Source organism: Cololabis saira, chromosome 8 (genome assembly GCF_033807715.1).
Source record: "Cololabis saira isolate AMF1-May2022 chromosome 8, fColSai1.1, whole genome shotgun sequence".
NCBI lineage: Eukaryota > Metazoa > Chordata > Actinopteri > Beloniformes > Belonidae > Cololabis > Cololabis saira.
Window position 1 is genome coordinate 49423113 of NC_084594.1, and position 139888 is coordinate 49563000.

Below are 139888 nucleotides of genomic sequence, written 5' to 3' on the forward strand. Positions count from 1 at the left end.
TGAGCCACTCACAGCCTACTCTCGTTATAACCTCAATCACATAATTGATGCAGCGCGAAAGGCGAAAAAAAGGCTTGTGCGCTGATGACAATGATGGATTTGCGTCTAACTTTCAGTCAGGTGCTTATGAACTGTCAATTATTCATCAACCTCCACAATGGTCATGTTAACATTAAATCAGATAGATTTGTCTGGACTTTTCTCTTGCGGGACGGGAGAAGACACTAAATCAATGCATCTTTATTATTGTGCGCCGTGCGGGCATGAATTCATGAGTTTTGCGGGAGGGGCGGGAGTGTAACACACACGTTGCAGGCGGTAATGGTCATAAATTCAGCGGGAGCAGGATGAAGAAAACAGCCCCGCTATAGCAGGGTCTAGTACGGAGCCCCTCTGGTGACATTTGAAAAAAAATAAAATAATGCGTGGCCACGCATGAATAACTCGTGGCCACGCATTATCTCGTGGCCACGAGTTATTAATGCGTGGCCACGCATTGATTATCTCGTGGCCACGCATTATGTATCATGACATGACAATACTCTTGCTCTTTAATATAAATAGACTATAATTACCGTTATTAATGATGATGAATAACCATCCCACCAAGGAAGTTGCATCCACGAAGTCCAGACAGTAGGTTATAATGCCATCCACGAGTAAAATAATGCGTGGGCACGAGATACATAATGCGTGGCCACGCATTAATAACTCGTGGCCACGCATTAATAACTCGTGGCCCCGCATTGATTATCTCGTGGCCACGAGTTATTAATGCGTGGCCACGCATTATTTTATTTTTTTCAAATGTCACCAGAGGGGCTCCGTACTCTAGTACCCATCTTTCTTGTGTTTATTATCATTTGCCACATAATTAATGCAACCTCATACTAAATTTAAAAAAAAAAGACTAATTATCCGATTAGTCGACTAATCGTTTCAATAGTCGGTGACTAGTCGACTATTAAAATAGTCGTTAGTTGCAGCCCTACATCATTAGCTTATCATAAAGGTCTGGACAGTTCTGTTGTCGAAACAGCTATTTTTTTTCACGGTGTGCTTAAAGGAGCTTGAGGCAGGATTTATGAAAAAAATTTGTATACGTTTTAAGTTTTCTAGTAATAATGTCAGATGAAGCGTTCCAAACCAAAAAGAATGAGCCCTCTAGTGTATCTCTCTGTTGCCTTGAACAGGCTGTGTGCTGCAAAATGTGCTGCAATTCCGGGCCGGAATTTCCCACGCTGTCCTGCGGATGTGACGTCACATGACGCTGCATGCGCATTCTCCCCGTGCCGGCTTCGCTGTTGGCTGCAGTACCCCGACGGCCGTCGTGGCGAAGGGTGGCGCTAGAGAGTCTCGTTTCTTAAAAGGAGCCTCATGCTCCTTTAAACAGGGAAACATCTAAAACATGCTGGATAGGGGCTCTCGTGGACCAGGATTGGGCATCCCTGATTTAGGCCATAGTCGTGCAGCCCATTCCACAATCCAATGAAGAGGGGGCTGACGTCAAATGGCTGACTTCACCCCCTTTAAACTGGTTAATAGAAATAATATTTTAGGCTGTTCCCCTGTAAAAAATGTAAAACTTCTGTGTTGCGTATCGGGTGTGACTTCTGCGGATCTACCCTTTCAGTTACAGCAGGCTTTTGATTATGTTATCTTGATTCTTTGTTCCAGTGAGGAATCTGATGAAAAGCTATCCAAATCCAAAAATGATTCAGCTGGTAAGTAAAGTTGATTTCTGTTGTTCTTCAGGCTTACCACTGACCAGACTGCATCTTTAAAAATAGCTACAGTTTGAGTGTGCACTGGACACAAAAGGGCCAGCTCACTGACTACTGTGTTGTGATGCAGATGACTTTGGCAGCGAAGAGGAAGATAATGACTTTGGAGAGGAGGAGGAGGAAGAGGAAGAGGGAGGAAGCGACTATGAAGAAGAAAGAGGGAAAAAGGGAAAGAAGGCTAAGGTGGAGAAACCGAGCAAGAGGGGCCCAAAGAGAAAACGTGCTACAGGTTAACATTTTTTTTTCTTGTTTGTTAAAATAATCCTGTATCAACAGTGGGAATGTATTTACAGTGTGAGGAATTGCTGTGGCATATATTGTTTCTGTAGACTGGCCTCATACTAATTTCTGGTGTGTTGAGGGATATAGCTGCCAGAGATGTGAATTTGTGTACATATTTTTGTAAATATCTAATTCTATCTACCACACTCAAGTTGTAGATTGTCAGTACTGAGGATTCATTTTTTTTACACTTCAACTATAGATTATACTGACCAGTTTACCAGTCAGTGCTCTGAAACTGACAATGGATCAGTCTGACCACTCAGACACTGTCATTTGATGCCGTCACAGCACTTGACAATTGAAACAATACCGTCATTAAATATATCTGGATCTGGATCTACCAATTTTCCTCAGGGGGATTAATAATTTTAATTAAAGCAGCGTATCGACCCACACATAAAAAAACTTTTTTTCCGTTTGTATGTATTCAGAAAAGGCAGGGTCATCCTATATTTGAGGTGTAGGCTCTCAAACATCCAGACTGCTTCACCCACAACAGCTGATGGTGCAACCAAATATAAAGAAGTTCTGTTTTTTGCTAGGGAACCAATATATTGACTTGCTGGTTTTGAGGACAAACACGTGCAGGTTTGCATGCTTCTTACTAAGGATGCCCCGATACCATTTTTTTCACACCGAGTACGAGTATTTTAATTTGTGTACTCGCCGATAGCGAGTACCGATCCGATACTTCTACCACAAAAATAACTAGGCTGAAAATGCAATGAAAAATGCAATGAATTGGAAGACAGGTTTTATTTGCAACAGAAATTCAATTTTAAAAGAAAACTCTGCCAGCGGGGCTTTCCTTCGCGCTTTAGTCTCATCGCAGGAACATCAACTGAGGACATGCGGTGCTTCACCTGAAGCCGTCCGTGTGAAACAACGCAAACAATCAAATGTAATTTAAAAAACCGTCTAAATGAAATGATGTTCCACACTCTTGTATAGTAGGTGGCGGTATGCACCTTAAAGTTGGTTGCGACCCGCCAATAAAACAGAGAAGTAGAAGAAGAACACAAACAATCCCATTGCTACATTCCAGCCAGTCGGCCAAGCCCAGCGCGGTGATGAGAAGAGGGCGACACCCGCGAGCGATACCGGCAGCGCCGCCGCAGGCAAGACAGCAACAAGCAATGCAAGCAGGATATCAGCAGCGTGGACACACCTCAAAACGACGGACAACGACAGAAGCAAGGCAGACCGCAAGCTGTCGGCCAGGCGCGCGGCAGGGGGCGCGCCGAGACCCCGCAGTCTGACCTGGCTCCGTCGTCGCCCAACACTACGAAACATGTCCACCCTGCTGACATCCTGCCTGCACCAACCGTTGTCATCCCGCCCCAAACGGCGCCACCAGTCCCACCCACGGACACCACTCTCCTCCCACCACCAAGCCCAGCCGACCAGCGGCTCACCGGACTGTAACAATGGGACTGTATGTTGTTTCACACGGACGGCTTCACCGCACATGCGCAGCTGATGCACATGTGATGACACCACGTTGTACTGTGAGTTACGTGGAGTGTTTAATAAAGTTCCCTGTGAGTAAGGGTAGTACTCAACCGTCCAGTTTGTATAATTAAGGAAGATAGAACAAACTGAAACCTGGAACAGCTGGCTAAGTGGCGGCGGCTCGGCGGCTGCTCCGCCGCCAGGCTGTACACTCACCCGGGGAGTGTACATATTTTGCGAGTTTTTGCGAGTATGAGTATATGAGAGCAGTATCGGCCCCGATACCAGTATCGGTATCGGGGCATCCCTACTTCTTACGGTGCCTCATAGAGGTAATTTGTCAGTGTTGCGTAAACTTGAGGGCCATCTTGTGCAGTTTTGCGTTGTTTTATAATTGGGATCATTCAATGGCAGAGAAATATTAACGGGTTAATATTTGTCTGGGTGCCAGAAGGATCTGTGGGCTGCTGTGATTATGTCCCCTGATTCTCTCCAGCAGACCTGAGTGTGTTTACAGTAACCTTTTTAAAGGGAGTGGAAATGTATTAACTTTTTGGAGGAAATATCAAGGCTTAAATTATTGTTAAAAACTGTCTGTTTAATTTGTTTGATAAGAAAATGTTGCATATGGAGAGAAAATTCAATGAGTGCTCACTTTACAAGCCTTAGACATGCTGCGTTGAATATTCAGTCAGTCACAGCTTCTCTTTTTTTCTTTTTATGGGCATGCCAAGTAGTGGCATGACCATATTGCAATCGTCCAGAATGGCCCAAAGGGCAATGTTGCTAGCATTTTGCTAACAAGCTAAAGTCGCAAAAGTCCCACTGCGCACCAGCGGGTGTACAGCATGACCCCGCTCGGATGTGGGAAAAAGAAATCCCCAAAAACTAAAACACGGCCGGAAAAACATGAAAATGAAGGCGATATATTAGTATCTAGAAATGGTTTCCCTTTTCTTATTATTCTGCACTTTTTTTCGTCCGTTAATGCGGCCCGAACCGGAACGTGCACCCATACATGGCATACATTGTTGGATGCGTCTCCATCGTTCCTCGATGGGCATTACTTTTCTCAGTAAAAAGTGTTACCGTGGCAACGCTAGACGCCAAAACGCAAAAAAAAAGGCGAAAATTCGGACGCTTATTGCTCGGCCGAACTTTATCGTAGAGACATTGTAGAAACTTTTAAACACTCGGCCCGATTGGCACTAACGGACCGTACAACCTCATGCTAATTACTACAGTTTTCGCGATATTGACCTTTCTTTTTTTTTTTTTATTGCTGTTTGAATTTGGACGCTTGTTGCTAGGCAACAGGTTATCGTAGAGACATCGTACAAATGTCCCCTGACTCGGCACGCTGTGGACTTCAACATACTCAAATTTCATGAAGCTGGGATTTAAGGAAATTTTATGTCAAAATCCAGGCCAAATGGCCCCATTCATTCGGATGGGGTTTTGTACCATGGTGAAAAAAAAAAACCTATCCGTTAACGTAGCCTGAACCGGAACATGCACCCATGCACGGCATACATCATTAGATGCGTCTCCATCTTGCCTCGATGGGCATTACTATTCTCAGTCAAAAGCGTTACCGTGGCAACGCTAGATGCCAAAAAGCGCGCCCCATTAATAACTATTGGGAGCACAGGAATGAATGAAATACAAGCGTAAAAACACCTCAAACTGACATAGAACCACCCTGAACACAACCACTACAGCCCCAAACCAAAGCAGCAAGAGGGGACGAATGGGCGGTAGGGCATGCCCATATCAAAATTTCCAGAAATTTTCTAGTTTCTTTTTGCAACTGTTTGCATATATATAAAATAGTGGCTAGTACCATCATTTGGTTACAAAGCTTTATCCATGATATGTATATAAATATAAACATGCAAGCATGCACTCATATACAGAAACATACAGTGGATATAAAAAGTGTACACACCCCTGTTCAAATGCTAGGTTTTTGTCATGTAAAAAAAATTACATCAAGATAAATCATTTCACAACATTTTCAACCTTTAATGTGACCTGTACAACGCAATTGGAAAAACAAAAAAAAATCTTTCAGGGAGATAAAGTAAAAATAAAAAAAAGTATGGAACTAGAACAGTCTCAAAAGTGACAAATGCACACGCCGATCCACAAATGCGCAGGACAAGAGTCACAAATGCATGGGATGATTTTCAAATGCACAGAACAATTCACACGTGTGTAGGACTAGATACACAAATCTATTTTTGATGCACACACAAATATAACCTGATTTACAAATGTTTTTTTGTCTGTGAGCTGCGCTGGATTTCCGTGTGACTTTTGAGACTCCCTGACGTGACTCGATCCACAAATACGTTTTTTTTAAAACACGGAAGGATCTGCAACCAATCAGATATTTTCCTTTTGTTTCAGCCAATCATAAGAGCGCACCCCATGTGGGGGACGATTTACTCAAAAACCAATCAGATTAAAGCGGTGGATACACCTGCTGTTTGAGCCTGTGTTCGCATCTGATCGCTTAGAAAAGTGATTAAATATTTGGTAGTAGTTTAATAAACCAGCCAGCTGGAGGAATAAAGATAAATAAAAAAAACAGCAACACAGATGAAGAGGAGATCACTGCTCTGCTTTTCTTGTGATATGGGTAAAGAAAGGTGAGATGGAGGATCCTCTACCTCCTACACTGAGCCCATTCTCATCTGGACAAGGCGTGCGGCACTGTCAGGATTCTGTTCCTGGACTTTTCAAGTGCCTTTCAGCCAGTCAGGCTGACCAACAACACACCGGACTGTGCAATAACCAGGACAGTGCAATAAGTTTGTGCAATATTACACAACACTTTTTCTATCCTTATACTTATTTTTATGTCACCGCACTTTCTATTTTAATTTTTGTTTTTTGTTTTGTACCTTTTATCTTTAATTTTCTTATGTTTTTATCTTTATATGGGTGTTTGGTTTTTGGGGTGTTTGATTTGTAAATGACAGTGTTGTGTGTGTAAGATGGAGATGTCAATTTCCCCGAGGAAACCTTCCAAAAGGATCAATAAAGTCATCTGAATCTGAACAGCATAAAAGTAGATGTAAAAAAAGAAGAATGCAACAAAAGGAAGAGAGAAGGAAACTGGTAAACAGAAAGGGCCGTGATATTTCTTGTCTTAGCTTTTCTTAATCCATCTATCATTTTTTCTTGTAATTTCCATCTTCATTTTAAATGTTTCTGATCCAAATGTTTCAAATGAGTTGTGTTCACATAAGAAGGCTAATTGTAATTTAGGAAACTGTATCAGCTGAGTTGTTTCCCTGCTCATTTAGAGCAATGTCATTCATTGATGGCAGTAACGCAGGCGGCAGTCCAGCATGCAGCAAGAATTCAGTGAACATCAAAGCAGATGGAGTTTTTTTCTGGGGAGCATTTTTGATGTTTCCATTTTACCCCATTTGCAGAATGATGAAAACGCACATTGCTGTTGCAACATCTTTCAGTAACATCCAGACAGTTTTGATTGATTTGGACTTGAAGGCTATGGCATGGTTGGATCTGCAGCCCACAGGGGAGTTGTCTGATTTGCTTTCTTTTTGTTTCATACAAGCAGGGCTTGATAGTTCAGAGGGGTCGAAATGAGACTAATTATTCTGAAAGAAAATGTTTGCATTAAGCCTGCAATTATCTAAACGTGCATCTAAACATGAAAACTTGTTTATATCTTATTCCATGAAAGTGTTTGTTAGATTTGGGTTTTTTTTATGCATCGCATTGACTTATTCTCTAAAGCTGCGTGTTTCATTGTGCAGATGACAGTGATGACGAAAGAGAAGTGAGTCGAAAACGCACAGTGCGCCAGGCGGCCTCTAAAGCTGTGTCCAAACAGAGAGAGATCCTGTTGGGAGATGGAGGCAGCGAGGATGAGGAGCATGAAGACCAGGAGGAACCCTACATGGACCGTAAGCAAAACACACCACAGCAGTACAAGCTTTCACCTAATACTACGTCTAAACCAAAAGCAGCTCAAACGCACATAAGCCCAGTGTGGTGGTTTTTTTTATGAACTATAAAAACATTTTGCTACATGGGGATGAAGTTTGAAGATTCAACAAAGACGAATGCTAGAACAGATCCACTTAAAGGGTCTGTGCAAGATTCTCATGCACACTTACTTGCATGTGCAGCTGACGAGTCCGGCAGTGACGAGGACTTCATGGTGGAGGATGATGATGACAGTGACTACGGTCACTCCAAGAAGAGAGGCAAGAAGGTTATCAGACGGGGAAGGACAGACAAGAAAGAGAAGAAAAGCCCCAAGCCCCGGCTAAAGGCCACAGGTGAGCTGCAGCGAACCCAATCAGCTGAGTAGGTCTGGATCAAAACCTCCCACAGTCTCTAGAAGCAACATTTTAAGTGCAATTATAATATTAATTGCACTTAAGTGTTTGAGGTTTAATGATCTGATCGGCATGTGTTACATGTACAGAGCCATTTCTTTTTATTTTTTAATGACAAGAGTAATTGTGCCTGGGGTGGTGCTGCTGGTGCCATAACCGCCTCCATAATGTGTGGAAACTCTTGTGGCCCTTTCGCACTAGTCCCGCCTCAGCTCGGTTCTACCCGCCACGGCCCCGTCTTGCGCTTTTGCACTAGGGGCTGAGACGGGTAGAGCCGCTCCAAGACGATACTATAGATATAGATATAGATGCCCTGCTTTTAATAAATAATCTCAACCAAGAAATCTTCATTACAGTAATTTATTACATATTGATAATTTTGTAATGTTGTGGGTTGTTTTGTTTTTGTTTTTTATTTAAGTGATGACTAATTCTGACGTCACTTTTGGGCTGTTTGTCTCTAACGGATGTTGTAGTTACTCCCAGCCCTATGAAGGGGAAGGCGAAGGGGCGCCCCAGCACCAAGCCCGTGGAGAAGAATTCACCCAAAGTGGAGGAAGAAGAGGATCCCGAGAGTCCTGTAGAGGAGGAAGAGGAAGAAGCAGAGAAAAAGAAGACAACCTCTGCCCCCAAGTCAACAAAGGAAGCCACAGGAGGAGAAGAGGAGGAGGAGGAGGATGAAGAAGAGGAGGATGGCTCAGAAGAGGAGGCACCCTCTGGAGAAGATTAGAAGATGTTACCCTTTTGAAGCCCATCCTCCACATCTTTTCGTCTCTTAATATTTTTGTATTCTTTTGTTGCTCTGCATTTAGAGTTGTTTTTATTTGGTTTCTCTTCTTCATCCCTTCCTGGTGGCCTGGCGCAATGGTTTGTGGTATTGTTTTTCCTCCCTCCCATTCAAAGCACGACATTTTGATATTTTCTTCAGCTTCTTCCTCCCTTTTGTTGCTATACTTTCTGTAGAACAACTGTGTAAAAATGATCAGTGCAAATGAAAATCCATCCCATGTGATAGTGGAGCATTCTCACAAATGCAACTTTTTACTCATTCTTTACAGGTGCATTTGACTGCTGGGGGGTGTTCAAGAATTTCAAGAATGTTAAGTAAAGACCAAAGGCTCTATTTCCTTTAAACTGAACTTAGCAGAGGTGAAGCCTCCTTCCTGTTTCTTTCTGCTATTAGCCAGGCACAATAGGGGCCAACACAATTATTCCACCTAAAAAAAAAAATTAAAAAAAAAAGTATTTTTTTCTTCTTAAAGATTGTTTTAAATGTTGGTGCCCTCACACTGTAGTTTTAAATGTCTTACTATCAGCTGCTGCTTTATAAACCACTTAAAGGTGTAAACATTTAGTGCGTATCTAAAGATGCCAGACTGCCACCATCACACCTTTGAAGACAGCATGACTGTTTCTTTCTAACCATCAGTTAACTTTGTAAAGCAGTGTTCTGTTGTGTATGTGCTGTTTTCTGATGCACAACGCCGGTGTGGGCCATCCCCTCTACAAACGTGTATCCAGAAACACACGCACACACCAGCCCATGGGATTACATGTCAATATTCAAGCTCTTGTGCCAGGCACCCAATAATCCATCTTATTTTTAATACTTTTTTTTTTTTTTTTTTGAGTGGAGAAGAAAAAGAATGTTCCTATTACTTTTTGGTCCATTTGTGTAATTCTATTTTTTTCTTTTTTTTGTTGTAGATTTTTTTAATGTTTGTTTTTTAAGAAAAAAAATAAAATGTATCACGATTTTAAAGAAACAAAGCTGACCCTATCCTGTCTGTTCTGTGTGTTGGCTGGGGCAGCCCTCTCTTCTATTTCTCTCCTCCCCCACCTGTCTATCCTTCCACTTCCATCAGCTTCGTGGTAACAGTTGGTGTCCATGTCAGTTTGTTTGATCAAGAACTTTTGTTGCCCACATTAGTATTTCACAAGTGGATGAATTCTTAATTCTACAGTACTGAGGATCAAAGTACACCAAAAACTGGGTTCTCCGTATACATGCGGCATTCATTTGTTTATCAATGCCTTAATTTTCACAGAGTTTAAGTGGTGGCCATGATATCAATGGAGGCCTGAGAATGTATTGAGTTTTTATGTTTTAGGTCTTTGCTACAAGCAGCAAATTAGGCTTAACACAAGTTATCAATTTGTATGATCAGTGCACCATCCAAAGCCATAAATGATCTCAAAACATGACTCAAAGATCAGGTGCTGCACATGTGAGATTATCATTTTTTGCAATAGTGTTTGATGTCAAAGCAAAAAAAGAAAAATAAGGCGTAATATTTATTGCAGTGTTAGCATTATGTTTTTACGCTCAGACAACCCGAGGCTGCAATAGAAATCTGTCCTGGAAATTTACACTCAAACCCAGACCTTCGTTCCAAAGCACATTCAATTGTTTTTCGCCTGTTCGGTCAACGGTTTTGTTTCACTTTTTTTTTACATTGAGGTTCTAAATTAGTACAAAATCAATACAGTTTCAACACTACTATAATTAGGGTAAAAAAAGTTTTTGTCCACTTAGAGCTCTGGGAGCTGATGGCTGTAGGATTGGATGCCGTGTTGTGGTTAACACATGGTTTGAATGCCCATTGTCCCCCAGGAGGCACAAGGCTTAATGCTATGAATTTTTCCCGCTTTTATCCATTCTACAATTTCTTCTGTTGTATTGTCTTTTTTTATGTTTTTTTTTTTTTTTTTTAATTATCCCAAGTTTTACTGGCAATGTTAATGTAAGCCAAATTGTGATTCCTACAGAGACCAAGTGGAGAACCCTTTGTCAGTAGTTTGGAAAAGGAACGTTGAACTCAGTATTTTTGCATGTTGTGGAAGAAGTGCAAAGCAATGATGGCAAAGCAATGGCAATATTGTGGTCTTAAGGGAAAAAAATAATGTTGATAATGTTTTGGTTTCCCAGCTTCTAATAAAGGCAACCTACTTTTTATACACATCAACTACATGTTTTGTGACATTGAGCTCTGTGTCTTTTGCTTGATAACGGAAGCCAGTGTTCAGTGTTGACCTCTCATAGGAACTTCAGACTGTTGACAACGTTGTTTTAGATTATTTTCGTAGCACAGCTGCTGAAACACTAACGACTGTGATCAGTAGCGTTCTGCCTGACATGTTCATGAGCCAAGTGTGACTTGCAAACATCTGTTGGAGCTCAACATATATAGGCAAGCTGATATTCCTCATAGATGTACCTCCGAATTTGTTATGTTATTGTACTGGCCTATTGTGTAACATCTATTGCATGTGAGACAGTTTAGTCAATACAGTGTACTTTTGTTTATTTTAAGGCTGCCTACAATCGGGTCAAAAATCTCTCTGAACAATTTCAGATGCATTTTATATTTCATGTAAGAGTAATGAATATACAATACATGGGTACTGCAGAACTCTGTTAGAAATGCAGGTCAAAACTACCAGACAAGTAAACAAGATGCAGAACTGCTCTGCACATGCCTAGTCTGAGACCTGAAAAATGCAGAGGCACTTTTACGGTTACTGTTGATGACTGATTAGAGCAGCTGTTTTCGGACACTCCAATCTTCAACAGGTTGTGCTACCAAGTAAATATTGGCACATTGTGCTCTGGTCCTCCTCCCTTCACACAGTCTATATTATAGAGCTCACTGTTCCCTGGGAGGCTGCTGTTGAGGAGGCCTTCGAACGCAAGAGTCTCAAGTACAGCGAGCTCGCAGCTGATGCGGAGCAACGCGGTTGGAAAGTCAAGGTTTGCCCAGTGGAAGTTGGCTGCAGAGGCTTCTTGGGCAAGTCTACCATCAGGCTGCTTAAGGACTTGGGGATTCGAGGCCAAGCCCAACGCCAGACCATAAAAGCCGTCTCAGGTGCAGCAGAAGAAGCAAGTCGGTGGCTCTGGGTGAAGAGGCGAGACTCCTGGACCCCAAAGTTTTGACACGGGGTTGAAAGCAGAGGGGGGCACACCTGGGACGCCAGGTGTTGCCAATGAGCCCTCTGGAGGTGTTGTGGGCCTATCATCGAAACACCGGGGAAATAGGGTGCCCATCTGATGACCCCAATGAGGCTTACAACCCCCACCCCTCCTCATACACCATTGCAAGCCACTCTGATGGATGCACTGTCACCACTCATGTCTCACCGTATTTGTTCATTTAAGGGATTGTTGCACCTAGTCCTAAAACAGAACTGTTAAAGCATGTTATTGTGATCATGTTCTTCCTTACTGGTCAGCGTCCAACCGATTGTGATCCTTCTGACTCTTCTGCTGTTTTTTGCAGATAACAAGTCCCACATTTTTGATTTATTTCGCCCATTCAAATAAAGCTAATTACTGCTATGACTTTTGGTACTTCAAGTCCATTAACTTTTCAAGATATTCCAGGATTTCCAATACCCATTGAACTGCAATGGGGAAATCTTCAAATCCTTGGAAAAACTTGGACCTCTTTCAGACCCTATTATCTCGGCATAAAGTCAGCTAGACACACCATTCAAAGTATTCACAAGATGTTAAAATTCTTACCAATTAATTCAGCTTTTTAAAATGTTTAACAGTATTTTAAATTTTACCCTTTCAATTTTATGACAAATTCAGCATTTAGAATGGATAATGCAGAGCCTTCAGACATCCTTGAAAAATGTTGTGGACTTTGAGAGCTCACTTAGAGCCACCATTCAGACTTTAAACGGGTGACAAGACATTGACCCAGACAGAAACTGAACCAGGCTGAAAACAACCAGAAACACCTCAGACAGAAGTGGAACCCCCGGAACCAGGACCACCCCAAATATCACCTTATTTCCCACAACGGTTGGATGGATGGATGGATGGATGGATGGACAGATCATAATTACATGACACCCTTCTCTGTGTCTTTCCTCAGGTGTGTATCTTGATTGGCTGCTGTCAATCACCGTTTTTAAATACAGCTGTTAATCCCTGAAAGATTCCAACACAAGCAACTGATTCTAATCATACATTCTGGTTTCAGGTGACAATAAACAGAGACAGAGAGGAAACTCTCTAATTATAACACCATATATGTCCTACATTCATACGTCTACTTTTATGCCTCCGTCCTTGCACTTCTGTAAATATGTCTTTCTTCATGTCTCTCTGTCTACCATACCTTCCTTTTTCTTCTACTTAGCGCCATTCTAATTCCTCTTCTCCTTCCCCTCCTTTTCTCTTTATTCCTCGTCTTCTTGCTCTTAATCTTTATTTGGATGAATTTCAAGTTTCTTGTCAATTCAAAAGGGTTTTCACCATCTTCATACATTCCAACAGTTTTATTTATGATCAACAATACTTCAGCTGTTGGTCCTATTTTAATGGCTTTCAGCTACCTGCTAAATTTGATTCTTCTGCTAAAGTTTTGCCTAAATTCTTCAGCTGATCCTCCTCTCTTCACAATAGAGTTCCTTTCTTCCGTGAATCTTTTTCTTTTCAACTGATCTCGCCTTGAGGGTATTCTTCTCTTCATCCTATCTTCGTCTTCAGCTCTTATTCTCCTCTTCAGCTGATTTTACTCTTTTGATGTAATCTTCTATTCAGCTCTTCTTCTTGTTAGCAAATTTTACTCTTTTCAGTGCCTCTTCCTTTCTTCAACTCCTCTCTTCTTCTATAATTTTAAGAGTTCTCAAATGTTTGAGCTCTCTTATACCATTTTCTTCACATTTTTACCCAGCACTTCATCAGTTATTTCAGGAAAGTTCAGCCGTCATTCAGCATCTCAGCATTCAACCTGCATTTTCAAAGGAAATCAATTTTTTTCTAGTATATTGTATGCATTTTTTGCTGGCTATCTACTTTCATATTTTTTTGCGCTATTTTAGCCATTCAGATATCAAAACATTCACCTCATTCGGGATAAGATAATCCGCGATTTCTCAAAAAGGCCCATTGAAATACAATAGGAAAATCTTCAAATCCTTGAAAAATCTTCCACCACTTTCAGACCTTATAACTTCAGCATATTTTCAGTTAGAGAAACCATTCAAACTTTAAATTAACTCACTACTCACTTTAAACTCTTACCAATTAATTCAGCTTTTTAAAATGTTTTGTTGTTTTTGAAATATTACCATTTAAGTTTTATGAAAACTCTAGAGCCTTTATACTTCCTTGAAAAATGTCTTGAGAGCTCACTTCAGGATATTTCAACTACAGACACCATTCAAACTAAACGAGGCACAAGACTTTGGACTATAACATGTTAAAGCCGTGTTTTAATGAAGTTTACGGTTTTTGAAAAATTGTAATGTAAGTTTTATGAATTTTTTGGAAGTTTTCCCACCAAACGTACACTCACAACGTACACACTAGCCGATGATGTCATCCACTCTGAGCTTTTGAGGTAGAAGAATAATCTGAACGATTCTGTAACAATCTCTCTCATCCACACCCTTCACTCAATCCACATAAATTATACATATCAAAACAAAGGTATTTACATTGGCTTTTAGAAAATGCAACTTTTACTTTTCTGTCAAATCACTCCAGAGCTCAGAGAGAGCCAATAATCTGCCCTTTTCACTGGCAGCCGAGAACTGTGACCTCATCAGCAACTGTCATTTGCTCTAACTGTGACATTAAAACCCCTGCCACCTTACAAATGACATCATTGCTTTTTCAAGAGTTCTTTTTTTTTTTTTTTTTTTTTTTTACATGTCTTTCCTTTTCCGCACAGTGACCATTTGTGCGACACCCTGTCATTCCAGCAGAGTGACGCAGCCATCAGGCTGTCACCAGTGTTCCAGCTGCAGATCCTCTGATTGACAACTGGAGCTCATTTACCTCATTAATGTCTGTTTCACAATATGATGTAATAAATATACTTAACAATACTTTTAACTGCTTTCGTCCTTAGTTTTTCTCTGAATTCTACCCTTCCTCTTTGTCTCCTTTTCCCTTTTCTGCTCCTCTTATTAGGGCCCGAGCACTTGCAGTGCGAAGGCCCTATTGTATCTGTAGGAATTATTTGTATTTTTTTTATTAGGGCCCGAGCACTTACAGTGCGAAGGCCCTATTGTATCTGTAGGAATTCTTCGCGTTATTAGGGCCCGAGCACCTTCAGTGCGAAGGCCCTATTGTATCTGTAGGAATTTTTCTTTCTTTCTTTCTTTCTTTTTTCTTTCTTTTTTCTTCTGACGAGAGGAGGGCCTTTTTGCCCCCCTAAACGTGCCCAAAAAGTCACCAAATTTTGCATGCAAGTCAGGCCTGGCGAAAAATTTGATATTTAATGGTTTGCATTAATGGGCGTGGCAAAATGGCTCAACAGCGCCCCCTGGAAAACTTTGTGCCTCAAGCCCCACAATACGGTTTGACGTACATGCACAAAAATCGCTACACACCTGTATCAGTACACAACTTAAAGAAAAGTCTCTTGGCGACATGGCCGAAACCGAACAGGAAGTCAGCCATTTTGAATTAATCGTGTCACTTTGGCGCAATTTATGCCATTCCTTCGGCAGTTAATACGGCCCGAACCGTAACGTGCACCCAGGTGTGTTATACATCAAAATGTGCGTCTCCATCCTGCGACCACGCGCATTACTTTTCTCTTTCAAAAGCGTTACCGTGGCGACGCTAGACGCCAAAAAGCGCGCCCACCCGTCATCTGGTTGGTTCAGACAGAAAAAACTTTGCGCCTCAAGCCCCATAATACGGTTTGACGTACATGAACGAAAATCGGTACACACCTGTATCATGTCGCAACTTAAAGAAAAGTCTCTTGGCACCATGGCCGAAACCGAACAGGAAGTCGGCCATTTTGAACATTCTGAATTAATCGCGTAATTTTGGAGCAATATGAGCCATTCCTTCGAGAATGAATACGGCCCAAACCGTAACATGCACCCAGGTGTGTTATACATCAAAATGTGCGTCTCCATCCTGCGACTACGTGCATTACTTTTCTCTTTCAAAAGTGTTACCGTGGCGACGCTAGACGCCAACAAGCGCACCCCCCCCTCATCTGATTGGTCCATATTTGATAGTTCCCCAAAAGTCACCAAATTTTGCATGCAAGGCAGGCCTGGCGATAAATTTGATATTTCATGGTTTGTATTAATGGGCGTGGAAAAATGGCTCAACAGCGCCCCCCGGAAAACTTTGTGCCTCAAGCCCCACAATACGGTTTGATGTACATGCACGAAAATCGGTACACACCTGTATCATGTCGCACCTTAAAGAAAAGTCTCTTGGCGCCATGGCCAAAACCGAACAGGAAGTCGGCCATTTTGAATTAATTGTGTAATTTTGGTGCAATTTATGCCATTCTTTCGGCAATTAATACGGCCCGAACCGTAACGTGCACCCAGGTGTGTTATACATCAAAATGTGCGTCTTCATCTTGCAACTACACGCATTACTTTTCTCTTTCAAAAGTGTTACCGTGGCGACGCTAGACGCCAACAAGCGCACCCCCCCTTCATCTGATTGGTCCATATTTGATAGTTCCCCAAAAGGCATCAAATTTGGCATGCAAGCCAGGCCTGGCGATAAATTTGATATTTTATGGTTTACATTAATGGGCGTGGCAAAATGGCTCAACAGCGCCCCCCGGAAAACTTTGTGCCTCAAGCCCCACAATACGGTTTGACGTACATGCACGAAAATCGCTACACACCTGTATCATGGCACAACTTAAAGAAAAGTCTCTTGGAGCCATGGCCGCAACCGAACAGGATGTCGGCCATTTTGAATAAATTGTGTCATTTTGGCGAAATTTATGCCATTCCTTCGGCAGTTAATTCAGCCCGAACCGTAACGTGCACCCAGGTGTGTTATACATCAAAATGTGCGTCTACATCCTGCGACACCACGCATTACTTTTCTCTTTCAAAAGTGTTACCGTGGCGACGCTAGATGCCAAAAGGTGTGCCCCCCCTTCATGTGATTGGTCCATATTTGATAGTTCTCCAAAAGTCACCAAATTTTGCATGCAAGCCAGACTTGGTGATAAATTTGATATTTCATGGTTTGCATTAATGGGCGTGGCCTAACGGCTCAACAGCGCCCCCTAGAATACTTTTATCTGCCATAACTTTTGAATGGTTTGACATAGGAAGTTGTGGGTGGTGTCATGGGACTCTGTAATGAGTCCTTAAGCTTCGTTGGCCTTAATAAGCCCCGCCCCTTCTTCTGATTGGTTGTCCCGATTTTCTGCTATAACATTGGAATGGTTTGACATAGAGAGTCCTGGGTGGTGTCATCAGATTCTTTATGGAGTCCTTGACCTTCATTGGCCTGAATTAGCCCCGCCCTTTCTTCTGATTGGTTGTCCCGATTTTCTGCTATAACTTTGGAATGGTTTGACATAGAGAGTCGTGGGTGGTGTCATCAGATTCTTTATGGAGTCCTTGACCTTCGTTGGCCTGAATTAGCCCCGCCCCTTCATCTGATTGGTTGTCCCTTTTTTCTGCTATAACTTTTGAATGGTTTGACATAGGAAGTCGTGGGTGGTGTCATCAGATTCTTTATGGAGTCCTTGACCTTCGTTGGCCTGAATTAGCCCCGCCCCTTCTTCTGATTGGTTGTCCCTTTTTTCTGCTATAACTTTTGAATGGTTTGACATAGGAAGTCGTGGGTGGTGTAATTTCTGATAGCCTATGTTTATGGGGGGCGGTGGCCTTGAGTGCGAGGGCCTGTTCATCGCTGCTTGCAGCTTTAATTGTTTTTGTAATTGCATTACAGAAAATCACAATATTCTAATTTTCTGAGACAGTCCTGTATAAAAGAATAAAATAAAATAGAGTTAGTCTTTCTACATTCATATAAGTTTCATTTAACATAAATACAGACCGACACAGCTGCTGCTCGGTCGGTAATAACAGCTACCGTTAACCACAATACATGACAGTAACCATGGCAACCAAACTCAATATGTACATAAATACGGCATAACATTTGCAAAGAAAACAAATCCTTATCAGCAGGTGCTTTTTGTGTCAGTTAGGCTCCACTTTAGCATTCCCGACACTAGTTTAGTCTTTCAGACACACTTTCTACTGCCGTTAAACTTTTACCGTTAAAGTCCGAATCGCCGGATGTTTACAAGGTCTCGGCGAGACGCCTTCAAAATAAAAGCACTAAATATCGGTCTCCTTAATACAGAACAAATAAAATAAAAGGCTTTAAATAACGTTAATGAGATATAAAAACATTTATAGAAATACTCATATTAAAGATCATTTACAATTTCCATTATTTTTTTTTCGAAAATTATGTATTATTATTAATTATTATTATTATTACTGTAGAGAAAATACCACAGTTTTTAATGCCGATCACCTTTAGATTGGGCCGTGAATATATTGTAAGACATTAAACCGGTCCGCGGTACAGAAAAGGTTGGGGACCACTGCTGTACAGGAACAGCAGCAGATGTGTTAGTAGTGACATGACCTTCTCTGATCTCAAGTTGCAGGGCATTGAAGAGGTCCATGCCTAAAATGGATGTACCTGCTGGGACAATATGAATATTCTCACTGGGATGTGCATTTTGCCATGTATGTCACTGTCAGTTCCAGACAACCTAACACGGGTATAGGTTTCTTTGTGTATGTAGTCAGTGTTTTTCTGGGATTCAGGAGTGGGGTCTGGCTGAAGTAACTCTTGTACATGTGCTCTGGAAGAATAGAAACACCTGACCCGGTATCCACCAGCAGATTAGCAGTAATTGCACAGCTGCACAGCTGCATACTGAGCTGTGGACTCACCGGCTCACTGAGCTCTCTGGCGAAACGTATTCCTCTCCGCGAAAACATTTGATTTGGGTACAAAAAATGTCTTCAAAGCCTTTATTGCATCTTCGTAAGAATCACCAATCCCTGGCAGCGTGTAGAAAATCCACTGAGCCTCTGCGCCTTCTTGTTAGAAATGTAATCAAAACTCATTTTTATGCAGAAACTAACTCAATTTTATTCACTAAAAAATAGGAAATGTCCGCCATGTTTTTTTTTTGATTCAGTCCGCAAATGACGACGAAAAGCATTCTGGGAAATTTTTCTAGCCCTCGGTCAGCTAGTGTGCAAGCACTACCCCTAAATAAGCACACTCCCCCTAGGTGAAAAGAGGAATTGGGACACGGCTACCCTCACAGGAACGTGCACAATGTATGGGTAGGGCTGAAAAGTAGGGGTAGGGGGTGTATTGGGACAGGGCCCAATACTATCTTCAATAGATAGACTGGGACAGACTTCCTGAGCTTTCCCCACTCAGAAGGGACCAGAACTCTTTGGGCCAACTCAAGGCAGCAGCTATCCGCTCGAAAGCGCTAAAGTATGAGTCCCAGAGCATGTGAGCGGAGCTGAACGTGAGCGAGCGAGGAGCGGAGCGGCGAATTTTGAAAGGAGCGCAGAGCTGGAGTTTTTTTTCTAGGATGATTCGGGTGGAGCGGGGCGTCATCCCGCTCTAGTTTCGCTCGTTACCCCTCATATCACGGCCCCGATGCGTGTCCAAACATATTCCACAAACCTCTCCACAAACCACCGCATGAGTCTGAAGCCCCCGACTTTGGCCAAACTGGTGTTTTTGAAAGTGAACTCAAAAGAACTTTAAGAAAAATGTCCCGATCCAGCTCAGTTAATGCAGGCTTTGATTTAGGCACTTTAAAAGGCACGTTTTGTTCGGTTTTTAGCCTTATTGTTAACTAAGCCTGCAAACAGAACGTTCATTCATGCCATATTCGTTTAATTTGAGTGTTTTGCACCTTAAGATCTTTTATCAAAGTGTTGTTTAAAATAAATATTTTATATTCTGAAAATATTGTTGTTCTTCTTTAGTTCTTTTAGACATTGAAAGTATAAAAATAGGAGGAGAACAGTGAATGAAAAATTGTTTCGGGAAAGGTTAATAAACAAAAGTGTATTAAACCAGCTAATTCCGTTAGGTGAAATTATTTTCTTATTTTTTCTTGTCAGTATCTATCTTTTGGACTTTAAAACGTATGTGAGCTCTGCGTAATTGTTCCTCTCTCGGCTCCGTGACTGGCTGCAAGGAACGTAACTTTGCTGAGTCTCTCTCTCTCTCTCTCTCTCTCTCTCTCTCTCTCTCTCTCTCTCTCTCTCTCTCTCTCTCTCTCTCTCTCTCTCTCTCTCTCTCTCTCTCTCTCTCTCTCTCTCTCTCTCTCTCTCTCTCTCTCTCTCTCTCTCTCTCTCTCTCTCTGTGCATGCTGGGAGTGTGAGCTGTGAGCAGGTGGAGGTGCGAGTGTTTGAGTGACTTTTTTTCCGTTTTTTCTTATGGTGATGGGTTTTGATTTAACATAGTTTATTTGTATAGTTTCACACCGTTTCACATTTAGTTTCTTTTGAGGGGTTTGGGGGTTTTCTTTTCTTTTTTTGATCCCTTGTTTCTGGCGTCTCGCCTTCGGCCTGGCTGACGCCATGGCCGGCGCGGATTTTAAATCCCTGATGCGGAAACATGGGATTAAAATCAGCACTGGGTTCCCCTGCAGCGTGGAGGAGATCGGTTTGGCTGTAAGGAGAAAGTCGGACACAGCAGTGTCAGATCGGCCCGCTCGGATGAACGGCGCGGTGGTCATCTTCCTGGACCGGGTGGAGAAGGTGAACCAAGTCATCGAGACAGGAATCACGGTGTCTGGGAGTTTGGTGCAGGTGCTGCCGCTGTCGCAGCCTGCGACCAAGTGGTTCTGAGCAACATCCCACCCTTCATCACTGACGAGTTTATCATTAGAGAGCTTTCCAGACACGGGAAGGTGGTTTCACCTGTCAGAAAGATCCTGTCTGGATGTAAGTCTCCTCTGCTGAAACACGTTTGTGTCGCACCGCCGACAGCTTTATATGATACTTCACAACAGAAGCGTGGAGTTAAACCTTTGTTTCCAAGTGAAAGTAGATGATTATGAATACGTGATTTTTGCGCACCACGTCAGTGATGAAGTGCTTCGGCTGCGGCAAAGAGGGACACACGGTGCGTTCCTGTCCTGACAGAGGTGATCCGGCTCCGCCTGGCCCGGGAGAGACTCCCGCTGCTCGGCCGGGGCCGGAGCAGCGGGGAGCCGCTGCCTGGGGGGCGGCCCCCGTGGTGGCGGGCTCCCCGGGGGGGGTGCCCCCCCCCCCCCGCCCGGGACGCCGGTCCCCGGGGCACCGGCCCCCCCTCCCGGGGCGCCGGCCCCGGAGCACCGCCCCCCCCGGTGGCGGCTGCGGGCGTCCGAGCGGCCGATCGTAGCTGCTCGGCTGATGACGCGGGGATCCGCTGCTGTGTCCGACCCCGACGGGGTGAGTTCTGTTCATACACCGGGTGTTTGTGTGAATGATGTGAGTGAGTGTGGAGGACATGAGGAGAAGGAGACAGGAGAAAAAAAGGTGGATGAGGCAGGAGGACAAGGTGAAATAGGAGGAGGAGAGGTAGAGGAGGCAGAGTGTGGATGAGACAGGAGGAAAAGAGGTGGGAGAAGAGGAAAGGGTGATAAATGAAGAGCGTGTGTGTGATAAAAATTTAAAGGAGACAGAAAAAAAGAATGAACAGGTGGAGATGACTGGTGAGGAAGAGGAGCAGGCAGGTGAAGGACAGGAAAAAGCAGGAGGAGACTTTGAGCAAAAACAGCAGTGAAAACAGAGGGTCATGGGCAAGAACAAGTGGAGGAGGTAGAAATGGAGGGAGTGGCAGAAGGAGTGAATTTAAGGGCAGCAGCTAAGCGAAGGAGAGAAAAACGAAAAATACAAGTGAGACAAAGACAAAAGTGGGAAAAACAGAATCACAGAAAACACTCAGTGATGAGGACAGCAAGGAATGGAGCAAGGATAGTGAGGTGGCAACGCTCAGCAGCAGTCAACGCAGAAAATTGTACTCAGCAGGAAAAATAAAGATCTTCCTTCAACAAACAAAAAACCAACATAATGTGAAAATTGAAGATGGGTTTCCTGATCTGAACTTATTTTTTTCTTCGGCCAGGCTTCATATGGCCAACAAAGATAAGTCTGGACTCACGACAGGAAATTTTTAGATTAAAAAAACTGGTGCTGAAAGCAAAAAAACAAATAAATGATGATGAGAAGGATTTAGTGTTTTAATTAATTTATTAGTTTTTACACTTGTTTTTATCATCTCATTTAACATGGATGTTTTTAAAGTGGGAGTTTTAAATGTTAACGGTGCAAGGGAAGCAAAAAAAAGAGAAGCAATATACGAAACGGCCAGAATAAAAAAAACTGATGTGCTCTTTTTACAAGAAACTCATAGTGATTTTAGAAATGAGACAGACTGGAGGAGGGAGTGGGAGGGGGAGGCCATTTTAAGCCACAACACCCCTTTAAGTGGAGGAGTGGGCTTCCTCCTCTCCAGGGCTTTTAATCCTAACTCACTGGAGGTCCAGCAGCTCGTCGAGGGGAGGTTGTTGATGCTAAAAGCTTAGTTCAACCATTTTAAAGCTGTTTTTATTCATGTGTATGCTCCAGTAACCGGTGCAGAGAGGAAGCAGTTTTTACAACGCATAAATGGTGTTTTAGATAGCTGCGCTTCGGAGGATTTTTTATTCTTGGGTGGGGATTTTAACTGTACAGAAGACGCGACTATAGATCGCAACCATACAGAACCTCATCCAGCCTCACAGCGCGTCTTAAAGCAGCTGGTCCACTCCCACGGCCTGGCGGACGTATGGAGAAGGATGCATGCAGACTGCAGGCAGTACACCTGGTCCCACCTTAGAGAGGGTAGGGTCTCTTTAGCCAGGCTGGACCGTATTTATTGTTTTAAAAATCATTTTAATGTATTTAAACGGTGTGACATTTTACCTGTTGGTTTTACTGATCATTCGCTGCTTTTATGTAATGTTTTTATTAGGAATTTTTTACCTAAAAGTGCATATTGGCATTTTAATTCAGTTTTAACACTTGATAAGAGTTTTAGGGAGGCTTTTATTTATTTCTGGGGTGTTTTTAGACAGAGGAAGGGTGATTTTAGTAGTCTTAGGCAGTGGTGGGACCATGGTAAGACTCAAATCAGACTCCTGTGTCAACAACACACCCTCAATGTCACAAGAGACATCACCAGATCTATGAGGGATCTGGAGACCGACATAGTGGATCTAGAACGCTTAAGTGAGTCCACAGGAAATCGAGGTTATATTGAAAACCTCAAAGTCAAAAAAATTGCGTTAGCGGACCTGTTAGACAGGAAAGTACAGGGTGCACCGGTCAGGGTTAGGGTTAGGACATTCAGAACATTAGGGAGAAGGATGCTCCCTCTAGCTTTTTCTTCAGCCTGGAGAAAAGGAACGGACAGAGGAAGGTAATCCACACACTGCTATCTGACGCGGGGCAGGAACTCATGGAGCCAAGCCAGATAAGACACCATGCTGTGAGTTTTTACTCCAATTTGTACAAAAGTGAGTACAAGGAAGAGCGAGCTCTCCTAGAGGGGTTCTGCAACGGACTGCCTCAGGTCCCCGACAGGACCAACTCACAGCTGGAGGCCCCCCTGGACATGAGAGAGCTAACCGCCGCCCTGCAGGGAATGCAGGGACGGCGGGCTCCAGGGATAGATGGACTCACCACAGAGTTCTACAGGGCGTACTGGCGTACCTCAGCGAGGATGTCCAAGCTGTTTTTAACGAGTGTCTGGCCTCTGGCTCCATGCCGGTGTCCTGCAGAAGAGCAGTCCTCACATTGCTGCCAAAGAAGGGGGACCTGCGGGACATCCGGAACTGGCACCACGTGTCGTTGCTCTGTGTGGATTACAAGATTCTGTCCAAAGTACTGGCCTCCAGGCTGGGGAAGGCTATGGAGCAGGTCATCCACCGGGACCAGACCTACTGTGTACCCGGCAGGTCCATGGTGGACAATGTCCACCTGATTCGGGATGTTTTGGATGTCTCCAGTTCATTGGGTTTAGATACTGGTCTGATTTCTCTAGATCAGGAGAAGGCTTTTGACTGCGTTGAACACAGCTTCCTCTGGACAGTAATGGAGAGGTTTGGGTTCAGCGCTGGTTTCATAGCTAAGATCAAGGTGCTGTACAGTGATGCTGAGGGTGTGCTGAAGCTGAACGGCGGTCTGTGTGCTCCTTTTAGGGTGTGTAGAGGTGTCAGGCAGGGCTGTGCTCTGTCTGGGATGCTCTATGCACTCTCCCTGGAACCCCTCCTCCATAAATTACGCTCTAGCCTACAGGGTTTGTTTTTACCGGGTTTTAGTGGGAACATGATCTTATCGGCATATGCGGATGATCTCATTGTTTTTATTGGAGGCCGGAGAGACGCAGACCTTTTAGTCGACATTGTGAGGGATTTTAGTACAGCTTCTGCAGCGAGGGTAAACTGGAAGAAAAGTGAAGCCCTCGCTGTAGGTGAGTGGCGTGGTGGTCTCCCGGCTCTCCCCCAGTGCCTCGAATGGAAGAAAGGAGGTTTAAAATACTTGGGAGTGTTCTTGGGGGACGAGAACAATGATAAAAAAACTGGGAGACCGTCACTGAAAAATGGCCAAATGGAAATGGCTACTCCCTCACATGTCTTTTAGAGGAAGAGTGTTGGTTTTAAACAACCTTGTGGCATCCCAGCTGTGGCACAGCTTAAACTATATAGACCCCCCCCCCCCCCCCCCCCTCTGGCCTGTTGACTGAAATCCAGAGGAAGATGGTGGATTTCTTCTGGGGGGTCTGCACTGGGTGCCACAAGGGGTGCTGTTTTTAGCCAGGGAGGAGGGGGGGCAGGGCCTCGTCCACCTGGCCAGCCGGACCGCCACGTTTAGAATCCAGTTTAGACAGAGATACCTCACAAGTCCGGGGGACCTGGTGTGGAGAGACGTGACCGGCTGCATCCTTAGACGTGCCAATAACCTGGGGTTGGATGATGTTCTGTTTTTAACTGATTCTTAATTTTTAAAATTAAATGGGTTACCTCCGTTTTATCAAGGTGTTTTTAAGTCTTGGGCTCTTTTTATTAAGAACACATGTCCCGCAGCCGACTCTCTGCACTGGTTGTTGAGAGAACCACTGATCCATGGAGCCAGACTGGACGTCAGCAACAACATGACACCTGGACTGACGGCGGCACTGGTCCAGTCTGGCACCCACACTCTGGGGTAGCTGGTGGATGCAGTGGGGCCGCCGCTGAGCGATGCCCGAGCCCTGGGCTCTTTGCTGGGGCTGCAGTCCGGTCGGATGGCCCGGAGGATCCTGGAGCTGTGGGCCCAGAGGTTTTCAGGAGAAGAGAGGCGTCTCCTGGTGGACTACTGTGCCAAAACAAAGAAACCTGACCCTGCAGACCCCTTCCCGGAGATCATCCTGAGCCCGGGGCTGGGAGATCTGACCGGCCCCCTACTAAAGACAACAAATGAGAAGAAGATGACGCTGCACAGAGCGGATAAAAAAACCATTTACGCGAACTGTGTAAAAAGCATCCACAAGGTCGGACTGAGCAACAGACTATATGGACGAAAAAAATGGACAGGACTGCACAGTGGAGGGTCTTATACAAACCTCCCCTCAAAAAACGAGCTGGTGATCTCCAGTGGAGGATTTTACATGGTGCTGTTGCTTCTAATGCTTTTATCTCCATTCTTAACCCTGCCGTTTCAAGCAAATGTTCTTACTGTGATCTTAAAGAGACTGTTTTCCATGTTTTTACAGAGTGTTTGAGACTTACTAGTTTCTTCTCTCTTTTAACCATGGTTTTTAGTCTTTTTAATGTGGCTTTTAGTAAAGAAGTTTTTATCATGGGAGCTGGCTACAGGCAGAAAGAAAGACAGAAGTGGCAGCTCCTAAACTTTTTAACAGGTGAAGCAAAGATGGCCATATATGTGAGCAGGAAGAACAGGGTTGAGAACAGAGAAGGGCAGGAGGCCAGAGAAGTGTTTTTAACCAATGTCAGAGCCAGGCTTGTTTTAGAATTTAGGTATTGCAAAAACATTGGCAACGTGGATGATTTTAAAGATTGTTGGTGTTGGGAGGATATTTTATGTTCTGTAAAAAACAATGAGCTGCTATTCGCACAGTTTTTAAGGGACTAATTTATTTTAATCTGTTTTAAACGTTCCACGTATCACTCTAATGTGAAACGCCTGTAAATTTACAAAAATGTAAATAAAGTGTTTTTGTAAAAATCTAAAAAATCTCTCTCTCCCACCTCTGGTTAGATCTAAGGCTTCAGGTAAACATGTGCATTTTATATGCATGCAAACATTTTTGGAGCGGTGCGTGGAGCGGATCGTGGAGCGGAGCGTGGAGCGGAGCGGGGTGCAGTGTTACTGGAGCGCTGAGCGGTTATGTGTGGAGCAGCGTTTTGCGACTTTGAGGGAGGAGCAGAGCGGTGACAACCTTTGTGAGCGAGGAGCGGAAATTCTTGCCGCTCCACTCCGCTCGCATGCTCTGATGAGTCCACCTCGGAGTCACGAAATGAGGGACTAAAGCGATGTGCTTACTAATGTCAAAACCAGGAGCAGAAACCGGACTGTGGCCAACAGGAGACACTGGGGTGGAGGCTTCAGAGGCTCCTTTTTCCAGCTCGAGAGCCCTGATGCGCAGATGCATGGCTTGCACCTCTAGCTCTTTGTTTCGGGTCTCTGCCTCCTTTATTTGGAGTGCTATGCGGAGATCCTCTGTAGTAATGTTACCCACAAGAGGATCTGTAACCGGCCCAAGCTCCGCACCAGTAGCGAGCATGCCAGCGGCCCCCGCCACTTTCACCTCAGCCCCCGGTACATCACTAGCTGCGTCACCCGCAGCAACAGCATCAACAGCATCAACAGCTGGGTTAGGTAGGACGCCCTGCTCCACCAACTGTGCACACAAAAACTGTCTCAGCTCCGCTTTATTGGCACTGTAAGACACCCGCACATTATAAACATTTGCCACAATCAACAGGTCTGCTTTTATGCATCTCTCAATTTTAGCCAAAGACGGACTAGCCACAAAATCATCCAGTGAAAACTCTATATTTCCCCCTACACACCAAAAGAAAACTACCAACCAGAGCTACTTACCGACAAAGCGCGACAAGAAGACGGACGAGCCCCCGATTCATGTTATGCCCCAGTCTAGGGGTGACTAGGACACAACATGATAAAGCCCCATCTTTCCCAAGTCCCAAGTAGCCACGAACAAGAGTTAGTTTCAAATATAAAAGGAAGTAATTTATTTACGCAACAGTAAATGAACATATAACTATCTTGAAAAAGTAAACTGAGACTAAGCCACTAGGCTTCAGGGTGGACTAATGCCAAAATAACAAACAAAAGGGTCCTGTCTTGGGAATAGATAACTGACCTGACAAACAAAATAAACAAATGACACAAGGCTTACCTCCCTAACTAAAATAAACAGGAAAAAACAAAGTTAACAAAACTGGCAGCCCAGCCTTACTATACTCAAAAGCAACTATTTTCCAAAACATATACAAAGTTCTAAGCAAAAGGGGTGGCCGGTTGGGAGAGGAGGATGATGAGAGTCTGCAGCCTGCTTGCAGCCCCGCTGGTGGCCGCCATCTTGGCTCCTTATATATCCGGTGATGTCGGTTTCAGCCAATCACCGCCCGGGGCATGGAACCTTCCCACTAATGACTGCACGGCAGTGGCACACACCTATCTGCATATTAAATTAACACAAGAAAACCACAGGGCACACACACACACACACCAGATAGACCAGGGGTTCTTAACCTTTCTGACCTTGGGGCCCAATTTTTTCAGTACAGAGTGGCCCGGGGCCCGTTAAATATTAACACTGTATAGCAGGGGTATTCAACTTTAAGAGGTCCATTTAGAGAAAATTTACTCAAGCGAAGGTCCAGAACATCATAATATATATATATATATATATATATATATATATATATATATATATTCAAGTAGCCTCATAGTTGTATCAACATCTGCATCTGACTGTTATATTAAAAAAAAGTACATATTTGCCAATTAACATGTTTAACTTGAATTAAACATATTTTTTTCTCTTAAAAATAAAGTAGATTTTATTTTATTTTTCAAATGCTATCTTATTTTATTTCTCTACCAGCAGTTTGAATTTCCCCTTTTCTTTGTTAATTGTCTCAACACATTTTTATACTAAATTAATATAAACACATCTTAACAATTTAACAGTTTTGCAGTTTCTCTTTCTTCCCCTGTTATAATCTTATGCCCCCACTTTCTGTTGTTCAGTGAGAGAACTGAGCTCTAACTTCTCCTGTCAGGACTTTAAATCTGGGCTGGATGGTGTCAGGTTCTCATATGCATGTGGAGGTGCTCATTGATGAGCCTGAAACGATATTTAGTTTTAATTATGTTCACTGTGGAGAAAGCTGCTTCACAGCTGTATCTGGACCCAAACATGGATGTTTTAAGATGGTCAGTTTATTTTTCTGTGACTTCAGTTCAGACTTGAGTGGATATGTTTGATGAAGAACTTTGTGTTTTGTTTCAGTAGCGTTTCACTTTCGCACTTTGAACGCCACGGTCTCTGAACGTATGAGACACTGGTTTTGTCCCAGTGGGAAGACTGAACAGGATGAATTTGTCCATTCCGGGTTGCATATTTAAAAATACAGCGAGGACAAAACTTACTTTGATTTTACTTTAAGTTATTTACATTAATAAGTTGTCAGGACTCAGTGTGTCGGGTTTCATCCGAGCCTGATCAGCTGCGACGGGCACAGCCCGCACCGCAGCTCTCTGGTCGCGCTGCAGCAGTTACTTTCTGATGCTTTTTCGAAAGCCCGAACAGTCCAGTCCAGCAGACACGACAGCCCACGCATCTACATCTACAATCCTTCAGCAGTAACGACGGAGCCCACCGCCCAAGCGGCAGCCTCAGCCGACCTCCCCGGCCGCGGGGACGCGCCGGGATAAATGAGCACGCCGTGCTCGCTTGCTCTGGGCGCAGACCCAATTAATCGATCCCTAATCCTGGCGGATCTAAACCTACTCTGTGCAAAATGAAGGATTTTCTCTGTAAATACTCTGTTTCTATAATACATCCATGGTAAATACACACCATTTCTCTTACTATTACACGTACAGCTAGCTGAGTGTCTTCTTCTCCTCATTTGGTTGGGAGTTGCTATGCAGTCCCGCGGCCCTCGCGGCCCACACGTACAAAACTGAATTTTTTTTGGCGGCCCACTAGATGGCGCTCGGCCGCGGCCCTATGGTTAAGAATCACTGAGATAGATTACAAAATATGACCACCGTCACATCAATCTCCTCTGTTAAACTAGATATTGGTAGCTACAATATTCCTTTCCCGTACAGGTGTCCCGTAGATACTTGGGAATACCTAGCTACTTCCTCATATAGGAGCTAACTACCCTTTCCGTTCTCTCCATGGTGGATATTACAAATTGGTACTTTGAGAATCAAACTAGAGAATAACCCTATGGGGAAACCGTACATCCTACCATAATATCTTCTATCCTGCGAACTGTGGTTTTCTACCTGTTGCTGGAATTCATCCAACTGGCTTACTTAATACAAAGCACAATACAGTAGAATTAACAATATAAATATCATAATATAAATGTAAAAACATGAAAAACTGCTTATGCTGGTGCTCACATATCTAACATATTCAACTCTTTAAGTTATGTTGAGGCCAACTTACACTAGGTAAAGGTAAGAGAGAGATAACTCACCCAATTTACGCGATTTGGAGGATTAGGAATTGAGAAACAACAGATCCATTGGGAAGACAACCACATTTTATGAAGTACTGTTATTAAAATGTTTACATTAATATACTGAAAATATTAGTTATCACTCAAAAGCTGTATCCAAACTGCAACTTCAACTGAGCTTTTATGAACCGACTTTAAACCTCATAATTTACCATAATTTGGATATTTCATGTCATAATTATGACATAGTCATAATTATGTAATTAGTCATAATTAAATAGTCATAATTTGTATCTTTATTTTAACTTTTTATCACACGATAATGACTTAGTATCTCATAATTACGACATGCTAAATGGCAGAAAAAAAATTCTGGGTGGCGGTAATAGGCTTCCATACACCCTTAACCCTTAGGGTTCATCAACTCTGGGTTAGTATTTTAACTCAGGGTTTGCTCAAATACGCCCTTGACACAGCTATGACTGCATAACTGTGCTCAGACATTGAACATCTTAGCTGTTGCACTGTATTAGCTTCATCCTGGTTGCTTAGCCTACCATATATCAGTTTAATTTACTGCAAAAGAATCAAATGAGCCTAGCAATGGATTTGACTTTTTTTCCAAATATATTCATATTATATGTATTCAACTGCGACTTTTTTCTTACTTTTTATGACTGTTTAATATGTGGAGCAAGCGGAAAGAGAATTATTCTCATACACTGGAGGCCACAACGTTTTTCTGTATATTGATTATAATCAACACATGGCAGCTGGTCTCAGCCAATCAGCGTGGTCCTTTTAGGACGAGCCTCTGTGGCGTTTATCCAATCACAGAGGCGGATCGGGGCTCGTGCCTCTGAGCTGTGCAGCAATGTCGTCACGTGACGCTGAGAGCAGGAATGCCGACATGGACCCGTGGCAGAGACGGGATGCTCGTGTCCTCGCAAAATAACACGACGGAAGCAAAAGAATAAACACGAAAATGAGGAGAGCCGTCGACCGCCCAGCTTTCATCTGAACATCGTTTTCCAGGAAACGCATGGTAAGTTTATCCAAATGCCCACGATTTTCAACTGGACAGAGGCAGTAGTGTTAAAAGGTTTTTGTTTGTTTATTTATTTATTAAAATATTTATTCTTAACCCATTCCACCTTCTCAGGGACTCAAAGACTTATGCATTTCGGTTGCCATGGTGTTGGCTGCGTCTCCCTTTATTAACCTTATCGCAGGGAGTTATTGCGCGTTCACACAAGATTACTTATGCATTGTCTAGTTTTCGTCGCCATATGGATGGAGGTGCGTTGTGGCAAGTCGTGTCAGCTCTGTATGAAGCCCTACGATAATATGTGGTCGACTTGGTGACTGCGGCCACAAGCGTTTCCACATAAACAAGCAGGGATGATCTTGTTTTGGACTGTCCTCTCAGGTTCAGTGTCTGCTGAGACACTTCTATGGTCGCAGGCCTGCAGTGCTGCTCGGGGAGTCTCCACCATACTTATTTTTAGCACGGATTTTAGCAAGGATTTTCTCTCATAAAGTGTTCCTATAAATTAACTATTATCTTGCAAAATTAAGTGTTTTAGGCGATAATATTATTTTAGTATTATCTGTGTTCTGTAAATGGGACGGTGATTTTTTTTTCTCGATTAATAATCTTGTATTATAGCATGATCATGCAGTTGGCCCAAACTCATTTAGCAATATGTTTTTATGTTGGTATGAATAAATAGTTGATCCTCTTTAAATTCTATATTTTATGTTTGAGGGCATAATAAAATCAGCAATCTGATTTTAACAGATAATACATTTAGATAAATATAATAGGCTCAGTGTAAATGATTATATTAACATTCAGATTATTTTATTGTCATTCAAACAACATCAGAAATGTACCACAGAACGAAATTACGATGCATTTTAGCCAAGATAATAATAATAATAATAAACTTTATTTATATAGCACCTTTCAGACGAAAGTCGCAGCTCAAGGTGCTTTACAGTAACAGTACAAATAAGAAACAACAACAGCAAATAAAACAAAAAACACAAATATTTAAGTGCAGTGATATAAAACATAACCCTCACAAAATTCAGTTCCAAATTCCTCCACAGAACAACTACTAAGATAGGATAATATAAAAAGGAATATAAAAATTGAATATAAAAAGGTAAAAATGCTGCACGAGTCGTAGGCATATGAAAATTAAAAAGATAAAAATATCAACAAATAAGAGTACAAGATAAAAATGATCATATAAAAACATTTAAAAGTAATGCAGACAGTAAAAACCAATGATATATACGGTAGATAAAAGGAAAGTGGCAGCTAAGGCGCGGTTATCTAATGTTTAAATGCTTGAGTAAAGAAATAGGTTTTACGTTGTCTTTTGAAAATATCTACCGACTCAGCTTCCCTGATGTTTTTGGGCAGTGTGTTCCATAATTTTGGGGCGTAGTTGACAAACGCTGCATCACCAATCTGCTTTTGTCTGTTTCTGGGAGCCTCTAATACAGCCGGGCATACACTGTGCGATTATCGGCTCGTTTTGAGCCGATTTTCCAGTCGTGCGACTTTTTTTTGATCGGGCCCGATTTTGACCCAATCGTTGCTTGTGCCTCGTGCAGTGTACGTGGGGTAACGACGAGAGATTAACACCTGACAACGAGCTCCCGATCACAAATCGTGAGGTCGCAAGAAAATCAAGCATGTTTGAAATCATGGTCGCTCCTCGTGAAGGAATCGCACAGTTGAAGCAGCTACGACCCGATTTGCCTCATCCTTTCGCAGAGAGCATGCGCAATCTCTGATGTCACGTCAAAAAACTATTATTTGCAGTTTAAGTGTTGCAAATTCACATTACAAATCATGTTTTAAAGGGGACCTATTATGAAAAACAAGTTTTTTCTTGTTTTAACATATAAAGTGGTCTCCCCTCACCCTGCCAGCACAGGGGAGACAAAATACCATGAAATTCTGCAGGGTCTCTGACCCCCGCCGGACAGAGTCCCCCAGTGTCACGTGACCTTTTTTTGAGCCATTCTGAATCTGCGCCTATGGTGACGTCACCATAGGCGCTCATTTCCATAGGTTCAGCCTCCGCTGCTGAAACCACGCCCACAACCAGCTCTCTGGCTCTGGCTGGAGCGGGGCTTCCTTCAGCCAGTCGGACGCGCCGCGGATCCGGGTTAAATCATCCAGGTTCCCGGGTGGTTTGGGAGCTGGGTCCTCGGAGGTCCGTCCCAGGTCGGACCAGCTTCACCCTCAAAGATTTTCAGCCAAATCTGTCGGTTTGATCCCCGGTAACGGGCGATGCGCACAGGATGCGCTCCGGAGCCGATCTGTGCGCCCGCCGTGGGGTTGCGGCGCCCGTCGCGCAACATCCGCCGGGCAGATCCGGCTGAAATTGCGCTGGTCGGTCCCCGGGAGTCCCTGCTACCAGTCCAGGCCGGTTCCTGCGGTCCCGGCCGGTCGGAACCGGTCAGATTCCCCGGTTAAAGCCGTGGTGATGTGCGCTGCTCCAGCTTACTTTCTGGTTCCCAAAGCGCGGTCCGTCCGACTAAATTGTCCAGGTTCCCGGCCGCTTTGAGAGCAGGGATTTCTGGGGTACGTCCCAGGCTGGACCAGCTTCACCCTCCGAGATTTTCATCGAAATCTGTCGGTTTGATCCCTGGTAACGGGCGATGCGCCCCGGAGCCACGCCGGGCGCCCGGCGTGGCTCCGGGGCCAGCGTTCAGCATCCGCCGGGCAGATCCGGCTGAAATAGTGCATACATGTTATTTATATACAACTCATATTTAATTTTTTTAACAATAAAGTTGCCATTTGTGAAAATTCAGTGTTGTATTTATTTACAGGCTCGGGCTGCTCTGGCGGAGCGAGGTTTATTCTCCTCACCTGCTACACGTCATTCAGGGAGCCAATCAGCACAGAGCCTCATTATCATACCCCCCCCTTCCCTTAGAATGGATCACAGAAAAAGGGGTTAGAAGCGGTAAAACTAGTGACAGGGCCCACAGGCTGGATTTATGATTTATGTAGAAAAAACAAGCTTTAGATTGTTTTTAAGACATTCAAGGCCTGTTTAAAATATACATTAAATGCCATAATAGGTCTCCTTTAATAGCAAAAAAAGACTGCATTTCCACGTATGGTGCGGGTCGCCGTGTACCCTGCGCCGTAGGCTCTGCGTTGGTGTAACGCGGAACCATAAATCAGCCTTTAGTGTGTGCGCTGTCTGCTGAACTCTTTTTTTTCTCTTCTCATTTTGCTGGGACGCCGGGTTCCTCCGCCGAGACACAACTTTTGCGGTATGCATTCTTTGTTGTGTCAAAAAATGATGCGCAGTGCACACACCCAATTGGAAACGGTACAGATATTTTGGGATTTTTTTAATATATATATAAAATTATAAAAAAAATAAAGGATCCCCATAACCTTTGATCAGGTGGGCAGGACGCACGTTTGTGTGGACACAGCGCACCCCTGCCCCAAAACCGGCCTCGAGTTCCAGTACACAGAGGTCCGACGGGAGGATCGTATAGTGTGAGCAGACAGGTCGCATCCGAGCATGGGCTCGTACAGTGTGAGAACATAAATCGTGGGCTGTGAACTTTTGAACTCTGCGATCTAGTCGTGCAGTGTGAGATGGGGCAGTCTCATACGATTTAAAATATCGCACAGTGTATGCCCGGCTTAACCCAGCAGCTGACGACCGCAGGGTTCTTTTTGGAACATACTTTGTTAGAATGTTGGAGATGTAGCTTGGTCCTTGTCCATTTAGGGCTTTGTATGTAAGGAGCAGGACCTTAAAGTCAATTCTAAATGTTACAGGGAGCCAGTGCAGGGTAGCTAAGACAGGACTAATGTGCTCTCTCTTTTTAGTTTAGATAAAAAACGGTTGAATAAACCAGAGCTGAACGATTAATCGTTTTTGCTATAATGTCTCGATGTCATAAAATGTGATTTTGAAATCGCAATGTGAGTGATTCTAGGGTTGTCACGTGGAGCTGGAGGGAGCGAGCATCAAGTCTTCATGCTGCGTGTGACTCTGTTGTGCAGCGGCTCTGGCTAAACTGTTAGATACAGTGTACTGGCTGGATGGACCAGTCTGAACTATGTTTATGTTTATGTTTATTAAGGATCCCCATTAGCCGATGCACAAACGCCAGGCTAGTCTTCCTGGGGTCCTATAACTAGATCAGCTGAAACTCAGTCTACAAGAAGAACAGAATAATTGCAAAATACTTGCTCTGATTTTAGTTAGAATGATCAAGATGGTATTGGACTCAATAGGGCTTGGTCGTCTTGACGTCATCACTTGGCGGAGCCGCCCTGTTGGAAGCTACCTTAGCTGCTCTTCGGACCACTGCGCACTGTGTACAGATGTGCTCCCTCTTCGTTGTGCCTTACTTGCAGAGGTGGAAAAAGTACAAAAATATTGTACTTAAGTAAAAGTACAAATTTTCTGCTTGAAAATTACTTAAGTAAAAAGTACCCATAAGAACATTACTTAAGTAAAAGTATAAAAGTACCTCAAATTAAATATAATAAAGTACCAAAAGTACATGGTGTAAAATGTACTTAAGTACAAAAGTAAAAAGTACAAAGTACAAAATTATTTTCTGCTGCTGTACCCCATTGGCCCCGCTGACAGGTACACCCTCAGCCTGTAGTATGCAGTGACAAAATTAAGCAACCCCAGCTGAAGGAGGATGAAGGAGACTCTTGAACTGATTGAACTTTTAAATGCCAAAACTTTAGAAGGGGTGGAATGAAAGAATCTGCCCATGGACACGCGTCGGCTGCCGCTCAAGGCTGATTTATGGTTCCGCGTTACACCAACACAGAGCATACGGCGTAGGGTACACGGCGACACGCACACTACAGTGCGCTTCGCCGCGTACCCTACGCCGTACCCTACGGCGTAGGCTCTGCGTCGATTTAACGTGGAACCATAATTCAGGCTTTAGTCCTCATCGGTCCTCGACGCGACGGTGGTTCCTCCGGCCTTCTGGCCCGCCTCTTCCAGCGCAACTCCCCCGGGAGATGCGTCTCCTTCTCGGTATGGAGGCCGCCCCAGGTGTCTCGTCACGGAGCCGCAGCCGGGCAATCACGGGCAATTCACGCGCCCCACTTCCTTCCCGTCCGCCTTATGGTTCCGCGTTAAATCGACCCACACCTACGCCGTAGGCTACGGCTTAGGGTATCTGAAGCTCCTGCACCCACCCATTTGTGAACTATACATAAGACTCCAACAACTTATAACAACGGAACTGCTCCGAAGTGTAGGCACTCACACCGCAAACGAGGTAGCCGAAGACGTCGGTTGTGCAGAAATGCGGCAGTAAGTCCTCGTCGGAGCTCCACTCTTTAGTAGGGATTTCATATGGATCCAAACCGTTAATAATCATTATTTTTTCCATATACCGATCCCTGGCTTCCTTGTTTAAGGTATCCCGGTAAATTCCAGTTCCTTTCTGGAATTTTAACATTTTTTTTTGCGTTCCGTCTGTTCACTTGGTGCTACCACACTGCTGTTTGTTTACACTCACAAGGCTGCCAACATGGCCGCCGCAACCCACTCTTGGCGACCAAGCCCTATTATTGACAAGACTCAGTCAGGTTTCATGGCAAAAAGACATCGACACAATGTCAGGCTAGCTTTGGATAATTCAGAGTAAATAGGTAGCAATAGCTTCATGTTCTTAATAGAGATGCACCGATCGATCGGCAACTGATCGGTATCGACCCGATATTGCCCCTATCGGTTTTGATCGGAGATCGGAAAATAATAGTTCAAAGCGGGCCGATCTGATGACGTTTACAACAACAAACTACCGCCCACGCGTGCGTTCCCACACCTCAGACCCAGGTCTCCTAAGGAGGCGTGGCCGGCATCGCCGGTGTGGGAGTTTTACAATGTCTGAAAAGGACAACAAATTTGCAGTTTGCAAGGTGTATCCAAAGGAGATACCCTGAGGAGGAATGTTACAAAAGAATTTCAACACAATGAAGCTGATAAGACATTTGGAAGTTTTTCTCACGAAGTTGGCTGCCGCTAAGGCAGAGAAAGAAAAGGATCAATGCCGCTAACTCCGCTGAACGTAACAGAGACCTATAAATGACTGCAAGAAAAATAAAGAACTACATCGTAAGGTGATGAATTCATATACTTTGCTCACCCGCTTTCTGTTGTAGAAGACATCTGGTTTAAACACGTAGTTAGCAGCTTGGATCCCCGGTACGCGCTGCCACGTCATAAATATTTCACTGATGAATGTCTGCCGGAGTTATACCAAACTATATACAGTCCAAAGTCTTACCCAGGATGACAGTCGTGTCAGTCGCTTCACAAGTTACATCTGGAGTTCAGTGTGAAGAGTTTCAGATAGCAGATGCTATCGCTATAGCTTTCACAAAGCTTAATAATTCATAATTAATTTTTATTTTAAGATTTAATTCCTCTTTCCACAGGAAAACTAAGGTATATAGTTTACAACTTGTATCAACTTTTAGAGAGTGACATGTCTGCTGTTGTCTGTGTTGCTGCACATGTTGTACATAATTATTACCACAGGAAAGCTTAAGCTAGTAAACTACACTTACTCTTTGTAAGCCGAGTCTAAGTCGTCTCTAAGAGTCTCTAGAGGGTGAATGATTGCTCATTGCCTCAGCCTGCAATTAACCAGACAATTCATGATACTTTCTCATCTCCTAATTTTTATCCACCTTATTCCTACGCCCCATGAGGCTTTGCGCGAATTGTGGGTGCTACTTCCGGTGCTGCTGGAACCGGCGTTTGTTTACATGCTGAGTGAACGCGTTAACCCTCTTTCTCCGAGCGTTGGGGATATAAAACATGTGGAAACACCACCTGTCACAGCTCAAACGGGACAATATCATCTTACCTCTGCCTCCTGCTGTTGAGGGATGGGAGGACGACCTGAAGAAGTGAAGAAATGCTTAGAAGATGAGAAGTATCTCATTCTTCCCAATGGGCAAAGTGGATACTACCTCCATGTGGGTAAATATTGTTACTTATCAGATGAGGGGGGGTGGCATCCCCCCTGAAATAAAAACGGTCCAAATCATCCCCCTTTCCATCCCTTATGTCATTTCATCAATGAATGTGGTTTTACTGCTATTTCAACATTTAGAGTCATCACCAGAAAAATAACATTTGACAATTTTCACCTGTTTCAAGTAAATTTTCACCTGAAATAAGTAGACAAATCCAGTGGGAGTTTTTTTTTACTAAAATGAGACATTTTAAATAGAAATAAGACAAATATTGTTGTTAAGATTTTGAGTTTTTGCAGTGATCCATTTTACTTGTCCTGTGAAGGACAGAGTCATATTGATAAGTTCAGAAAACTGTTTTTTATTGTTGTGTCTTGATGTATTTGATGTAAGCCCAGTGGATATTTAAAGCCTACAGAAGGCTGCATTTAACTGCTGCTATGTCATTCCTGCAGTATTTCTGCAGGTGTTTTGGTCACTGCTATTATTTGTAATATATTATATTATTTGTAATCAGCACAAATGATCTGTCCCAATATGATAAAATCCACCATCCCCCCTGATTTTTTTTTTTTACAATTCGAGTACTGCTTATAATCTATGAACTAATGTGACAGGTAGGCTACTTGTGAACCTTCATTAAGACAAACTGTAAGCCATCTTTTATATTTATTCTTTCAGGTCCAGCTGGCAGTGATGTGCCTGGGGCTGCAGAGCTGCAAGCTGGTTATCTGGACACCAACTGAGCACCTGGAGTTCCACATTTCATTTGACAAAGACTTCAGATACACTTCCAACATTTGTAGATGAAGTTGTAGCAAAGAAGATTCCGCTCTGCCCCTCTGTTTAAAGCTAGGGGGAAAACAGTACAACATACTTCATTTTTGTTTTCAGTTTTATTAAAAACAGAACCTGAAAGATCCCCTCCTGACATATTAGGACATACAATATAGGGACATGAATCAAAACATTTTAACACAAAAATATTGTTTAACAAAAGCACATTACATTTGTGTCTTAAGTGAGAGAGATTCAGTTTACTGTCGGAGGACTTAAGAAACCAGAAAATATTCACACCTGACAAGCTGAAATCACAATATTTGGACTTTTATTTCCTCAAAAAAATAACAATTGCAGCTGGACCTCAGTTGTTTTCATAAAATGTTAAATGAATGAAATATGTAAGTGCAGCTCTACAAACTACATACAGCACTTAACCTGTTGAGAGTTATGTGTTAAATATACTGTAAGTGTAACTGTACCTCAATTGTTTTCAGAAAATGTTAAATGAATGAAATATGTAAGTACCGGTATGTTTAAGTGCAATATTAAATGTCTTCTCAATTTGAGCTGATCCTTGTTCCTATTGACATGTGATTGGCTCAGCTGCTCAGTCAGAAGAACGGGAGTGATGAGAGTGAGGAGGAGAGAGGGACAGGAGAAGGAGGAGGAGGAGAAGGAGAAGGAGGAGGAGGAGAAGGAGGAAGAGGACGAAGAGGAGGAGGAGAAAAAGGAGGATTAAACAGGGAGAGGAGAAAGAAGAGGAGGAGGAGGAGAAAGAAGAGAATGGGGAGAAAGAGGAGGATTTAACAGGGAGAGGAGAAAGAAGAGGAGGAGAAGGAGTAGAAAAAGGAGGATTAAACAGGGAGAGGAGAAAGAAGAGGAGGAGTAGAAAAGGGAGGATTACACAGAGAGGAGAAAGAAGAGGAGGAGGAGAAAAAGGAGGATTACACAGAGAGAGGAGAAAGAAGAGGAGGAGGAGAAAAAGGAGGATTAAACAGGGAGAGGAGAAAGAGGAGGAGGAGGAGAAAGAAGAGGATGGGGAGAAAGAGGATGATTTAACAGGGAGAGGAGAAAGAAGATGAAGAGGAAGAGAAAGAAGAGGGGGAGGAGGAGTAGAAAAAGGAGGATTAAACAGGGAGAGGAGGAGGAAGAAGAGGAGGAGAAGAGGGAGGGAGGGAGGGAGGGAGAGAGAGAGAGAAAGGAGGAGCAGCAGTTTGTACAGTATATTGAACAGGTATTTTTTCACACACACACACACACAGTAGTTTTGTTGGTTGAAAATAAAGTATTTGTGTTTAAATTAAATTACGGTTCTACTTGTGCCCTTCGTGCGATCGGATAAAAGGCCTCTCCAAACCAAGCTCCCGGGCTGAATTTCAACCCCAGCCCGCCCCTGGATGGAGGGATCACTTTGCAAACCCTCTTGAAATCCTTATATGAGCACTTAACATAATATTTTTCTACAAAGGGTAAGAAATCTAAAAGATTCCCATTTCCATCTAATAAATCTTTCACAAATATAACACCCATTTCAAACCAGTCCTTTTGAAATATTGATTTGTTACCCCTTGTAATTACTCTGTTATTCCACAAGGTGGATCCATGAGGAGAGAAATTGTGGTTGAATAACATTTTCCAAAACTGAAGGATTTGTCTGTGGAAGTTGGATAATTTAACTGGAATCTTATTAATCTCAAAATCACATTTCAAAAGAAATTCAATCCCCCCTAGGTGTTTAAATATAGAGTTCGGAATGTGAAACCACATGGAATTTTGTTGCATAAGAAAGGCTTTTAACCATTTGGTCTTAAACGTACCAACCATTGACTCAAAGTCTAAGGCATTAATACCACCCATCTCATATTCTCTAACTAGTTGAGATCTTTTTATATAGTGTGTTTTGTTTTTCCACAAAAAGTGAAAAATAATTGAGTTAGCTTTTTTTTACATTCTTGGGAGATATATACATAGAGTGCCAAGGATAAATAACCTTGGAAATGCCCTCTGCTTTGGTTAACAGGTTTCTTCCAAAAATAGTCAAGTCCCTAGTTAACCACCGGCTAAGACTTTTTTCCATGTCCAATACACGATTTGTGATATTGTTATCTTCTCTTTTAACTACATTTTTAGACAACAATATCCCCAGATATTTGATTTCATTTTCAACCTGAATTGATGCAATTTTCTTGTGTACACAAGTGTGAATGGGAAGTATCTCACATTTTTTAATATTTAATTTTAGGCCCGATGCCTTGGAAAATAAGGAAATCTTCTCAAGTGCTTTTTCAACCATGAGATTATTTTTTACCAGGATTGCTGTATCATCAGCAAACTGGCTAATTTTAAATTCCCTATCAGAGACGTTGATGCCTTGTAATTCAGTGCTATTCTTAATGAGTAAGGCCAACAACTGAGTAGTTAAAATGAACAATTTGGGGGAAATGGGGCAGCCTTGGCGGATACCACGCTGGACTCTAAATCTGGAGGTAAGACCTGGGTTTAAGGAAACCGAGCTGTAAATATCATTATAGAACATCTCAATCATTTTACTAAAGTTTTTACCAAAGCCCAAAAATGTTAAGGCCTCCTAATAGAAAAGAATGTTCAACGGTGTCAAACGCCTTATAGAAATCTAGAAATAAAATCAAACTGTCATCATCAATAAATTCACTGTGTAGCAGACCTTGGATTTGAAGAAAGGTAGAGAGTCTCGACTGATGCGTAAGGTTTGTTTATTAAAGTCGCATCCAGAATCATGCCGACAGAGTCCTTACGACACCGTGAAAACTATATAGAAAAAAGATACAAACAATTCATAAAACTAGTTTCCACAGTGCGTATAAAAAAACTCATGAATGAAACAGTTCTTAATTTAATAATACAATGTTAAAAACATACACAACTATATCGAATTGTCAAAGGAAACAACCAGAAAACAAAAACAAACATCGTACCTCGCTGCGCTCTCCAAGGAATGCGAAACAAACAAACTGTTTTCCTCTCGCACAAACAGAGCAGACCCTGAAAAGGTGATTGTCTGTTCGTCACCATCAACACCAAAAAATGTATGGACTGACCGGGACAGAGCCACGATGACAAAAGGGGCCCAATCCTGTATGAAATGCCCAGGGAAGTTTTAAGGTTCACCCGGCTGCCATGAAGCCAGCTGATCATCAACAGCTGGAGCCGCCCGCCGGACCTTTTAAATAATGTGGGCGGATTTCCGGTCAATTTACATACAAATCATATTAAATACAACATATACACAAAAGAAATTACAATTTTAAGACACATCCAAAGAATAATCCACTAAAATTATACTCATAATAAATCCAATGTTTATCATAAAGAAAAATGTATTAACTAAACAAATTGGCCCAATTCGGTCCTTTACACACTGTAATTCAACATATAAGCCTAATATGATTGTGAATATTTCTACCTTTTAACAAATGCTGACTGGCATTCATCAATTATATCATTTAAACCTTTGTTCAATCGGTCAGCAAAAACATGAGCCAAAATGTTGTAATCGTTACATAATAAAGTAATTGGTCTCCAGTTATCCAGGAGGAGTATGTCTTTATTTGGTTTTGGAATTAGAATGATTATCCCTTGTTTCATTGTGGTTGAAAGGTTACCAGTTGAGATACAATCTAAGAGAGCTTTGTGTAACATCACTCTGATGTCTTTCCAGAAAAATCTATAAAATTCAGTCGTTAAGCCATCAAGTCCAGGTGATTTTCCGGTAGACATCTTCAGTATATCTCTATCTAGCTCTTCAATTTTTAAATTTTCCTCCATAAATAATTTAAAATCAGCATCAATGACTTTATTAAATTTCCTGATGGCATTTAGAAAAAAAAGACGTATGTATCAGAATAACTGGATTTGTATAAGTTGCTATAAAACCCTTTTATTTCACTATTGATTTGAGCTTGGTCTTCAATGATAGATCCATCTATACTTAATTTATTAATTTTCTTTTTTGACTGTCTGTTTCTCAAGGTTGAAAAAATATGAAGTGTTCTTTTCTCCTTCTTCGATCCAGCGGGCTCTAGATCGTATAAAGGCACCCTTAGCTTTTTCTAAATACAGATGATCTAGTTCATTCTGTAACTTGTTTAATTCAACAAGTTCCTCTCTTGACAGCTTCGGTTTTACACAAAGCTTGTTAATATTAGTAATTATGTTTTGTTTTTTTCAATTTAGAGGAATTTTTACTTGCCCAAATTGCAAGTTCTCTTGTCTTAAATTTAAGCCATTCCCATTTATTTACATCTGACATTTCCAAGGCATCAGTTTCCACTATTAGCTGTCTAACATCCTTGCAAAACAAATCATTGTTCAAAAGCGTATTATTGAATTTCCAAAGGTGGTTAAGTCCAGGTTCAGGTGTTGAAAACACAAAGGATAATGTAATAACACAATGATCGGTTAAGGGCGAGGCAGAAATATCACATTTACTAACATATTTGACTAAAGGAGAAGAAATGAGCCAATAGTCTATCCTTGAACTTTGACCATTACCAGGTTCAGGTTCAGGTTCAGGTTACTTTATTGATACCCAAGGGTAAACTGGTTTTGCAGTCGAGAGTTAAAACAAGCAGCAGAAAACATACAATCAGTTCAGGCATTTAAGAAGAACACATACACATAAAACAAGAGACAGATGGATTAAACCAAGAAAACTGAATAGAGCTAGGGTTTTTCACCCTCCAGTAATCCACCAAATTTGCTTTGTTTATCATTTCAACAATTAGGTCATCATATTTGTGACACTGTGCCCTTGGTGGTTGTCTAAATTGAAGTCGCCTCCAACTATAATTTTGTCAGTTGAATACGTTCTCATACAATCAATAAGTAATTTACACAAGTCAGAAATAAACTTTTTGTTTTTACCCCTCTCATTGTAACCGTAGACACACATCAGAATGAATTTTTCATCATTTATATCAGCTATTACCATCAACCAATGACCATTAGTATCACTTATGTGGTTAACTACTTTTCCGGGAAACCTGTTAAAGAGAATCATAACACCAGCCGAGTGTGACGTCCCGTGACTAAAAAAAATAGAGTCACCCCACTGCAGCTTCCAGAACTTAACATCCTCTTCAGTAGAATGAGTTTCTTGTAGAAAAACACAATTGTCCTTTTGCTCCTTGCAAAACAGAAACAAAGCTTTTCGCTTCACAATGTTTTTTAGCCCCCTAGCATTTAACGATATAAAAGATACCAGAACTATAGGAAGTCTTTGTGAAGCACAAGAATTTAAAGATGCGCAGGAATGAGTCTAACTGTCCTTGCCAAAAAAATAATGTGCCGTTTACTTTCAGAACTCACCAGGTGAAATAGAAAAAGTCATCTGGAAGATGGGAGAGCTTTGCTCATTTGGGATCCACTCTTTGATTGTTTATCAGCGCATATCCTTCTTTCAAGAAAGCTCTTTGACCTCTCTTTCTGGCATCCTGTACCAGTGGGCATAACTTGGAGCGGGCCTCTCTGTCTTCCTTCGAAAAATCTTCTTTGAATTGAATGTGTTTCTCCTTACAGACCGTGGCATCTCTGGACCTCATCCAGACTTCATCCCGGACCGCCCTTGTCACGAACTGTATAATAACTGACCTCAGAGTGTTGTTGGAGATGGCAGCATTGCCTTTCTTACCCAGACGATGCACCGTGTCAACAGTCTCCCGAAGACGATCCACTGATATGGGCACCACTCTTGTCATGATCCCGATGACAATTTCCTTGGTGTTCTCGCCCTCTTTTTCCGGCAGACCGTTTAACCGCAGGTTCCATCTTCTTTTATATCTGGCTTGTTCAGCAACAGCTTCTCTGTTTTCCTCATGGAGCTCACTTACTTTCTTCTGCAGCCCGTCAATGCTTTGCTTGTTTTCCTTGATAGCTTCTGTGTTGGCCTCGATTCTTGTCTCGAACTTCTTCAGAAGTTCAGTCTGATGATCCATCTTTACTGTCAGTATTTGTACTGCATGTAAAATTGCCTCACACACCCTGTCGTCTGGAGGGTTTTGGTCGCTTTTCTTTTGTTTTTTGGGGTGAGGAGATTTAACTGGAGTGTGTTCTAAGTTAGATTTCCGTCCCTTAGGAGTTTGCTCATCAATCTCGATGTCAGCTACATCTTCATAATCGCACGCTTCATGAAGAGCGGCCAGGTCGTAGTCGTGGTCATCCATTAGCTTGTTCCCTTGAACTTGGTATAAACTTCTTTAGTAGGCAATAAAGTTCTGATGAAGCATTCCAAACCTCTGCAGGGACACGACGCCGCCTTGCAGATGACTCCTGAACTCATATCCCCCTCAAGGCATTGACATGCAATTTCCAGTTCCTGAGGACCCCTGCCAGGACAACGACTTGCCGGCAGCGCATTGTCTCATTCAGTGCCTCTAGACATTGTCACTCCAGTTCCTGCGTCTTACATCCCTGCTGAGACAGGCACCGGGGAGCGGATCGGACTTCCAGCCCCTGCAGAGACAAGACCATATATGGATTTCCTGACGAAAGATCACACCTTTGACTGTCTCTCTTTAACTTGTTTATTCCTGTCGTTTGTTCTTGTATAAAAAGCTTGTTACAAAATCACTCGAGGTCAGCCCACCGACCAAGACACTGCGTCTGTGTAGGTCTGCTGACCGCCGGCTGAATAATAAAAACTCAAAACCACAAAGCGGACTTCTGAACTGGTTTGATAAATTCCTCAACAGTTCGTAGTTTACCTCAATTATCTCCAGATACTTTGTGAAGAGTTTTTTCTAGTTTGTTCTGTGTTGTAAACGGTCTAGAATCACATTCAAGGACGAGAGAGAAGCTATTTTTAACGGAGCCTGCAATGTGCGTCTGCTCACTCCGCCATCTTTGATCCTCTCGCCTTGCTGAATCTTTAGATTCAGGGTGTGAATGGGTTAGTGTGTGAATGTGGATTTAAATTTTTTTGTTTTTTCATGTTTCCATAGAAACATTTTATATGACGTAATTTTGTAAAGGATTGTCAGAATGGGTTGTACAGTAAATAAAGTTGCTTGAAAGTGTGTAAATAGTTTAATCATAGGTTAGTGTGTGTGTGTGTTTTGTCCGTGCCTCGGGGTGAGCATGGCGTCCCCGGAGACGCCGCCGTCTCTGAGGCATGGAGTGCGGATTGTTCCGCAACCCAGCTCAACGGTGGAGCAGGTGCTGCTGGCGGTGGGGGGGCAGGTGGGTCATGTTAACATCTGGGATAACGGCTGGGATATGACAAACAACTGTTCCTGCTGTCCCGGACATGGTGTTTGGACGGACTGACGCCTTTTTGGGGTTTGGTGCTGGATGCCTGGAAGACTCTGGCCTTCACACGTCGACCCGATGTCAGACCTGGGATGTGGCTGTTCGAAGAGCCACTGTTCGACAACGTCTTCCTGTCGGCCGCTGTTTTCTCTTCAGTGACTGTACGGAGTGCTTTCAGAACAGCAGGGATTGTGAAGCTGGGGCATCTGTCCCTGACTGCTATAGAGACACTGGCTGCAGCAACCGGCATCCGTTCCACCAGAGTGCTGCAGAGTCTGGTGAGAGAGGTGTGGCAGTCTCTGGCGGCACCTCTGCAGGACTTTGCACAGGACAGAGCCCTAGCTGTCCTGTGGAGCGAGGGCAGTGAATACATCTTTCCATCTCTGGATGTGAGTCCTGCTGTGGCTGAGGGGACAGAGGAGCCTGGACTGCTCCTGTCCCTGAAGACTCCGGACCTCAACCGGTTTGACTCCTGTGGTGGGAAGCAGCTGTACAGGAGCTGCGTGAAAGGTGCTCAACCTCGGGTCCTTCGCTGGAGTCAGGGAGTCGGGGTGGACGCAGGTTTTTGGCACAGACTCTTCCCCTAAAGGCAGCTGGCGGGTCCTGTATAAGCCTCCTGTTGAGAGAAGGATGGGGGACATCCAGTGGAGGATTATACATGGAATAATAGCTACGAACAGATACAGAGCTCGCTTTGATCCCAGCACTGGGGAGGGGTGTCCATTCTGTGGACAGACAGAGACCTTGGACCACCACTGTGGTGTCCTGTCCCCGTTTGGTCGGTCTCTTTGGCATATTGGAAGAATGGGTGGGGGGCTTGGGAGAGGTTTTCTCTGTTCCCCTCTTCGTCTTTGGGCCAAAATATTCTTCCAGAAAAAGGAAAGTGGCGGTTCTAATCAATTTCATATTGGCAAAAGCTAAATTAGCCATTTGGAAGAGCAGAAAGAACCAGCGGAGGGGAGTTGGCTGGATTGACCCAGTCCACTGCCTGAGGGGTCTGGTGGCGGCCCGCCTGAGGGTGGAGCACACGTTTTTTAAAGTAACAAACAACCTGGAGGGTTTTATGGATGTGTGGGCAGTTGAGCGAGTGTTGTGTTCAGTAGGAGAGGATGGGTCGCTGCTGCTGAATCTTTAGATTCAGGGTGTGAATGGGTTAGTGTGTGAATGTGGATTTTAATTTTTTTTGTTTTTTGTGTGTTTCCATAGAAACATTTTATATGACGTAATTTTGTAAAGGATTGTCAGAATGGGTTGTAAATAAAGTTGCTTGAAAGTCTTCTTCTTCTTCTTCTTCTTCTTCTTCTTCTTCTTCTTCTTCTTCTTCTTCTTCTTCTTCTTCTTCTTCTTCTTCTTCTTCTTCTTCTTCTTCTTCTTCTTCTTCTTCTTCTTCTTCTTCTTCTTCTTCTTCTTCTTCTTCTTCTTCTTCTTCTTCTTCTTCTTCTTCTTCTTCTTCTTCTTCTTCTTCTTCTTCTCCCTATTCTTCTTCTTCTTCTTCTCCCTATTCTTCTTCTTCTCCCTATTCTTCTTCTTCTTCTTCTCCCTATTCTTCTTCTTTGGCGACGCTAGACGCCAAAAAGCGCGCCCACCCTTCATCTGATTGGTTCAGACAGAAAAACTTTGTGCCTCAAGCCCCACAATACGGTTTGACGTACATGAACGAAAATCGGTACACACCTGTATCATGTCGCAACTTAAAGAAAAGTCTCTTGGCGCCATGGCCGAAACCGAACAGGAAGTTGGCCATTTTGAACATTCTGAATTAATCGCGTAATTTTGGAGCAATTTATGCCATTCCTTCGGCAGTTAATATGGCCCGAACCGTAACGTGCACCCAGGTGTGTTATACATCAAAATATGCGTCTCCGGTCCCCCCCGCTGCCTCCGCGGCAGGGTGCCCCTCTGGTCTTGGAGGGCCACTTTCGTGGGGGCGGGTGCACCTGCCCGCGTCGGCTGGCGGGGCGGCTCTGTCTCTCCGGGCAGGCTGGCCCCCTGCCGGGTGGGGGTCGTTGGCCTGGAGGGTGAGGGCCTCCTGGCCAAGTGTCCGGCCCGGACCGGGTGGCCGGGGATTGCCTGGGTCGCGGTCCGCCGCCGTGGGATCTCTGGCTGCCTCTTCCCGCGCCGTGGGGGCCCCGCCCGCGGGCCCTCTCGGCCGCCGCCGGGTGAGGGGGGCCTCGCAGGCGGTGGGTTGCCTCCCTCCTACTTCTCCCCTCTTACCCCTTTTACACCAAGCTGGTTCCAGGGCTGGTGCTAGTGCTGGTGCTAGAGCCGGTTCGCGGTTGGTTTTAAGTAAGAACCGGTTGAGAACCATTTGCTTTTACACAAACTGGTGCTGGCCAGCAGCTGGCCAGAGAGCCAGGTCATTACGTTACAGTATACGTCACCACCACTCCCCCTCGTTTTCATCCCTACCCTGATCAGGAAGCTGAGACCCAAAAGCTGTTTTAATTTCAGCTGTAGCGCTGTTAATGTGGCACTTTATTAAGTTTTAATATTTTTTCAGGTAAAGTAACCTTTAAGAACCCCTACCTGGGCTCAGTTTATCCAAATAACGCCTGTTAAGAAATTTGCTCTGAAAATTTCGGAATTTCTGGCTGATTTATGGTTTCGCGTTAAATCGACGCAGAGCCTACGGCGTAGGGTACGGCGCCCGTCGCCGCGTAACCTACGCCGTAGGCTCTGCGTCGATCGTCACACCATATGAGGAAGCCGTTACAGTTAAAAGCTGTTTTAATTCCTGCTGTAGCGCTGTTAATATGGCACTTCATTAAGTTTTAATATTTTTTTCAGACGTAAAAGTAACCTTTAAGATCTCCAACCTGGGCACAGTTTATCCAAATAACGCCTGTTAAGAAATTTGACTCGAGAGCCGGCAGCTCCTCACAGCCGGTGTTCTGCCATTTTTTGCTGCTTTGCCAAAACATGCTACCTAATGGTTTTCTACCTTTGTAGAGCTACAATTTTATTGTGTTTTACTCCCTAAACCACGTCCTTTTTCCCCAAGTGGTCCTTGTCTCTTGCCAAGCCGTCATTGTAAATAAGAATGTGTCATATACTATTATATCCTTAGACGCGGAAAAAGCATTTAATAAGGTAAATTGAAAGTTTCTATTGGCAACTTTGCATAAATTTGGATTTGGCGAATCTTTCATTGACTGGATAAAAATATTATACAGCTCTCCCAAGGCACGTGTAAGGACAAATGATCAAATCTCTACAAGTTTTACCTTGCAAAGAGGCACTAGACAGGGTTGCCCTCTCTCATTATTTGCAATATTTATTGAACCTTTAGCAGCAGCTATTAGACAAAATCAAAATATTAAAGGTATACAATGCAAAATATTAGAGCACAAAATAAGTCTTTATGCGGATGACGTACTCCTCTTCCTCCAGAACTCACGATCTTCACTATCACAGACAATTGCACTTATAGAGGGATTTTCATCTCTGTCTGATTATTCTATTAATTGGTCTAAATCCACTGTTTTGTGTGTTAACTGCAATTTTAGGAATATAACCAATACTCAATTACAATCAGGGAACATTAGATATTTAGGCATAAACATCTCCCCTAGGCTGTCAGAGTTAATAAAATTAAATCATGTTCAGCTTATAAAGAAAATAGAAGATGATCTTTCCAGATGGAGCTCTCTCCCCATCTCGCTCATGGGTAGAATAGCCACCATTAAAATGATGGTTTTACCAAAAGTAAATTATTTTTTCTCAATGATACCATGCAAACCCCCTCTTTCCTGGTTTAAATCGTTGGACTCATATGTTTCAAAATTTCTGTGGAAAAATAAAACTCCACGTATTAGTTTAAAGACATTGCAAAAATCCAAAGAATATGGAGGTTTAGAGTTACCTAATTTTCAGTATTACTTCATAGCCAATAAATTACAGTATATTGTAAAATGGTCAAAAGATCATCCTTTAGATAGTCAATGGCTGGACTCAGAGCAAGTGTTTTGTAATGAACTAGAAATCTCAGAGTTACCATTCATTAGTCAAAGTATCAAACATCATCAATGTTTCAAAAGCATTAATATTAGCACAACTTTATCAGCTTGGTGGGAATTTCTTAAAGTAGCTAAAATTTCACTTTTTCCATGTGACCGTACACCCATATGGAACAACCCAGACATCGTGAAAAATGATAAAAAGATGGTTAATTTCGTTCAATGGAGAGATCAAGGAATACGGTATTTACAGCGCACGTAATTGTAGGAGGACAGTTTGTACCTTTAAATACACTTATTGTTCAATACGGAGTTAGCAGGAATACATTTTTAGAGTATCAACAACTTAAGGCCATAATAAATAAAACATACAAAATTAGCCAATTAGATTTACAACTTCCCGTTAAGATAACAGATGTATTTGAATCTAAGCACTTTAAAGTTGTTATCAAAACTCTACAGGTTAGTGTCTAAAACTGGACGATTCAGTCTCTCTCCCGATCTCCAAGTGGGAGGCGGATCTCTCTCTTAATACCGACCAGTTTTCTTGGTCACAAATATGCTTAAATACGTTTACTATGACTAAAAACCCAAACTTACAACTTATACAGTACAAAGTTCTTCATAGAATACATTATACTGGACAAAGGATGTTCCAGATGGGCTTTGTCACCTCTAATATCTGTTCACAGTGCACAGAGAACACTCCTGATAATTATATGCATGCTTTATGGTTCTGTACACCGGTACAGAGGTTCTGGAGGAGATTTGTGAGGATTTTATCCACATGGATCAACCACAGAATCCCAGTGTGCCCCACGGTATGTATATTAGGTCACCTGGGAGACATTGAAATAGAACCTAATTGGACACACCGGGTTCTCGCTGCCTTATGTATCGCAAAGAAAACCATTCTAGTAAATTTGAAACAAAAATCCAGTTTATGTATCAACCATTTAGGAATCTTTTATCAGATCATATTAGTAGTGAGATAATGTCTGCCTCCACTGAACAACATTCGGCTGAATTGCACTCTCTGTGGTCCCCGATTATTGGCTTCGTTACCTAGTGGGGGCGGGGGGGTGGTGATCTCGTAGCCCTTGGGTTGGGGGTCGGCTGGGGGGGTCTGGGGGGGGGGTTGCCTCATGGCGATGGGGGGGTGGCTGGGGGGGCTCGGGCGGGGGGCTGTGGCTGGGCGTCTCCGGGTCTCCCGGGGGGGCTGGGCCGTGGACGGGGGGGTCCCACTCGGAGGGCCCGGCCCTGCCTGGGTGGGGGGTGGCTGTCTGCGCTGGGGGGGCATTGCTGCCTTGGTCCTCCGTCGCTGGGCAGGGCCGAGTCCCCCTGCGGATGTGGGGACTCCGTGACCCTTGGGGTGTCCGCCGGGGTGGCCCTCGGGGGGGGGGGGGGGGGGGGGGGCCGGGTCCGGGGATCGGGCTCCCCTGACTGGGGGGTGCACGGGCGGGCACGGCGGCGGGGTGGCACCATTCCCAGGTGTCTATGTCTTATGTTGTCAGTATGTCAGTATGAATGGGAGGATGTTGGACTGTTTCCCCCTCCGTCTGGGGGCGCCCATGGAGGTACGGTGGGGCCCTGGCCCGGCTCGGAGGGCCGGCCCCCGTCTACTGGATGGCCGGTGGCGGGACGCGGGTGTCTTATCAGGGCCGGCTTTGCTGGTCCTGCTTCCTGGCTTCGGCCTCCGCTCCCCCTCCTTCCCCCCCTACACGATTCATACGCACATAGGCGAAGGGCGGGGGGTCCGGGTCGTGGGGGGCATTGTCCCGCGTGACCCGCCTCACGGTTTTAACAGCAAAATAGACACTGCACATTCAACACTTAATAAATACATTTGACAAGGACACGTAGTTCGGGAGGGGGGGGGGGGTCGGTGTCAAATCGATACTTGGCCCTCCCCCCTCCCTGTTTTTATGGCATTATTCACATACACTCAACACCAGGGGCGGGAGGGGGTCCCACATCACCCACGCTCCCTCACCGGCCTGGGATGGGTGGGTCGGGGTTCCCGGGCCTGGCGGGGCTCGCCGTGCAGCCTGGGGCGCCTTCTGGCGGTGCTGGACTCCTCCGGGGAGGGGGAAACGGTGCGTGATTGTGTGTCTGTGTCGGTGAGAATGCGGTATGGAAGGGTCCTGCCATGGAGGATTCGGGCCTCCATTGGCAGGACATCAAAACTTAATAATTTATCATTATTATATTATACAAACATGGTTATTATTATTATTATTATTATTATTATTAGTAGTAGTATTATTATTAGTATAGATATCGGATAGTTGAATGGATGAATGAATGGGATGCCTGGGTCTGGGGCCCTCCGTTGTCGGGCCTGCACGGGTGTCGCCCTGTTGGGGGGTTCCCTCTCTCCGGGCCCGTCTCCGGTCCCCCCCCGCTGCCTCTGCGGCGGGGCGCCCCTCTGGTCTTGGAGGGCCACTTTCGTGGGGGACGGGTGCGCCTGCCCGCGTCGGCGGCCGGGGCGGCTCTGTCTCTCCGGGCGGGCTGGCCCCCTGCCGGGTGGGGGTCGTTGGCCTGAAGGGTGGGGGCCTCCTGGCCACGTGTCCGGCCCGGACCGGGTGGGCGGGGATTGCCTGGGTCGCGGTCCGCCGCCGCGGGATCCCTGGCTGCTTCTTCCCGCGCCGTGGGGGCCCCGCCCGCGGGCCCCCTTGGCCGCCGCCGGGGGGGGGGGGGCCTCGCAGGCGGTGGGTTGCCTCCCTCCTACTTCTCCCCTCTGTGGGGTTGCCGGTGGCCTGGGTTCCGGGCTCTTCCGTGTCGGCCTCTGGTCTCGCGGGTGGCGGGGTTGCTCCCCCCCCTCCCCCACTATAGATACACTTCAGGTGGAACACACACACACACACACACATATAGTCACTTAGTCACATGCATATACACACACACACACGCATGATCATATACATACACACACACACACATAGACATACACACTGGCTTGCTCACCTGCATGCTGGCTCTCTAGTTTTTGGGTTTAGGTAGCGGTAGCGATAGCTTAGCTCAGACTGCGACGATCAGATCTCAAGATTTAGGTTGATTGCTGTTATTGTTTTGGTTGGCTCCGTGCCGGTTTCGTGCTTTGTTTGTGGTTTTTTGTTGCAGATTTCCAGTGCTTGACGTGTGTCTCCGTGTGTTCCTGCTTCCTGGATTAGCAGTGGATGTCGTCACCCACCCCCCCCCCCCCCCCCCCCAAAAAAAAAAAAAAAAACACTGGGTTTGTATGTGTATATTCATGTATGTGTACGCATATGTGTGCGTATATATATATGAATATATATTAAATATAGTAATAATGCACATATATATACTTTTGGTTTCTACCGTCATGGTATCAATCATTAATATGTGTGCAGACAAGGTAAAAAAAAAAAGTAAATAAGAATGTGTTATTAATGACCTGCCTGGTTAAATAAAGGTGAATAGCCGAATAAATATTAAATAAAGCGATAGAATAGGTGTTTTGGTCGGCTCCGTGTCGGTTTTGTGTTTCGTTTGTGGTTTTAGTTTCAGATTTCCAGTGGTCGACCTGTGCCTGAGATACCCATTGATTCTAGAAGAGAATTGAAAGCTAATTTAAGATTATCGCTTTCAACATCCATATGAATATTAAAGTCACCCACTATGATGAATTTATCTGTACTGATCAATAATCCAGATAGGAAATCTGAAAATTCAGACAGAAACTCTAGATAAGCACCAGCAGGGGGCCGGTACACTACCACTAACACAACTGGTTTCTCTGATTCCCAGCTCGGAAATTTCAGACTAAGCGTGAGGCTTTCAAATGTATTATAATTGCACTTAGGTTAAATTTTTGTTTGGAGACTGGAGTTATAAATTGCTGCGACTCCTCCGCCTCGGCCCGTGCTTCTAGGAATGGGATGATTAAAGTAGCCGGGCGGAGTTGATTCATTCAAACTAACATACTGTAGCGACCCTGCAGTAATGTTCAGTTATGTTTAGTAATGTTGTCATGTTCAGATGTTCTGTACATTAGTCTCTAAACATTGCATCGCAACAGGAGAGCGTGCTTTGCAGTGAAATCCAGCGGGTGTCAACTGGAGCAGAACAAACAGTGGATTCCTCCCGTCAAGTCAGTGATGGCTCCGTCGGCCAGCAGGCTCTGCAGAAACTGAGTTTCACTGTCCACGTTGTGCATCTTCTCCTGCTGCATGACGCTGAGCGGCAGCTGGTCGTAGTAGTGCAGGGGCACGCCCTGCTGGGACAGGTTGTAGCCGAACCCGGCCAGGCTCACCTCATCACACAGCAGGCTGGCTAAGTTCAGCGCAGACACTCCCAGGGTTGGCACATTCTGGTCCCAGCCCCACAGGCGTTGTGTGGGCTGAGGATATTTCAGGAGGTCTAATGCATTCTCTCTGATGACCTGGGGGTTCAGGAGTCTGAACCGCTGAGGTTCAAGAGGGACCTGGTCTGGAACTTTCTGCCAGAAGAAGAACCAGTCCCACAGAGGCACACGGAGCTTGTTTATCATGGCAGAAATCCAGCTGAAGTCAATTTTCTTATACACCACCGCTACAAAGAGCGTGTCTGTGTCCGTGTCCACCCAGCGGAGCGGCGTGCCCTCCGGGTAACTCATCCTGATGCTGGTTCGATTCCCAACATCAGCACTGAACTCTCCCAGAGGACCTCTGTTCAATCTGATGATAATATCAAATCGCTTGATCAGAGGGCCGAGCTCCAGGCCTTTGAGGATGCCTCCGTTTCCCACAACGACACATCGTCGACATTTACCGGACGTCTTCTCCGGCAGGGTGGCAGAGTGAGAGCCAGGCAGCAACTGCAGCAGGTCCTCAACTTTGCCCCGGAGATTTTTAAACCCAAACGGGGGTCGGTATCTGAACAAGTCGTCAGGAACCGGCTTATCGCTCCACAGGAAGGGTTGCGTCGCGTGATTGACAGCTGGCATCCGAGCCAGCAGGTTGAGCCTGGCGCTGTTGGGACGACACTGACCCTCCAGCACCCTGCGCACATGCTGATGCACGAGTTCTTTATGCGCAGGGTTGACGTGCCACTGAACAGGTTGACTTGTTTCAGTCTGGAGCCGCTGCATTACGAACTTCGTGACAATGATAAAACTCAAAGCCACACCTGCAACGATTAACCACCTGTGTGCTGCCCGGCGTACAGGAAACCTCATCATGTTCTCCTTCTCCTCTGGTCCTCACGGTGCTGGACAGACAGGAGCATCCCACGGGTTCGCTCGGGACTTCATGCCGAACGCAGTAACAGTTAAACAACCGTTTTTTTGTTTTGGCGTGGTTACGGCCAACAGTAACCCATTTCTGTAACAGGTATGTGGCAGGGTGGAGAGCCTGAGTGGCTGCCGCGTCACGGAGATGGGGGTGGTCCTGGACGCACCGTTTGGCCTGAGGCCACCATGGGCCCGGCCCCGAGAGCGGCTTCCTCGGCGGTTAGGCCGACGCCGGGGACGACCCCCCCGACCGTTCCGCTGGTCGGGCCGACGCCGGGGACGACCCCCCGACCAGGAAGGCCCGGGGGGTTCTGTGCTTCCTCTCCCGCTCCTCGCCAGCCAAACGTAATGGCAGCACGTCAGGAACGATCCGGAGCTCGCCAGAAGGTCAAGCAGGAGGGGGTGGACGGTGTATGCCGTGATTTTGAGAGGGCGGACTATGGGGCCTTGGTTGGGGCTCTGAAGCGGCGGTTTGGTCAGTGCAGCCAGCCTGGTGTGCTGCGTTCAGAGCTGTCAAGCAGACAGAGACAGCCAGGTGAGCCGCTCCGCATATTGGCTAATGACATTGAAACCCTGGCACGGAGAGCATACGCCCACATGTCTCCTGAGGTGCAGAGCGAGCTGGCCAGGGACCAGTTCATCCGAGCCATAACCCCAAGAGAGCTGCGCATCCAGACTCAAGTGGCACACCCCCGCTCTCTGCAGGAAGCACTGGAGCTGGCGTTGGAGAGAGAGGTCGTTGGAGGAGCAGTAGAGGGCGGCCACCCGGAGAGCAACCCTGTTGTGAGGACGGCGATGCAGGGAGACCCAGGACAAGAGAAACCAGCATGGGCGGCCGAGTTGACTGAACTGATCTGTGCTGTGTCTCTACAATCACCACAGAGCGGCACCCGCCCTCGCCGGGGCCCCCTTGTGTGTTGGCTGTGTGGCCAGGCTGGCCATATAAGTGTGAGGTGCCCCAGGCGTGCTGATATTCATTTCATTTCATTTTATTCTTTATTTTCATTCAAAAAACAAAACAATTCAATACAAACACAAATACAAATGTTCCTAACTTATGAATGAAAAGGGAGCAGAAAGAAGAAGAATCTTATCTGATCTGCCCCTTTCACAAATAACATCATTTAATAATAATTAAAAAAAAAAAAAAAAAAAAAAAAAAAAAAAATATTCAGGGAAACGCCCCCGGGTCTGTGTAAATGGGACGACACAGACCCCCACCCTGCCTTGATTTCATTGGACGGAGCCCAGCCGCACGGACGGGGGAGCGGGGCTTCACTCCCCCCAGAAGCAGATGACATCGCTGAGTCTGTGAGGTTGGTTGGTTGGACTCACAGGGGGGATTTCTGCCATGTTCCAGTCACCATGGCAGGGGCTCCATGTACGGCCCTTGTCGACACCAGCTCCACAGCTACATTAATGAGACCGGACGTGGTTCCAGCAGGGACTCAGTTGACACCCACTCTGGTGAAGCTGCGAACAGTGACTGGTGGGTTAGCCCCCATGCTTGGGAGAGGGGTTGTGGCTATACGGGTGGGGGGGCTGTCAGTGTCTTTTAGGGTGTGGGTTGCAGAAGTACAGGACCCCTGTATATTAGGACTGGACTTCCTGCGGGCTGCTCGCTGTGTGCTAGATCTGGGGAAGAACACACTGGCCTTTCTAGGGGGTCCCACAGTTGAAATGGTGCACCCCACGCTAGCCACGTCACCACACCCACCAACCTCGAGAGTGGCTGAAACACACCCCCCGCTCCAAATCCCCCCTCCTGCAGCAATGCCCCCCAACACCAATGCTACCCCCAGCCTCACCCCCACTCAACAACCCACAGCTCTGGGAGTGGACAGACTGGCAGCAGTGAGGGAGGTGTGGAAACGCAGCTGTGATAACTTGGAACCTGAGCAGCAGGAGGATCTGTGGCAGGTATTGTGGGAGTTTAAGGACATTTTTTGCTTTGACGGAAGTGGAGGTGGGCCTGACACACTTGGTGCAGCACGAAATTGACACAGGCGATGCACGGCCCATCAAAACACGCCCCCGCCGCCTCCCCCTGGCCCATCAGACAGCAGCAGACAGTGCTATTGATGAGATGTTGTCAACCGGCATCATTGAACCCTCTGACAGCCCCTGGGCCTCGGGGGTTGTGATGGTTAATAAGAAAAGGAGTCCAAAGATGAGATTCTGTGTGGACTACAGACCGCTGAATAGTGTGACCAAGAAAGACTCATACCCGCTGCCCCGCATCGACGATGGTCTGGACTTAGTGTCCGGCTCGTCCTGGTTCTCCTCCCTAGACCTGCGCAGCGGGTATTGGCAGGTGCCCCTCAGTCCTGAAGCCAGACCAAAGACAGCTTTTTGCACTGGACGGGGGTTGTGGCAGTTTCAAGTCCTCTGCTTCGGCCTGTGCAACGCCCCGGCCACGTTTGAACGGCTAATGGAAAAAGTGCTGGCCGACGTCCCCCGACAGGAGTGCCTGGTCTACCTGGACGATATCCTGGTCCACGGGGGCTCCTTCCAGGCGGCCTTAGGAGCTCTGCGACAGGTTCTACAGAGGATAGCAGCAGCGGGGCTGAAGCTCCACCCCGACAAGTGCTGCTTCATGAGGAGAGAGTTGGAGTTCTGGGGACACAGAGTCGGAGGAGAAGGCATCAGCACCTTGGAGGACAAGGTGCGGGCAGTAAAGGACTGGCCAGCCCCCACTAATCTACGGGAGCTGAAGAGTTTCCTTGGACTTGCGTCCTATTACAGGCGGTTCGTGCGTGGCTTCTCCTGTATAGCCGCACCCCTGTTCTGCAACGGAAAGACTGTGATTTTGCCTGGACTCTTGAGTGCGAGCTGGCCTTCAGCTCTTTGAAGAAGGCCTTGACAGAGTCTCCCATCCTCACCCCCCCAGACCTCAACCTTGTCCTGGACACAGACGCCAGTGATGTTGGGATCGGGGCGGTGTTGAGCCAGGTGGGGTCAGAGGGGGAGAAAGTGGTGGCGTACTTCAGAAATGTAGTGTCCAGGATGTATCGGAAGGACGAGGAAGCGTAAGCCAGTTTAACAGATTTATTACCTGATACAGAAATGGGTTACTGTTGGCCGTAACCACGCCAAAACAACAAAAACCCCGCTGAGCTCACTCAATCAGTTGTTCAACTCCGCTCAACAGCTGCTCAACGGGCGCCGACCAACCGCCACACGCATGCGTACACTCACAACTCACGTGCTTACCCCGCCCCTACCTGTTCTCTACCCACAGGCTTAACATTAAACAGAACATCTGAACATGACAACATTACTAAACATAACTGAACATTACTGCAGGGTCGCTACAATACTCTTCCTCCTGTAGCCATGTTTCTGTCAAACAGAAAATATCACTCCAGAGGGGTATTCCAGGAAGCGGGTTTTGTGAAAACTCTGAGTTTGTTAAGCCTGAGATGAGGGAAATCAAGAGGTTTTCAGTTCCAGAAAGATTTAACTCAAACTCTGAGTCAGTTACTATGGCAACTGACCCTCTGAACCTAACCTGCTCGCTAGCAGGTTTACTTCAATAAAGCCTGAGTTTCTCTCTGTCTCCTCCCTCAGTGGCGTCAATTCAGCCAATGGGCCTTTACGCAGTACGCATCCGTTTTCTGCACCACGGACAGCAAGCGGCAGAGTTAGAGAGCAGAAAAAGCGTATCTAACAAACGCAACGTATTTTATTCATTATGTCAGTGCAACAATATCACAGGGACATCCGAGTTTAACTTCAAACAGTTAAAGTCCAAATGCAAAAAGGAGAGGGAGGAGCAGAAGACAGAAAGAGAGAGAGAGTAAAAAAAAAAGCCAAATATTTCCCTTAAACAGATTTATAAGAGGGTAGTGTGATTTGATTTCTTACCTTAAAATGAACTTGCATAATTAATCCATCAGTGGCTACAGCCTCGTTAATATCTTCTGCTGCTGGGGCAACATTGGACCCATCACTTGCCTTCTTTCGTTTTTTTTTTAATTGCGTGGTGGTCTGCTTCCTTTTCATTTTTGTAAGTTAGTAACACTGCAGAGCGCGCTAAAAACGAGATTGATAGCGACCACTGTCGTCAGGGACGTTGGGACATCACATTTCAAGATATGAGGGGGGGTACAAGTGTTGGGAAAGATAATACCTAGTGAAATCCATCATGTTGTTCTGATATGCATTTGTAGTTATTTTATATGTGTTAAGTAATAGAATAAATCAATACAAATACACACAGAGTAATTCCATAAATGTATTAAAAAAAACATTTACATTTTCCCCTGAAGCCGAGGTGTGGCGGCTGCCCCTGATCTAAATGACAATAAAATGTCATTCAATACCATTCCACCACTGTTTTCATCTGTAATATTATAAGACAGTGGGCTTAAATGTTAAATGAATACTGCATTCAAACTTCCACATTGACTGCAGCAACTTTCTCCCACGCCAATTGTCTCTCCTTTGCTGCTGCAGCTGTTTTTTTTTCTCCAAAATATGCTCTCATACTCGCCGTACGCACGTATTAACACTTCTAACTCCAGTGGCGTAAAGTATGTGGATCTTCAGATGCAAACTAATGTTTCATCAAAGGGATTTTGTAAATTGAAATGTTAAATAAAGTTTAAAAAAAAAAAAAAAGTATGTGGATCTTTTGCTGTTGCCATGGTGAATCGTTGTATCAGGGCTCTATTGATGATGGCTTTTTATTTTCTTCACGCACGCGCTTAACTCAAGGTTAACAAACTCAGAGTTGATTGAACTAACTCATATCCGCTGTTCTGGAACCGACAACTCTGAGTTTCCTATGTCAGGTTAAGTCAACTCGGAGTTCAGGTTTAAACTCAGAGTTCTTTTAACCTGCTTCCTGGAATACCCCTCTGCTCTTTGTAATTATATCGTTTACTAACAGAGACTTGGAGCTTAACAATCGTATATTTAGTTAACGCCTCCAAAACGCCATTTTGGAGGCGTTAACCAAAATAACGGGGAACTGAAACCACTTCTATTTTGCTAGGCACCTGGTTAGAGTCGCGAATTACATAATGCAATCCTACAGTTTTATTGGCAAACGTTTGTCCTCGAGAAGCAGCAGAGAAGTGTGTTAAACTGCAGCTCTGCATCCTGGCCTGGACTCTGCATTGTCAGGGGGAGTGTCTAATAAAACTGGCCAAATTACTAGAGACAAGAGCTGCACCATCCCAGGTGGGATGAATGCCGTCTCTTCTAATCAGACCGGGCTTTCCCCAAAACGTCTCCCAATTGTCAATAAAGGCCACGTCGTTTTCTGAACACCACCGCGACAAACAGCGGCGGAGGGAGAGCATGCGACTAAACATGTCATCGCTGGTCAGATTGGGGAGGGGACCAGAGAAACCTACGGAGTCTGACATGGTTTTGGCGTAGTTACACACCGAGACAATATTCATTTTAGTGACTTCCGACCGGCGAAGACGGGAGTCATTAGCTCCGACATTGAAAAAGGGGAGTTTTTCCTTGCCACTGTTTGGCTTAAGGCTTTTATCCCACTATGGGCGTTTTTACCTGCCATTGTTTATGTAATAAATTGCTCGGGGGTCATGTTCTGGGTCTCTGGAAAGCGTCTAGAGACAACTTTTGTTGTATTAGACGATATATAAATAAAATTGAATTAAATTGAATTGAATGATAACTTTACCAAATTTACGATTACTCTTTGCCAGTAGCTTCAAATTTGCTTCGATACACCTGGATACACCTAACTATGGTCGCTGGAGTCGGCCTCACATGCCTGACTATGGAGTCGCCAATCACCAGGGTCGGCTTCTCAACAAGTGTGTCGCTGAGTGGGGAAAAACGGTTAGACACATGAAGCGGGTGGTGGTGTTCCGTGCGCCCTTTAGGACTACGCTTCCTTCGAACCGTCACTCAGCCGCGCTGCCTGGCCGGCTGCTCGGGAGCTGCAGGGGAGCGGCTACCAGCTGCTAAAGGCCGGTCCGTCACTAACTTAGCCTGACTAGATGACGAGTCTATCGGACTATGGTCTAGTTTAGGACATGTCTCTTTTCCCCGGACTTTTTACGTCCTGTCCGGGGTGTCCGGGGGAGTTTTATAAATTGATGATAATGTCCGGTTTTCCTCTTGTGTGTATATGTGTGTGTTTTGCGCCCCCCGGTTATCCTCGTTTGGTTCAGCGTGTGTGACGTAATCCCCGAGAGGCTGCCTTGTGGGCGGATCTCCAACACTCAACACTCAGGTTCAGCAGCAGACAGCGGCGGTGTCGCTTACCAGGCACACGCTCCCAAGATGCCGAAGCGAAAATGCAGCTTCACAGATGCACTGAAAAAAAAATCCGATCGGGACATATGGCAGGCTGAGTGCACCGTGTGCAAAGCTGGCACTTATGTTTCTGTGTCCAATAAAGGTGCCGGGGACATGCAGGTAACATCGACACAGAAAAACATAAGAAGGCAGTGCGAGGTCAGAGTAGCTCTTCAAAGTTGACCGAGTTCTTAGACCCGGGAAAACGGAGGATGCTGCAAATGCAGCGGAGGGTGCATTGGCATTTAGTACTGTGAAACACCACCACAGCAGTTACTGTAACTAATAGGCTACTAGAGTTGAGGGGGGATGAGGGGGGGTGGCATCCCCCCTGAAATAAAAGCGGTCAAAATCATCGTCCCTGAAATAAAAACGGTCCAAATCATCCCCCCTGTAAAACTGCCACCCCCCCTTTCCATCCCTTATGTCATTTCATCAATGAATGTGGTTTTACTGCTATTTCAACATTTAGAGTCATCACCAGAAAAATAACACCAGAAAAATAACTTATTTCACAATTTTCACCTGTGTCAAATAAACTTTAACTTGAAATAAGTTGTAAAATCTGCCAGTGGGATCTATCTTCTTATTACAAGCAAAGAAATATTGTTCCACTGGCAGATGTTTCTACTTATTTCAAGTGAAAATCTACTTGAAACAGGGGAAAATTGTTGTTTTTTCCAGTGATGAGTCTTGTTTTAAGTGTAATGAGATTTTTTTTTTTACTAAAATGAGACATTTTAACTAGAAATAAGACAAATATTCTTGTTAAGATTTTGAGTTTTTGCAGTGATCCATTTTACTTATCCTGTGAAGGACAGAGTCATATTGATAAGTTCAGAAAACTGTTTTTTATTGTTGTATTTGATGTAAGCCCAGTGGATATTTCAAGCTTACAGAAGGCTGCATTTAACTGCTGCTATGTCATTCCTGCAGTATTTCTGCAGGTGTTTTGGTCAGTGCTATTATTTGTAATATATTATATTATTTGTAATCAGCACAAATTATCTGTCCCCATATGATAAAATCCACCATCCCCACTGATTTTTTTTTACAATTCGAGTACTGACTGTAACTGTTATTATTTTAGACATAATAAAAAAGTTGAGTAACTTCTGAGAAGCCTATCTGAATTTCCGTCTTTGAGAGATATTATTTGGTAATATAACTGAATATTATATCCATACATATACATTTTAAATATATAAAAAATAAAACGAATCTTTGAGTAAACTGCGAGAATCATTTAAGTAGGCTATCTCGTGGCCGGGCCGAGTGTCCTCTTTTTTGAAAATCTAAATATGGTCAGCCTAGTCTAGTTGGCGGAACCAGACCTCTAACTCAGCCTTTCTCAACCTTTTTTCAGTCATGACACCTTTCAAAAGTGAATAAAATCTCACGACACCCCAGAGTAAAATATAATTAAAAACCACACTGCATCGCTCTGACTGTTGTTGATGCGTGGGCTAACTGCTGGGACTATTTTGCGAGCTTTCGCAAAAGCCGGCATTTCCGAGGTGCCGCACGGCACGGAAAGTGACTCTGACAGCGAGGAAATTTGGACTGGCACAGCTGATTTAGCGGAGCTCTTTAATGCAGAAACAAAGGATGAGGACTTTGATGGGGTTGATCGAAGTGAAAACTGAAATTAAGTACAATCAAACAAAGTTTTGCCCCCGCTCTATTTTTAAATACGCACACTTGTGTTCTTGTGTGTGTTCTGCAGCGCGTGTGGGTGATTAAGGCGGCGCTCCGTGTGTGTAGACGGCGCCTTTTCGGTCAGGGTGCCGTGTGTGTGTTTTAAATACAGAAATGACACACAAAACGGGTATGCCTTTCCACACGGCGCGCCGAATGGTCGCGAAAATACGGTATTTATATATGAAATGTCAGAATAGGTCATTTTTTGACGACACCCCTGAAGCAGTCAGACGACACCCCAGGGTGCCGCGACACCCCGGTTGAGAAAGGCTGCTCTAACTCACTGAGCCTCGCCTCCAGTCCTGCAAATAAACTACACTTCAAGCACTTACCGTCTTCGCTAAAGGAGGCAGAGGAATAGCTAAACATTTCACACACTGAGCAGCAAAGCGGTGAAACGGTGGGAGAAGGGGAGGCCATGCTAAGAGGCTAACAGAGGCTAACAGACAGAAAATGTATCGGTGATTGGTGACAATGAAAGTTGTGGAAGAGAAAAATGTGCGAGTGTTGAAATAAAGACAGAAATTGACCAGATATAGTACTATTTTGTGCCTATAAAACAAATATAAACCCTATTTTCTTATTACAGAAAAGAGCCTTAAGGATAATTAATTGATCTGACTATTATGAACCAACAAATAATCTCTTTAATATAATACTCTAAAATTCCATGATATAGTAGAGCAGAATACTGTTTTATTTGCTTTTAAAGCCCAGCAGAAACTGCTTCCAAACTGCATTCAGGATTTGTTCCAAATAAAAAGAAACCCGCTATGACCCGAGGGGGAAACTCATATTTGAGATGACGAAAGCAAGAACAAATATAAAAAAAAGTTGTACATCAATTAAGGCAAGAGAAATATGGAATAGTTGTGACAACGACCTAAAAATGTGCTGTTCTATCTACATAATATAGGTAGTATAATATACTATACATAACTATATGTATAGTATAGTATATATATATATATATATATATATATATATATATATATATATATATATATATATATATATATATATATATATATAGTATATTGTATAGTAACAAAAACATTCTAGAATGTGTGTTAGGTTCAGGCACGTAACATTTGTAACATCAAACTCTCTGGAGACAAAGAAAGACACAAAACGGTTAGAATTTACTTGCAAGGAGAGCAGTCGAGATTTGTAAGATCTCCAACATACTCTGATTTGTCTCTGCTGCTTCCTTGCTTTTTATGAACTCTGGGTGTACCCTAGATTACATAGCTAACTGCGCCCCTAAAGGGAGGGGAAAGGAGTGGTCACAGTCAGCGGATTCAGGTATTGAGTCAGGCATTGATTCGTTCTTGTTCTCATTTGTTTAGCAACAAGAAGTTTCCTCTTCTCTGCAGATATCTGCTCTATGCTGATATCCGGAAACTTCTTGTGCAGTACTTATAATCACTTAAACACAGCATTGTTTTATCAGTGTGTCACAGGCGTAAGCCAGTCATCATATGTTCTGTTAATAGCAAGCATGATAACTTATTATTTATTTACAATAGTTCCAACATTTCCCTCCTGTTTATCATGCATGCTTATACAACACATCATACTTCATATCACAACCTAGTCTTCTCAAAAGATTTTCAACTAGGAGTTCATTTCTGTTGTCACACATTTACACTCAGAGATCTTCAATGTTTATTTTCTCCATGAGTCCCGAGATCAGGGAACAGGTCCGGCGGATGCGGGTGGTCGTTGATGTCATCATCCTTTTCTCCTTCGTTGTCGTCCTCGGTGTCCGTTCTCGAGGAATCCGTGGCTAGCAGGGGGTATGTCTTCTGTAGTGATGCTGGCCGTTGAGGCCCAAGGGCCGTCACGATCAACCTGTTGAGGAGAGCTCAGAATGCAACTGGAATGCAACAGCAGCCACACAGTGTGAGGATAGCCGCGAACACCGCTATGGATGTGAGCACCGAGGCTACCAAGGTTTTTGTAGCATCCGAACACGTTCAGTCAATCCTCCCACATGGAGGTATTTACCCCTGAATGTTCCTTCATTTTAGCGTTTAAGGCTCGAAGTCCTTGAATGGTCTTAGTCAGGCTTCCGTCCGAGGCGGTATTATTCGGGATGAAAGTGCAGCATTGTTCACCAAACAGAGTGCACACTCTGCCTTTTTTCCCGCCAGCAGCATGTCCAATGCTATTCGATTCTGAAATGACATCAATGAGGTTGTGGACAACTGTTCATGCACGGCCTCAAACCCATCCGCGGTATAGTTTCCTAGACGTTGTACATTGTAATGGATGTAATTAATGCAGTCCGCATTCTTATTTGGTACACGTGGTCTATGGTCAGCAGTAAACCGTCCATTGTTACTGGAGTTACTCTGACCGGAAGAAAGGGCCAAAAGGGCCGCTGCGATGACTACCCATGACCTTCGCCTTCTGGACAAGTCTGCCCAGGATATCATTGTTGTTGTTATTTCAAAACAGCCTCCTCTCTAAGCAGGTCTCGTTAATCCTGAGAATGCTGCAGGCTCTTCACTGGCTTTCGAGCCTACCTGCCTCTAGTTGGCGACAGATCTGCTCTATTACCAGGCTCTGTTCTCAGAGACTCCTATTTTGAGGGTTGTTCTGAAATAATCTTTTTACAATGTGATTGGTGTACCCACGTACTCCTTTCTGCTATCTTAACGGCCGTGGGCGTCGTCAACAGCACCTGATATGGTCCTTCCCACTTGGCGGAATGCCAATGTTTTTTCTTTATGCTCCTGACCAGGACCCAGTCTCCAGGTTCCACTAGTTGATCTTCCTGTGGATTGATAGGCGTATAGGATTCGTCATTCAAATTTCTTTGTTTTTCCAGCATCTGTCTCATATAATCAGATAAATCTGTTTCTTCCTCAGTTTCCCACTGGTGTTTAAAAGCCGGGAGCCTATATGGTCTGCCGAATAACATCTCATACGGCGTGAGTCCCCCTGAGCTGGTGATGTTTAAGTACATTTTTACTAAATCCAAACATTGAACCCAGCTCCGACCGGTTTCTTCCATACATTTCCTCAGTCGATTTTTAATGGTGCCGTTTGTTCTTTCAACTAGACCCGCGCTTTGGGTATGATAAGCGCAGTGATGTTTCAGGTCGATGTGAAACAGTTTACCTATTTTATCAATTAGCTGATTTACGAAATGAGTGCCATTATCGCTATAGATACGCTCAGGTATCCCATAACGGGGAATGATATCTTTACATAAAGCTTTTGCTACTGTCAGGGCGTCCGGGGTCTTTGTTGGAAACAGTTCGACCCATTTTGTAAATGCATCTATTATCACTAGACAGTACTGTCTTCCCTCTACTTTATTTAACTGAATGAAATCCATGTTTATAGCTTGGAAAGGATATTGAGGCTTGGGAAACCTTCCCCTCCTAGGTCTTAGGTTTCCCTGAGCGTTGTGTTTTGCGCATATCAAGCATGCCCTGCAAAAATGTTTTGAGTATAGATTAAAGCCATAGGTTGTGAATATTTTTTCTATTTGGGATATCATTCCTCTGGTTGCGACGTGAGATTTACCGTGGCTTAAAATTGCTGCCCAACGGAAAAGATTTCGTGGTAAAATAGGTCTGTTTTCGGGTCATTTGTATATATCGTCGGTTAGTGTGGCACCGTGTTTTTTCCACCGGTCTCGCTCGGTTTGGGGACTTTTTTGCTGCATTTCCGCCAAAATCTGTGAGGGCAATCGTGGTTTCATTTCTCATTCTGTCATGAATATCCCCGCTTCTGCAGCTGCTTTTGCTGTCTTATCTGCAAAATCATTTCCTCGGGAGACTTCATCCTGTCCTCCAGTATGAGCTGCGCACTTACATACTGCCAATTTTGCTGGTAGCTGAATAGCGGCCAGCAGTTCCTGTAATAATTTTGCATGTGTAACTGGTTTCCCAGTTGAATTGATCATTCCTCTATTATGCCAGTACTGGGCGAACGTGTGTACTGAGGAAAAAGCGTACTGACTGTCGGTATATATAGTAACCTGTCTTCCTTTCATCACAGTACATGCTTCTGTCAGGGCTACGAGTTCTGCAGCCTGTGCCGAAAAATTTGCAGGTAGCGCTTTTGCCAGTACGACTTCTTTTCTTGATACTACTGCATACCCCGTTTTGCGTTTTTCCGTATTGGTTCTTTTTAGAGGAGCCATCCACAAACAATGTTTTCCCTTCAGTTAATGGTTCACTCTGTAAATCGGGTCGGGATTTTGCTGTTTGTTCGGCCTGCTCCTGGCTTCCCATCTTCAGGGAGAGGAATGAGTGTTGCAGGATTAAGTGTGGTGCACCGCTCGATGTGCAAATGGGGCTGAGACAGCAGTGTGGATAGGCAAGATAAATGTCTTGCAGGAGACAAAAATGTCATATTTGTCTGTAGTAATAGTGCCGAAACTGCATGAGGCACTTTTAAAGTGAGTTGGTGAAATAAAACCACTCCTGCACTGTATTCCACAGCCATGGAGGCTGCTATCACTGCTCTAACACAGTGAGGCAGCGCGCAGGCCACGCTATCTAATCTGGATGAGTAGAAGGCCACAGGACGCAGCTTAGCGCCGTGCTGCTGCGCTAGTAAGGATGTCATAAAAAATCCTTTGCAAACAACCATTTGAACAAATGGCTTTCTGTAGTCGGGTAGGGCTAGCGCCGTTGTGGCAGTCATAGCCTGTTTTACCTCAGAAAATGATTTTTCTGCTTCCTCTGTCCATATTAGAGGTGTATTCATAGAGATGTCTTTTTTATACATGAGTCTACTGAGTGGATGCGTGAGTTCAGCAAAGTTGGGTATCCATGGTCTACAGTAATTAACTAGACCCAGGAATGACATCATCTGCCTTTTAGTAACCGGTTTGGGTGCTTGTAATACTGTAGTTTTTCTATCCTCAACGATTGTTCGACCTTGTGAATTCAAATGGTGTCCCAAATACTTGATCTGTTCTTTGCATATCTGTAGCTTATTTTTACTCACTTTGTGACCTTCTGCTGCCAAATGATTTAATAACGCTAAGGTGTCTGTTTGGCAGGCTTGTTTATCCGGTGATGCTAACAAAATGTCATCCACGTAGAGAAGGATTTGACTTCCTTTTGGAGGGGTAAACTTTGCCATGCTGGCCGACATTACTTGAGAATAAATAGTGGGGCTTTCGCAGTACCCCTGTGGTAATCGGGTGTAGGTGTACCTTTTCCCTTTAAACGTGAATGCGAACCAGAACTGACACTCTTTGGCTATTGGAACGGAGAAAAACGCATTACTAATATCCACACATGAAAAATACTTAGCATCTGACCTGAGGGAATTCAACAAAGTGTGGGGGTCTGGTACACATGGGGCCCTATGGATTACAGCCTCATTTACTGCCTGTAGGTCTTGTACCATCCTCCATCCTACAGATGGTGGCTGTTTTTTTACTGGAAAAATGGGGGTGTTACACGGTGAATCGTAACATTCCACGATGACCCCTGACTTTATTAGGTCTGTTATTACCGGTTTTATCCCCTCAATAGCATCTGGTTTCAGTGGATATTGTCGCTGACATGGACGATACTCTGTTTTTGGTCTTATTATGACTGGGATTACATCTTTCAGTAATCCTACATCAGAGGGTCCTTGTGACCACAATGTGGGAGGTAGTTTAGCCAGAAACTGCTCCTCTTCTGTGGTCAAAATAAACGTTTCTCACGCCTGTCTTCCATGCAGATGTGTAGCAGGAATTGTTGCTGCCACATTCATCAAATGTTCCCCAGTCTTATTGGGTGGTGTGTTTGTTAAGTCAAGGGTATAATATACCCACGGAACGCCCCTCCCGCATAGAATGTTTATATCTACATTCTCCAGCTCTTTCTTTCTTTTGACATGTATATTGCCATCTTCCCCTGGTATTAGAGCTAATTGCAGTAAATTTACGGGACAGTCGGGCATTATCAAAATGGTCATCTGGGTTGTCGCACCCTGGGGATCTCTAACCCACACTGGTTTAGAAATGGGCACCATACTAAGCGCACCATCTGCCGACCGCACCGAGAGGGTTTCATCACTTGTGCTCATTCCTGGGATTCTTTCATTGCATGTAGTTTTACATGCCCCTGAGTCACACAGGAACGTGACTTGTTTTCCATTTACTGATAGGGTTATCTGTGGCCTGATTTGTTCCAGTGAGAGGAGGTGTTCAAGATTCATAATACAATCCTCTGCTTCCTGTTCCTCCTCATCCTCCTTTTGGGGTGGGGGTGTATTGGCCCTAGTCTTAACGGTTGGAGTGTCGGCTAGTCATGCGCTAGTTCCCTCCTGTCGAGGGCATTCTTTAGCCACGTGTCCTTTCTGGCCGCATGCCCAACACCCTTCTCCTCCCATGTTAATCCATGGTCGCCCTCTCCCGTGTCCGTAACCCCCTCTGCCCCGATGTTCTTTTCCGCGGTGTCCTCCCTTACCGCGATGTCCGCTTCTACCGCGATATCCTCCCTGATAGTAAATTTCCGCCTGCCCTCCTTCTGCCAAAAACGTGTCCGCGGCTTGTTTTTTCCCTTTTGTAATTCTATCAGCGTGGATAGCGTTATCTATGTATTCACTTAATGTTTTCCCCCCGAGGCCGACTAAGTGTTTCTCTACCCATTTCTTAACGTGAGTTCTAGATCCGTCATGGAGCGCGTTTTTTAGCTGTTGTTGATAAGCCCCATCCGGCTGCTCATCGTAAGTAATGCCACTGTGGCGCCTAAAAGCTTTTTCCATTCGGATTCTGTAATCGTCGAACGATTCATCATCTTCTTGTTTAATTCTTCCAATCTCGGTGTAATCTGCGCGCCTCTTATACCGTTTGCAGACTCGCTCTAATAAGCTTGTGAAATCAGTCTTCAGCTGCTGATTATCGTGGGGTTTGGGTTGTCCCTGGTGATTCGTGGGGTTCCAACTTCCTTTAACATGATACCAATCAGGCCCTGTTGATATCATGACAATGGTTTGGCATTCAAAACCATTTAAATTATAAGACTTCCTTAGAGCCTCCATCTGCTCAACATACCCTTCTGGGTCTTCCTTGGGTGCGGGCACCCCCTCTAAAGCTTTCCTAAACTCGTCCTTGGTCCAGGTACGATCATCTTCGGCTTTGTAATATAAAACTTCCTTTTCTCTTTCTTCACTTGCCTTCGCTCTTTCTATTTCTTCTTGCTTTTTCTTTTTTGCTTTACGTTCTCCGTTTTCCCGGCGGTGGGCCACATCTTTCCAATACTGAACACACTCATATCCATATTTCTTTTTCCATGTTTCACTTCCATTGCTTTCTTTAATTATCCTGTCACCAAGTTTCGTTAACTTGTGGGAATTTAATTCTCCGTCGTAACCAAACTTTTCCACCGATATCTGCAGGTATTTAACCTGTTTGGGGTCTGTCTTTTCTATACATTTCCAGTCGTTTGACTTTAATTTACTCTCGAAGTTTTTACTTGACCCGTTTCCCATTTTTTTTTTTTCTTCTTCTTCTTTTGGACCAGTGGGTTGGCGTCACCTAGGGTGACCTAACACTGGTTTATGTTTTATTTACGTGAGACGAGTTTGGTAAAAAATCTGAGTGGTAAGTCTCACTTGTACCGTTTATAGGTGGAGACTTCGTGCCTTTGTATCCACTCAGACCCAACCTGCGTCCTCACTTTTTAGTATGGGAATATTTCCATTGAAATATTACCCCTTTCATTCATTCATTCACAACCCCCCTTTTTTTTTTTTTTTTTGTGTGCACTTATTTCCTTATTCTATGCCAGGGGAGTCCGTCCTCCCACACGGAATTTAACTGGTCTTCGCTATCACTGTATTATTATAAAATAAAACTGACTTACCCTGTGTTGTGTCTAGCTCTCCTGCTATCGGAATGTCGTCAATCCTCGGGCTCCAGCGGTCAACCGAAGTTGGTCCCGTCAAAAGGGTCTCTGCCTTGGCCAAGGTCTTGTCCACCGCGTTCGCGTCAAACCGCTGGAACCGTCAGATAATATTGACATCCGGCTCGAAGGACCAATTAAATGTTAGGTTCAGGCACGTAACATTTGTAACATCAAACTCTCTGGAGACAAAGAAAGACACAAAACGGTTAGAATTTACTTGCAAGGAGAGCAGTCGAGATTTGTAAGATCTCCAACATACTCTGATTTGTCTCTGCTGCTTCCTTGCTTTTTATTAACTCTGGGTGTACCCTAGATTACATAGCTAACTGCGCCCCTAAAGGGAGGGGAAAGGAGTGGTCACAGTCAGCGGATTCAGGTATTGAGTCAGGCATTGATTCGTTCTTGTTCTCATTTGTTTAGCAACAAGAAGTTTCCTCTTCTCTGCAGATATCTGCTCTATGCTGATATCCGGAAACTTCTTGTGCAGTACTTATAATCACTTAAACACAGCATTGTTTTATCAGTGTGTCACAGGCGTAAGCCAGTCATCATATGTTCTGTTAATAGCAAGCATGATAACTTATTATTTATTTACAATAGTTCCAACAATGTGAAATGTAAATTTTATATTTTGTCTTATTTATTTTTGTCTTCTTCATGCATTGTTTCCATGGTTTAATGCTAATGTTTCTGATTTAAGCTGATAACGAGAGAAAAAAGGTAGGCACTATAAGCTACGACTTCAGCCTACACCTTTTCGGCAAAAGCAATGTTTATTTTACTTTTTCATTTTGTTTTGTAAAATAACTTGTACTTGTCGAAAATAAAGACAATTCATGAAGACAATTCAAAACACAAATTTTTTCCTGTCAGACCATAATATGCTGTTTACTGTGGTTCAGAGAAAATGTAAAAAAAAAAAAAAACAATTGCAGTCACCCTGACACATTGTCTAATGATAAAATAGTAAAAGTTTTCCCCCTGCAATATTGTGTTTTAAAAAACATTTACATAAAATTTTGTGTGCAACTATGGATAATCCAATCTCACTGTCTCTGCAGGGTTTCGTGACTCCTCTCCTGGATAGTTTTCCCAACACGCCTTCTACAACATTTGGCCTGGATCAATGGTGTCTCTCAGCAACATAACACTAAGTGTGGAGACTGACCTGTTTAGGGACAGTATTAGCAGTGAGCTGTGGGGGGCAGTAACAGTTGGAGATGGTGTCCTCAGCAAAGACCCCACTTCAGCCTCTTGCAACGCCTCTCAGGCAGGGGAGCAGCAGCCTAGCGCTGGGGAAGAAGAAGACGAAGAGGAAGAGGAAGAGGATGAAAATGAAGGTGCACATCTTCACATTTTTCTCGGTGCAGCAGGAGAAGGGGGGGCAGCCTGTCAGGAACCTAAGCTGCCAGAAGTACCTTTCGATCCCTCCTCCCCATTTTCTCCCACTCTGGAGGACATAGAGGAGTTCCTGAGGGAAAAGATGCAACTGGTGAAGGAAGAATTATTGACATCGAAGGAGGACGCCTCCCCTCTGACGAGTGGCTTATTTGATGCTCTGTTGTCCTCTGGGCCCCCAGTTACTTCCACAGAAACTGTAAGTGACTCAGACTCTAGAGCAGTCGTTTGCACTTCCAGCCCAGACTGCCGAAAGAAAGAGAAAAACAGCACTGGTCGAGCTGACCCTTCCCTTTCTGGCCACTGGAGCCCCTCTCTTCCAAGCTTAATGCCGCCAATGCTTCTTGAAGCTCCACTGGTTCTCCAGCTCCAGCCTTTACCCATGGCCCAGTCTCAGGCTTCAGCAGGCTCCTTTGCAGGAGCCCAAAGTGGCGTTCTGCTTACTCATCTGGTCATGGGCCTTCAGGGTACTACAGCACAAAATCTTATGTTCCTGGCCCCCCAGGTCTCTTCCTCGCCAACCGCCACTTTGATATCATTGAATAACAGAGATAACAAGTCAGCCGATCAGAAGTACGTGAAGATTGCTCCCCTGCCTATAACTACGAAAACTTTAGAAATCATGACTATGACGGGAGTTGAGGGGCAGGCCAACTGTCTCCTAAAAGCAGTGGCCCCTCGGGTGACCAAAGTGCTGCCAACAGAGAGGGTCCACAAGTGCTCCCACCCAGGCTGTGGGAAGATGTACACCAAAAGCAGTCATCTCAAAGCTCACTTCCGTCGGCATACGGGAGAGAAACCCTACACATGTAGCTGGCCAGAATGTGGCTGGAGGTATGTGGAATCCTGCATACTGTGAAAGCACTAAGGGCCTGATTTACTAAAGGTTTGCGTGCGTAAAAACCTGTGCAAACTTGACAGCACCCGCAAACCAATGTGCGAGCTGATCTACTAACAGCGTGCAAAGATGACTGCGTCTCTGAAATGCGCAAAATTGCACACGCAATTCAGTTAGTACTTTTGCCCTGATGAATAATCAATATGGGGCGTACCCGGCAGAAATCCTAAATACTGGGAGGGGAAGATGTAAATTGCTCCATTTACCACACGCAATGAGATTTACCAAGCCTTAAAGTAATTGCGCGTATTGTGATTGCGTCTGTATTTAATACGTTCGAAAGGAAGGTGCTAATCTGCTGCTGCTGTTATTGTGGCAAGGAGGCGACAACCAAAATCAAAGAATACGCAGAGAGAGAGTCTTTATTCTGCTGCATGCTATTTTAAAAATGGTTGCACAAGTTTTATTAAAGGCCACTTTTTCTTTAGTTCTTCGCCTTATATCTTGCCACCTTCTTTTAATGTGCCCCCCTCCACTCGCCCACAAGCAGGCCAAGCCTTTGTGCCAAAACTTTGTATTTTATTGATTACTTATCTTATTGAACGTGCTTATTAATCACAAAACACACGTTAAACATCATGACCAAATCCGCTCCGACCCGCTGTGTCTGTGATCAGCGCAGACAGACTGCAGCTTCGCCTGAATTATGGTTCCACGTTAAATCGACGGCGTAGCCAACCGCGTATAGGGTTGCGGTGCGGTGTGCGTCGCCGCGTACCCTACGCCGTCGGTTCTGCGTTGGTGCGACGCGGAACCATAAATCAGCCTTTAGTGTGCGCTCTGTGCGCTGTTCTGAACACTTCTCTTCTTTCGGCCATATGATGGTCCAGTCTGTCACACATTTACTGTCAGTGTTTGCTATATAATATATAATATTTGCAATATACTGTGGACATCTGAATAAAAACCTAACTCATAAATAGATGAATCAAAGCGCTCTCCAGCTCTGCGTCTGATATAGCCGATGTCTTTTTCTCCTCAGATCATGCAGAGCACCGCCGGGTCACGCAAACCCGACCAATTCAATATTAAAATCAAATTCAGTCCTGTGGCCCGTTTTTCTATTTCGTATTTTTGATCTGTGCCTAAAATTGAAATATGAAAAACCAGACGTTTTTCCGTTTTTTGTGTTACCAACTGCATTTATTCTATCGCAGGTTTTCTCCGATATTGCGTTTCTTTTGGTAATGTTTAAATTTCTTTGCATGAATGTGTTTGTGTGTGAATGTGAATGTTCATGAATGTGTTTATTTGCCTCTTCCACTAATATCTCTAACTCCAACTCGTCAAATTTCATTTTGCGCTTGTGACTTGTGACTGTGCATTCCATCCAGACTCTCCATGGCGCAGAGTTTGCGCTCGCAAACCGTAAGACACGCAACACCTCATTTAAATACTGCTGTTTGCACCTGTTATCAATTGCGCACGCAATCTTAGTTGATCACCCGCAAACCACGCAACAACAGCACGCGCAAACTTTTTCAGTGCACACGCAATTTAGTACTCTTTATTTAGGATCTTAGTAAATCGGGCCCTAACAGGTCATGCTTGAAATGTAGTTAAAGATCAAGTTTTGAGGGTTTTTCAACTTCACTGAAACTGACCTGGGTGATAGTGTTACCAATAAGTCATAGGATCTTGTAGTTTATTGCAAGCTTGAATGGCTAGAAATGTTGTTTTTTTTATCAAAGTTTATCTGTCTGTCTTTCATTAATTTAGTCCACTTTAATTAATTTGTTTTCTAAATACCATTTCCAAGCCTATGATAAAAATGTCTATTTACTTTTGTTGATTAACTTTGCTTAAATTTTTGTTTTAATTTAAAATAAATGTTGTTTTTTACTCTAGTAAATACCAGAACTAATTCCCAGACATCAGGCTCTAGTCTGATATCTGGGAACCTTTCAGTAGGTTAAAGCTTCCGTAATTTCACACCAGTAGAATTACTCAGCTGACATATAAAGAGTTACAAAAAGTGACACAGTTACTTGCATAACAAATGTCATTGTCAGCGTCTGTCATTGTGGATTGTTATCTTGGACTGTCACTTGAATGACTGTTGATACCAGGTATTACAACGCATCCTAGGTGGGAAAGGCTACGTGTGTTCCCACCTTTCATTACACCGTGTCCGCTTGTGACAGGAGCTCACGTCGTTCAACCCCTCGCATTAAAATGCATCCTAAGAAGTCCAATCACAAGTCGTGCATGCTAATGCAAGGTCTGAACACGTTCCAAGAAAGTTTCAGATCTGGTCACACAGTGCACATTTGGAGGTAGTCTGGAACAGCTGTGTTCAGATTTTTTTTATAGAGTGAACATGAAAGCATCCTAGGAAAGATATAAACCGGTGTTTCTCAGTTTGGTCCTTGAGGGCCCCTGCCCTGCATGTTTTAGATGTTTCCCTGCTCTTGCACACTTGGCCCAAATTAAAGGATTATTGAGAGATATATGCATACCCTGATGCCAACTGAGAGAGGTGGTCCATTAATTTGAATCGGGTGTGTTAGAACAAGCAAACAATTGTTGCCTCACAGCAAGAGGGTTCCTGGTTTGAATTCCAGCAGGGGCATCTGCATTGGTTTTGGAGTTTTAACGTCCCCTGCTTGAATGCATTTCCTCCGGGTACTCTGACGCCGCGGTGCAATAACCCCCGCGAGCGCTAGGGGGGTGCGTTCTTTTCCTGAATGGTTTATCCGACTTTATCCGATTATGAATCAAATAGATAAGGACAACTATTGTACAAAAAAAACAAAAAAAAATAGAATCACACACACACACGAACCCGAAATGCGTTGCTACCAAGCGAACCAATCACAGCCCTCTCGGTCTGCGTTGGGTCTGCGGCCTCTTGACACGTAGTTACAATTTTTGGGAGGTACATGCCAGGCACGGCGAAGCGTGCGCCGTGGGGGGCTCATTGCGTCGCAACCTGCGGCGCACGCTCGCCGTGGATTTAACGCAGAACCATAATCCAGCCTTAAGTGTGTGTGGTTGATGGCCTATGCGTGACCCTTGCTGCTGCTTTTTGCCCGAAGACAGCTATGATGCTTTCTTGCAGACCCCTGTGACCTTGGATAGCAAGTTATGCATACAGATTCATGTTGTTCCCTCCTCCAAAAAAAAACAACCAAACAAAAACAAACTAAAGCTTTACTGTTTCATAAACTATGAAATATCTTACACACAACTAGTTTGTTTTTTAACCACATCCTTCTGCTGTCTCGACAGGTTCTCCAGATCCGACGAGCTGTCTCGTCACCGGCGCTCTCACTCAGGCATCAAGCCATATGAGTGCTTATTTTGCGAGAAGAAGTTTGCACGCAGTGACCATTTATCTAAACACACAAAAGTCCACCGTAGCGCCAAGCCCGGCAGGATTATCAGAGACACCATGTAACAAATCAAGCTGGCCTAAAACAAGATTGCAGCCCCACAGCTGCCTGAGTGGGCCCTGACTCAGGTAGCTAGGGTTGACTCTCTTTGGACTGTTGTTGCTTGCAAGTGTGCATTTATTTTCTAAATGAATGTACACGATTTTCGAAAGCTGGCTGTTTTTTTTCACCCTCATCCTTTCATTATCGTGTCCCAACTGAACTGACATGCATTTAAGAAAAGCTTAAGTAAAAGTTGACTTCTTACCCTGGATTCACACCAAAAGCAGCACAGGCGTCCATAGGTGTCCGTCTGCCATTCATTTTCTATGAAAGCGCGCTGCAAGAGGCGTAGGAGGCCACGGAGGCGTTGGAGGCATCGGGAACAGCGCATTGGAGGCGTCCAGAGCGTCAACATGAAGTTGAGAAATCTCAACTTTATGAAAATGAGCAGCGGCGACGCCGAGGCAGCGTCCAATCACAGACTCGGATTCCCGAAGCCTCAATCCCAGATTGTACTTTCGTGTACACAGAAACTTATACTTACTCACATGCATACATGAGCATAGCTGTGCACTAACAAACTTATTTTATCAGGAATTAATATATTTCATCCAGCAAACTGACATTTTTGTTGATTTGACTGCCGTTTTTACCTGAACTGCGATTACATGTGAAACACGTAACTGATGGTTTAGGAGCTGGATGGTCCGAACGATTTTATTTGCTACATCCATCCAACGCAAAATAATTAAAAACCGTGCTTATTAATCACAAAACACAGTTTAAACAATATGACCAAATCCGCTCCGACCCGGTGTATCAGTGATCACCGCAGACAGACTGCAGCTTCACCGGGACCAACGGCTCTGATAGTTGCTGTTGATCCAGGACCAACCTTGTTAAGGAGCATCAAACTCACTCTTATCTACGCGGAAACAACGCCAAAATATAAAGAAGGTGTCCCAAAGTTTGATCCATGGTGAAATAGGAAACTGGAGATGTGCACGCTTATATATGTGTAGGCTATATGCACTTTGTTCCCTCCAGTTCTGCATCGCAGCTTTAAAGCCCCGCCCACTGCAGGCGTTGACAGGCATCGACAGGCGTCGGCAAGATTTTTGACGCTTTTAGTGTGAATCCAGCATCAGCTTTCACTTGTTTTGCAACCAGTGCCCACACTGCAACTTCCCAAGCCAAACTCTCCCAGGTGCTGTGGTAAGTGGGACGTTAACCATTAGGTTAATGGAATTGTTTGTCGGCATGGAATTTCTCCTTTACTTCTGCCGGGGATTCAGGTGCACATAAGACTTTCAGTTCATTAATATGATGTGTTCTAATTTCAAATCCTGGAAGGACATGATCAATATAATTGTGTGGTAGCAGTCTCTCATGCGTAACATCTTCCCAGAAAAAGGAATTTGTTGGAATGATGCACAATCTACATACAGAGGCTCAGCTTAAAATTTGGCAAATCTGAGAGAAACCTTTTTTTGTTAATTTTGTTATGCATTCAGTGCTGGCCTTCATTACATATATCGAATTATGATATGCCTCACTTGCACCTGTACGCCTTTTCTCAGTATGTGTACATCCTAGCCTCTTTATCAATGCCTTTTTTTCTCATAACAAAACTTATCTTGATCCTGTTGTTCTGCTCATATTATGATCATATTATTGTATATGCCTGTATTCAAATGTGATTTTTAACTGGGTGTTACCAAACCATATATATCATTCTTCTGATCCTGTGAGGAAATGGAAATGAATGGTGCATGACTGTTTATATGCTCCTTGTACTTTGAAAATCATTGTGAAACCAAATTATTTGGCCTGGAAAACTATAGACATCACACCCAAAGGTGCAAAAGTTATGTACAACACAGCTCTTTCTTATTTACAGTGGCACTTACTAGATGTATTATTATTTTGGTTGTAGCAGAAAGAAGACCTTGTAGTTTAAACAGCTAAAGGGCAGCTAACATCTATTCATTTCTCAATATGAATTGTACTGAATGCACATATGACCCATGTACAGTTTGTTGCCTTTACATAGCTATATCCTTGTTTTTTTTATCTGATTATCTTTAAGCAGCGCATTACGCTATATGTGGATGTTTCAAGAGAAGTCTTAAGATAATATGAACCTGATTTTTAGTGTGATCAGTCAGAAGGTCAGATTGTAGTCTGGGATTTGGAGTCCTACTTGGTCCATTCAAAAATTAAGCCCGGTTAATACTTTTGTGTAGGAGCTACAGAAGTAGCTTGTCTGTAGGAAAAATGCCATTGTTGAAATTTATACTAGTTCATTGTTGTGTTGCTCTGTAATTACAGTGCTAAGTGCAGGTTCTTTACTGCAGAAATGTAGTTTGCAATGCAGTGTCCTTCTGTTTCTTTGCCTCCTATATATACTGTAGCTCAGATGGATCAAATAACGCATTTATTAAGTGAGCTGGAGATAATGAATGTTGGGCATCAGCAATTTTTACTGGTCTTGCAGCAATCTTACTCAACTTGAAAATAACAAAGAAGAGGTAGCAGAAAATACGAAGATGAAGAGGAGAAATGCTACCACTGGACCAATTTGTTGCAGTGATGATTCGTAGTAACAGAACTGCACGTATAACATAGCTGACTCTAAAGTTTTGGGTTACAGCTTACGCAATTTGTCGGCCCAACGCTGGAGGCTTCAAGCATAGCTGCAGTACATTTGAGGAAAATTTTGGCCAATTGATTTCCGTTTGGGGATTAAGAAAGTATTTTTGCATTGAACTGAAATTAGTTTCATTGCAGAGAATTAAACTGTTCGAGGTAGTGCCGTTTCAGTTATCACTTTGGTTAAATACTTAGGCTCTTGCTAACTTAACCAGTGCTTGACAAGAAGAAGCTGTATATCTGAACGCATAAAGCCTTGTCTAACTTCATTGTCTGTGTTTAACCAGCTGACACTTACTACAGGTTACTGGCATTCTTGACTTAAGCTCAAGCAACAGTTTTCTTTTTGGATGAGCTCAAATATGGGGCACTTCTTTATGTAGCGGACAGTTGGATCATAACCATGATTATATATTAGTCTTGCAGCATTGTGTTATTCCAGCTTTTCTGTAAAAACACCCCCCTTATGGTGGTGTGTTGTTCTGCTCAGCTGTAGGGGGAGATGTGGAGCAGTGGTTCAGGGAACAGTGCCAACGAGACACTGATTGACATAGTTGCTCTACATATTCAGCGCTCTCCATCTATTTAGGTAGGAGCATACTAGGACCCAAGGCAGGGGCAAAGATCTACTGCTACTACTACTACTATAACAACTACTACTACTATTAAGAGCGGTGTGTGGACGCTTCTCTTAAAAAAATGAATAAGAAAATAAAAGACACTGTTGGTGTACTGAGGCTGGAGGAAAAATGCTTGGTAACCGTACTTGCTTCACCTCCTTTTGTAGAAACCTGCTTAAAGGAGCAATGTGTAATATAAAGCCAAAAGTATCCCACAAAAAGTATCCTTCAAATGTAGCTGTAAGAAAAGAGAAAATGTACATTCCTTCTCTTCAATTATGTGATATCAATTCAACATCAAATGTATTGGAATCAAAACCCAAAAGCTGAGAATCAAAATAAAGTATCTGAAACCAAGAAATCCTAAACTAACCAAGGCTACAATCATCTTTCTCAGTTGCACTTTTCTTTTTGCGGTTGCAATTCTGAGTCATGTCAATGTAACATGTCAATGCAAGCGGGGCATGGTCGAAATCAATACATTTGCCATTGAATTAACACCATTGCAATTTCACTTACTTACTTCACTTACTACAAAAATAACAGTGGCTTACTTGCCAATCTAAAAGAAATGTTGCAAGTTCCATATTAAACTTCTCGCCTTTGCTCTCCAGGAACTGTCTCCAACGGGGGAGAGCACTGTCAATATTTACTCTGGTTTTAGCCCTGTTTCATCTATTCTTTCTTCGCTTCCGAATGAGACTTTTTCCCTGTTCCGGGTGGTTGTGGTGGTGCAATACCTACATGACTGACAAGTTCAAGTTCGGCCACAAACCAAGTGGCCTCTTTGTTTCATCATGTTGTAGTGAGCCCACAATGCTGCTCGCTACCGCCACACCTGGCAGAACCTGGTATTACGAGGCTGAATGGACGGAAGCTCATTTTTTAGCACGCTAACTTGATTGGTGTCTCTGCATAGTCATAGTCATCATTTTTGCGACATGACTGCACTTATTTCCTCTCATTATCTTGCTGTTTCTAGGTTATTTTTGGATATTTTAACCTACAATCTTACACATTGCTCCTTTAAAGCAAACATGCGGGCTGACATGTTGAAGTATGGCTTTGTGTCTTAGCCTCCCCAGACAGCTTCTAATGACCGACATCCAGACCTGTGTCCACTAAATCACCAATCAGTTCTCTCTTTATCTCTTGGTCATGGCTATGTATCTTGTTGAGCAATCAGCCTGTGTGTATATATATATTTTGTATTCATTACCAGAAATACTATTTTCCTACTTGCAAAAATAAAAAGCAGAAAAAAGTGGCATATGCTTTTGTCCTGTGTTGTTGTTGAGCAATCAACCTGTGCTGATTACCAAGAATTGAGCTAGAAACATGTTACCATATGTACAGAGATGTGAGAAATGTGACAGTTAAGGAAGTGATGTGTGAAATATGTTTGATTTCCCCTGTTTTTCCACACATAAGGCTTGTTTCAGGCTACTCAATTTTCAGAGTCCCTACATAGTAACAACCAGCCCCCTGATTGGCTGAGACATACCAAGCATATACTGTACTGTAACAGGTTGGATTAACTTTACACAACACTACTGGGCTACAAAAACAAGGGATCACTGAAACAAATGGCTGATAAAAACCTCCTTAACCTACTAGTAGGTTAATAGGCCCCTACTAGCCCATACTTATGGGACTAAAGTGTACTGATAACACCTCATTCAATGGGCTGATAACAGTCAAATCGGGTGTTTCTCTTCAGATGTTGGGGATGGAAAGCCAAAGAAAACAAATTTCAATTGATACAATGCTTTTAAAAAAAGGTAGGCTAATCAATAAAGTCTAAAAATGTTGTACCTGTATTAAAGTATTGCCACTTTCCATTCGTTTCACAGAGAAGAATTTTAATCATTTGGTCACATATCTTGGCAATAACCAGGAAAGTACATTGAACGATGACAGATCAAGCTAAAAGACATGAAGTTAAAATAATCTGCTTTTCGTACTTATATGCAGTGTCCATATGTAGAGTGCAAGTATTTCTAACGGTTTTATTATGAAAGCATTATAAAAACAATCGTACCAGGTATTAAAATTAAATAAATAAAGCAACAATACATGAGATATTCCATTCACCCATGAACTCTGCTTAGACAGGTTCTGGTCGCAGGGTCAGCAGGCTAAGCACAGAGACAGGCAGCAGGGGAGGCAGGCTTTAAATGGGGCCGGGGCTGTCTGGACCGAGCCCTGGCACATAAGCTAGTGCTGCACCATGAGACACATCTAAATGAATCAATGGTTCTCAGGATTTTTGGCTCAGAATAATCAAACAGTTAAGATAATGAAACTCCTTTAACATTCTTTTCTTGTGGTGGAATATACCTGGTTCTGAGAGCTCTGATAGGCAGAGTTCTAAAGCTGATCAATATTCTCGAGATATGAGGGATGTCATCACTCCTCATTTTCAGTCAGTCTACATTGACGACAAAAAGTTCCCATCCCCCATAGTCCTGGAACAGTTCCCATAGTCCTCCTGGAACAGTTCCCATAGTCCTCCTGGAACAGTTCCCATCCCCATAGTCCTCCTGGAACAGTAGTCACTTCGACCCGGACTGGCCCTGGATACATGCATGCACAGGAGTACCTCTCCTATGGGAATGGGGTATTCAGTATTGCCCCTGCCCAGGGAAATAAGCCTGTCAGCTTCTTTGCCGTGCCAACATGAGAGTTTGGCCTTTCCGGTGCAGTTCCCCGATGGGAAAAATGCACTGGATGAAGAAAGAGAGGTTAAACTGTCCCAGAGTAAGTATTTCAACACAAGACTCTTCTCGGTGGATACCAGGTTTGCCAAGGACCACTCGTACCTGTTCTTTGCACAGTTTGTCACAGAAACGCACTTGGCCACCAACAGCATGTCCATTCAATCCAGGAAAGGGAAATCCAAGAGTTTCCAACAAAATGCTCCAAGACAAGGAAGAGATGGAGCAACTAATTAATGACAAGGACTTCTTGACCTTTTCTGCCGCCGAGATGAGATGGCCCGAAGTGATCGATATCATTAAAGCTCAACAGGGGGAACAAGGAGACTTCCCTGAACTGGACTGGAAAGCCAAGTGTGAAATTCTCCACAGCAATCCTGTCACGGTGATGACGGTGTTTGAAAAAAGAGTGGAAGCACTCATGAATGAGCTCATACTGTCGCCAACGGAGCCCATTGGCCCTGTGGTCAATTTATTTTATCGTGTGGAATTTCAAGCCAGAGGAAGTCCACACATGCACACGCTGGTATGGGTGAAAGATGCCCCTGTCATTTCGGACGCCGGTGAAAAGGAGGTCATTAAATTCATGGATCGGTACATATCTTGTCAGATGCCGGAGGAGACAGTGGACCTAGAGCTCCACAAAATCGTTGAGGTTCAGATCCACAGCAGGAACCACTCCAAATCTTGTTGCAAAGGAGTCGAGTGCAGATTTGGTTTCCCCATACTGCCGATGGATGAGACGATCATCACAGACCCCACTGTGTTGGACATTTTTGAATTGGCAGATGAAAAACCGGCAGATAAAAAACCAGCTGATGAAAAAGCGAAAGGAAAAAAACCTGGGACCAAGAAAGAGGTCAAATCCCAGGCCTTCTTAAAAGTACAGAAAGAGGCAAAGGCAAAGGTGAAGCCAATCAGGGATTTGCTCTTGGACCAAAAAGCCTCTTTTCAGGACTTGTCCCAGCTTCTTAAGGCATGCAAGATGGCGCTCAAGGAGTACGAGAAGTATGTTACAGACCTTACTTGTGGCATGGTGGTGTACATGAGGTGTTTGCCACAGGACTGCTGGCTTAATGGTTATAACCCCGACTTGCTGCGAGCGTGGAATGCTAACATGGACATTCAGTATGTACTTGATGAATATGCTTGCATCATGTACATGATGTCCTACTTGACCAAAGCGGAGCACGAAATGAGCTGAGTTCCTTAAGTTGGTCATCAAGGAGGTGAAGAAATCCAACACCAATGAAACGGACGAGATGAAGCAAATCATGCAGGCTTATTCAAAGCACAGAGAGGTAAGTGCTCAGGAGTCTGTCGTCCGCACCTGCAGCATGCCTCTGAAGAAGTGCTCCCGGGACGTTGTTTTCATCAATACGGACGAAGATGGTGTGAAGATGAGCCACCCCATGAGTAGACTCATCAACATGGATCCAAACGAAGAGGACATTTGGATGTCAGGATTGCCGGAGAAATATCTTAACAGACCTGTATCTCCACAGTTCCAAGGCATGTGCCTTGCTGAGTTTGCCTCTGAATACAGGGTCGTTTATTCGCACCAAATTGATGGGCCCAATGTCATTCCTCTCCTTAACGACATGCGTTCATCCAGAAGTGGACCCGCGGAAAACCGGCCCTTATCCGCTTTGCAAGCTACTGTTTAGTCAAACACCCTGAAAAATATTACAGACGGCTCCTCAAACTCTACATACCACATAGATGGGACGCAGATCTCAAAGGCAACGGCAGCCATTCCACATACCACAAATTCCACTTCCATGGCTGCTTGGGGGAATTGCCTGTCAAATGTATCGTGGAAAACAACACAAACGCTACGAAGGGGGAGGAAAAAACTTGGAAAAGGTCCTGGAAGAACTCAAGGAGCAAGGACAACTTCTGAATGCTTAGAACACATTCGCGCCTGAGGTTGAGCTCGATTGCTAGGAATGTTTGGACCTGCAGGAATACCAAATAGATGAACCCCCAAGTGGAGCTTTGCCACTTATCGTGGCCCCCAAATTGAGTCCGGATGTTGTGGGGGCCATGTATCGGAGCATCAATGAGACGCAGGCGTCTGTTGTCTACACGTTCTGGAGTGGTGCTATCAATGTGTTTGGGGATCAAATCCGGAACCTTTCTTTTATTTTGTCACAGGAGGAGCCGGCTGTGGCAAGTCACACGTAATCAAGTGCGTGTATCAGAAGGCAACAAGGATCCTCCGCCATGTTCCCAGGTTCCGTGATAGAGGGGACATGTCCCAGCCCTATGTCATTCTGGCAGCCTTTACCGGCACCGCTGGCTATAACATTTCAGGCAAGACTTTGCACTCCCTCTTGAAGTTGCCAAAAGTCTTGAAGCCTCCCTACAAAGGACTGGGAAATGCATTGGACAATGTGAGAGCGGTCCTGTCCAATGCTGAAATTCTCATCATTGACGAGGTTTCCATGGTCTCCAAAGAACTATTTTCCTATGTTCATTGGAGGCTTCAACAAATTAAAGGAAACAACCGGCCATTTGGAGGCATATCTGTCTTGGCAGTTGGGAATTTTTATCAGCTGCCACCTCTCGGACCTCTTTGCGTGTACGAGGAAAGTGTCCTTGATCTTTGGAGGGAACATTTCAAAATGGTCAACTTGACTGAGATCATGCGCCAGCGGGAAGACGGAGACTTTGCGCAGCTCCTCAACAGACTTCGGTTCAAAGGGAAAACTGATTCCCTCAGTGAAGAGGACAGAACCCTGCTGGGGAGCGCTGTGGCTGAGGTCAAAGACTGCCCGTCAGACGCTCTCCACATTTTTGCCACCAACAAAGAGGTGGACCAGTACAACGCGTCGGTCGTCGCAACATGTTATCGAAGACCGTCAACATGTCATCGTCGCATTACATACTCCCGTTATTAATGTCTCGGGGGAAGATAACAAGAAAGATCCCAGAACAATGCAATGTGCAATGTTGATCCTTAAATCTTGCATTAAGGGCAAAAAGACAGAGTTGCCCGACAAGATTCAGGTGGCCATCGGTGCCCGTGTTATGCTGATCCGCAACTTAGATGTTGAGGACGGTCTTGTCAACGGAACCATCGCCAACATTGTCACCAACTCCGGCGAAGGACCAATGAAGATCCAGCTGATTGGGCTCGCATTGGACAACCCAACAGCTGGTCTTAAAAAGAGAGGAAAAGCCGATGGCTTGGTCCACATTTAGCAGTTGGAGGAACAAACGAGCAGGAGAGGGGTTGTCCGTCGACAATTTCCCATAAGGCTTTTGGCTGCACAGCCCACAAAATGCAGGGAATGACCTTGACGTCTTCCGTGGTAAGTCTCAGGCGGATCTTTGAACCGGGAATGGCATACGTGGCTCTTAGCCATACCACTTCTCTGGAAGGCCTCAAAATCACCAACTTTGAAGAGAAAAAAATCTATGCAGATCCAGAAATCAATCAATAACTTTTTATTTGTCCCCTATGGGGCGATTAATCATGCAGCAATATGTAGACATATACACATAGTAAAAAAAGGACAACGACTTTAAATCTAAAAATCTAAAAATCCCAAGCCCCACAATAGAGATGGGAGAAGGTACAAAAGAATGCTTATGTCTGTTGGTTTTGAGAAGTGGAAGTCTGAGCAATGTACCCGATGGAAAAAAACTAAAATTCTTGGTGTAGAGGATGAGAACGGTCTGTTAGGATAGTATTTGCTTTCCTATACAGCTGTTTGTTATACAGGTCCTGTAGAGTCACCTGAGCAGAGCCAATTATTTTGCTACAGACATTAACCACCTTGGTAAGAACAGTTTTCTGCTTTACCCTTAGTGATGAAAACCAACAAATGAAAGAAAAAGTTAAAACAGACTCAATGAAAGAGCGATAAAACATGGACATCAAGGATGAATCGACATGGAATTTGGACAGTTTTCTAAGACAGTACAGACGCTGCTGACTTTTCTTGTAAATTAAGTTGGTGTTACTCTCAAATGTCAGCTTATTGTCTTTTATAGTTCCCAGATATTTATAGGACTCTACAATTTCTACATCTTGTCCGTTGATCACTGTCCTATCCGGAGAGGGCTGAGAACGTCTAAAACCAATACACATGTCCTTTGTCTTTGATACATTAAGAGTTAAAAAAGAATCCTGGCACCACTTAAGAAAATAATCAACTACAGGGCCATGGGAGTTATCAGTGCTGTTCAACAGACTCACAATGATGGTATCATCTGCAAACTTCAATATATGATGGTTTAAAAATGTGCTACAGCAGTTGTTAGTGTATAATATGTACAGCAGAGGAGAAAGGACACATCCTTGTGGTGAGCCAGTAGATATAAAAGATCGGTCAGAAAGTTGTCCATTTACTCTCACTCTCTGAGTTCTGCATGTCAGGAAATCCAAAATCCAGCCATCAAGACTAAAGTTGTCAATTAGTCTCTGAATCAACAGATGAGGCTGAATAGTATTGAAGGCGGATGAGAAGTCGATGTACAGCAGTCTGACATGGTTGTTAGAGACCTCGAGGTGCTTATAGATGTAATTTAGCAGAGTTAGGGTGGCATTTTGGACCCCCCTACTGGTCCTATAGGCAAACTGCATTGGGTCAAGCAGATGTTCAGTCTTGTTCAGAAGTTCGGTTTTAACCAGTTTTTCAAATGACTTCATGACTAAAGAGGTTAAAGCTAAAGGGCCTGAAGTCGTTTAAAGATTTAGGGTGTTTAGATTTAGGAGCAGGAACTATGGTAGCCAGTTTCCACAAGTTAGGAACCTTCTGTTGGAAAAGAGACAGATTAAAAATATATGTAAAAATATAACCTAATTGCTCTGCGCAATTAGAGAGCATTCGACCGCTGATGTTGTCCGGACCAACACTTGTTCTGGTTTTACAGTGTTTAAAAGTTTGAACAACCGTATGCACATCAAAGGCAGGCGCATCCAGATGACTTGACTCCGAAAGAGTGTTTTTCAGTGTAGTTATTTCATTGTTAAAATCATGCACATCAAACCTTGAATAAAATTTGTTGAGCTCCTGCGCCAAAGTAAAATCTGAAGTAAACCTCTGAAGTAAAATTATTAGAATCTAATAATAAGATTTTCTTAGCATTATAAGACAACCCAACCATAGTCTTAAAGGGGACATATTATGGCATTTAATGTATATTTTAAAAAGGCCTTGAATGTCTTAAAAACAATCTAAAGCTTGTTTTTTACATAAATCTACATAAATCAGAAATTCAGCCTGTGAGCCATGTCTATAGTTTTACTGCTTCTAACCCCTTTTTCTGTGCTTCATTCTAAGGGAAGGGGGGGTATGATAATGAGGCTCTGTGCTGATTGGCTGCTTGAATGACGTGTAGCAGGGGAGGAGAATAAGCCTCGCTCCGGCCAGAAGAGCAGCCGGCTGCATGTCCCATGCCAGGGAGCTTCTGCGACAAAATAAAATCCATTGCTTTATTTTTTTTGTATTGACTGTCCTAACTGGCCGCGAGTTTAACGGTTTCAGCGGGGACAGAGAGCGTCCGATGTCACACGTGATAGTCGGACGCTCGCATTCAGTTACACGCTGTAAACGGATCTTCAAGCCTGATTTACGGTTCAATTCAATTCAATTTTATTTATATAGCGTCTAATACAACAGATGTTGTCTCTAGACGCTTTCCAGAGATCCAGAACATGAACATAAACATAAACCCCCGAGCAATTATTATATAAACAATGGCAGGTAAAAACTCCCATAGTGGGAGAAAAGCCTTAAGCCAAACAGTGGCAAGGAAAAACTCCCCTTTAGGAGGGAAGAAACCTTGAGCAGGACCAGGCTCATAAGGGGGGACCCTCCTGCCGAAGGCCAGACTGGGGGAGTCAGGGACGTCAGCAGCACACAGCAGGCAAGTGGAAGCAGCAGCGGGATGACCAGAGGTGGGGGGGGGGGGGGGGGCGTCGGCAGCACACAAAAGTCATGTGGAAGCAGCAGCGGGATGACCAGAGGGGGGGGGGGGGGGTGCAGGCAGGCGGAAGCAGCAACAGCAGACATCCACGTAGGCAGGTGGAAGCAGCAACGGGATGACCGGGGATGGGGGGGGGGGGGGCGGGAACACAGGCCAGAACGCAGCTCCCGAGGCTCCAGCCTGCAAACATGCACAAAAGAGAAAAAAGGGAGGCCGGCACGAGAAACTACAGGAACGATGGACAAAAATGATAGCTATGAGATATTTATAATAAATAAAAATGGTAATGGAGAAGAGAGGCAGGGAAAAGGAGAGGAGAAGAAGGGTGAGAGGCACCGCCCAGCGGATCATGTCGGTGCCCCCCTGCAGCATAAGCCTATAGCAGCATATCTACCGCGAAGCTATATTTGAGACTAACTATTATAGTTTTGTTCTATAGCTGCAACTATGACTACTGACTCTAACACACTAGAGTTTACACTACCTAGAGATTTACCAACACCAGCTAGAGGTTTACTAAACACTAACTATAGGCTTTACTAAACAGAAAGGTTTTAAGTTTAGTTTTAAGTTTAGTTTTAAAGGTGGAGGTGGTGTCAGCCTCCTTAACCCAGATTGGAAGTTGGTTCCAAAGTAATGGTGCCTGATAGCAGAACGCCTGCCCTCCAAATCTACATTTAGATACTCTAGGAACTACGAGTAAACCTGCACCCTGGGAGCGGAGAGCTCTGCCAGGAACATAAGGCACTATCAAATCTTGTAAATACTGCCGTTTTGGGCTTTATATGCAAGTAATAAAATTTAAAATTGAATTCTGAATTTTACAGGTAGCCAATGGAGCGACGCTAACACTGGAGAGACGTGGTCTCTCCTGCTGATTCCTGTCAGCACTCGTGCTGCTGCATTCTGGATCAGCTGGAGCCTATCCAGCAAATTACTTGGACATCCTGCTAACAACACATTACAGTAATCCAGTCTAGAAGATACAAACGCATGAACTAGTTTTTCTGCATCACTCTGCAAGAGGATTTTCCTAATTTTTGCAATATTACAGAGATGGAAAAACGCTATTTTACAAACCTGATTAACATATGGTTTAAACGACAAATCCTGATCGAAAACAACACCAAGGTTTCTCATAGTTGCACTAGAAGCCATCGCAACACCATCTCTTCCTAAGATGCTCTGGACCAAGAATGATAACCTCGGTTTTATCTGAATTTAGAAGCAAGAAATTTCTGGACATCCAGTCCTTGATGTCCCTAAGACATGCCTGAAGTTTAACCAACGGTTCTGTCTCATCCGGCTTCATAGACAAATAGAGCTACGTATCATCAGCATAGCAATGAAAGTGTATGCCGTGATTCTGGATTATACTTCCCAACGGCTGCATGTATAAACTAAACAAGATTGGCCCTAGCACTGAACCCTGCGGAACACCATAACAGACCCTTGACTGTTCTGAAGAAACCTCATGTACATGAACAAACTGGAACCTGTCAGATAGATATGATTTAAACCAACGTAGAGCTGTCCCTTTAATCCCAACAACATGCTCTAACCTGTGCAGTAAAATGCCATGATCAACAGTGTCAAAAGCAGCACTGAGGTCCAGTAGAACCAATATGGACACTAATCCCTTATCTGAGGCCATAAGAAGGTCATTCGTGACTCGAACCAGTGCTGTCTCTGTGCTATGATGCATTCTGAACCCTGACTGAAAGACTTCAAACAGATAATTTCTATACAAATAGTCACATAACTGGCTTGAAACTGCCTTTTCCAGAATTTTAGATACAAATGGAAGGAAAGAAATTGGCCTATAATTAGCTAAGGTGTCTGGGTCAAGAGAAGGTTTTTTAAGTAAAGGTTTAATTACTGCCACTTTGAAAACCTGTGGTACATATCCTAAGCTTAGGGATAGGTTGATTTGGTCCAGTATTGTCGCACCAATAAGAGAAAAAAACATTTTTGAATAGTCGAGTCGGGATGGGGTCTAACATACATGTGGTAGACTTAGCTCTATTAACGAGTGAAGTCAGCTCAGGGAGGTCTATAGGATCAAAACAGTCTAGAGTCAAGTCAGAGCCTAGGGAAGTCGCTAAAGCTGAAGAAACGCCCACAACCGGCTGGTTGATTTCTTCTCTAATTCTCGTGATTTTACTGTTAAAGAAGCTCATAAAGTCTTCACTACTGAGAGCTGCAGGAATGCACGGCTCCACAGAGTTGTGACTCTTTGTCAGCCTGGCTACAGTGCTGAACAGAAAACGTGGGTTACTTTTGTTATCCTCTATCAACGTTGAATAATAAGCTGTTCTTGCTTTGCGAATGGCTTTTTTATATACTATTAGAATATCTTTCCATTCACGATAGAAGTCTACAGACTTACAAGAGTGCCACTTCCTTTCCATTTTACACACGCTTTGTTTCAACATGCGAATATCTGAATTGTACCAGGGACTTAAGCTCCTGTGGCTAGAAACCCTCCTTTTCAAAGGAGCAACTTCATCTTTTGATTTGATTTGATTTGATTTGATTCATCATTGATTTTCGTTGCTGTTTGTTAAGTGGATGTTTGTGTTTTTATTGCGTGGCAAAGCAGTTTCCCCTTGGGGATCAATAAAGTTTTCTATCTATCTCATCTAAAGCTGAGTGCAACAGATCAGCAGTGTTACTAACAAGAAAATCAACATCAACATCAGAGGTAGAACCCAGGTCACTGGCCTCTATTGCTTCAGTAGAGGCTTCACTATTTTCCACTGTCGCAAGATGAGCAATGGTCTCCTTAAATTTAGCAATAGCTTCATCAGACAAACATCTGCTAAAATAATACCTCCTGCCCTGCACTTCAACATCAACAACATTCAATTCAAACGTTATTGAATAATGGTTGGATAAAAGGGAGTTTACAGGTGACACCGACAGATCATCAGTTTCAACACCGTAGGTGAGAACAAGATCGAGAGTATGATCAAAACAATGCGTCGGCCCGTCCACTTTTTGTGAGATACCCATTGATTCTAGAAGAGAATTGAAAGCTAATTTAAGATTATCGCTTTCAACATCCATATGAATATTAAAATCACCCACTATGATGAATTTATCTGTACTGATCAATAATCCAGAAAGGAAATCTGAAAATTCAGACAAAAACTCTAGATAAGCGCCAGCAGGGGGCCGATACACTACCACTAACACAACTGGCTTCTCTGATTTCCAGCTCGGAAATTTCAGACTAAGCGTGAGGCTTTCAAATGTATTATAATTGCACTTAGGTTCAATTTTTGTTTGGAGACTGGAGTTATAAATTGCTGCGACTCCTCCGCCTCGGCCCGTGTTTCTAGGAATGTGATGATTAAAGTAGCCGGCCGGAGTCGATTCATTCAAACTAACATACTCTTCCTCCTGTAACCATGTTTCTGTTAAGCAGAAAACATCACTCCTACTCTATGTAATTATATCATTTACTAACAGAGACTTGGAGCTTAACGATCGTATATTTAGTAGCATCTAATTTTTCGGTCTCTTATTGGTACCAAATGTGCATTGGTTTTAATTTTTACAAGATTATTTTGGTTAACGCCTCTATAACGCCGCACCTGGTGAACTTGTGGAGGGCGGGGAACTGCAACCACTTCTATTTTGCTAGGCACCTGGTTAGAGTTACCAGTTACATCAAGTAATCTTATAGTTTTGTTGGCAGGCGTTGGTCCTCGAGAAGCAGCAGAGAAGTGTGTTAAACTACAGCTCTGCATCCTGGCCTGGACCCTGCATTGTCAGGGAGAGGGTCTAATAAAACAGGCCAAATTACTAGAGACAAGAGCAGTACCATCCCGGGTGGGATGAATGCCGTCTCTTCTAATCAGACTGGGCTTTCCGCAGAACGTTTCCCAATTGTCAATAAAGGCCACGTCGTTTTCTGAACACCACCGATACAACCAGCGACGGAGCGAGAGCATGCGACTAAACATGTCATCGCTGGTCAGATTGGGGAGGGGGCCAGAAAAACCTACGGAGTCCGACATACTTTTGGCGTAGTTACACACCAAGACAATATTCATTTTGGTCACTTCCGACTGGCGAAGACGGGAGTCATTAGCTCAGACATGGATGATAACTTTACCATATTTACGATTACCGTTTGCCAGTAGCTTCAAATTTGCTTCTATGTCAACCGCTCTGGCCCCGGGGATGCACCGAACTATGGTCGCTGGAGTCGGCTTCACATGCCTGACTATGGAGTCTCCAATCACCAGGGTCGGTTTCTCAACGGGTGTGTCGCTGAGTGGGGAAAATCGGTTAGACACATGAAGCGGGTGGTGGTGTTCCGTGAGCCCTTTAGGACTACGCTTCCTCCGAACCGTCACCCACCGGTCCTGACTGGCCGGCTGCTCGGGAGCTGCAGGGGAGCGGCTACGCTCAGCTGCTACGGGCCGGTCCGCCGCTAGCTTAGCCTGGTTAGCTGAGGAGGCTATCGGACTATGGTAAAATTGGCAGAACCGGACCTCTAACTGACTGAGCCTCGCCTCCAGCCCTGTAAATAAACTAAATTTTAAGCACTTACCGTCTTCACTAAAGGAGGCAGAGGAATAGCTAAACATTTCACACACTGAGCAGCAAAGAGGTGAAACGGTGGGAGACGGAGAGGCCATGCTAAGATGCTAACGGAGGCTAACGGACAGAAAATGTATCGGTGATTGGTGACAGTGAAAGTTACGGAAGAGAAAATGAGCGAGTGTTGAAATAAAGACAGTAATGTAGATATGTAGATATAGTAGGCTGACCAAACGTCCTCTTTTCCCCGGACATGTCCTCTTTTTACGTCCTGTCCGGGGCGTCCGGGGGGTTTTTATAAATTGATGATAATGTCCGGGTTTCCTTTTGTGTGTATATGTGTCTGCGCCCCCCGGTTAGGTTCAGCGTGTGTGACGTAATCCCCGAGAGCCTGCCTTGTGGGCGGGTCTCCAACACTCAACACTCAGCAGCAGACAGCGGCGGTGTCGCTTACCGGGCACACGCTCCCTAAGCCGAAGCGAAAATGCAGCTTCACAGATGCACTGAAAAACAATTTCCAATGTACAAACCCGGTCGGGACATATGCAAAGCTGGCACTTATGTTTCTGTGTCCAATAAAGGTGCCGGGGACCTTGCAGCCCACATCCACACAGAAACACATAAGAAGGCAGTGCGAGTGAGAGTAGCTCTTCAAAGTTGACCGAGTTCTTAGACCCGGAAAAACATGCTGTAAATGCAGCGGAGGGTGCATTGGAATTTCATACTGTGAAACACCACAACAGTTACAGATCCATGGATTGCACTAGTGTCTTGCTACAAGCAGCATTTCCAGACTCTGACATTATGTACATTACACTGAAAAGTTAGTGAGAGATATTTTGTTAAAGTTGGATTTTCTAATACAGAAGAGGTATTATTTAGAACATTATTTCATATTATTTTTTTATTTGTCCAGTAAGACTTGAAAAGAGAGCTATTATTTTACAAGTTGATTTTTGTAATACAGAAGAGACATTATTTCAATCATTATATAATTCCAGAGATTTTACATTTATTTTACATTCATATTTATTTTTATATTTGAAACTTGAAAAGGATTATTATTTTAGACATAATAAAGAAAGTTGAGTAACCTCTGAGAAGCCAATCTGAATTTCTGTCTTTGAGAGATATTATTTTGTAATATAAATGAATATTCTATCCATACATATAAACTTTAAATATATTAAAATTATAAGGAATCTTTGAGTAAACTGCGAGTATCATTTAAGAGGGCTATCTCGTGGCCGGGCCGAGTGTCCTCTTTTTTGAAAATCAAAATATGGTCACCCTAAGATATAGTGCTATTTTACCATTTACGGTTCTGCGTTAAATCGACGCATACCCTACGCCGTAGGCTCTGCGTTGGTGAAACGCAGAACCATAAATCAGCCTTTAGTCACCTCTTCTTCACACAGGAAGACTAACAACCACACACACACACACACACACACACACACACACACACACACACACACACACACAGGCGGGGCTCGCCGTGCAGCCTGGGGTGCCTTCTGGCGGTGCTGGACCCCCCGGGGAGGGAGAAACGGTGCGTGATTGTGTGTCTGTGTCGGTGAGAATGCGGTATGGAAGGGTCCTGCCATGGAGGATTTGGGCCTCCATTGGCAGGACATCAAAACTTAATAATTTATCAATATTATATTATACAAAGATGGTTATTATTATTATTATTATTATTATTAGTATTATTATTATGTATAGTATATCATATTATTATTAGTATAGATGTCGGATAGTTGAATGGATGAATGAATGGGATGCCTGGGTCTGGGGCCCTCCGTTGTCGGGCCTGCACGGGTGTCGCCTTGTTGGGGGGCTCCCTCTCTCCGGGCCCGTCTCCGGTCCCCCCAGCTGCCTCTGCGGCGGGGCGCCCCTCTGGTCTTGGAGGGCCACTTTCGTGGGGGGCGGGTGCGCCTGCCCGCGTCGGCGGCCGGGGCGGCTCTGTCTCTCGGGCGGGCTGGCCCCCTGCCGGGTGGGGGTCGTTGGCCTGAAGGGTGAGGGCCTCCTGGCCGCGTGTCCGGCCCGGACCGGGTGGCCGGGGATTGCCTAGGTCGCGGTCCGCCGCCGCGGGATCCCTGGCTGCTTCTTCCCGCGCCGTGGGGGCCCCGCCCGCGGGCCCCCTCGGCCGCCGGCCCCCTCGGCCGCCGCCGGGGGGGGGAGGGGGGCCTCGCAGGCGGTGGGTTGCCTCCCTCCTGCTTCTCCCCTTTGTGGGGTTGCCGGTGGCCTGGGTTCCGGGCTCTTCCGTGTTGGCCTCTGGTCTCGCGGTTGGCGGGGTTGCTCCCCCCCCTCCCCCACTATAGATACACTTCAGGTAGAGCTTTGTTTGGTTTATTTTACACACACACACACACACACACACACACACACACACACACACACACACACACACACACACACACACACACACACACACACACACACACACACACACACACACAGCCACTTAGTCACATACATATACACAAACATACACAGCCACACAAACATAAACATACACACACACACACACACACACACACACACACACACACACACACACACACACACACACACACACACACACACACACACACACACACACACACACACACACACACACACACACACACGCACGATCATATACATACGAACACACACACACACATAGACATACACACTGGCTTGTTCACCTGCATGCTGGCTCTCTAGTTTTTGGGGTTAGGTAGCGGTAGCGGTAGCTTAGCTCAGACTGCGATCAGATCTCAAGATTTAGGTCGATTGCTGTTGTTGTTTTGGTTGGCTCCGTGCCGGTTTCGTGTTTTGTTTGTGTTTTTTTGTTGCAGATTCCCAGTGCTTGACGTGTGTTTCCGTGTGTTCCTGCTTCCTGGATTGGCAGTGGATATCGTCACCCCCCACCCCCCAAAAAAAAAAAAAAAAAAAAAAAAAAAAACTCACTGGGTTTGTATGTGTATATTTATGTATGTGTACGCATATGTATGCGTATATATATGTATATATATTAAATATAGTAATAATGCACATATATATACTTTTGGTTTCTACCGTCATGGTATCAATCATTAATATGTGTGCAGACAAGGAAAAAAAAAAAAAAAAAAAAAAAAGAAGTCACATGACACTGGACGGCTCATCCGGGCAGATGTACAGACACTGAAGAATTTGGTTGCTTTCCTCCTTCTCTGAGTTGGCAGGCTGAGGGGAGACCAGTTCATATATGTTAAAGCAAGAAAAAACGTGTTTTTCATAATAGGTCCCCTTTAACAATATATAATCAGTATCTGAAAACCTTTGCCTTTCTACAAAGTATAGAGCGTCTTCAACCCCACACTCAGCTCTCAGCTGCACATCCACAAACCTGGCATGCTTCAGGAGTGCATCTTTCAGTGGGAGCTTTGCCATGGCATACTCCACAGCTCCGACCAAAAAGGCCAGTGCTGCCTGATGAAATTGTTGTGCCTGGTCTGAGGGAACATCTCCAGGCTCAAGGAACCTGTTTAGTGTCCCTCTGGTGGTGAAACCCACATTGAGTTTTTCTCCTAATCAGTGAGACATAAAATAAGCTAGTCAAATACAGGCATTTATGATCTTACAGGGTAACTCAAAGTTATACAAATTTCAAGTTTATTGTCATATACTCATAAATAACATTGAACAGTCATGAAATGTGTTGTGCTCAAAGTAATCAACTTTACAGAATAGAATTTAAACAGAAAGTAGATAAATAGTAGACGTGAAATAATAATAAAAAAGGATTAATTTAAGTTGAAGGACTCATTACACTCCTGAATGAATCCTCCTGGAATCACGTATCTTCTACCAGATGGCAGAGGAGTGAATATACTGTAACTGGGATACCATACTTTTTACAATTCTGTATTCATTTTCCCATCATCAAAAAGGCCACTCAATCCATAGACAAGGTGTACTTGTTGTCAGTAATAAGCATGTAGGTTACTTCAAAGCATTACCTGGCAGTTGGTGTTGTGGGTCCTTGTAGGGGATGTCCAGGACGTCTCCCCGAAGTGCTGCGGGTGCCATGAACACACAGCTTCCTGAATTTCGTCATCTGCAAAATGTAATGTCCAAAAAGATTCAAATGCATTATAATGCAATTGCTACCCTGTTCAATGACTATGAGTACTTAAGTTTAGATAATTAAATTATTTTATCTCTCTGTACAATTAATGTATCAAGGGACACATGTAATGCACAGAATCAATAAATATGGCTGTTTTTAAATTAGATAGCTTTAGATAATTTAATTGTCTTTTTTGACAAAGCAGCACAACCTATATTTCACAGGGCCCTTTTACTTAGGGAAGGAGACATCAAAAAACCCTCCCATTTAACTCTTTATGCAGCTGGAAAATGGAAGACGCCTCCACCAGCCTCCTGAACCTTCGTAGTTTCTCGTCTGCAAAAAGACAGGTGGTTAGTATTGGATGTCTCCTACAACTATCTCGAAGTAGAGCTAATACAATGTGTGGCTTACTCAAAGATTTGAAATAACTGTTGAGTGTGGGCCATACTGCCCAGGATTCGGGTGATGCACATTTCCAAGCTGAGCCACCTCACCGAAATGTGCAGCAGCATTTTCATGTAGTCACTCCCATGGATTTCACAAAATTCTGGTAAAATATGTAAGGAAAAACTAAGTTAACCCTATTGTTCCTCAGTTTGGGTGCATAACACTGAAGCTAATTGAATTACCTGTAGATCATCTGGTCATCCGGCCTCTGGGCCGCCTCTGCGGCGCAGTTTCCCCGGGAGCGGCGCCTCCTTCTCGGTTAACGAGCTCGAGTTCCCCCGTGTCCCACCACGGAGCTGCCGCGTTAATCGACGCAGCCCTGCTGCGCGTCGCCGTGTACCCTACGCCGTTGGCTCTGCGTCAGTGTAACGCAGTAAACGGCTGTCCAGAGCAGAGACCATTTATTTAATAAATAGCTTGGAGGATAGATGGTGGATCATCTGTAGTTCTGGGTCGCACGTTAGACGTCAGAATCAGAGCAGATTTGTTGTTGTTATGGAGCATAATGTGACGTTCGAAAACGCAAAACTGCTCTCTGTCTCTGTCTACACGCATCTACATAAACTGAGTTTTCAAAAATCTTCACTTTGCCCAGAGTTTTTTTTAAACATTCGTTTATTTGCGTTTTCATGTGGTTGACAGGTCCAAACATAGGAAAATATCTTCGGTTAAGCAGATACCCGGCTACGTGTGTACGGGGTCTGCACAGACAGATGGGGCAGAGCTGTGGAGACGTCTCCCTCCCGCTGCGTCATACGACGCGGTGTTCGAAAAAAAAAGCGTTTGTAGGAGCTTGGCTAAAATCAGCCACTTTTTCCTCTGAATACATGCCCTTATGTCTTGTAAAACATATTAAATCCTACATTAACTTCTCACATAGTAATTTTCACATAAGGTCATGTATAATTTTTGAAAAAATTCTAACCTGCAATATGCTCTTTAACCTGAAACACAAGTAAGTGGTTTGGTGAGTCCAATAATGAAAGGAGTCACTCGAAACAACTATATAGACTCCCTCCTTCAATTTTCTAACGTTTTCAATAGCTTGCCTTAAAAAATCCGAAGGTAAAACAGTGTTTTCACAGAAATCCGCTTTTTAGCTGTTTCTTAGCGAGAAACGATCATTTTGAACCTGAAACACAGGTAAGTGGTTTGGTGAGTCCAATAATGAAATGAGTCACTCGAAACAACTACGGTATATAGACTCCCTCCTTCAATTTTCTAACGTTTTCAATAGCTTGCCTTAAAAAATCCGAAAGTAAAACAGTGTTTTCACAGAAATCCGCTTTTTAGCTGTTTCTTACCGAGAAACGATCATTTTGAACCTGAAACACAGGTAAGTGGTTTGGTGAGTCCAATAATGAAACGAGTCACTCAAATCAACTATATAGACTTCCGGTGTAGCGACTAATGGAATAGGACGTGTTTTTTTTAGCTCCTGCAACAACCTTTAAGAATATCTATTTTTGGTACAGCTTTTTCATCTTCCTTCGGTTTTTTTTTCCCGACCTTCATTATTCTACTTTGGCCCCGTATTTTTGCCGACCAAAATGCCTCCAAAAATCAAACCATCCGCACCACCGCCGCGGCCTTCTTCGCACGCCGCATCCCTGCCTCGTGGTGACCCCCCGTCCAGCCTGGACGAGGCCGCCGGGGCCGCTCCTCCTTCACACGACTTTAAGGCCGAGCTGCTCGCATCACTCCGCGTTGAGATGGCGGCTGTTTTCAAAGCGGAGCTTCAGGCTGCCTTGAATGAGAACCTGTCGAGCATCAAGACTGAGCTGCAAGCGGTGAAGTCGGAATTATCAAACAGCATTACAAACATCCAGTCTGATGTGCGCGCTCTGAAGAACACCGTGGTTGAAATGGAAACATCTCTTTCATCCTGCACCGATGACATCACAACCTTACAGGCTAAAGTGGAGCATCTGTCAACTGAACTGATAAGGCTGGATAATAAATGCGAGGATCTGGAGGCGAGATCCCGGCGCAATAACATACGGATCGTGGGAATTCCTGAAGATTTTTCCACCTCTTCTGCTGTTACGGATATTCCCTCTCTGCTCAAGGAGGCTTTCAAGCTGGAGAAGGAGCCTCTCGTGGACCGCACTCACCGCACCCTCCAGCCGAAGCCCGGAGAGCGCCCTTGTCCCATCATCGCCCGTCTGCACTATCATACAGACTGTGTGGATATATTGCGCCGAGCCAGGGCTCAGCAACGGATTACGTGTGGAGAGTTGACTTTTTCTGTCTTTCCCGACCACACCCAGAAGACGGCCCGTGCCCGAGCCGCTTTTAATGACGTCCGCCGCCGGCTCCGCGAGATCCCGGGGATCCGCTACGGTCTGCTGTACCCCGCCCGCCTCCGCATCACTCACAACAGCGCAGAGAGGGAGTTCAGGTCGGCAGAGGAGGCCAGCGCTTTCATCACGTCGCTCAAAGTCTAGTTGAACTTTTTTCAGTTCATCAGTGTCGGGGTTTTTTTTTTTTTTTTCTCCCATATATACACGGTATGTGGTTTTCAGTTTAACTTGGTCGTGATTGGTTATACCTCTCTGTAAATGTTGCTGGGCTTGCAGGAGCTCAACACGAAGCTTGTTAGTTATTAGTTATGCTTAAAGCCGTAAGTGTTCTTTTCAGGGATCTGACTCCTTCTGGAGTTTGCACTGGGTTCTCCATCGTTTGGGGATGGGGTCGTTGTAAGTGCAATTGGGGGGTGGGGGGTGGGGGGTTCAGTAGGTTAAGTTTGTTGTTGTTTTCAATTTTCCCCCTTTTTTATTTTATTTTTTTTCTCCCCTCTTTTTTTTCCTCTTTCTTTCTTTCCTTCTTTCTTTCTTTCCTCCCTCCATCCCTTTCTTTCCTTTCCTTCCTTGGGGATCCGCATTCGGTACATCTCTATCTTTAGGAATTTAACATATGGCCACTAATACTGGTACTTCTGTGAGATTGTTGAGCTGGAATATTAAAAGGCATGGGGAGTCCAATTAAGAGATCGAGAATATTTGCTCACCTGAGACGTCTTAAAGCTGACTTAGTGTTCCTTCAGGAAACCCACATGCGCACCAAAGACCAGGTAAGACTTAAATGTCCCTGGGTTTCTGAGGTGTTTCACTCTGATTTCAACTCTAAGGCCAGGGGGGTTGCTATATTAATTGGTAAGTCAATGCAGTTTTCAGCTTCTAAAGGTGATTTCAGACAAAAACGGCAGATACTTAATTGTGGCGGGTACGCTATTTCATATTCCCATTTTATTAGTTAATATATATGCCCCCAATTTTGACAACCCACACTTTATGAACAAGCTTTTTGAATGTCTCCTCTCATTGAACGACAGTCTTCTTATTGTTACAGCCCTTGGCATCAATAAGACTGCGTTGAGTTCAACTGGTACAATTCTTTTATTTCCCCATCGAGTACCGTGAAACTAAAAAACAATTTAACAAATTATCAACATTTGCACATGTTAAAACACTTAAGTTTACACATTTAACCATTTAATACATTTACGTTTACATTTTCTTTAAAACCCACACACATACCTCGCTTCGCCTACCAAGGGTGCAAACTTTCCATATCTAAACAGTGACTGGCAACAGGTACCCCAACCAAACTGCACTTGAAAGAAAATCAACAAAAAAAACACTTCACATGAATCATGCTAAAGCAAACAAACCAAAACAGCATGGTAGACAAATTACTACTTACTTGCTTCTCTGCTCCCCTTTCTTCCCTGCTCAAGCTGACCTGCTCTCCAAGTGAATGTGGCCATCACAGGTGTGTGGCAATTAGCATTTATAAACTCCAGTGGTGAACCCAGGAACATGCATGATGTATACCAAACCAGCTCAGCTGGCCACTAACCCTCCCACCAAATCATAACATGATTAAACTTAACCAAACAACAAAAGTTACTCATGTATGATTTCACAGCTGGCCACAAACTCGATATGCGGGTCACCATGTAACCAGTCAACATTATGTCTGATAGGAGTTAGCTTTCCAAACAAATTAATCACCTTCAAGCAAAAGTACTAGTTTTTGAATAGGCCGTTCAATAATTGAGGGTTTTGAGGGAAAGTCCTTTTTCATTGCTGACTTGCGCTCACCAACTTGAACCTTGACCCGACGAACCAATCCATCAGACCCTTCTGTAGTTTCAACCACTCGTCCCAAGTGCCACTCATTTCTTGGAAGAGTGTCCTCCTTGATAATGACAATATCATCAACCTTCAAATTTCGCCGTGGAACATGCCATTTTTGTCTCAAAGAGAGGTTCAGGAGGTATTCCCTTTTCCATCTGCTCCAGAACTGTTCTGTTAAATATTGTACTCGACACCATCTTCTTGTGGCAAGAAATCCTCCTTTACAAAGTTTCCGGGAGGTGATAAAGCAACCTTGGATTTCATCATGATGAGATTTGGAGTTAAGGGCTCAAGTGACTTTGGATCATTGATTCCACTAACATTGAGAGGATGGTTGTTTACAATCGCCATTACCTCGTAGAACAGAGTTCTGAGTGATGCATCATCAAGTCTTCCTGCACCCTGAGCAACAGTAAAATTTAGGACACTGCGGATGGTACGTATTTGCCGCTCCCAGATGCCACCTGCATGACTAGCTGATGGAGCGTTAAACACAAACTCGCACTGTTTGTCTGCCAGGAAGGCTTCAAGTGCCCTGATGTCGCATTGTTTGAGAGCCTCTTTGAACACATTGCTGGCGCCAACAAAGTTTGTGCCTTGGTCACAGCGAAGTTGAGAAACTGCTCCTCTCAGACTTATAAAGCATCTTAAGGCGTTGATAAAGGCATCAGTGGATAAGTCATCAAGCATTTCAATATGAACTGCACGAGAGGACAAACATGTGATGATAAGCCCATATCTCTTGATCTCCTTACGACCATTCTTTACAGTGAAAGGGCCAAAACAATCCATCCCACAGAATGTAAATGGAGCTGAGATTTCACAGCGTTCCTTTGGGAGACTGGACATTTTTTGTTCTTCCACTGGTCTCCTTTGCCTACGGCACAGCACACGTTTGAATATCAACTTCGAAACTGTTTTGCTCCCACCTAGTGCCCAAAATCCATTTGCTCGTAGCTCCATCAAGGTTTGATTTCGGCCTTGGTGGCATACTTGGCTGTGAAAGTGGGACAAAATCAGCTCGGTGATGTGGCTGTCTTTTGGAAGAATAATGGGGTGCTTCTGTTCTTCACTGAGGATTGAACCTTTAAGCCTTCCACCAACACGAAGAAGTCCTTCCTCCAGGATGGGGTTAAGCCTAAAGAGCGGACTTGACTTTGGAAAACTGGATCCCTGAGGCTTTCCTTGAAGAAGCTTTAGCTCAGAAGAGAAGGCTTGTTACTGTAGTAGATGTAAAACTTCCTCAGCAGCTCTCTTGCGTTCTGCTACACAAGGTCAACATGCTTTAGCTTTGAACCAAGCCTCTTTATTCTTGCAACCACTTTAAGGAGTGTGGTCCAAGAAGAAAACCTCTCCAGCCGACCCAAGATATCTGCCTGTTCACTGACTTGAGTTGCAGACACATGAGCAGATTTGACCTCAGGGTCACCAACCAGAAGCTTAATAGAGGGCTTAGATGTTTGAAGTACCTCTGGTTCCCATAGAAACTTGGGACCGGATAACCAGCCAGCTGAAGGGATGTCTGCAGCACGAAGACCCCTGGAAGCAAAGTCAGCAGGGTTTTGAGTTGTGTCGACATAGTGCCAGTCATTTGGATCAGTTTTCTCTCTGATGAGTTGAACTCTATTTGCAACAAACACATGGAACCTTCGGGCTTCATTATTTATGTATGCCAACACAACTTGAGAGTCAGTCCAAAAGCATTCTCTGTCTATTTTCAGCTGAAGCTCTTCCTTTAACATGACACTCACCCTGGCGGAAGTTACTGCAGCTGCAAGTTCTAATCTTGGGATGCTTGTGATTTTTAAGGGTGCAACCCTTGCCTTGGCCATGACCAGACTACAATGGATCTCATTTCGGTCATTCTTGTATCTTAGGTAAGAGCATGAACCATATCCTGTGCAACTTGCGTCTGAAAAATGGCGTAATTCAGTGCTTACAATGTTACCAAAGTTGGAAGGGTGGTAACATCTGGGTATGGTGATATCCTTTAGTGTTTTGAGGCCGTTTTTCCACTCCTCCCACCGTGAAGTCAAGTGCTCAGGTATTGGATCGTCCCATCCAATGCCTTTGTGACACAGCTCCTGTAAGATGCACTTTCCACTCAGAGTGAAGGGAGCCATAAATCCAAGTGGATCGTACAAGGAGGCTACGACAGACAGGAGACCACGACGAGTTGGAGTCACTCGCTTCATCACCTTCTCCAGATGCATCAAAGTTGTTATATGCTCTCACACGTGCCTCTGCAACCTTGACTTCACTGTCAGCTTGCAGGTGCTGCAACTTTGATTTTTCCTCCTCCAGCTTTAATTTCATTTCAGCCTCCTTTTGTTTGATTTCTGTTAGCATCTCTGTTTGCTTTAATTTCCATTCAATTTCCAGTTTGTCCAGCTTTGCTTGTTGAGCATGCAGCATTTGAATAGCCTTTGATTGTTCAACTTTGGCTGCAAGTTCAGCCTCAGCGTCAGCTCGTTTGCTGGAGGACCTGGAGATGGAGCTTACTTGATCATCAGATCCTTTAAGAGACTGTGAAACCACTGTTTCCGTGTTGGTTCTCCCAAAAACAGATCCATATTCCCTTTTATTTAGCTGCATCCTTACTCTCTCCTTCTCAAGGCAATCATTGAAAGTCACTTCAACACTCGCCATTCGTTTATTTACAATGTCACAAATCTCAGATGATAAAATGCTGCATGCATCCATTTTCTTGACAACATCTGGAGTACTTGTAAGATTGCGTCTGACTGACTCATAATGCTGGCACACTTTGTCATGTTTAGCTTTAATGTCTCTTTGGATTTCCTCAAGATCCGATGGTGAGCAGAATGTCTTTAGTTTGGCGCTTATTTCCTTAGCTGCAAGTCTCCAAGCCTCATATGCCTTGTTGAACGCTTTTTCCTTTTTCTTTTGTTCCTGGATTTGCAACTCTTGGCCTTTTTCTGTTAATTTTCGCTCACGGGAGCTGGACCTTAACTGTTGAGTTTCGAGGGGATTCTTTATTTCTTCAGGAGCGGCTAACATTTTTAATAATTTTGACCAACTGTTTATAGCAAAGCAGCTTTGAAGGGTTTGTCTGAACTTAATTTGATAGGTAGTGGTTTTAAACTATTTTTAAATGCTTCAAAAATAATAAAAAAATAAATTCCCTCTTTGAAGTACCATTGATTTCAAGATTGAAAATGATTATTATGTTGACCTTCAGCGCACCTTAATATTTTATTTTTTAAAGCCAGCAATTTCTGTTTGAACAAATGCAGGGAAACACCACACCTTCAGAGCATTTATAAAAGGTAATGTCATATAAAATCTTTAACTGTCCATTGTCTCATACAATAGAGACAAGCAGATAGCATGAAATGTTCAACCTTTACTCAAACAGTTCAGTGTCTCAGCTACAAAAGGTCCTTCACTGTAGTTGTAGCATGCTGAAGCCGCAGATGGAGGATGACACTTGATAGAAGATGGCTCCAATAGAGCTTCGAGTTTAAAAGGCATCAATAAGACTGCGTTGAGTTCAACTGGTACAATTCTTTTATTTCCCCATCGAGTACCGTGAAACTAAAAAACAAATTTAACAATTTATCAATATTTGCACATGTTAAAACACTTAAGTTTACACATTTAACACTTTAATACATTTACGTTTACATTTTCTTTAAAACCCACACACATACCTCGCTTCGCCTACCAAGGGTGCAAACTTTCCATATCTAAACAGTGACTGGCAACAGGTACTGCACTTGAAAGAAAAACAACAAAAAAAACACTTCACATGAATCATGCTAAAGCAAACAAACCAAAACAGCATGGTAGACAAATTAAAACTTACTTGCTTCTCTGCTCCCCTTTCTTCCCTGCTCAAGCTGACCTGCTCTCCAAGTGAATGTGGCCATCACAGGTGTGTGGCAATTAGCATTTATAAACTCCAGTGGTGAACCCAGGAACATGCATGACGTCTACCAAACCAGCTCAGCTGGCCACTAACACTTATAATTGGCGTAATTGACCCCAAACTATACCGCTCCAGCCCACGAAATCTGACTCCTTCTTCAATGTCGAGGTCTCTTTCAGAATTTATGTCCAAGAACGGTTGCACCGATCCTTGGAGATTTTATAACCCTCGTACCAAAAAATATTCCTTCTTTTCTCAGATGCATCAATCTTTCTCTCGGATTGATTATTATTTTATTGATGCTAAACTAATTCTCAAAGTACTGTCTGTTGATTATCATCCTATTGTGATTTCCGACCACGCTCCTCTTTCTTTGGATATTCAGTTCTCTTCACAGCCACACTACTCAACATCTTGGAGGTTCAATACATTACTTCTCTCAGATGATAAGTTCACCAATTTTATTACAACTAAAATTGATGATTACATCTCTATAAATCAAAATGATATGGAACCAATTTCATCTTCACTGCTGTGGGAATCATTAAAAGCCTATTTGCGGGGACAAATTATCTCCTTCTCTGCTCACTTGAATAAGTCCCGGAAAGCCAAATTACAGGAACTCTCTATTAAGATCACAAAATTGGACCAACAACTTGCTACTTGCCCCTCTCCCAGTTTTCTTAAGCAACGTGTCGATTTACAGACTGAATTTGATCTCCTTACCACTGATGACGCAGAGCAACTTCTCTTACAATCACGCTCCGTATATTATGAACATGGAGACAAGGCAAGTCGGCTCATGGCTCATCAGTTACGTCGCCAGGCAGCCTCACGTATGATCCTTCAGATAAAAGATTCATCAGGCTCATTGCATCAGGATCCCACCACCATTAATTCTGTCTTTCACTCATTTTATTCCTCTTTATATACGTCTGAATCTCCATCTGGCTCCACTGAATTGAATTCATTCTTAGATAGCCTCAACTTTCCTGTTATAGGCTCCAATGCTGCTAAAAATCTTGACTTGCCATTAACGGTAGAAGAAATTAATCTCGCTGTGAGAAGTATGCAAAATAACAAAGCTCCTGGCCCTGATGGATTTCCAGTGGAATTTTAAAAGAAATTTCAGGATAAATTGTCCCCTTTATTGCATGCTGTTTATAAGGAATCACTGGAACATGGCACTCTCCCTCCCACTTTAAGGCAAGCCTCCATAAGTCTCCTCTTAAAAAAAGATAAGGATCCAACTCTCTGCGGCTCATACAGACCTCTTTCGTTAATAAATGTAGATGCTAAGATCCTTGCTAAAGCCTTGGCTTATCGCTTGGAGAACATTGTGCCAACTATTGTCTCAAATGAACAGACAGGATTTGTTAAGGGGCGACAGTTATTCTTTAATGTGCGGACACTTTTAAATATTATTCACTCTAAAACTGTCACCACAACACCTGAAGTCGTAATCTCGGTCGATGCTGAAAAGGCATTTGATAGGATTGAATGGGACTATTTATTTACTGTACTGAAGAAGTTTGGGCTGGGGAATGGGTTAATTTCTTTGATACGTTTCCTTTACACATCTCCACAAGCAAGCGTTTCCACTAATGGCATTCAGTCCATTTTTTTTACTCTAGCCCGTGGCACCAGACAGGGGTGTCCCCTCTCTCCCCTATTATTCGCACTAGCTATAGAGCCCCTGTCAATCTTTCTGAGGTCCTCCCCCACTTTTACTGGGATCTCCCGATTGGGAACAGAATTTAAGCTGTCACTTTACGCTGATGACTTATTGTTATATGTCTCGGATCCTGTCCTCTCCATTCCTTCAATTTTATCTGCTTTCCAGAGATTTGGGTCTTTCTCAGGCTATAAAGTGAACGTATCTAAAAGTGAATGCTATCCCATTAATGACTCAGCAACACAGCTCGTACAGTCAGATATCCCTTTTAAGATTAGTCCCTCCGGCTTTAGGTATCTTGGGATCAACGTAACCAGAACGTTAAGCTCTCTTTTTTCTGCTAATCTCTCACCTTTAATGTCTACAATTAAATCTGACCTCCATAGATGGAAAAGCTTACCTCTTTCGTTAATTGGAGGAATTAACGCAGTTAAAATGAACATTTTGCCCAAATTTCTATTTTTGTTCCATTGTCTTCCACTTTTCTTACCAAAACACTTTTTTTAAATAATTGATCAAACTATTTCTGACTTCTTATGGAAGGCTCCTAGAATCCGCAAATCCGCACTTCAGAGATGTAAATTCAATGGCGGACTGGCACTTCCCAATTTCCAACTGTATTATTGGGCAGCACATATTCAAAAAATTTCATTTTGGTTCAAATCGGTGAATATGCCATGGTGTAAATTGGAGGAACAGTCATGCATTTCATCCTCTTTACCTGCTCTACTTACCTCATCTATTCCATCCAACCTCTCTGTCTTTACAAATAATCAAGTGGTTCACTCCACACTTAAAATTTGGTATCAATTTAGGAAACACTTCAAATTTAAGTCAGCATCTACTTTAGCTCCATTACTGAACAATCATTTATTTCGACCTCCGCTTACAGATTCAACCTTTCTCATATGGCATAATTAGGGCCTGAAAAGTTGTGGAGATCTTTACAAGGATGGTATCTTTCGCAGCTTTGCAGATCTCTCAGGTGAATTTAATCTCCTGCCTTCTCATCTCTTTCGATACTTTCAGATTAGACACTGCGCTAAAGCTTTGTTTCCAGTTTTTCCATCCTCTCCGCCGACTCTACAGTGGGAGGTGCTTTTAAACCATGATCCACTTCAAAAATCACTGATCTCTAAGGTTTACGATGACCTTCTGTCTTTCGATCTCTCTCCAGTTATTAAAGTTAGGGCTGTCTGGGAAGATGAACTGGATCTAAATTTGGAGGATGACTGGTGGGACGCTGCTCTTAAAAAAATTAGCTCGTCTTACACTTATACAGTTTAAAGTACTGTTTAGAGTCCACTTTTCACTGACCAATGCGACAAATGTCATGCCTCGTCCTGCAATTTAACCCATATGTTTTACTCTTGCCCACTACTTTCTCGCTTTTGGTGGAATTATTTTGACACCATGTCAAAAATACTCTCGGTGAATATAAAAGTCTCCCCCCATGTTGCCATATTCGGGCTCCCAGAGGACCATGGCCGGTTTACTTCAAATCAAATAGACATTTTGGCTTTTACTTCCTTACTGGCAAGACGCCACCTTCTTCTCCACTGGAAGTCGACTAAGGCTCCTTCTAGTACCCAGTGGCTCAACGACACCATGTTTTTTCTGAAGCTGGAAAAGATTAAATATTCACTGAAGGGTAGTTGCAACAAATTTTATAATAAGTGGCTTCCCTTTCTTACATTCTTCCACTCTCTCCAGTCCCTGCCTCCTGATTGACGGATCCCCCCCTCCCTCTCTTCTCTTATTCCTCTCTTTCTTCCTCCTTTTTATTTATCTTTTTATTTACTTTTCTTTTGTTTTTGGGGTTTGTTTTTTTTTTTTTTTTTTTGCTTTGGGTTTTTTTTTGTTTACTTTTTTCTCCCCCTTTTTATTCATCTATCTTTTAATTCATACTGTTTAGCTTTAATACTTAAATATTACTTATATATAAGAATATAATCATTTTCATGTATTTGTCATTATTTTGTGTGGATTTTTTGTTCTGTTCTTAATCCCCCCCCCCAAAAAAAAAAGGTAGACTATATATCTTTTTTTGTTTATTCCTGTTCAACTGTGCCTTACCCCCTAATAAAAATATCAAAACAAAAACAAATCAACTATATAGACTCCCTCCTTCAACTTTCTGAAGTTTTCAATAGTTTGCCTAAGAAAATCCGAAGGTAAAACAGTGTTTCCACAGAAATCCGCTTTTTAGCTGTTTCTTAGCGAGGAACGATCATTTTGAACCTGAAACACAGGTAAGTGGTTTGGTGAGTCCAATAATGAAAGGAGTCACTCAAATCAACTATATAGACTCCCTCCTTAAATTTTCTGACGTTTTCAATAGCTTGCCTTAAAAAATCAGAAGGTAAAACAGTGTTTTCACAGAAATCCGCTTTTTAGCTGTTTCTTACCGATAAACGATCATTTTGAACCTGAAACCCAGGTAAGTGGTTTGGTGAGTCCAATAATGAAAGGAGTCACTCAAATCAACTATATAGACTCCCTCCTTCAATTTTCTGACATTTTCAATAGCTTGCCTTAAAAAACTCAGAAGGTAAAACCAACCTCTCACAAAAATCCACTATTTTCCGTGGTACCAACACGGAAAGTGGTATAATTCCGTGTGAGCACCACGGATATTGTACCTTGCAAAGTCAATGGGATCCGTGGTCGTGATATATACACGGATTATGACATTATTATTATTTATATATTATTCTTTGTTATAGTGGCTAAATTATGCATTTTTGTCGCGCAAGGTACTGTTTGTTACTGTCAGTTTGTAAAAACACGTTTTTAACGCTGTTTTTGCAGTGTTTTATTGAGGTTTTAATGGGAGCACCACGGATATTGTACCATGCAAAGTCAATGGGATCCGTGGTCGTGATATATACACGGATTATGACATTATTATTATCTATATATTATTCTTTGTTATAGTGGCTAAATTATGCGTTTTTGTCACGCAAGGTACTGTTTGTTACTGTCTGTTTGTAAAAACATGTTTTTAACGCTGTTTTAGCAGTGTTTTATTGAGGTTTTAATGGGAACACCACGGATATTGTACCATGCAAAGTCAATGGGATGCGTGGTCGTGATATATACACGGATTATGACATCATTATTATTTATATGTTATTCTTTGTTATAGTGGCTAAATTATGCGTTTTTGTCGCGCAAGGTACTGTTTTTTACTGTCAGTTTGTAAAAGCACGTTTTTAACGCTGTTTTAAGAAGAAACAGGCAATATTTAAAGTTTCTCCCATTTCGTCAACCACAGGGGATTCCCTGGGCGTCCCCTCTACGTCATAGAGTGACGAGGGGGGATCCTCGTATTTTTGGTTGCCCGATATAATAATTATACTACTACTACTACAACTAATAATAATAATAATGATAATAGTAATAATAATAATGATAATAATAATAATAATAATAATAATAATAATAATAATAATAATAATAATAATAATAATGATAATAATGATTAATAATAATAATAATAATAATGTAAGAAGAAGAAGAAGAAGAAGAAGAAGAAGAAGAAGAAGAAGAAGAAGAAGAAGAAGAAGAAGAAGAAGAAGAAGAAGAAGAAGAAGAAGAAGAAGAAGAAGAAGAAGAAGAAGATGATGATGATGATGATGATGATGATGATGATGATGATGATGATGATGATGCCATCTTAACCCTAAACCGGAAGGAGGTTACCAGAACTTCTTTAACTTTTTTTTTTTTTTTTTTTTTTTTTAATTTTTTAAGATATGTTTGCATAACTTAAACACACAGAAATGTATTAGCACTATGATATATTATAAATTTGATCATCCATTTTAACTGTCAGTTTGTAAAAACACGTTTTTAACGCTGCTTTAGCAGTGTTTTATTGAGGTTTTAATGGGAGCACCACGGACTGTGAAGTCTGAAAGATCTGTTTTTACGTTACGCCACTGAACGCAACTCTTTCTGTCGGCGAAATAGAGCAGCAGGACAAAACGTTAATACTGCGGGTATACTGAACTAAATGCTCTTGTTTGGAAGTCACACCATATTAAAACAAATTATAAACCACATTAACACTTCATAGAAACAAAATAGATCGAGGGATGAGGTATGAAAGATCTGTTTTGAAACGTTGCTTAATACGTTACGGCATTGAACACAACCCTTCCTGTCGGCGAGATAGGCAGCAGGACAAAACGTTAAAATAGCACTAATAAATGCATATATTGATCTTTTCCATCACATACATCTACTCACAATATAAATATACATTTTATGGTCACACTTTGTCTGTTGAAAAATGAGCGGATATATGATTTCTGAACCCTAATGTCAACATCTTAACCCAAAACCGGAAGAAGGTTACAGAACTACAATTTGTGCCAAGTTACAATACACAGCATTGTGCTACGTCATAGCTTTTGTAGTTCCAATGAATTAGCGCTTATAAAACTGTGATCACGAACTTTGCAAGCTTATTATATGTTTTTAAGGGTGGGGAGCACGCCTGTCTGGTCTGATTTTGACTTTTGTATTGGTAAGAGGGTGAAATCATGTTTTTTATAGGTTTTGACCCTATTCAGTGGCGCCCCCTATTGGACTACTGTCGGGCATGATAGTAGAGGTGCAGAGCTTTCCAAAACTGTTCACCTCATGTCTCTAGCATATTTTTTTGTTGAACTACAGGCCTTCAAAAGTGTCACAGGTACAAGGTTCAAAGGGCACACCTGGGGAGCAGGAATTGCCCACAAATCTCATATTGACATATGTTGCTCCTGAGGTCAAGACCTTTCCAACGATGTCTTCACTGTTGTCCTACGACAAAGTTTGATTTTCTTGTTGGTACACATCATATTTAGAGACCTCTTTAGGGGCCAAGCTGGAAACAATCAGTCAAAATCTTTTAACGAGTATTTTGTGGCCAGATTTCTTTAAGATATTGATGATAGTATTATACACAGTCATACTATTCAATTTGGACCAGTTCTGAGTTTATTTTCCCCTTTAAATACTGATTGTTTCACCTTTTGAAAATTTCCCATTAACTTAACATGGCTATTTATAGACCCTTTAACCCCTTCCCCAGTCTGACAGGATGATCCTGGATGATCAAATTTATAATATATCATAGTGCTAATACATTTCTGTGTTTAAGTTATGCAAACATATCTTAAAAAATTAAAAAAAAAAAAAAAAAAAAAAGTTCTGGTAACCTCCTTCCGGTTTAGGGTTAAGATGGCATCATCATCATCATCTTCTTCTTCTTCTTCTTCTTCTTCTTCTTCTTCTTCTTCTTCTTCTTCTTCTTCTTCTTCTTCTTCTTCTTCTTCTTCTTCTTCTTCTTCTTCTTCTTCTTCTTCTTCTTCTTCTTCTTCTTCTTCTTCTTTTTGTGGGAGGAGGTTGAATGAGGAAGTGGAGAGAGTGGTGTTTGGTTTACTATCTTTTCTTGAATACTGTCCTGTTCACGGTGGTGGGTTGTTTATTATTTTTTTAGTTAAGTCTGTTAGGTTAATGGTTATTTGTTAAGTGTTTGTTAAAAGTGTGCTTTGTGGCCAGACTTGGTCTGGTCGGGAGGAGGAGGCCAGGTGAGGTCAGGTGAGGCCAGGTGAGGCCGTTATGGCAGCCCCAGGTTTCTCCACCCTTTCAAGGAAAAATGGAATTAAGTTGTTGGCCAGTTCCTCTTGCAGTGTGGAGGATGCGGCACTGGCCGTGGGCGAGCGGATCGGCCACGGATCAATTAAGTCCGCGGCTCGGGTGAACCGATCCGTGGTCATGTTTGTAGAGAAGGTGGAACAGGTGAAACAGCTGGTGGAGTCGGGGCTGACTGTGAACGGGCTGTTTGAGGAAGTGCAGCCGCTGGCGCAGCCTGCAGCCCGGATCACTCTGTCTAATGTGCCCCCCTTCATCAGCGATGATTTTCTGCTGCGGGAGTTGTCCCGGCATGGCAAAGTGGTGTCCCCCATCAGAAAGCTGTTCTCAGGATTTAAATCTCCGCTGCTTCGTCATGTGGTGTCACACCGGAGGCAGGTATATATGATTCTCAAAAACCGGGCAGAAGAGTTTAACTACAAGTTTATTGTGAGGATTGAAGATTTTGATTATACTCTGTTTGCAACGTCATCAAATGCAAAATGTTTCGGCTGCGGGGAGGAGGGCCATCTAATCAGGGCTTGCATGAACCGAGCTCCGCCAGACCCGGCCGCGGCCGCTGCCGCGGCCGCTGCCGCGGCCGCCCCTCCGCCGGGGGGTGCGGGGGTTACGGTCGGATCGGGAAGCAGCCCCGACCCGGCTCCGCAGCGGGCGGCTCTCGCAGATGCAAGTATTACGGCGGGATTGGAAGGAAAAGAGAGAGCAGGGTCCGATTTAGAGAGACAGGTACGAGAACAAGAGGTAAATGGGACAGATGGAGTTGCAGAGATGGAGGAAGGTGAACTGCGAGACACAGGTAAGGAGAAGGAAAATGTGGAGGCGGCAGAAGTAACGAGTCAGATCGTACTTGAGGAACCGTTGGCTGCAGGGAGTGTAGGTGAAACACTGGGTGATGAGTCTGAGAAGACTGGGGAAGGGTCTGCTGGTGTGTGTGAGCAGGCTGCTGGTGTGAGTGAAATGACATCAGCTGAGTGTGAGCAGGCTGATCGTGTGTGTGCGCAGGCTGCCGGTGTGAGTGAACTGACATTGGGTGTGTGTGGGCAGGCTGATGGGGAGGGTGAAGGAGCCTTAAGCTGGAAACCAGTGCTGACTAGGAGCAGTAAGCGAAAAAATGTGGAGGTGGAGGGAGGAGCAAAAGCGGGACGGTTGGGAGATGGAGCAGCTGCAGCAGATACCAGCGATAGTGAGGTCTCCATGTCGGACATCAGTGAGCTCTCTCTCTCACAGAGCCAAGAAGTAACTGCTAGTCAAGAGAAAAAACTATACACCTCTCAGATGGTTAAGAGCTTCTTGCAGAGGACAAAAGGTGTAAAAAGACTCAACATTGATCAGCATTTCTCTGACAAGTTGACCTTCTTCCTGTCAGCCAAAAATATAATAAAGCATAGAGAATCATCTCAGCTAACTGAACAAGAAATATACAGGTTAAAAAAGCACATGTTTAAAGTTCGAAAGCTCATAAACATGTAAAGATGATGATGCAGTCCATGGTTTTATTTATCTTATTTTTTTATTTTTTTTTAACCTCCCATATGGATAGGTTCAGGATGGGAACTCTGAATGTCAATGGAGCGAGGGAGGTAAAGAAGAGGGCACTTGTGTTGGACACAGCAAGGACTAAATGTATTGATGTGCTGTTTTTGCAAGAGGTTCATAGTGACCAGTGTAATGAGGGAGACTGGAAGAAAGCATGGGAGGGCCAAGTGGTTTTAAGCCATGGCACCACACTGAGTGGTGGGGTAGGTATACTCTTCTCCAGGAGGTTCACTCCGTCCTCTCTAGAAGTAGAGCAGGTGGTCGAGGGGAGGTGCCTACTTGTTAAAGCTACATTTGATGTTTTTACCCTGGTTTTTATGAATATTTATGCTCCAAATAACGGAGCAGAAAGAAAGGTTTTTTTAGAAAAAGTTAATTCTAATCTTAACAGCCACAGTTCGGAGGATTATTTATTTTTGGGTGGGGATTTTAATTGTACAGAGTCAGAGTTTTTAGATCGAAATCATGCAGAGCCACATCCAGCTTCCCAAAACACTCTGAAGCAGGTGATTTACTCGCATGGCCTCGTGGATGTATGGAGGAGGACGCATGCAGACTGTCGTCAATACACCTGGTCCCACGTAAATGATGGAGTGATCTCCTTAGCTAGACTGGATAGGTTTTATTGTTTTAAACATCATTTTAATGTGGTTAAGGAGTGCAGAATAGTGCCAGTAGGTTTTACAGATCATTCTTTGTTTTTTTGTGACAGGTTTTTTAAGAATAGCGTGCCAAGGAGTGCGTACTGGCATTTTAACTCTGTATTGATTTTGGATAAAGGTTTTAAGGAGGTTTTAGACTATTTTTGGTGTGGTTTTAGAAATAGGAAAAATGAATTTGATTGCCTTAAGCAGTGGTGGGACCATGGGAAAGTCCAGATAAAACTTTTGTGCCAGCAGTACACTCTCAATGTCACACAGCACATGTGTAGATCTATTAAAGACCTGGAGAGTGAAATCGTGGAATTAGAAGCACTTAGCTATTCCACAGGAAATCGAGGACATATTGAAGTTCTCAACTCTAAAAAGATGGCTTTAGCCAACCTGCTGGACTTTAAAGTGCAAGGCGCGCTGGTCCGGTCTAGGTATCAGAACATCAGTGAGATGGACGCTCCCTCTGGCTTCTTCTTTGGTCTTGAAAGGAAACAAGGGCAGAGGAAGATAATCCATGCACTTCTGTCTGACAAAGGTCAAGAGCTGACAGAACCAAGCCAGATCCGAAAAAGGGCTGTGCAGTTTTTCTCCTCCCTCTACTCATCGGAGTATGAGGGCAACAAATCGCTGGAGAGGGAGTTTTGCGAAGGGCTGCCTCAGGTAGCTGAGGACACAAACGCTCAGCTGAGCCGACCTCTCCAGCTGGAGGAACTGGCGGCCGCCCTGCATGGTATGCAGGGAAGGAAAGCCCCAGGTATCGATGGACTCACAGTGGAGTTCTATAAGCAATACTGGGACATCTTGGGTCCTGATCTGTTGCATGTCTTGAATGAGAGTTTGGCCAGCGGTTCGCTCCCTCTCTCATGTCGCAGAGCAGTGGTGACCCTTCTCCCCAAAAAGGGGAACCTGCAGGAGGTAAAGAACTGGCGCCCTGTGTCGCTGTTGTGCGTGGATTATAAGATTATGTCCAAAGTTTTGGCCTGCAGGCTGAGGGGGGCCATGGAGCAAGTAATCCACTGTGACCAGACCTACTGCGTGCCCGGCAGGTCTATGGTAGATAATGTCTACCTAATTAGGGATATTTTGGAGCTCTCCAGCTCATTGGACAGTGAGGTTGGTCTCATTTCGTTAGACCAAGAGAAGGCTTTTGACCGGGTTGAACACCAGTTCCTTTGGAGAGTGATGGAGAGGTTTGGGTTCAACTCTGGTTTCATTGCCATGATCCGTGTGCTGTACAAAGACATTGAGAGTCTACTGAAATTTAACGGCAGTCTGTGTGCTCCTTTCAGGGTGCATAGAGGCGTTCGGCAGGGCTGTTCCTTGTCCGGGATGCTCTATGCACTCTCCCTCGAACCCCTCCTCTCAAGGATACGATCCAGTATTGATGGACTGTTTTTACCAGGTTTTAATAGTAACATTGTTTTATCTGCTTATGCAGACGATGTAATTGTTGCAGTCACCACTCAAAATGAGGTTGATACACTCTTTAATTTGACTGAAAAATACAAAGTCTTGTCTGCTGCAAAAGTAAATTGGGACAAAAGCGAGGCAATTGCAGTTGGGAATTGGCCCAATGGCCTCCCTACACTCCCCCAGAACATGGCCTGGAAGAGAGAAGGGTTGAAATACCTTGGAGTGTTCCTTGGAAGCAAAGCCATGGAAAAAAAGAATTGGGAAGGAGTGGAAGAAAAGATTTGTGGAAAAATGAAGAAGTGGAAATGGCTACTGCCACAAATGTCCTATAGGGGCAGAGTCCTGATTTTAAATAACTTGTGTGCGTCGCTTTTGTGGCACCGACTGTCCTGCTTAGATCCTCCTAGTGGTCTCTTAGCAAGGATCCAGGAGAAAATTGTAAATTTTTTTTGGGGAGGTTTACATTGGGTGCCACAAAGTGTGTTGTTTTTATCGAGAGAGGAGGGGGGGCAGGGCCTCATCCACCTGGCCAGCAGAGCGGCAGCGTTTAGGCTGTTGTTCCTGCAGAGGTTCATAGCTGGCCCAGCAGACCTGGTGTGGAGAGGTGTGGCCAGCTGTATCTTTAGAAGGGTGAGTAACTTGGGACTGGATACTGCTCTGTTTTTTATTGATTCAAAATTTTTAAAAGTTAAAGGGGCACCTCCGTTTTATCAAAGTATTTTTAAAGTGTGGGCTTTTTTCAAGTCCAGCAGAGGTAAGGACAGCTCCGGCTCTCTGTACTGGCTTCTAAAAGAACCTTTGATATATGGAGCCAGACTGGACATCTCCAGTGAAAGTACGCCCGGGTTGACGGCTGCGCTTCTCCGGTCCAAGACCATCGACCTGCAACATTTGATCCAAGCTGCAGGACCAGCCCTTACGGATTGTGGGACCGTAAGACGTGTGCTGGGCTTCCAATCCGTCAGGATGGTCCAGAGGATAATGCAGCTCTGGAGGGGAACACTGACTCTAAAGGAGAAGAGGCTTCTCTTGCAGTGTGGCACAGAGAAAGAACCGGACCCGACAGACCCCCCCCCAGGGTTTCATCTCAGCCCGCAGTTCGAGCAGGAAGGCCCTCTCCTAAAAGACACAACTTTCAACCTACACACAGTTGACAGAAAGACTGTATATAAAACATGTTTGCAGGTTTTGAACGGAAAGGTTTTGGGAGGCAGAGCCCCGTGTGCATGGACTGAGAGGATGGGAGGCGCTACTCCGCATTGGATGGTTATTTACAAACCCCCATTGAAAAAAAGAACGGGGGATTTGCAATGGAGAGTCCTTCATGGTGCCATTGCATCAAATTCCTTTTTATCCGTCATTAACCCTGCTGTGTCCAACCAGTGCCCTTTTTGTAGTATGAGAGAGACGACCTTCCACATATTCAGTGACTGCTTAAGGCTGACAGGTTTCTTCACTCTGCTAGCACGTGTTTTTAAACTTTTCAATCAGACGTTTTCCACCACAACTTTTATCTATGGGGTGGGGTACAGAAAAGAAAGCAAGACAATGTGGCAGCTTCTAAATTTTATTGTTGGGGAAGCAAAAATGGCAGTCTACATCTCCAGGAGGAATAAGGTGGAAGGTCTATCCTGTGTAGATCCAACCTCAGTGTGACGCTGTAACGTCCGCTGTAGACTGAGACTGGAGTTCTCGTTTTACAGGATGATAAAGGACTTGGGAAGCTTCTCAGATTTATGGTGTCATCAGAACATTTTGTGTGCTGTGTTGAACAAGGAGCTTGTGTTTAATGATATTCTGAGAGACTGAATGGTTTTATATATTTATCGGGAGATTTGAAGGTTTGTGTATATGTGTGTGTTGATTATGTGTTGAATTTTAATAATGAATCTGTGGTGAAGTAAAATGATGATTGACACTGTATATTGAAAGTGTTGAATAAAATGGGTTTGTAAAAATCAAAAAAATCTTCTTCTTCTTCTTCTTCTTCTTCTTCTTCTTCTTCTTCTTCTTCTTCTTCCTATTATCATTATTATCATTATTATTATTAGTTGTAGTAGTAGTAGTATAATTATTATGCTCGGGCAACCAAAAATATCCATTCAAAACAGATGACGTTGGAGCACTAGTATTCAGACTTGAATTATTAGCCATAAAAATTAAAAAAAAAATGAATTCGGGGGCATCTGTCACGTGATCAGGATCCCCCCTCGTCACTCTATTACGTAGAGGGGACGCCCAGGGAATCCCCTGTGGTTGACGAAATGGGAGAAACTTTAAATATCGCCTGTTTCTTCTTAAAACAGCGTTAAAAACGTGTTTTTACAAACTGACAGTAACAAACAGTACCTTGCGCGACAAAAACGCATAATTTAGCCACTATAACAAAGAATAATATATAAATAATAATAATGTCATAATCCGTGTATATATCACGACCACGCATCCCATTGAATTTGCATAGTACTATATCCGTGGTGCTCCCATTAAAACCTCAATAAAACACTGCTAAAACAGCGTTAAAAACATGCTTTTACAAACTGACAGTAAAAAACAGTACCTTGCGCGACAAAAACGCATACTTTAGCCACTATAACAAAGAATAATATATAAATAATAATAATGTCATAATCCGTGTATATATCACGACCACGGATCCCATTGAATTTGCATAGTACTATATCCGTGGTGTTCCCATTAAAACCTCAATAAAACACTGCTGAAACAGCGTTAAAAACATGTTTTTACAAACTGACAGTAAAAAACAGTACCTTGCGCGACAAAAACGCATACTTTAGCCACTATAACAAAGAATAATATATAAATAATAATAATGTCATAATCCGTGTATATATCACGACCACGGATCCCATTGAATTTGCAGTAACAAACAGTACCTTGCGCGCAGAGGTGGAAAAAGTACAAAAATATTGTACTTAAGTAAAAGTACAAATTTTCTGCTTGAAAATTACTTAAGTAAAAGTAAAAAGTACCCATTAAGAAAATTACTTAAGTAAAAGTATAAAAGTACCTCAAATTAAATATAATAAAGTACCAAAAGTACATGGTGTAAAATGTACTTAAGTACAAAAGTAAAATGTAAAAAGTAAAAAGTACAAAGTACAAAGTACAAAATTCAAAGTACAAAATTCTTTTCAAAAGGATTGCAAAGAAATGAAGAATCCAAGAATTTGCTTACAACTCTAAATAATGGTGATATTATTCTGACCCCTTTAGCGTTTGTTTCCATTAACCCATTTTAATTTCGTCGGCTTGAGCGTCGGCTGCCGCTCAAGGCTGATTTATGGTTCCGCGTTACACCAACGCAGAGCCTACGGCGGAGGGTACGCGGCGACACGCACCGTACGGTGCGCTTCGCCGCGTACCCTACGCCGTACCTTACGGCGTGGGTCTGCGTCGATTTAACGCGGACCGATAATTCAGGCTTCAGTCTTCATCGGTCCTCGACGCGACGGCGGTTCCTCCGGCCTTTCCGGCCCGCCTCTGCAGCGCAACTCTCCCGGTGGCTGCGGCTCCTTCTCGGGGAGGCCGAGTCTCCCCGTCTGCCCCAGGTGTCTCGTCACGGACCCGCCGCCGGGCAATCACGGGCAATTCACTCGCCCCCCTTCCATCCCGTCCACCCTTTGGTTCCGCGTTAAATAGACGCACACCTTACGCCGTAGGCTACGGCGTAGGGTGTGCGTGCGTCGCCGCGTACCCTACGCCGTAGCTCTGCGCCGGTGTAACACGGAACCATAAATCAGCCCCAGCTGTGCTGTTCTCATGGCTTTAACTTGTAGCGAGTAACGACGTGTCCAATTTTAAATGTAGCGGATTAAAAGTACGATTTTTTCCTTGAAAATGTAACGAAGTAAAAGTAAAAGTACAGAAAAATGAAAGTATTGTAATGAAATGTCAGGAGGGTCTCTGTGCCTGCCGGTGTGGATGCTGCAGGGAGGAGTTCCATTACCTGATTGTGAATCACTTGCACCTGTGTCAGCTAGGAGAGGAATAAAAGAGGTCTGTGAATGGCTGGACGGGGAGTAGGGAATACTTCAGTTTCTGTTCGAAGCTGCGGCACCAGGCTGGGAGGGTGCGGATCGCAGCTTTTATTGTTGCCGGCCGCGAAGACAGTTAAATAGGGGAGCGCGCCTTTTCTGAGTGAGGAGGGGAGGCTGGACGCCTCCTTTAGATAGCGAGGGACCGGGGTGTAGTAGGTGCCCATGCCTTCTCCTTACTGAGGCTTCCCTGCCACAAACTGCTGCCGGTTGTCACTAACCCGGCCGCAGTGAGTTTGGTCTGTGACGCTTCACGGGCAACTCCATGCTGACACCCCGTGGGGGGGTGTCGTCGCCAGACCGGGCGAGATAAGTTAAACTCAAATACTGTGTACATTGTCCGTTATTTGTTGTGTCGTTCATATTTTTTCCTTTCATGTCTATGTATTTGAGTGATTTGATGCCCGTTCATTTCCCTATATGAACCGGAGCATAATGTTTTAAACGCATATTCCAGGGTAATTGATCCTTTGTCGGGGGCTCATTTAGAGGCGACGCTGACGGCCCCAGGGCCCCCTGCCTCCCCCTAGTGGTGTGGAGTGGTTTTGACCTGCTTATAGTTTGGAGTGGTCCCTGTGGTTTGCTGTGCAGTTTTAGCACTGAGTTTTATTAGTTTGCTGTGTCAGCTATTTGGTTTTATAGTGTGCAGTGACTCTTTTACCGTGTGCCGGCCTCGTCTTGGTTTGTGGACTTGCATTTCGTGTGGCAGGGTTGTAGGGTGGCCATTGGTGTGCCATAACTGTTAGCCTCTAGTTCTCAGCCTGTTGCAGGGGTCATATTGCCATTTTTAAACAAAGCTATATTTTCTAATAAAGATTATTTTGTATCCTATCCCCATGTATTTGTGTGGTTGATAAACATCCTCTTGCCTCTCATACCGGACCATACCGGTTTAATAAAGGTGGTGGCAGCTTTATATTATCTGTAAAGAATATATATATAATCTAATAAACGAATAATTATTACACTGGTGGCAGCGGTGGGATCCCGAACTAAATATGTCAGAGGCGGAGAATGATTTATCACACTCAGGATTAGGAGAAATGAATGCAAGTGGAAATAACCCCTCTAGCAGCATGGCTGCCCCGCTAGCGCCCTTTACAGCTAGTGTAATCCCCCGTCCTGTGTTCATGCCTGAAGTTTTTTCTGGGGTGGGCCGAGAATGGTCTGATTGGGTGGAGCAATTTGAGCTAGCCGCTAGTGTTAATGGGTGGGACGAACCTGTCAAACTGAAATTTAGGGCATTGTTGGTGTCCGGGCATGCGCGTGACATGTATAACGGTGTTTCTGCTGAAGCAAAAGCTAATTATGCCCGCTTAAAAGCAGCTCTGACTACATGTTTTGAGCCCTGCCATAGTGATGAGTGGAGTAGGGTTGCTTTTGTGGAGAGGAGGCGGTCCCCAAATGAGACTGCCCAGGAGTTTGGAAATGCTCTGCGTAGGCTAGTGGCAAAAGCTTATTCCTCCGTGCATGATCACACTCGAGACCTGTTGGCCAGAGACCAGTTTGTGACCCATTTTAGCACTGGGGACTTCCGTATTAGCCTCCGTGCTGCAAAGCCCAAGACGTTAGAGGCTGCAATCCACTTAGCTGCTGAGATGGAGCTCCTTAGAAATTTGGAGCAAGCCCACTCCGTTCCTGATGCGAGAGTAAGGGAAGTAAAAAGCACCAATGAGACTGACGATCGTTTTGAGGCCTTATTGGGAGCAGTAGAAGGGCTGCGTCAGGAGGTCAAAGCCATGCAGTCTGTAGTACAGGTGCGGCAAACTCCCTCTAGCACAGTGGCTCCACCCACTGCCTCTTCTAGTTTTCCCAGGCACCCTGTTCTTGTGGCCCCGTCCACTTCCTCCTCTACTTCTCCCAGGTGTCCCGTTCTTGACACTGGGGGTGGTTCTGGAGGTACTTTTGGGCGTAGAGCCCATGACCGTGCTCGAGTGTGTTGGGAGTGTGGGTGTGACCGACACCTGCGCCGTGACTGTCCATATGTGCAGGGAAACTAGAGGGGGTGGGTACAGCGGGCCAACTGCCCGCCCCCTCACTTTTGACTCAGACTGTGGCCTCAACCAAGAGAAAGGGCAGCCATGTAGCTGCCAGAGTGGGGGGGTTTGACCTCCAGGTGTTAGTAGACAGTGGAGCTGATCGAATAGTAATCCCCAAGAAGCTGTGGATGTCAATTACCAGGGGGGGATGTGAGCTGACTGAGTACCCGGGGAATGTATCGGCTGCTAACGGGGGGGGCATTTGTATATCAGGAGTGTGGCAGTCAGTTTGCCAGTTCGACTCCCTAGCACTAGTAGCAGAGTTCCTCGTTGCTGATATTCCCTCCTCTGATATCCTGCTGGGCTTTGATTTTTTGTCCAAGTATGGGGCGGTGATTGACTACAAGGAAAGGGTTTTTCGGGTGATGGGGAAAACCTTACCTTTGTTGTTCCAAGATGATTTTGCAAAACCACGTACTGTCGTGATAAAATCCGACACCGCAGTTCCACCACGAAGTGAGGCTTTACTCCCTGGCGTGGTCACAAGCCCACTTGGTGAGTGTGTGGAAGGTATATTGGAACCCTCAACATCATTGTCTGATCACTGTAGTGTTATGGTGGCCCGGGTAATTTGCCAAGTTGAACAAGGTGTTGTCCCAATTCGTGTGATTAATGTCACTGATGAGCAGCTAGTGTTGCGGAAGGGCATGAGAGTCGGTACCCTGCATACAGATATTGAGGTGGGAGGAAGCTTGGGGGAGGCTGAAGGGATTGATAGGAGGGAAGACTTCATGCCTTCCTGGACAGTAGATTCCCTTGTGAAACAGTTGGGGCTAGACCGGAAGGGGTTGGGGACTTCAGAGCAGCAAGCTATCTGTGATCTGTTGTACAAACATTTGCCAGTCTTCAGTACAGGAGATACAGATCTAGGGAGGACCCCCCTTGCGAGACATAAGATTGATACTGGCACTGCGAATCCTGTTAAATTACATCCACATCGTGTTCCCCTCCATTTACAGGAGGAGTGTGCAGAACACATAAAACAGATGCAGGCAAGTGGTATCATTCAGCCATCATGTAGCCCTTGGGCCGCCCCGGTGGTCCTTGTGAGAAAGCGGGATGGGAGCCTGCGTTTCTGCGTTGACTATCGTAAGCTTAATGATCTCACCAGGAAGGATGCTTATCCCCTCCCCAGAATTGACGATGCTCTCGACAGCTTACATAAAGCTTGTTGGTTTTCAACGCTTGACCTCGCCAGTGGGTATTGGCAGGTTGAAATCGATCCTAAAGACAAGCATAAGTCAGCATTTGTAACGCGGCAGGGACTGTTTGAATTTAATGTGCTGAGTTTTGGCCTGTGTAATGCACCAAGCACTTTTCAGAGGCTCATGGATGTAGTTTTGGCCGACTTGCAGTGGACCACGTGCTTGGTCTACCTCGATGACATCATTGTGTTTGGTCGCACATTCCGGGAGCATTTGTTACGCTTGGATGAAGTTTTGTGTAAGCTGCGCCAGGCCAACCTTAAAGTGAAACCCTCCAAGTGTAACTTGTTTGCGACTCAAGTGCAATACCTTGGCCATATCATTTCAGCAGAAGGGGTGAGTGCAGATCCAGCCAAAATACAGGTGGTGAAAGAGTGGCCTGTGCCTAAAAACCAAACGGAGGTAAGAAGCTTTGTTGGGCTAGCTTCATATTACAGACGTTTCATGAAGGGGTTCGCAGAGATAGCCCGCCCCCTGCACCAGCTGACTGAGAAGGGCAGACGTTTTAAGTGGTCAGAAGTCTGTCAGAATGCGTTTGAACAGCTGAAGACCAGTTTAATTTCTGCCCCAGTGCTTGCCTATCCAGACCCTGCAAAACCTTTTATTTTGGATACAGATGCCAGTGACGCAGGCATTGGTGCAGTTCTGTTGCAGGAGAGTAATGGTGCCGAGCATGTAGTAGCATACGCAAGTAGAGCTTTGACGAAGCAAGAAAGGAAGTACGCCACCACTAAAAAGGAGCTGTTAAGTATGGTGACTTTTATGAAGTACTTCAAGCATTATTTGCTAGGGAAAGAGTTTATACTGCGTACTGACCATAACTCACTCAGGTGGCTGCATAACTTTCAGGGCTTGGAGGGACAGTTGGCTAGGTGGGTGGAGCAGTTGGCCAGTTTCCAATATAAGATCATACACAGGCCAGGGAAAGCACATGCTAATGCAGATGCCCTCTCTAGGCTGCCAGCATTTGGAAGCTCAGGCCCAGAGTCTAGTCAGACTGAAGCTGCGGGACAGCCCCTCCCAGGTCCAAGTGTGTGTGCTGTGCAGGAGGGGAGGCCCAGAATACAGGCCAGTGAGGAATGTGTCGAAGATGAAATGGTGAAGGCCCAGAATGAGGACACAGAATTACAGCAGTTGATCTATAACAAAAAAAGGGGGCTGGACCTTCCTGAAGATCCAGCACTACAAAAATATGCTACTGTGTGGTTGCAATTGCAGATGAGAGATTCACGGTTGGTGAGGGTGCCTCCTGCAAATTCAGATGCTGCATCTCAGGTGCAGGTTGTCCTCCCCCAGGCTTTGGTCCCCAAAGTTTTGGCACAGTTGCATGATTCCCCCACTGGTGGCCACTTAGGGGTACAGAAGCTGCAGGGGAAGGTGAAGGATCGCTTCTATTGGTTGGGGTGGTTCGGGGATGTGAAGCTGTGGTGTAGGCAATGTGTAGATTGCGCCTCCCGGAAGGTTCACGGTCGTCCCCCTTGTGCTCCCCTTCAGACATCAGGTGTCTCCCGACCACATGAGAGAGTAGCGCTCGACATTCTAGGCCCTCTGCCAGAGACAGCCAGTAAAAATAAGTATATTGTGGTTATAGGGGACTACTTCTCCAAGTGGACAGAAGCATTTCCTCTGCCAAACCAGGAGGCTAAGACTATTGCTAAGGTGTTAGTGGAAGAATGGGTTTGTAGATTTGGGGCTCCACGTAGCATCCATTCAGACCAGGGGCGGAATTTTGAGTCAACTCTGTTTAGAGAATTGTGTCAGCTCCTAAATATCCACAAAACAAGGACTTCCCCATACCACCCACAGTCAGATGGTCTCATTGAACGATTTAATCGCACATTGCTGTCTATGTTATCACTGTTTGTCGAGGAGAATCAGTCTAACTGGGACACTCTTATACCATACGTAATGATGGCATATCGCAGCAGTGTGCATGCCAGTATAGGTTTCACCCCCTATAAGGTGTTGTTCGGACGGGAGATGGTTCTCCCAGTGGACATAATGCTTGATGTGGGGGCTGGAGAGGGGTTCCCTTCAGTTAGCGAGTATGTTGGCAAATTAGTGGAGACATTATCCACTGTAGTGGAGGCAGTGAAGAAGCATCAGGCCAAAGCTTCTAGCCAACAAAAGACCAATTTTGATGTCAGAGTGAACTTTCAGTATTACTCTGACGGGGAACTTGTGTGGGTTCTAAACAAAGCAAGGAGGAGAGGATTGTGCCCCAAGCTTCAGAGACGGTTTAAAGGCCCTTACAAAATAATAGAGAGGGTCACAGAAGTGTTGTACCGAGTGGCACCAGTAGGGGGAGGGCCAGAGACTGTAGTACATTTTAACCGTCTTAAACCCTATCTGGCTTCCTCTTTAGGGCTGCCATCAACCCAGGATGATGGGGAATCAGGCCCGGTTCAGATGGAGAGTGGTCTGGCGGAAGGGAGTCCTGCTGATGCTCGCCTGCAGCGGCCGTCATCACCGCCTGATTCTGCTGGGAGGGGTCCGGCTGATGCTCGCCTGCAGCGGCCGTCATCACCACCTGATTCTGCAGAGAGTGGCCCTGCTGATGCTCTCCTGCAGTGGCCGCCATCACCGACGGCTTCTGCTAAGCGGGGCCCTGCTGATGTTCGTCAGTGGCGGCCATTGCCATCTGATTGTGCGACACCTGCTGCACCACGGGATGCCAGTGTGACCCCGGAGGAACAGTGCGGTCAGCACTTGCTCCCGCCAGAGGGGGGGAGCTGTTCGCCTGGATGCGCACGGGAGGGACGCCCGGTGCGTGAACGGAAGGCACCTGGGTGGTTAAAAGACTACGATGTGGCGTGTTAACTCGAGGGCGAGTTCTCTCCGTTAGGGGAGGGAGGAGTGTAATGAAATGTCAGGAGGGTCTCTGTGCCTGCCGGTGTGGATGCTGCAGGGAGGAGTTCCATTACCTGATTGTGAATCACTTGCACCTGTGTCAGCTAGGAGAGGAATAAAAGAGGTCTGTGAATGGCTGGACGGGGAGTGGGGAATACTTCAGTTTCTGTTCGAAGCTGCGGCACCAGGCTGGGAGGGTGCGGATCGCAGCTTTTATTGTTGCCGGCCGCGAAGACAGTTAAATAGGGGAGCAAGCCTTTTCTGAGTGAGGAGGGGAGGCTGGACGCCTCCTTTAGATAGCGAGGGACCGGGGTGTAGTAGGTGCCCATGCCTTCTCCTTACTGAGGCTTCCCTGCCACAAACTGCTGCCGGTTGTCACTAACCCGGCCGCAGTGAGTTTGGTCTGTGACGCTTCACGGGCAACTCCATGCTGACACCCCGTGGGGGGGTGTCGTCGCCAGACCGGGCGAGATAAGTTAAACTCAAATACTGTATACATTGTCCGTTATTTGTTGTGTCGTTCATATTTTTTCCTTTCATGTCTATGTATTTGAGTGATTTGATGCCCGTTCATTTCCCTATATGAACCGGAGCATAATGTTTTAAACGCATATTCCAGGGTAATTGATCCTTTGTCGGGGGCTCATTTAGAGGCGACGCTGACGGCCCCAGGGCCCCCTGCCTCCCCCTAGTGGTGTGGAGTGGTTTTGACCTGCTTATAGTTTGGAGTGGTCCCTGTGGTTTGCTGTGCAGTTTTAGCACTGAGTTTTATTAGTTTGCTGTGTCAGCTATTTGGTTTTATAGTGTGCAGTGACTCTTTTACTGTGTGCCGGCCTCGTCTTGGTTTGTGGACTTGCATTTCGTGTGGCAGGGTTGTAGGGTGGCCATTGGTGTGCCATAGCTGTTAGCCTCTAGTTCTCAGCCTGTTGCAGGGGTCATATTGCCATTTTTAAACAAAGCTATATTTTCTAATAAAGATTATTTTGTATCCTATCCCCATGTATTTGTGTGGTTGATAAACATCCTCTTGCCTCTCATACCGGACCATACCGGTTTAATAAAGGTGGTGGCAGCTTTATATTATCTGTAAAGAATATATATATATAATCTAATAAACAAATAGTTATTACAGTATCAATAAAAGTACAAATTCTCAAAAATCTTACTTAAGTACAATAACGAAGTACTTGTACTTCGTTACTTTACACCACTGCTTGCGCGACAAAAACGCATAATTTAGCCACTATAACAAAGAATAATATATAAATAATAATAATGTCATAATCCGTGTATATATCACGACCACGGATCCCATTGACTTTGCATGGTACAATATCCGTGGTGCACACACGGAATTATACCACTTTCCGTGTTGGGACCACGGAAAATAGTGGTAAGAGGTCGTGGGCATTTCACGGATTTTTGTGAGATCAGGTTGGGTAAAACAGTCAGTACGTGCACATGCAGCGATTCAACCTGGTTGGAGATCATTTGCACACATCGTACTGACTTTTAAACTGCATGTGAACACCTTAAGTCAGTCCAGTCAATCTGATCAGACCGGATTCGTCAACCTACTTGCAGCACCTAGATAAGCCAGTCCCAAGCCAGTCGCAACCGCCTTGTTAATGCCATGTGAACGGGGACATAGATATTACAGTCTGCGCATGCTCGAGATTTTCCCCCGGGTGGGGTTTTCCCCCGGGGGAGGGGATTCACCTGGAAGTGAAAGGAGACGACGACGCTGCTCAGTAGCACCCTGGGGTGTCGTTTGACTGCTTCAGGGGTGTCGTCAAAATATTTCCTATTCTGACATTTCATATATAAATACTGTATTTTCGCGACCATACGGGCGCCGTGTGGAAAGGCCTCAGTCTTGTGTCATTTCTGTATTTGAAACACACACGGCGCACCGACCGAAAAGGCACACACACAAGAACACACACACACACGCACACAAGGTGCTATTTAAAAATACAGCGGGAGCAAAACTTTGTTTGATTGTAGGCTACTTTATTTCAGTTTTTACATTAATCAAACCCATTAAGTCTCATCCTCTGTTTCTGCATTAAAGAGCTCCGCTTAATCAGCTGTGCCAGTCCGAACTCCTCGCTGTCAGAGTCTCGTTCCGTGCCGTGCGGCGCCTCGGAAATGCACGCTTTTGCAAAAGCTCGCAAAATAGTCCCAGCAAACACGTTAGCCCACGGATCAACAATCCATCTGCAAACTGTGGCATAACTGGCCCGGCGTTGCTTCCACTCCTGGAGAAACTATTCTCCCTCTTAGTCATCCGTTGCTCACACGCCGCCTGCAGCCTTAAGGCTGATTTATGGTCCTGCGTTAACCAACGCAGACCTTATGGCGTAGGGTACGCGGCGCACTCACCGAACGTTGCGCGTCGCCGCGTACCATACGCCGTAGGCTACGCCGTCGATTTTACGCGGAACCATAAATCTGCCTTTATTCACCCGCCCGAGACTCTCCTTTTATTCTCCCCACCAACCGCCCGTGCGCTCCCTTTGCCAGCTCTCTGGTGATCTCCCTCCAGCAGCTGCCACTTTATTGAGGTTTTTGTAGTGAAATGAGGAGGAATCATAGAGATAACTTCTCATTTCAACTAACTGGATCAGCCGTTCCTCATCCATGATTGTTTCCTACAGCGCTTTCAACGCAGGCGGCAGGAAGAAAATATAAGCAGGTCTACCGTCCGACCAAAGTGGGGAAAAAAACAACAAAATAACGGCGTGAGGTGACGCAATGAAACAGCGAACAGCTGGAGTGAGCGGCGTGTGCGTGGTGTTAAATGCAGCAAACATGTCACATCATTACTGGGATGTGGGGAAAAGCAGAGGACACGAGAAATGATCAAATAGGTACCAGATCTTGTTGGATCCGGCACAAATTAAGCTCAAATAAGATTAAGATAAGATTCTTGTTAGGCTATATCTTATTATTTTATCAGAACCTTCCAGCCTGGCGATCTCCCTCCAGCAGCTGCCACTTTATTGAGGTTCTTGTATTGAAATGACTGTTTCCTACAGCGCTTTCACCTTTTTTTCCCAACTTTCAACCGGCTTTCAACGCGACCGACAGGAAGAAAATAGAAGCAGGGCGTGCGACAAAAGTCCAGCTCAAAACGGCGCGCCGCGTCGCTCGCAACCAGTATAGACAGTGCAAATAAAACATAAAGCAATGGAACTGTTTTTGACGCTGACGCTCGCTCGCGTCGCATGCGGTGTGGACACGGTGTAAGATTCGCATTTACAGTCAGAGCGATGCAGCGCGGTTTTTAATTATATTTTACTCTGGGGTGTCGTGAGATTTTATTCACTTTTGAAAGGTGTCATGACTGAAAAAAGGTTGAGAAAGGCTGTTTTAGACAGATTATTAATAGGAAAGCAGTGAGAATGCACTTTTTCCTTCCTTGTTGTTGTTAAGCAGAGGTCAACCGGAAGTGGCTCTTTGTTGAAATGGTTACCATGGTTACCTCGGGTACAGCGCCACCTAGCGTCACGGAGTCAGCCATGCTCTGGTTACAGTGGCTTATTCAATCTGATTCAGTCTGTTCTCAGAACAGCATGTGTACTCAGACAAGTTGATCCAATCTTCTGCATGTCATTATCTGATCAGATCTGCAACCAGCTTGAATCGCTGCATGTGTACGTACTGAGTGTTTTCACAGAAATCCGCTTTTTAGCTGTATCTCAGCCAGAAACGATCATTTTCAACCTGAAGCACAGGTAAGTGGTTTGGTGAGTCCAATAATGAAAGGAGTCACTCAAATAAACTATATAGACTCTCTCCTTCAATTTTCTGACGCTTTCAATAGCTTGCCTAAAAAAATCAGAAGATAAAACAGTGTTTTCACAGAATTCCGCTTTTCAGCTGTTTCTTAGCGAGAAACGATCATTTTGAACCGGAAACACAGGTCTGCCCCCCCCACCCCGCCCATTACCGGGAGCGCATCACTGCGCCGTGCTGTGGACAAAATGAGGTACTGCACATTCGCCTAAAAGGCAGAATGACAGCATTAAAATGTCTCCAACTGCTCTGAAATAAAGTGTAAAAATCTGAAAATAAAGACAATTCCTTCACAAAAATGGGCTTTGTCTGTTGAGCATTTTTTGCCTTCATTTGCTTCATCCAAATTGGAAACAACAGAAGAAAAGAGGGGAAAATCTCACTCCAGACTCAGCCAAAAACAGCAGCCGAAATGCTGCATTAAAATTGCTCAAACTTGTCTAAAATCACAATCTAATAATCTAAAAATGATCAAAATGGCTTAGAAATGATGCGGCCTGCCTTTTGCACATGTTTTTCCTGGCTTTACTTCAGCAAAATGAAAGAAAAGATTAGAAAATTGCACTTCAGCCAGGGTTAAAAAGCAGCAGAAATACTGCATTAAAATGCCTCCAACTTGTCTAAAATGACATTTAAAAATCTAACAATGATCAAAATGACTTAGAAATGATGGGGCCCTCCTTTTGCATATTTTTTGACTGGCTTTACTCCACCAGAATTGAAAATATCAGCAGAGAAGAGGGGGAAATTGCAGTGTTGTCTGCCCGGGAGAAGTTTTCTTTTTTTGCCCACAAGATGGAGGCAGAGCTCCACGAATGAATTTAGCTGCACTCAGTTGGAACTTTGAATACTTTCTAAGTGGTTTAGTGAGTCCAATAATGAAGGGAGTCACTCAAATCAACTATATAGACTCCCTACTTCAATTTTCTGACGTTTTCAATAGCTTGCCTTAAAAAATCAGAAGGTAAAACAGTGTTTTCACAGAAATCCGCTTTTTAGCTGTATCTCAGCCAGAAACGATCATTTTCAACCTGAAACACAGGTAAGTGGTTTGAAGAGTCCAATAATGAAAGGAGTCACTCAAATAAACTATATAGACTCTCTCCTTCAATTTTCTGACGTTTTCAATAGCTTGCCTTAAAAAATCAGAAGGTAAAACAGTGTTTTCACAGAAATCCGCTTTTTAGCTGTTTCTTACCGAGAAACGATAATTTTGAACCTGAAATACAGGTAAGTGGTTTGGTGAGTCCAATAATGAAAGGAGTCACTCAAATCAACTATATAGACTCCCTCCTTCAATTTTCTGACGTTTTCAATAGCTTTCCTTTAAAAAATCAGAAGGTAAAACAGTGTTTTCACAGAAATCCGCTTTTTAGCTGTTTCTTAGCCAGAAACGATCATTTTGAACCTGAAACACAGGTAAGTGGTTTGGTGAGTCCAATAATGAAGGGAGTCACTCAAATCAACTATATAGACTCCCTCCTTCAATTTTCTGACGTTTTCAATAGCTTGCCTTAAAAAATCCGAACGTAAAACAGTGTTTTCAAAGAAATCCGCATTTTAGCTGTTTCTTAGCGAGAAATGATCATTTTGAACCTGAAAGACAGGTTAGTGGTTTGGTGAGTCCAATAATGAAAGGAGTCACTCAAATCAACTATATAGACTCCCTCCTTCAATTTTCTGACGTTTCAAAAGATTGCCTTAAAAAATCAGAAGGTAAAACAGTGTTTTCACAGAAATCCGCTTTTTAGCTGTTTCTTAGCGAGAAATGATCATTTTGAACCTGAAACACAGGTAAGTGGTTTGGTGAGTCCAATAATGAAAGGAGTCACTCAAATCAACTATATAGACTCCCTCCTTCAATTTTCTAACGTTTTCAATAGCTTGCCTTAAAAAATCAGAAGGTAAAACAGTGTTTTCACAGAAATCCGCTTTTTAGCTGTTTCTTAGCGAGAAACGATCATTTTGAAGACAGGTTAGTGGTTTGGTGAGTCCAATAATGAAGGGAGTCACTCAAATCAACTATATAGACTCCCTACTTCAATTTTCTGACGTTTTCAATAGCTTGCCTTAAAAAATCAGAAGGTGGCTTCCGGTTGGTGAGCAGATGGAGTAGACGTGTTTCGTGAGTGCTCCCGTGAGTGCCAAACTTTTTAAACCACCAAGCCCTCAAACTTTCAAACTTTTTCCTTTAAAAAGGATTCCCTGTTGCTGTTTTTCTTTTTTTTTGTCTCGAACGAGCCCACTTACCTCCGAGATGGCTTCGAAGAGCGGTAAGTCGGGCAAGAAGGACGACGCTGGCGCTGTCTTAACCCTGGCGGCCATTACCACGTTGCTGGAAGAACACCGAGCTGCCCTGGCCGCCGAGTTCAAAAATACTTTCAGTCAGCTCGACTCCAAACTCGACCAAACGCGGCTCGCGGTCGAGGACCATGGCCAACGTGTTTCGTCCCTTGAACTCGCCACAGAAGACCTCAGCCAGCGAGTTACGGACCTTGAAGGCATCTGCTCGACTCTACGGGATGATAATGCTCGGCTGAAGGCCAAGGTGGTGGATTTGGAAAGCCGGAGCAGAAGGCAGAACATCCGTATCCTGGGCTTACCGGAGTCGACGAGAGCGGGTCTCCGGCGGCTTTCTTCTCCAAGCTGCTGTGTGAGGTGTTCGGGAACGATACGCTGCCGTCACCGCCAGAAATAGACAGAGCGCACCGCTCGCTCGCCGCCAAGCCGGCCCCGGGACAGAGACCGCGTCCGGTCATCCTCCGCCTTCACCGGTACCAGACGAAAGATATCCTCGTGAGGGAAGCGCGCCGGAGAGGAAAGTTGGAATATCGCGGCCACCCCATCCGGGTCCTGGAGGATTACAGCCCCGAAGTTGCCAGCCAACGAGCGGAATACAGCGGAGTCATGTCGGAGCTCTACCAGCTGGGTCTGAAGCCGGCTCTGCTCTTCCCCGCCCGGCTCCGGCTCACGCTGTCCGGGGGGGCCAGGAAGTGGATCGGCTCCGTGGATGAGGCGCGCAAATTCATCACGAGTCGCAGCAAAGCTTCAAACCCGCCGTAACGGGACTGTTGGAGGCTGTCACGGCTCCGCCTGCAGCCCGGTGCGGCTCACTGACGCTCACGGACTGACTTTTTTTTCTCTCTCTTTTTTTTTACGTGAGTCACATTATTCCTGAGGGGAGGGTGAGTACCCCCGCGACAACCAGTATTTTCTCTGTTGTTAGTTGGACTGCCCCTTTGCAAATATTATTAATTTGCAGTTATTTTTGGCTATTTGAGGGAAGAGGAAAAATAAGTGGTGAAGAGGGAGAGAAGAAAAAAAAAAAAAAGCTTTTCCGATTTACCTATAAGTTTTGTAATAGTTGTAAGCTGTTAACCTTACTTTTACGCTGCTTAAGTCGGACGTTTTATATTTTATATTTTTGTACAAATATTTTTGGGCTCATATCGGGACTTACAGGTCAAGATTTGAGAGGGTATTTCTTTTTTTTATTTATATCTACACGTTTTAAGGTGCTAATATGTATACACCCATGATACAGGAGCAAAAGCTATTAGTGTGTAGGATAGGAAGATGCGTTATTGCACTTTGTTTGTTTTGAAGAGCTTGCTGCTTTTTTTTTATTTTTCTATAGCAGCTGTCTTAGTTGGGGTGGGTGGGTCGGGGGGATATGTCACTGCCAGAAACTTTGCATTAACTCTTTTCAACTCATTACTTAATGTGGGTCACATTCAACCTCCTTTCCGTTTTCTTTTTTTTTTGCCTAGGTCATTGTGCACACCTAATTTTTCTTCTTAGATATTATGAGTAGATACTTGAAGTTGGTGAGCTGGAATGTTAAGGGTCTGAATCACCCTGTTAAGAGGAAAAGGATCTTCTCACATCTAAAACACCTTAAAACAGAAATAGCCTTTCTACAAGAAACTCATATTCGCAGTTCTGATAATAGCCGCCTGTTCCCGAGGTGGTCAGGGCAGAGATTTCACTCCTTTCAAGCTAAGGCCCGAGGAGTTTCAGTTCTGATCAGTCAGGATGTTTCATTTGAGCAGCACAATGTGATTTCTGACAAGTTTGGTCGCTACGTGATCGTTTCTGGGAAATTATTCAATACATTGGTCGTACTTGTGAACGTTTATGCCCCTAATTCAGATGATGCAGTCTTTTTTGAACGACTGTTTTCACTGCTCCCTGACCTTAATACATATTCTCTCATACTGGGTGGGGATTTTAATTGCTGGCTCGACCCAGTCCTAGACCGATCCTCTACCAACCCCGGCACAGCAAGTAAGTCAGCCCGTCTTATTCAGGTGTTCCTTTCTGACTACGGTGTTTGTGATGTGTGGCGTTCTTTACATCCATGTGACAGAGAATACTCCTTTTTCTCACAAGTGCACCACACATACTCGAGGATTGATTATTTTTTTATTGATAATCAACTGATTCCCCTGGTTAATTCCTGTGCTTATCAGAGCATTGTCATTTCCGACCACGCTCCTGTGGTTCTAACCATGTCCCTTCCTGACCTACCTCAGAGAGACAGACAGTGGCGATTCAATTCAACTCTGCTGTCGGACACAAATTTTGTTAAATCAATGGAAACGGAAATAGCCTTTTTCCTATCCACGAATATGACTCCAGGAATGTCTAGTCTAACTGTCTGTGATTCCCTCAAGGCTTATCTCCGGGGACAGATTATATCCTACACTGCTAGGGTGAGGCAAAAGTCTTATAGGGAGCGATCAGACCTTGCCCGCCAAATCAAAGAGGTCGATGAAGAATATTCTCGGACTAAATCCCCAGATCTTTACAAAAAGCGGCTAGAACTTAAAACTAAATTTGACCTGCTTACCACTCACCCAATTGAACAGTCACTTCTGAAAAGTAAAACCAGGTTTTATGTTTATGGAGACAAATCTGACAAATTATTAGCCAACCAACTTAAAGGCTCTAAGGCTAAACAAAATATTTCTAAGATTCGATTACCAAATGGCCATGTAACCACAGACCACTTACTCATAAATGAAGCATTCAGGGACTTTTATACCCAGCTATACACCTCGGAATCTCAGACTGATCGAGATGAGATTGCGGACTTTTTAAATAGTCTTAGTATTCCCAGTCTTTCACCAGATTTAAGGAAGACATTAGAAGAACCGATATCCCTGATGGAAATTACTCGAGCCATTTCTTCACTGCAGTCGGGTAAATGTCCTGGCCCTGATGGCTTCCCGGCGGAATTTCTAAAGAAATTTTCTACTCTGCTTTCCCCATTGCTATCTACAGTTCTTTCAGAATCCTTCAGCCACGGTTCCCTCCCTCCTTCTTTTTCGGAGGCCTGCATCACCCTCATAGCTAAAAAAGGGAAGGATCCTACTGAATGCGCCTCCTACAGGCCCATCTCCCTCTTAAGCACAGATGCTAAAATCCTAGCTAAAGTCCTAGCCCATAGGCTGGAGAATGCCCTCCCCACAATTATATCTGAAGACCAAACTGGCTTCATTAAAGGTAGGCAGTCTTACTTCAACACAAGGCGACTGTTCAATATTATCTACTCTGCCTCTGAGGCTATCCCTGAATGCGTTGTCTCTCTGGATGCGGAGAAAGCATTTGATCGCGTCCAATGGGATTATCTCTTTGCTGTGCTGGACAGGTTTGGTTTTGGTCCGAACTTTGCTCTGTGGATTAAACTTCTCTATTTACACCCAACAGCCTCAATTCGTACTAACTCTCAACGGTCAAAACCATTTAATCTGCATCGTGGAACCCGTCAGGGGTGCCCCCTTAGTCCCATGCTTTTTGACATGGCTATCGAACCGCTTGCCACAGCGCTCCGATCTTGTGAGGATGTGTCCGGTATCTGGAGAGGTGGCAGGGAACATAAGGTCTCGCTTTATGCCGATGACCTCTTGCTTTTCATCTCTCACCCTCTGGCCTCATTACCCCCTGCGCTGTCACTTCTCAGTCAGTTTGGGAAACTCTCAGGCTATAAACTGAATCTCAGCAAAAGTGAGCTTTTCCCTACCAATCGCAATCGCATGCTTTAGACCTTTCCAATTTTCCCTTTAAAATCGTAAATGACAAATTCTCCTATTTAGGCATATCTGTGACAAGGAAACACAAAGACCTGCTCCAAGAGAATCTTATCTCATTGTTAAATGAGACCAAACAAACCCTTACACAATGGTCACCCCTGTCAATGTCTCTTGTGGGTCGCATCAATTCAGTTAAAATGACCATTTTACCTAAATTTTTGTACCTTTTCCAGACCTTACCACTCTTTATTCCTGGTTCTTTTTTTCAGTCCCTTGACTCAGTTATATCTTCATACCTATGGCGGGGTAAACGGCCACGTTTGAACAAAACTCACCTTCAAAAAATTAAGTCTGCAGGTGGTCTGGCCCTCCCAAACTTTCGTTATTATTATTGGGCTGCTAACCTGCGCTGCCTTGCATTCTGGTCCTTCTACTGCGACGGCGCTGACCGCCCTGACTGGGTGGCGATGGAGTTACATCCAACTGATGACCTGTCAATTCCTGCCCTACTCGGCTCCTCACTTCCACTTCCTTCACTTAAATCAATCAAAAACCCAGTGGTTAAACATTGTCTTAGAATTTGGGCCCAATTTAGGAAGTTTTTTGGTTTTCACAGCTTCTCTCTTCTTAGCCCCATTGCATCAAATCACTCTTTCAAACCATCCCTTGAGGACCCCACCTTCCAGGAATGGCACAGGAGGGGTATGAATCGTTTTAGAAATATGTTCATAGACGGCACCGTGGCATCTTTTGAGCAGTTAAGTAGTAAATTCAGCCTTCCAAAATCACATTTCTTTAGGTATCTTCAGGCTAGACATTTTGTTCTTTCCCAGACACCCAGCCCTGGTGCATCGATAGGCTTGACCACAGTTGACAAAGTTCTTGCCACAGACTCATTCAAAAAGGGGCTCATTTCGTCTTTCTATGGCATGTTGCTGGATCTTAGGAGTGCCCCTACAGATAAACTCAAAGCAGCATGGGAGCAGGACTTAGGGCTTCCCTTATCAGAGGATACCTGGGAGTCCATACTCAAACTGGTTAATACAACCTCCCTGTGCGCACGTCACTGCTTAATTCAGTTTAAAGTGGTACACAGGGCTCATATTTCCAAAGCAAAGTTATCCTCCATGTACCCAGATATTAGTCCATACTGTGTAAGATGTAAGGTAGCAGAAGCCTCTCTCATCTACATGTACTGGTCCTGCCCATGTCTAAACAAGTACTGGATGGAAGTATTTCATACTCTCTCTCTGGTGCTTAAAATCAGATTAGAACCAAACCCACTGACTGCCCTGTTTGGGGTCATGGAGGGAGGAAGGAAGTTAACCACTGCACAGGGGCACACTTTGTCTTTTGCCTCCCTTTTGGCTCGTCGGGCAATTCTGTTCAGGTGGAAGGATCCCTTCCCTCCTACTCGTGCACAATGGCTGGAAGACATCATGTCCTGCTTAAAACTGGAGAAAATTAGATACTCGCTTCAGCAATCAAATAAGTTCCAGAAAGTGTGGGGACCTTTTCTAGAAGCATTCCAGACCCTGTGAACTATACTTCATATTTCTTTTGTATTCCTAGTGCAGGCTTTTGATGTTAGAGTGACCTCATATTGTGATTAGTAATCTGGCAGTGACATGGGAGGGATTAGTTTGGTCTGTAGTTTGTTTTTGTTACTATTTTATATTTTTTCATACTGTTTAATTGTTTTTTATATTTTGTACACTGGTGTATGCTATGATTAACATGCCCATGCCTACTCAAAATATTTGTAATTGACATGCAGCATTTCACCTTTTTTACTTTGTGAAAATTTCAATAAAAAGATCTTGAATTAAAAAAAAAATCAGAAGGTAAAACAGTGTTTTCACAGAAATCCGCTTTTTAGCTTTATCTCAGCCAGAAACGATCATTTTCAACCTGAAACACAGGTAAGTGGTTTGGTGAGTCCAATAATGAAGGGAGTCACTCAAATAAACTATATAGACTCTCTCCTTCAACTTTCTGACGTTTTCAATAGCTTGCCTTAAAAAATCCGAAGGTAAAACAGTGTTTTCACAGAAATCCGCTTTTTAGCTGTTTCTTAGCGAGAAACGATCATTTTGAACCTGAAACACAGGTAAGTGGTTTGGTGAGTCCAATAATGAAAGGAGTCACTCAAATCAACTATATAGACTCCCTCCTTCAATTTTCTGATGTTTTCAATAGCTTGCCTTAAAAAATCAGAAGGTAAAACAGTGTTTTCACAGAAATCCGCTTTTTAGCTGTTTCTTAGCGAGAAACGATCATTTTGAAGACAGGTTAGTGGTTTGGTGAGTCCAATAATGAAGGGAGTCACTCAAATCAACTATATAGACTCCCTCCTTCAATTTTCTGACGTTTTCAATAGCTTGCCTTAAAAAATCAGAAGGTAAAACAGTGTTTTCACAGAAATCCGCTTTTTAGCTGTATCTCAGCCAGGAACGATCATTTTGAACCTGAAACACAGGTAAGTGGTTTGATGAGTCCAATAATGAAAGGAGTCACTCAAATCAACTATATAGACTCCTTCCTTCAATTTTCTGACGTTTTCAATAGCTTGCCTTAAAAAATCAGAAGGTAAAACAGTGTTTTCAAAAAAATCCACTTTTAGCTGTATCTCAGACAGAAACGATCATTTTGAACCTCAAACACAGGTAAGTGGTTTGCTGAGTCCAATAATGAGAGGTCACTCAAATCAACTATATAGACTCCTTCTTTCAATTGTCTGACGTTTTCAATAGCTTCCCTTAAAAAATCAGAAGGTAAAACAGTGTTTTCACAGAAATCCGCTTTTAGCTGTATCTCAGCCAGAAACGGTCATTTTGAACCTGAAACAGGTCTGCCCGCGATATTTTAAATCGTATGAGACTGTCCCATCTCACACTGCACGACTAGATTGCGGAGTTCAAAAGTTCAGAGCCCACGATTTATGTTCTCACACTGTACGAGCCGATGCTCGGATGCGACCCGTCTGCTCACACTATACGATCATAATCCTCCCGTCGGACCTCTGTGTACTGGAACTCGAGGCCGGTTTTGGGAGACGGGTAGGCTGTTCCAACCCAAACGTGCGTCCTGCCCACCTGATCAAAGGTTATGGGATCCTTTATTTTTTTATAATTATATATATATTAAAAAAATCCCAAAATATCTGTACCGTTTCTGATTGGGTCGGCACTGCGCATCATTTTTAAACACAACAAAGAACGCATACCGCAAAAGTAGTGTCTCGGCGGAGGAACCCGACGTCCCAGCAAAATGAGAAGTGAAAAAAGAGGTGTTCCGAACAGCAGACAGCGCACACACTAAAGGCTGATTTATGGTTCCGCGTTACACCAACGCAGAGCCTACAGCATAGGGTACGCCGTAAAGCTGATTTATGGTTCCGCGTTACACCAACGCAGAGCCTACGGCGCAGGGTATGCGGCGACCCGCACCATACGTGGAAATGCAGTCTTTTTTTGCTATTAAAACATGATTTGTAATGTGAATTTGCAACACTTAAACTGCAAGTAATAGTTGTTGACGTGACATCAGAGATTGCACATGCTCTCTGCGAAAGGATGAGGCAAATCGGGTCGCAGCACTGCTTCAACTGTGCGATGCCTTCACGAGGAG

General features: G+C 44.1%; 3 protein-coding genes across 3 annotated transcripts in view; 2 read left to right on the top strand and 1 right to left on the bottom strand.

Annotated features, from left to right (window-relative positions):
* Positions 1-10859, top strand: part of nucks1a (nuclear casein kinase and cyclin-dependent kinase substrate 1a) — a 46928-nt gene extending 36069 nt beyond the window's left edge. Inside the window, exons 4-8 of the mRNA XM_061728205.1 lie at positions 1678-1724; positions 1855-2013; positions 7316-7465; positions 7691-7843; positions 8380-10859. Of these exons, the coding sequence (XP_061584189.1) occupies positions 1678-1724; positions 1855-2013; positions 7316-7465; positions 7691-7843; positions 8380-8633 (763 nt within the window). The 3' untranslated portion in view covers positions 8634-10859. The remainder of the gene's footprint in view (positions 1-1677; positions 1725-1854; positions 2014-7315; positions 7466-7690; positions 7844-8379) is intronic.
* A 19512-nt stretch (positions 10860-30371) lies between these two features.
* si:ch211-117k10.3 (Krueppel-like factor 15) lies at positions 30372-80788 on the top strand. The gene is made up of 3 exons (XM_061728206.1): positions 30372-30514; positions 71667-72837; positions 76133-80788. The coding sequence occupies exons 2-3, from the start codon at positions 71732-71734 to the stop codon at positions 76299-76301; spliced, it is 1275 nt and encodes a 424-aa protein (XP_061584190.1). The 5' UTR covers positions 30372-30514; positions 71667-71731; the 3' UTR covers positions 76302-80788.
* Positions 53569-54790, bottom strand: LOC133449608 (lactosylceramide alpha-2,3-sialyltransferase-like). Its single transcript, XM_061728779.1, has one exon. It carries the CDS (start codon positions 54695-54697, stop codon positions 53591-53593), a length of 1107 nt encoding a protein of 368 aa, XP_061584763.1. The 5' UTR covers positions 54698-54790; the 3' UTR covers positions 53569-53590.
* Positions 80789-139888: the final 59100 nt, after the last annotated feature.

What these genes read in the sequence shown, in the direction of transcription:
- LOC133449608 (XM_061728779.1), bottom strand. Translation starts at nt 54,697, where the DNA reads ATGATGAGGTTTCCTGTACGCCGGGCAGCACACAGGTGGTTAATCGTT.
- si:ch211-117k10.3 (XM_061728206.1), top strand. Translation starts at nt 71,732, where the DNA reads ATGGTGTCTCTCAGCAACATAACACTAAGTGTGGAGACTGACCTGTTT. An exon ending in TGGCCAGAATGTGGCTGGAG is followed by an intron (nt 72,838 to 76,132) that starts GTATGTGGAATC and finishes CTGTCTCGACAG; the next exon opens with GTTCTCCAGATCCGACGAGC.